We start from the raw sequence: 122,481 nt of genomic DNA, 5'->3' as shown, positions 1-122,481 counted from the left end.
AAAAAACCTGGTACATTTTTAATAGATGACAACGCGTACTATCTATATGTTTTCTCCAAATACTATAATTTTGGAGGCTCTGTACTATAATTTTACTTTGAAAAGACGGCAACACTGTTTGACGCACAAGTATGGACAGACAGTGTTAAAACCAGAATTAAAAATTTGAAGTAATGTGGAAGATGAACTTACTGATCAAATAGTATAGACATAGCTTATAAACATTAAAAGATCAAGATGGATAATTATATGTTTGTATATAAATAGCTGCAACATAAGAGTGAAAATTATGGCATTTCATTTGAAGAAACGCGGAGGGGGGCCCTTGCATAAATTTTGCATAGAGGCCCCCATGACTCCACAAGAAGGGACGGGGCGCCGTACACACAGTTTTTCTTCGATGTTTAAAAAAGCTATATTACTTCAGGTTTAATAACATTTTAAAATGTGTTGTACGATACAATTTGATGTATAATTAAATAACAATACGGGTATAGAATGTTACTTTATAATTATTTTTTATTATTTCTTGATTAATAAAAAGATGCTCAAAATATACGGAGTACCCTTAGTTTACCTCGTGAAACCCTGAGACTCAGCGGAATACCATTTGGGAACCGCTGCTCTTAACCTTGACGATAGATAATGGGCCTGCCAAATCATGACGAATGCGCATGACCTCCCAGTATAAATAAAAAAATAGTGTTTATTTATTAATATTGAAAACCAGTTTTTTACGCTTACACGAATCTATTATTATTTTAATCTATATCAAATTGTAGCTAGAGATAATCGTCGATAGTGATACAACTTCCCAGAATAGATTTAAATAATCGAAGGAAGAAAAAACTTAACATTTTAATACCTAATCAACTTTTGACTGGTATTAAGTAATTAAAATCGTGAACAGAAAAGAAAATATGTATGTTAACTTCTGCAACTGATAAAAGCCATATGATCAGGGTCCGAAATTGACCGGAGCGGACCGAAACGCAGTTCCGGTTTGTGAAGTCATCGAAACTATCACTTAAATCTCGTGGAGCAATTAAAAAATGTGTTCCGGTTCATGAATTATTAAGAAAATAATTCAATTATTTTACTTTATGTTTTCAAGACCTTCAGCGTCAGTGGGAAAGTGTGTCAAAAAATATAAGACACCATAATTATTAGTGAGTTCTAACAATCAATGGCAGTTGATCGGATTTATATTTTAATACACTGCACAGATTTTTATAATTATTAATATCCATACATGAATATCAACCGCAGTGATAATCATCTCGCAGTGGCGAAGGGTGACTTTTGGAACGAGGTAGGCTGTGGAGATCAGAGAAAAACAACACACTTGTCAGGTACGGGAAATAGGAAGATAATACGATATTACTACTGATGAATAGGTACCTACTCACTAATGACAACGACACACTAATACGACGAAATTTCAAAAACTCACTGATGACATAAAATTGAGCGAAGAGTTCAAATTAAGTAATTAATTACTTATATATTTTTCAAAACATTTATACACATCAAAAATCATTAGATAAAATTTCTTTTTATTTTTAAAAACAATCTATATTTATTAATATGCGATTAAATGCTATAGAAATATGTTTTTTAAATTATTTAATTATTAATTATTTTTGTCATGACAACAATATTATGCGCGATGGTTTTAGGCTCTGCGATAGGATCCTACCATTTTCATGCAATTCGATAGACTGGGCGGGGCTACGGAACGTAATATCCATACGAAAAAAATCACAATTCCAAGAGAGATAATCAACATTTATTTACGTCAAGACAGATGGCGCGTTGTGGTATATATTTTTAAGGAGGATCCTATCGTCGGTCCCAATTAAAAAAGTCGGATCTGCAAAATGCTACTTTTCAGTACGAGCAATCAAAGATATTTTTATCCGTTAAATATCCGTAAAATCACCAATTTATGAAATATTGTTACCAAATTTGGCAAAAACACTTATTTTTAGGTGGTTCAAATATATATATTACAATTTTTTAGAATTACTTATAAAAACTCGAGAAAAGTCACATGCGACATTTTTAACTGGAATAAATTAAGTAATTTTGTCAGAAGTGTCAGTTATGACAATTTTAATGGGACTATGTTAAAATTAATATGTCGAATGTGTCAGTTCCGACTATTTTAACTGGAATTTGATAAAAATTTTATGTCGGATCTGTCGAATAAAGCAATTCCAAGTACTTAATTTAAAGAATGTATGTATAAAATCGAAATCACAGATAGATATAAAAGTAGCTACTTACAAAAAAGAAAACATAATCATAAATTTGACATTGTAAACATAAAAAATATACCTCATAATCATAAAAACTGGTCATTGTTGTAGCTTTATAAAACTCCTATATATTTAAATATTTTTTTTAACTTAAAAATCCCCAAAAACTATAGTTAGTAATAGTTAACTTTGTTTTTTGTCACTATTACTATCAATGATATCCTCCGCTTGTATTTTTAAGAATCTTTCAATATGGGCGAGCTCCATGTAAAAGTTGTGATATTTTTCTGGAATAAGATTACTCTTACACATATCTTGCAAATTTTCATACTTATAGTAACTGACAGGAAGTGAGCCATCATAAGCTTCCTTCAGATTTTCAAGAGAATTTGATCTGAAGGAAGCTTGTGAAGTGTTTCGTGTTGCACATCTTAGCACAACTATAGCTTTTACAGGTTCACTTAAATCATATTTATACTCAATCGTGTCGCATTGTTGTGCATTTACCTTTAGTTCTGTTACACGAGTCAATTACATAAATTCACGAAGTATTTTTTGTCCAATTTTTGTTTGCGAGTAATGATTTAAAATCCTATAGGTACATCATTGTAATGACTTTCTTTACTATGTATGGTTCACTTTCAGCTTTTGTCCAACGGATTAAGCAATACCTACCACTTCTTAGGAACATACAAACATTTTGCGATCACTAGCTCTTTCAATGGTTGAGTGGACGCTGTCATTCTCATTCTGAGTGTGGTCCTTTTCCATAAATCTATGAGTAATGGTGACATTGAACTTCTTGACTGCAAGCATATAATGGGTAAATACGATGCGGTTTCTATTTTGACCACCACAATTATTGTCGGACCAAAATTTAAATTCTTTTACACCGATAAATAATGCGGTTCTTTTATAAAATTGTACAGACAACTTACTAGAAACCTCATTTGCTCCCCGTTTTGCAACTCCTTCGTGCCACATATAAAAAGTTCCGATTTTCATTGCCATATTATACACAGTAACATTCAAAGTTGGTAATTTTCGTTTGTAATAAAAAATACGTCATACTTCCCCATGAAGAGTCGTTAGTACTTTTTGAAAGTCAAATATAACAATTACAATACTTTTACTCTGTAAAGCCTCGTTTTTATCTTCATTTTTAAGTGTGCGATGTGCCTTCCTAAGGGCTAAATGTTTGCCCTGTCTTTTTTTATCTTCGTCTGTTGGACCGGTTTTGATCGAAAATGCATGACAAAGGCAATTTTTTTTTGGCCGTTGAAATGCTATATTGAACTTTTCATTTACAATATTTCTGTATTACCCTTTGGTTTGTGACTTGTTAGAATATTTATTCAGATCAAACCACTCGCGATATAAATTGAACATTCAAGAGTCACTTACAGTTTTTTAGAATCTTTTCGAATATAGTGCGATTCTACCAGAGGAAAACAGTTTACGTGATCGCATATGCTTTTCACCACCGTTATCTATGACGGTTTTTATGGTCGTATTTTCCACGTTGATCAGGCTCAATATTATTATCTCCATCATATTTCTTCCAAGCAGTGCTTATAATAGTACGTTTTCCAGATGAAATAGTATTCAGAAACATAGTCTTACAAAATATTTCTTTTTCTTATCCTCAATAGGCACATAATAAACAAATGTATTTCAACGATCATGCTTGGTGACTACAGTTTTTTGACGACGCTTCAGAATTTTCTCGGTATATTTTACGTCTAGAGACTAAAATTTGTGAAAAATGTGTAAGCGTTGCTCTTCAGAAAAAAAATCATAGCACTTCAGTCGGCATTTTGGCATGGATTCTTCAAACATTTTTCACTAGCTGAAAAATAAAAATAGTCATTCTTAACGATATACTAAATAAAATAATGAAGAATAATATGTAAATTAGCCATTTTATATATATTACCCGTAACCCTCAGAAGCTAGCTTAAACATTTTAATAAAAAAATAATTTAATCAAGGAACATTGTCGGTACTACAATAATTTTAAAACACCAGTCCCATTAAAACTGTCGGTTCTACCACTTAACACAAAACAGAATTGTTGATGTACAGTGAAAATAGTCGGTTGTACCACTTATGACATTAGGCATAAAGTTTTGTCCAATTAAAAACGTCGGATGTCCCACATCGGACAGAGATCTTATTAAAATGTAGGTTAAAATAGTCATATCTTCCACAACCGACATTATTACTTGGAAACACCTAGTTGTGAACTATGTTAAGTAAATATAAAAATATGACAATTATAAAATATCCACTTATTTAATTTTATAAGAATGCCACTTAAAAATAATATTTTAGTAAAATTTTACTTAACCTACCTTTTCTGTCAGAATGACCGTTGAGATTTGAATTTTCAGTGTTCATTTCTTTCTTTTTCTCCGGAAATTTGTCACTATAATTTGAGCCTATAGCATTTTTAAATATCCTTTGTGACCTATTGCTTGCTATGATGAATAAAAATACGGATTATAGAAACTTTTCTAAACTTTTATAAAAATATCCGTCTGTCCGGTGAACATAGCAGCAACTGTCAGATCCGACGCATCTTGCTCACCCGCGCCCAGCCAACAATGTCGGTTGGTAAGAACCGACATTGTTATTCGGACACTGTTGGTAGATCTGTCATTTTTAACTTGAGTATCTCGGAATTTTTCAAACAAACAAAAAAAACTGTGATTGTGGTATAAATATTTAAAGTGTTTAAATAACCTTTACGTAATAATCCGAAAATGACAAAAATTCAGATCCGACTTTTTTAATTGGGACCGACGCTATATGCCAACAGAGAACCTAGCGGAAAAATACGAAGCTTGCAATTTGAGATTTTTTTTGATAATTTACAATTTCAACTGTATTAAATAATAAATACGTATCTGAAAACATTAAAAAGATTTTTTTCAGTCAAAGATAAACTTAGAATTATTGTAAAAAAAAATCTGAATTTGTTACATATTTATGTCCACAGTCACGTTATGTTTTATGGTCATATTTTTTATTAAAATTTAGTTTATTAAGTTTTCTCTTTTTCTTGTACAGATTTTTGACTAATTCATAGTTTTAATATTTATTATACCGACAGTTGCTTCATGCAACATCTTTGGTTTAACAAGACATCTTTTTAAACAATTAAATTTTCTAGTATGTATGTTTCTGGGGTATTCCGAATTATGTATGTTCGATAAAAAAAATGCTACATTATTAAATCTTGTGTATTATTCACCAAATTAGAAAAATTGTTTAGGTTAGGAGAGATTCTACTGGCGTCTATAGTCCGACAACATAAAAGTGAACCATTTGATGTTCGCTTGTGTTCGGCTGTTTTCGGCCAGTACACGAGCGTCTAAGAAGGAAACAGCCCGTATTTTAGACAAACATGTCTATCAAAATTTGTAAAAACACATATTCGTATTCGAGACTAAAAATAGTAATACGCTTTGTTTTGACTCTGCCTAAGGGCGGCACTATACCTAGGTATGCCACTGCTTTTACGTCTATTTTGTGGCAGTAATGTGTACGTGTCAGGCGTCAGCTACATAGGTTTTTTTGAGATTTTACAAAATGTTTAAAGGGTTTAGTCAAACAAAAAGGTTGAGAATCACTGTGTAATATCCCGCCGGCTAACTTTTTGACAGATTGTTACTAATACACGTGTAACGCGTCATAATGCATACACATTGATTTTATCTTTTCATAATTATATTATATTAGTTACATAATATATTATTATGACGTTTAGTAATTTAATTAATTATTGTAACAATGTATTTCATTAATGATAGGCGATAACATAATATTTTATAATGAATAAAATATCCATAATATGTGATTTTTATAAGGAAAATCGAGTAGTAAGAATATTCTCTCGACCTCAGATATTCTACATCAGTGGTGCATAACCTATTTGAATGAAGGGCCAATTTATTCATCTTCTATTTTTTCACGGGCTGCAATGGATAAAAGTGTTGAAGAATAATGATATTATATTATACTAGACGAGACATACATTTTATTATTTTAAATTTAATACTTAGTTACATATCGGCTACTCCAGTCACCCTCTATTCTGCATTACGTATGTCATATGCATTTGCACGGTTGAGCTTCGTATACAGGAAATTATAATTTTGTCGTATTCCATAAAAAAAAAGTTGGTGATGAAGTACTTGTTATTTTGGGCTGCGGTATGTGCATCACTGTTTCGCATCAACAATTTTATTATTATATAGAAAATCTGTATTTTAGATAGTATGAATATTATAATTCAATGGATAGTTGATATTTGTACCTACTCAATAATAATAAGTATATAAAAAAGAAAAACAAGATAATAATGACCATACCAACAGTATAAAATAAATTTAAAAAAAAAATGTATAAAAATCTACTTAAATAAAACTGGTGTCCCCTTGAAATGATATATATAATTGATTTTGAGAAAGATTTATGTCAACACACGGTTTTAAATTAGATAATCGAACACGGAACTGCTCATCTACCATTTCATTTCCACGAGCGCTGAGGAATTCGTAAAGATACGACGATTCAAACGGCAACAAAGATTGAATGGCTGTAGTAGGTATCTAATGGAGGATAATGAAAACCAAAATGCTGACAAAAAATGAGTCTTTCAAGTCTATTAATATTTTTTTCACTGTCAACACCAAATGTATAACGTCGTACCTTCCAAAGGATTGAGATTTCTTCTTTGGCGACACAGTTTGGCAGACATTGCTCACTCTATGTTTATGTGTGGTGCCTAGCATATTAGGTGATTAGCAAAGAATAACATGAATGACATGCGAATTACATGCGCCTGTCAATTACCTACGTCCTACGTGGTCGCAGCCATGATTTATTCTGGATTGGAACCGTTTCCTCGTGTCAAGCCTATCATACACCATTAGCGAAGGGTGCAAGACTAGTCAATGCGCTCCCCAAAGACGTAGATATTTTCGGTGACGCTGCACTTGTACCAATCACGTAGGTTCTTAAGCCACGAAATGCGGCGCCGTCCTCTGCTACGCTTACCGTTGATCTTTCCTTGAATGACAAGTTGGGGAACGCTGTACTTTTGTCCTCTCATAATGTGGCCGAGATACTGTAGTTTCCTGGTTTTGATACTACGTAGAACTTCTCGATCCTTCCCCATTCGATTGAGAACTTCAACATTTGTCACCCGGTCAGACCAAGGAATTTTGAGGATGCGTCTATACAGCCACATCTCGAAAGCTTCAAGTCTCCGTGACATCTCTTGGTTTAGCGTCCAGCGTTAGGTTGAGAATTAATATATTTTCAGTCGACACTAATGCAATAATGATGAAGAAACAACCATCACCAGCTATGTCCAATGTCGTTAACTTAATATTATATTCATAAGTGTACACAACTAACTACATTAAAATGTGCATATCTTATTTTATATTGTTATATAACTATTCTGAGATTGCCATTATATTAATTAATAGATAGTAATTAATTTAAGAATAACTCTTTTTGAAATAATAATGTAAGTAGTATTTTATTTCTTTATATCGTTTTATGAGGTTTTTTTCTTTGAAAATTTTAATGTTTATGGCAATAGTCAAAGTCAAAATGTCAAGGTGAGTATTCAATCGGAAACTTTCGGATTTACAGCGCATAAACGATGGCCTCAGACAAGAAATAGAAAATGATAATTGGTATTTTTTCGAAAATATTTAATTACGCTCGATTTTTTTGTTTTACAACCAATCATCTCCGGGTAATCAGATGATAATATTATATAGAGATAGTGACATGATCTGAAAAGACTGCCTTCTCAACACGGCTTCAAGTCTCAAGACAGCTTCTGAAAGAAATGTGACTCCAGGCCAGTGGTCGGCAAACTATCAACAGTATCAACAGTACAACGATTGCGATTTCTTTGAAGAGCCAAATTTCTTAAACTTAAACTATAGATGTAGGTACACTAATTATTAACTTAACAAATTTTAATTAAAGTTTTAAGTCTTAATTAAACTATAGGTAGGTACACTAAAAAAACTTGTTGTACTTAATAATGATATCATTTATTGATAAAAATTAAATTGTTAGTAAGGTATCCATAAAATAAATCAATAAAGTCTATAGAGTTATAAATTACATCAATTCTCTTTAAATTAAAAATTGCCTTCCATCTCCTTGAAAAGTTCGGGTAAGTCAGGATTGTATATTGTTGTTTTTAATTTTAGGTACGATTCCAGGTTTTCATCAATAAGACGATTTCTCGATTTACTCTTGATAAGGTTCATGCTTACAAAAGATTGTTCGCATGAATATGTAGAACCGGAAAGGGAAAGAACAGCAAACGCTAGTTTTTTCAATTGATCATATTATGAGCCAGGAATACTATTCCAGGTGTTAAAAATCATAATGACTTCCTTCTCCAGGTCTTTCAAAGTAGACTACTTGTGCTATGAACCATATTCATATTTGTTTTTCTCCGTTGAGACGTTGAAATTTAGAGCTCCACAATTCTTCATTTTTTAAATCCAGCAATTGCATTTCAAAGTTTCAAAGTTGCCAATGTCAACATTAAGGGGAGCAAAAATAATTCTGTTGCCGTAGCATTAAGAGGTTTTCTTTAACAAAGACAAAGTTTTGAAATAGCAAATATCAATATCAGAATTATTTTCGTAGCGATGTTTCAGCAGGCTTTGAAAGTGAATCGAAGATTCTCTTTCGAAATCTTAAGCAAAAAGGGACAATTTGTTTTCGAATGAAATAACTTCTTCTAACATCGAATAAAATGTGTTTCCTTCCCCCTGCAGTTTACGATTAAGCTGATTTAGCTGAGACGTAACGTCTCCCATGAAATAAAATTTTTGGATCAACTGATTGACCGTTACCTCTTTCTGGATAGTGAACACCCTTCTCAAGGAGAAATGCTTCAATTTATGTTAATAAGGAAGCGAAACATTTCAAAACGTTTACTCTTGATAACCAACGTACCCTGTTATGCAGCAGAAGATATGCGTACTAAACTAACTAAAAAAAAAATTGGCGATGATTAAGAGCTAACTTTGCAAATTTCTTTTGGAAATGTCTGCGCACGAAGCGCTGAAGCGCTGTTTGACGAATGATGCAATGTGCTTATTTTTTCTTTCAAAATAGTAACAAACCCCTTTCCTACACCGTCATACTTTTCGCCCTATCTGTTGAAATTGGCACAATTTTATCGAGCGGAATATGATGTTTTCCCATCCACTAAATTACAGCATTTGTAATATCCTCTCCACAGAGTGGCAATAATCCTAAAAGTTCTTCTTTATAACCTGTATATGAAATAAATCGTACGAATTTGTCCTGTATCATTTATGTCACAAAACTCTTCAACTACTATTTATAAATATGAAACCAATTTAAGATCTTCGACTTACTGGTTGGTTATATTCGAAGACAGAATATTCTATCTTTCACTATTTTAGTCCGTACGTGGTCATTTGTGGTAGAGCCACACTCAAGGGGCCAAAGAGCCATGTGTGGCTCGCGAGCCGTGGTTTTCCGACCACTGCTCCAGATCAACGTTGCCAGATACCTATATATTTTACCAAATCGGGATTTTTACCATGACGTGAAATAAAAAAAAACGGAATTTAGGAGCGGAAGCGGAGGACAACCTAAAAAACGCATAGTTATTTCCAGGGCTTTTTTGTAATGTAACGCGGTGGAACGGCATTCCGGCACCTTTTTTCGCGGTATTTTTAATGTTTCAAAAGACGAAACAATGTTCTCGCGCACATAGTTCAAGTCAATTTTCCTGAATCATCTCATATGAAAAAACATATCCTGAAAAACTATTTCGTTTGATATATGCATTGAATTCCATTGCCATTTCTTCAAGTGAATGTGAACGTGAATTTTCGCAAATGAATCTAATTATTACCCCATTAAGTTTTAGTTATTACCCCATTAGTTTGTTATAGAACATACCTACATGATTTTGAAAACACTTCTGAGAAAATATATTATAACCAATAGAAAAAATCTTTTTGAAAAAAGTAAGACACTCGGCAGGATCGAACCTGCATCTCCTGGGTTTACGTCAGTTATTAATAGGCCAATAGTTAAAGTTTGTCGTCATTAGTATGTCACCTCGTAGCATAGTGGATAATGCGCGGATTGGGGTGAAAACCCAGGACATGCAGGTTCGATTCCTGCCGGGTTTCTTACTTTTTTCAAAAAGATTTTTTCTATTGGTTATAATATATTCTCTCAGAAGTGTTTTCAAAATTATGTATGTTTACTATTATTTATTGTTGTTCTTGTCAACACACGCGGCTTTAAAAAAGTCTTTGTTAGTTTCAATTGGATGCAGTCCGGAATCCGGTTGGGTTAGGTTGTGTAAGTGCGCAGTAATTTTGATTTAACTATGTTGTCACTAAACCATAACGATAGAGTTACCTCACATTACCTCTCGAGTGCATACATTTATAATTAATTACATGGGTGAGATGCTTCAGTATCATATTTTAATCCGAATACCGACGAATTAAATTCCTCGCATTAAAGTCATGGCACCTTCAGATGATAAAATTAATTTAATAATACCAACTGAATTTACTTTCAAAAAGCAAACTACAATTTTGCGGAAAAGTTGTTTTTACGGACTACGATTCGAATTTTGACTTGGGTGGATTCGCAATGCATTTAATTAACATAACTTTGTTTAGTTTATTGGAAATAGTTGAAACAGGTTATAAACTAAAGTAAATACTATCAAAATAATATTTAAATGATATTTAGACTAGTGATTCCTAACCTTTTTTGAAGTTATACTTCTTTTGAGGCATTTGGTAGAGAGTGGAATTGAGAGCTGAGCGCGCACACCGTTACGAAAGTGCGTGACAGTATGAAGTTAGCTGCGAATCAGTCAGCTGTATACACACGCAAGTTTGATAGTAGAATTGTTCCGTTGCCTAGGCAACAAATTTATTATTGTCGGCCATTTGCAATTCCTTACGTAAACAAACGATTAAACGTCAGAGTGACAGTTGTTACTTTAAAAATAAAAATAACGAGAAATAATTATAGTTTAGTAATATAAGTTAAAGTGTATAGAAATAAACCAACGGCGCTCCAATACGCGGCCCTTTTCTTGATTGTGTAATTTAACAAGATAAATAAAGAGCTAATCAAAGAATCTAGGTTATCACAAATTTTGTTTTTGTTTTGTTACGCCAAAGAAGTATAACTTCTAACGCGCGTACATAAGTACACGCATCGATTAAAAAAAAAAAATAGAAGAACCCTTGACACCTCAGAGTAATAATATACCTATAGAGAGCGCCTATTTTTCGGCAAAATGAAGCTGTGTTTCTTGCGTATAACGCACAGTAGAATCTCGATTTTATTATTATCAACTTAATTATGAAACGTTATACCATCGTGTTGATTCTCAGTAAGGCTACCAAATTTAAACACAACATAGTTAGCATTGTGTTCTACTTAACTAAAATATTTACCAGTAACTTTATATTTAACGCAAAACAATAAATTTCAGCAACACGTGATCGCAATTTTTAAATGAATGTAATCAGTCTACCTAACCCATTTTTACCGGCGACGTTTTAAAAAATATTTAATTCAGCCGTATCAATTACATCTTACTCTAACGCATAGTGCGGAGATATAAGCGTTCCGAATGCTTACTAGGCACTTATGGTTCGTTTTTGTTCAGGCCTTGGTTGACACAGTTTCTGAAATCTCAAGGGTATATTATATTGGTAAATTGCTTTTCGCTATTTTATTTCCCAGTACAGGTGCGCAAAATGGGGGGGGGGGTTAAGATCAGGACCCACAGAGTAACGGAAAAATACAATTTATTAATATAAATACACAAACTTGAATGTATATTATGGATAAAGATGAAAATGGTTATCATAAAAAAACGTGTTCAAGTTTATTCCCATAGGAATAAGGTGTTCCTTGTGTTCCCAGGTTTAGAATCATATCTTCTTACAACCCCATCAAGAAGGTAACCCATTTCACTTATATTTTTGTTCCCCTAAAATAATAGTGTATTTAATTCCTCTCCCACTGATCAATAATAACCTATTGTTTTTTAAAATAGGTCCCAATAAACCTATTTTACTTTATCAAAAAAGTCTCAAGTTATATTTTTAACCGCATGCTTTTGCGAGTTCTCGCGGAACACCGGTTGGAAATCACTGATATAAATTTAGCTACATATTATTCTAATAATGAATTACACTATAATATATTTTGTCTTCATATATATATCTGAATGTAATCGCATGAGAGAAAACATAATGTAAACGTGTAGGAGAGAGCGTGACAGGGACGTATTAAAATGGATAAGGTGAGAAAACATAATATATTATATAAACGAATTCTATTCTACATTTGAAAAAAATTAACGCGAAAATAAAATAATTGTTTATTTAATCGGGTCGTGGAAAAAAAGGTGCAGAACTAGCCTGCTATTGGTGATGTCAATTGGGAGGGCAATAACTCTGTTCAACCAAATCGCTTCAGATGTTGATTTATATTCCAACTATGTGACGATGAGTAGAGGACGTTGTTTTATAAATTCTTAAAATAGGGTCTATATAGCTCACTCAGCCTACTTCCGTGTATACCTATACTTTATAATTTTTTTATTTTACTCTTTATACTGTGGGTACTTATTAAATTTCTAATACTGCATACCTATATGTTTTTTAATGGTTTTAAATATGTTGTGAACGTCTTAAATTTATAATTTGCAAAGTTCACTATTTGGAATATAAATAAATTTGAGTTTGAATTTGAATTTGAAAAAAATAATGATACGTCTTACAGTCATGGCCCCCACAAGGAAGGGGGGGGGGGGGGCTGACAGGGCTCTAGCCTGGGGGCCCGGCGATGCGAGTCGACCAGATAAATGAGATAAACATACATCACAAATTTGCTTTAATGGTAAACGAAGTCTCTTGCGTATTTTCCATCAACATTATTATTATTTTAAATATTGTACGATACAATTTTTAATTGTGTATCAATACTCGACATCTCCATAATTCCGATGGATGTATTAAAATATACAATAAACATTAAATATACAGACTGATTTTACCGTGTACACCATTTGGAAAACGCTACAGTAGAGCTTCACACTGCCTTTATCCTTAGCGATAGATAGGGGCCCACTAAAGATCCTAGCCTGGGGGCCCGCTTCACGATGTGGGGCCCATGCTTACAGTGCAGTCGGTACCTACTTGCATATATATATATAGAAAATATTAAACGACATTCCAATTAATTTGTGACAGATTGACCGAAATGTATAAAGAAGTACCAATGGTTTCGGATAAACACGATTTTTAAAAATATGATATACTTATCTCTGAAAATGTAAATTTCTATATATGAATATGTTCGATACAAATTGAAGAGATTAGTGAGCTAGTGGATTTATTATCGAAGTGAAAATGTTAAAAAAATCAACAAAGTTGCGTTTAGATAAGAAATTGGTGTATCAAATTAGTGTTTAGATAACGAATTACCAGATTGCATTTTATCTATAGACATAGATTTACCAAAAACAGATTATTTTTTACTAGTATGATGTTATGTAGGTACACTAAAATTACGCAACTGTAAGTGGGTCAACCATATCGCTAGCCTTCGACTCTGACTAGAAAAATACAATTCATTATTTTTAATTAACTATTTCTTTTATTCAACGAATAATTCACAAGATTTTACAATGTACCATTCTAATTATAATTTCGAAAAACACTTCTGAGAATATATATTATCACCAATAGAAAAAAATCTTTTTTTTTTTAAAAAAAGTAAGCCACCCGGCTGGAATCGAACCAGCATCTCTTGGGTTTACGCCTCGTCCGCGCATTATCCTCTATGTTACAAGGCGACGTACTAATTGCGACAAATTTTAGCTATTGGCCTTTTTTAAATATTGGTGAAAGCCGTGACGTCGGTTAGTAATTAAAATAGTAGGTACCTACTTTGATTTAATAAACAAAAACCGATTGCCAAAGTAGCTTGATTTCGAAGAGCGCTGATGAGCAGGTATTAAAAAGGGCAATAGTTAAAATTTGTCGCACTAGGTCAGTGGTCGGCAAACCAAGGCTCGCTAGCCACATGTGACTCTTTGGCCTCTTAAGTGTGGCTCTGCCACAAATGACCACGTACGGGCTAAATCAGTGAAAGATAGAACAGTCAAAATGTCTTCGAATATAACCAACCAGTAAGTCGAAGATCTGAAATTGGTTTCAGCTTTATAAATAGCAGTTGACCTTGTGACATAAATGATAAAGCACAAATTTGTACGATTTATTTAATCTACATGTCCTAAAGAAGAACTTTTAGGATTATTGCTACTCAAGGGTCAAACACGTGGAGAGGATATTGCAAATAATGCTGTAATTGAGTACTTGGAAAAACATACATTCCACTCGATAAAATTGTATCAATTTCAACAGACAGGGCGAAAAGTATGACCGGCGTAAGAAAAGGGTTTGTTACTATTTACCATTTCATCATTCCTCAAGAAGCGCTTTGTGGGCAGACATTTCCAGAAGAAATTTACAAAGTTATGGAATTTGTGATTAAGATTATCAACTCCATTCTAAAGCTCTTAATCATCGCCAATTTAAAGATTTTTTAGTTGAAATGGAGAGTGAGTACGCAGATCTTCTGCTGCATAACAAGGTACATCGGTTATCAAGAGGAAACGTTTTAAAACGTTTCGCTTCTTTATTAACAGAAAATAAAGAATGTAAGGGTCACTATCCAGAAATAACGGACGATCAGTAGATCCAAAAAAAATATTTCATGGTAGACGTTACGTCTCATCTAAATCAGCTTTCTGATATTTGCTATTTCAAAACAATAAATTTAAATATGAGGGAAGCTCTTCTCAATAGGTTTCATGAATTCAGAAACAGCAAAGCGACGTTAGTCTTTGAATTATTTTTTCTTCCTTTAATGTTGACATTGGCAACTTTGAAATGCAAATTGCTGGATTTAAAAAAAAAATAAAGAATTATGGAGCTCTAAATTTGAACGTGTCTGTGCTGATATGGACATATTGGAGAAAAATAAATATGAATATGGTTCACAGCACAAGTAGTCTGCTTTTAAAAACCTGGAGAAGGAAGGCATGATGATTTTTAACACCTGGAATAGTATTCTTGACTCACGTGAAAAGTTTAAAAAAAATAACGTTTGCTGTTCTTTCCTCTTCCGGTTCTACATATTCATGCGAACAATCTTTTTCAAGCATGATCCTTATCAAGAGTAAATTGAGAAGTCGTCTTATTGATGAGAACCTGGAGTAGTGCCTAACAATAAAAACAACAACATACAAACCTGACTTACCCAAACTTTTCAAGGAGATAGTAGGCCATTGTCCACATTAAATGTTTGTCATGATTTAATTTTATGGATACCTCACCAACAATTTAATTTTTATCAATAAATAAGATCATTATTAAGTATGATATCAAGTTTTATTCAATGTACCTATAGTTTAATTAAGACTTAAAACTTTAATTAAAGCTTATTAAGTTTAAGCAGTGTACCTACATATTATATATTATATAGTTTAAGTTTAAAAAATTTGGCTCTCAAAAGAAATCTCAATCGTTGTACTGTTGATATTTGGCTCTATTGACTAATGAGTTTGCCGACCGCACTAGGCCAAATCGGAAGCAATTGTGTCGATTGATGCCATACCGGTTTCACAGTGACCTTTTATATCGCTACTTCTGTGGTTGTGATTATGTTTTCTATTGACTTTTTTCTTTTTGAGCAAAATGTTTAACTTTTTTTTTACTATACCTATATTAAATTGCTTACTTTAAATCAGTGCTTCTCAAACTTTTTTATACCACGGCCCCCGAAATCAGAAAAAAATCCAAGGCACCCCTCCCCAAAAAAATAGTCTTTAGTGACCAACAGTCAACAGTACACTTTATTTACCATTAATTATTATTATAGTTACATTTTTATTAAAAAATTAAAACAATTTAATAAGAGGGGTGTAATTGTATATTTTTACATAATACATCAATATCCGGTACAATGTTTGAAATGCTAATTCGCAGGATTTGCTCCAAAGTCTCCGTTGAAAAATACGATGTGTGTTTATTTTTTATTACCAGTAATGATTAAAATGCTGTTTCGCATTATGGTTAACAAAGCTGCTTTTGTGATTGACGGATATTTTTGCTGCCGCCTTATCTAAAATTCTGCAAGACTTATTTCATTAAAATATACTTCAAGGGAATTATCAGATCTAATATCAATCAATTCTTTTTGAGCTGCCCAAGTTATATAATCATATCACAATTCCCCAAGCCTGGGAGTTTTACCACTATTATTGGGCTTCACCAAGACCTGAACAAAAACGATGCACAAGTGCGAGTGAGAAAGTATTCGGCACCCTTATAATCTCTGCGACACGCGCTAGAGTAAGATAAAAGCTTTACAGATGTGGGAGTTGGTTTGCTAAAGTGTAGCCGCCAAATATTAGTTTGTTGCTTAACTAAGCGTCGATAACCGTGTTGCTAAAATTGCTATTTTTCGTGTTAAACATAAAGTCAGTGGTAAATATTTTTAGTTAATTAAGTAGTTTTGGAAATATTATCGTCCAGTAATCACGGTTTTATGATTTTTTTTTAAATATTGAAATATTTCGCGGCTCCTTGGCAGGATCTCCAGTTTGAGAAGTACTGCTTTAAATTATGTCGTTAGATGTTACTGGCAGAACTATAATAGCATTGGATTCCCCCTTAATATTGTTAGTTACCAGCTCAGGTGCATCGCACCGTAAATCCGTTTTCTTGCAATTCATCACACCCACCTCCCAATTATTTTATTTTTTATGTAAATATTGGTGGTTAATGTAAATATATTTTAATGTAACCGAGTTAATTGTTAACTGTTGTTAAAAAGCCTAATAGGTCCTCGTACTAAATGACTAATTAACTGTGATAACAGTAATTTAAAGTAAATCGTAAATGGTACGTATTTAAAATAATAAAAAAATACATTTTCGCTAGGTGAGTAATAATTTGTTGACATCATTTCATAATCACCAAACAAATGATTTGTGATAATGAGTAAATTATTTGACTGATGGGCACATCTTATATTATAGGATTATTATATTATGAGTTGTGACCAGAGTTGCATTAGGATATGGGCTTTAGGGTAGAGGTGAGTAAGAAATACTGTCACCAGTTTGTGTAGGTACTCAAGTCTCGGCATGCAAATATCCATAGGGCCATTTCAGACGGTACACCGGTGTCGCGCTCGTATTAAGGAGGCCTTTGTATTCGAATAAAGGGGCTTTTGTATTATGTTTATGAACGCTCCAGAGCTAATGAGTCAACGCGTGTCCGGTACACTTTTCCGTCGGCCGCTACATTCTCAAGCCGCTGATACACTTGTTATTATTAACGCAGCCAGTTTTATGTTCTACTCTATATCGCGAAATTATACGTTGACTCATTAGCTCTGGGGCTTTCATAAACATAATACAAAGGCCCCTTTATTCGAATACAAAGGCCTCCTATATTATATACGAGCGCGACACCGGTGTCCCGTCTGAAACGGCTCATACTCAGTACGTGTGGCGCAATAAACTTGTTCGAACGCATGCGATGAGATCATCGAGACTCGCCTTTTAATACTATTGCTAGCGAGATAGCATAATACACGTATGTCGAGCCGTGGTACACTCAACTGTCATTAGCGTCATTGCTCTCTCTCTCTCTCTCTCTCTCTCTCTCTCTCTCTCCGCAGTTGTAAAGTTGGTATAGTGAAGGACAGATATGGTGACAAGTTCGTTTTATAGTAATAACATGGAGTTAGTTTTAGTTCCAGTTGAGTATGAGACTGCCAAGTATTTACGAGTTTATCTGGTTTCACCACGCCAAGTTTCTCGACTTTTTAGTGTTATAATTTGAACTTATAAACTGCTAATACTAGTAAGGCTGCAGACACACAGCATTGCAGTTGACGTGCATCGAAGCAGGTCTTATTTGATTCCAATTACATCCGATTAGAATCACCAATTAGATAAAACAAATCTAACTGGTGATTCTAATCGGATGCAATTGGAATCAAATAAAACCCTGCTTCGACGCACGGCTACTAACTGCAATGCCGTGTGTCTATAGCCTAAGTATTTGGGAACAAGTTTCGATACTAAGTGTTTTTTTATACCGGTAGTAAGTATACTAATTAGTAATAAGTCTTCAAAATCGACCAATTTTCAACCTCTACTTTAGGGTCTATATCAGAGGGGGGCCTTCGCCAGCTGGAGGACTTGTCATAATTTTATTTTCTCTTTTTGAAAATTTAAGCCACACCCCTAGCCGTTTATTGGGAACATACACATAAACAATCCCAAGCCAATGAATAATCCTCCAAGAATATGAAATAAAAACAACGGAGTACAAGGATATAAGTATAAGATGTACGAGGGTAGTCCCAGAAGTACCCGACCTATCAAAGAAAACACAAAAAAAATGGAAAAAATATATTTTTTTCTCTACGTAGTCTCTTTTTAGGTCGATACACTTTTCTCAGCGATGTTCAATAGCTTCGATACCCTCTTTATACTGAGAATCGTCGAGCTCCTCAAAATAGCCATCAACCACAGACTCCACCTCTTCATTGTTGGCAAATCTTTTACCACCGAGCCATTTTTTCAAGTTTGGAAACAGAAAATAATCCGAGGGGGTTAAATCTGGTGAATAGGGTGCGTGAGGAACTAATTCGAACTTTAATTCATTGATTTTGGCCATCGCGATAACGGATGTGTGAACTGATGAATTGTCCTGATGAAACGAAACTTTCTTTTTCGCCAAATGCGGTTGTTTTTTCTTGATTTCATCACTCAAACGCTGCAATAAATTTCCATAATACACGCTGTTGATTGATTTTCCATTCTGAAGATAATCAATGAAAATAACCCCACGCACATCCCAAAAAAACTGACGCCATGACCTTGCCTGCAGATGGAACTCTCTTCGCCTTCTTTGGAGCCGATTCTCCCCTTTCAGTCGATTTTTTTGACTGTTCTTTCACCTCAGGTGTGAAGTGATAGACCCATGTTTCATCCGTGGCTCTGAATTGATGCAAAAACTCTGCTTTATTGCAGTGAAACTTTGCCAAACACTCGATTGAAACATCCTCACGATGCTGTTTTTGTTCCATTGTGAGTAATCGCGGCACCCACCTTGCGCACAGCTTTCTCATGTCCAAATAAATTTACAATCAATGTGTGATGTACAGCACTTTTTATAATGCCTACCATTTTTGCTAGCTCGCGCAATATCATTTCAGTCGACGTTCATCCAATACCATTTTGTGGATTTTCGTCAACATTTCTGGCGTGGTCACCTCATTTGGTCGACCACTGCGATGTTCGTCTTGGCAGCTCGTCCGAGCTCGTACTCCGCCACCCAATATGTTACTGTTGTAAACAAAGGAGCAGACACCCCCAGAGTAGAATCTAGTGCCGCTTTGATATTGGTTGGACTGAAGCCTTTCAAATGAAAGTATTGTATCACATAACTATGACCAATTTTTTCCATGTTTACAAATTCACTGAGGGCGTTCAATGTTGATGGCTGACAAATAATTACTGAACAACGTAGCGTCGTCAAACTACAAACTTAGGCTTTATAAGGTTGGTATTTTCTATCATGGTCATTATTTTCAAACAACAACTGCTATCTATACGTCAGGTTGGGTACTTCTGGGACTTCCGGTAGGTACCTATATTCATTTTGTGTTTGTATAACGTTTTATTCATTATTTTAAAATCTTTGGGGAAGGTTCTTTTTAATGTAGTGTCAGGCGAATTTATACAATATAAAACTCAAGTTTGAGCTAAAATATTTTTAGTTTCTAATAATAGGATACAATGTCAATTTCTAAAATATAAATATTTAAAAATAAAAATAATTAATGTCATTTGAATCACCTTTTATCGTTAATAATATTTTAAGATGTAGATAATCGGACCATAGCGAAAATTGATTTGATATAAAATAAAAAAGATTTCAAGTTATACCTACCTACTCATTTTTTGAAGTTATACTTCTTTAGGCGCGTTTGGAAAATCAGATCAGAGTGTATTTTTGGCGTGTGACATGTAATATCTACATAATTTATTTTTTCACACAAAAATAAACGCGCTCGATTGGATTCGAGCCACCGATTGTTCGGTTATCAGCCGAACGCACTGCCTTTACGCCACATGATGAAACCGCAATCGTGACGACTATACGGTATAATATTATAGTTTAGAATTGTTCCGTTGTCTAGGCAACGAATTTATTATACAGTATAATATTATAGTTTAGAATTGTTCCGTTGCCTAGGCAGCGAATTTATTAATGTCGGCCATTTGCAATTCCTTGCGTAAGCAACCTATTAAACGTCATAGTGGCAGTTGTTACTTTAAAAATAAAAACAACGATAAATAATTATATAATTTAGAAATATAAGTTAAAGTGTATAGAAATAAACCAGCGGCGTTCCAATAAGCGGTCCCTTTTCTTGAGTGTGTAATTTAACAAGATAATTAAGAGCTAGTCGAAGAATCTAGGTTATCACAAGTTTCGTTTTTATTTTGTTACGCCAAAGAAGTATAACTTCTAACGCGCGTACCTACATAAGTACACACACAGATTTTTTTAAAAATGAAAATCAATGTTATTTAAAAATTACATATTATAATAAGGGGAAATTTAATTAACCAAATCAAATGGAAGTTCAATATTGTAATCATAATTTCTCTTATAGTGTTAACTTCACTGTCACTTCATGGCGGAACTGCACTGTATTATTTGATTAGTTAATAATTGTTTAGTTAAATAAAACACAATTTTATAGTAGGTACTTATTCCACTTTTTTAATTAAATTTTGGACCGGTTTCGTCCTTCTGAAAGGGACATTATCAACTAAATAATAATGCTTTTATTTTAGTGCAGTGGTTTACAGCTTATTTGAAAGAAAGGCCAATTTATCCATTATCCAGTGACGTCCCGTGGGGGTAGGCAGATTGAGCGTCGCTTGGGGGCGGCAGTTACTTGAAGGGCGGAAAATCGAGGAGAATCATTATGTATATTACATAGAAATAGGTAAGTACCTAATCTTAGTACATAATAATGAAAATAACGTAAAATAACTTACGATTAAAAAAATCAGCTCACTGGTTGGAAACAAAACGTATTAAGAATTGACATAAAAGGTTTAATAGAACTGTATTTTTGTTGGTTTCGCGATGTCTAGTTTACTTTTGTTGTCCTCGGACGTCACGTTGATGACCAGCAATGACACGTGCAGATTTGCGAATTATGTTTGCAGTGTATGTAAGTACATAGGTACTTATCTAGCTCGCGTGTTTTGAAAGTTCTCAGGTGTATTTATAAATGTATCTGAAACCGTGGACTCGCAATATTGTTTATAGAAGTAGAGATGGAATTTAAATTGGATTTAGTGGTATATATTTTGTTAGTAATGTATCCATCTTCTTCTTCTTCTTTCACCCTGTCACGTCCCAACATTGGGGCATAGGGCAAGCACAAGTTGGCGCCACTTCCCTCGGTCCATCGCCAACTCCTGTGCCTCCCGCCATGTCAGACCTGCAGCACGTAGGTCGCTTTTGTAGCATCGCTGCAGGGTGAGGGAGGGCCGGCCACGGCGACGGAACCCTTGAGGCTGTGCCACAAGGGTACGAAGTGCCGCACTCTTTGGCGGCATCCGGAATACATGTCCCAGCCACGTGAATCGTCTCTTCGTGATAACTTCAATCACCGAAGGCTGTTGTGTCTGCGCACGAATTCGGATGTTTGTAACGCGGTCGTACCAATGTACCCCTAAGATTCTGCGGAGACATCGATTCTCAAAGCTCAAAAGCCGAGACTCTTGAAGCTTAGTAAGATGCCATGTCTCACAGCCATACAGGAGCACAGGTAGCACGCACGCGTTAAACAAACGACATTTGGTCCTCACAGAATACAGCCTTGACCTCCATGCGACTCCAAGTTGGTTGAACGCAGAGCCCGCCACACCCATGCGGATTCCAAGCTCACTAGAAATACCACCATCATCGGCAACCGTGGCACCCAAGTACTTGAATCTGGACACCAGCTCGACGGGCAGACCAGAAACCCGCAGAGGAGTGTCGGCGTCGATGCAAGCAGCACTGCACATGGAAGACCCACACGCATCGAGTTCGCGGCTAGCCTGTTCACGGTCACCTCCAACCTTTACAACACATTTTTTAATATTGGGGTCATGTAAGGATGATAAAAAATACTGCATAAAAATGGGGCGGCATTCTCTAATATTTTTTCACGTAGTGCAGTGGGTAGAAGAATATTGAAAAATAATTATATATTATACTAGACGAGACATAAATTTTCTTATTTTTAATAATAGTTACATAATATTGAAGTAGATACTAAACTTGTTTGTGATAAAGATAAACCATAAGATAATAGGTATGTATGATGAGATACTCGAATTGACACGTTAGAACGTTTTTTTTTTTAAATCGTAAGTTTATCTTTGTCTTTGAAAAAATATTGTTCGTTTTAATGTTGTTAGGTACCTACTTATGATGGTATTTATTAATTACAATGTAAATTGTCAAAAAAGTAGGTATATCAAATTGCAAGCTTCTATGTTTTCGCTAGGCACCCCGGTAGGTGGTGTATTCACATTACTAGTGAGCGGTAGGGGCCAGGTTGACTACCCTTGACAGTGACGTCCCGTGGGGGTAGGCAGATTGAGCGTCGCTTGGGGGCGGCAGTTAATCGAAGGGCGGCAAATCGAGGAGAATCATTCAGTATAATATATAGAAATAGGTACCTACCTAAACTTAATAATAACGGAAATATCTTTCCATTCAAAAATTGAGCTCACTTGTTGGAAACAAAATGTATTAATTAACATAAAAGGTTTAACAGGTCTGATTTTTTTTGTCGGGTTCGCGATGTCTAGTTTACTTCCGTTGTCCTTTGACGTCACGTACATTATGCCCAGCAATGACACGTGCATATTTGTGAATTATAGGTAGGTACACACTGACCTAATTAATTTATCCAAATATTATTGAAAGTTGTCAAGTGTATATTTAAATGTACTTATATGAAAACGTGGACACGTAATATTGTCTGTTGAAGTACCTAGAGATGACATTTAAATTAGATTTAGTGGTATATATTTTGTTAGTAATGTATCCATACAATACATTTCTTAGATATTGTTGTCATGAAAGAATGATAAAAAATACTATATTATAAAAATGGGGCGGCATTTAGGCGCTGCTTAGGGGCGGCATTTTGTCTAGGGACGTCACTGACCCTTGAGATAGACCTATGTAAATATTATAGTATTGTTATATGTTTTAAGTGTAGTTCCGTGTATGTGTTACTTATTTTTTAATTATAACAGTGTTTTTTCTTACATTGAGATTATATCATGAGGGGACAATGTGTGGTTGTTTAAATTTCCCTTGTTCCTTTGGAAAATATTACTTGGAGGTGTTTGCAGAATGTGTGGGCTAAAGGTGTAGAAATATCTTAATTCGGTACTGATTATGATCCTCAATCACTATTTCCGAGTACTTATTTGGCAATATTGTGAACTTATAAAATACATAAATTAAATTCAAATGCGTCATTATTTTGTCGTGTCTCTTTTTTCATACGTAGGTATATTATGTAGGCATCTAAGTGGGTATATAAAAAAACAAACACAGTAAGGTGGGAAATTCCAGATATATTATTTTAACTACAAACACATTATAAGACAATTTACTTCTGTCTAATTGCTTTGACGTCTTGTCAACAATTTTAATTATATCAAATTTGTCAGCTGATTTCTCTATACCGGGTTTGTGTTGTTATTAATTGTTGGTTTCGGGACTAGACTAGGCTAAAACGTATTAATATACATTTTGACATTGGTAGTTTAGTGGGTTTATATGCCATTCATCAATAAATGTTACAAAGCCTCAGTAATTTGTTGCATTCATTTTCATCATGTTATCTGTTAACGAACGCTTCAAAAATGCCGCGTTATCATTTGGCCCGGGTTATCGGAAACGGTGACGATGCAGTGTTACTAACAACAGTCATCGGTTTCCATACGTAAAATAATATAATAATCTTTTGGTATTACATAATTATTATGCAACTGATTAAATTTATCATTGTAAATAAAATAAAGGTAAAATATTAATACTCTAAACTGACCTTTATTATTCAAAAGTTTTACTGAAGTCGCAGTCGCAGTTGATAAGCAAACATAATTTTGACTGCGTTTTTTATTGCAAATTGTGCGCTTATGAATCGCGCCTTGATTTGGAAAAGGGAGAACTTCACACCAGTCACCAGTTGGCTGGCGATGAATGCAACGAAATCGATATTATTAATTACTTACCTGACAGAACGTTCATGCATCTGCATTGCGCCGTGTTTTTAATTGAATATTAACAAAAATCTATTTATTTTATCAAGAAAATAACCTAAAAATATGTCTAATGCCGTTGATGAGAGGTAAGACTGGTCCGAGAGACGTACGCATATTATTGGACATGAAATGACACCAGACGAGAACATGTCACAATCATTGTTTTTCCACTGAAATAATACACGTTTTTCGTTTAATGTTTAAGGGTCACCGATGAGATAGAAGCGCTGGAAGCTATTCTATTGGACGACGTGACGGTCCACTCGAATAATTCAGTTCCTTATTTAATCGAGACGGTTGTTCATCCGTCGACTGGCGATGACATCGACCAGCAGTACGTGTGTGTCACCCTGGAAGTGACGTTGACTCCGGAGTATCCTGACACCAGCCCCAATGTTAAGTTGCGCAATCCCAGAGGCCTCGACGATTCCTTGATAGACATGATAAGCTCTCAAATTCAAGATAAATTATTGGACTGTCTGGGACAGCCAGTGGTTTTCGAGTTGATAGAGGTAAGATTCTCACGATCTTTTTCTTTTAATCGTGAAGATGTATGTAGTTGTGTGTAATTCGTTTACTTTTACACATTTAAGCATACATTTCAAATAAAAGCACAACTCAGTCCTTGATATTTTAGTATGTAAACAAACACCATAAAAGACAATAATCAGATATTGGTTTTTTCAATGTGTGCTATTCAGATCCAAAACCCAATGCGCTAACAACCATTCCTTGTAAATGACGTATGAGTACAAGTCGGTTATCCTGTATACAGCGGCAAACACATTTTGAAAATAGCCGATATACTGAACCAGACATAACCTAACCAAACCTAACCTACCCCAACCTAATATAATCTTAGCTTGTGATAATGATGCATCAAAATGTATGAAAATTTCAAATTTTAAATTAACAATTATTGGATTGAAAAGCATCTGCGCTGACAGAAAAAGGTATTTAGTATAATAATTGGGGTCTTTTTACTGGTTCTCCGCCACCGGCCGCTGTCATCTGTCAGTGAGCGCAGTGTTGCCAACCGAACTATAATTATAGTACATTTTGATTCGCGTACTATTCGAAAAGTTACATTTTCGTCCGCGTACTATTAAAAAAGTATAGTACGTCAAAAATACCACAATTAAAAAAATGCTATTTTTTTATAGTACTTATTCCACTTTAATTAATATATTAGGACCGGTTTCGTCCGCCTCAGTGGGACATTTTCAACGTTGAATAAGATCTCAGTGTGCGATTTTAGTCAATGGACATGGTTTTGCGTTGCATACCTACTCTAAAAAACTAACGTGACAGTTAATGACGGCGGCCGGTGTTAGCATTTTTTGGTCGTAAGAGGTGTTATAATTAAGTAAGACATCGGAATTTCTCGAATTCTCCGTTATGTTTGTGACAAACAAAAAACTTTCATTTTCTCTACACGTACTATAATTTTTGCCGAAATACTATAATGGCTTGGACCGCGTACTATAATTCGATGACAAAAAGATAGCTAAAATTCAAAATGGCGACTGACAGATTACGATGACGGAGAACCAGTAAAAAGCACCAATAATTGTCTACATGGAATAAACTGTTTTCGTTAATTTTTTTTTATAAAAGCTCATGCGGGCTCTCCTTGGTCCCAAGTTATTTGCTGCCACGTATATCCGTTGAACTCGATGAGTTGCTCATTACAATGCGTTTTAGGGCGTCCCTGTGTTCGTTTACTGCTCCTTGGGGGTACATGACGTCTATTGGTTGTCCACTTGTCGAGTGACTTGCCCAGCCCATTACCATTTCATCAACATGGTGACCTATATCTCATTGCCTACTCTTATCTGCTTCCATATTATTGGCTTCTTTTGTGGTCTTTCCGCATTACGCCCAACATGCACCTCCATGTCACAATATTGCACTACAAAAACGATCGTAATTGATGGCACTCAAACGACTACATATATCTCAAACGACAAATGTCAATTGACAGAGTTATGTAAGTATGTCGATATTGCTTGCAGAACCAAACTGCCATAGAGTGCATTTGGGCGACTGAATAGTATCTTCAAAAGTTGTGACTAAGCGGAAAGTGTTTAGCCAATGTGCGCTACGAGTGCTCATGAGTGTGCATGTGAAACGGACCCATTAGGTAAGAAAAATCCAAAAACTATCAATAGCTCAACATGGCATCGAGAGGTGCATGTTGAGTATAACACGGAAAGACCACAAAAGAAAGCAATGAATTAGGAGGCAGACAAGAGTATGCCAAGAGGCTGCCAAACCTTTTTCACAGTACTCTAAAAGTCTTTGTCTGATTTATGTAAATATCGTCGGTGTTTTGTAAAAAGGGCGAATCAACCATTTTGACTAAATCGAGATTTTAATGAAAATACAATATGTACCCCACTAGCTTTGTTGTGTAAAAACGGCGAATTTTTATTTCCACAGGAAAGTACTAAAAAACGATAATCGACTAAAATTAAATTAATTAAAATTACGAAATAAAAAGCAAATGTGACATTTAGGCCTTTTAAAATATGATATAATAATACCTATTATAATGACAGTATTCTCTCTAAGCTTTATTATAAGCTTGTTAGATATTTATAATCATCTACAGGTGGCGGCTCTCGTGGTGCAGTGGATAAGGCGCTGGCCTTCCACCCGAGAGTTCTGGGTTCGATTCCCGGTCATGACAAAAACATTTATGTGTTTTTCTCAAAGCCTGGGTGTTTGTGATTGTTCAAAATTACTAACAACCACCTTGTACGAAAAAGCAAGGATATGGTTATTAATAATTCTAAAAAAAAAAAAAAAATCATCTACAGGTAAAAAACAAATAAATGTCAAACGTTAAAAATCCTCCTCCTGTAAAGTAGCATTTTGGCTAATTCGCCCTTTTTACAAAACACCGACGATATGTGCACATTATATCCTTATAACAGACTAATGCATGTGAAGGGTGTCTGTAAATGTCAAAAGTCCGTTATATAAAAACACAAACAAAATTCTGTCTATTCGTCTTCGGATGATATATCCAAACACACCTGTTGTGGAGTGACGTTAATGTTCGATGTCGACGCGCTTGCTTTCGGTAATCCTTTGAAAGTTTTTGTACTATTGAAGTCTGCTGTTTTTTTTATAATCAACTCTCTAAAATTACGAAAATGCGTGTAATATAGTTGAATTTTGTTATCGGACAAATAGTCAATAAATTTTATTAGATTGTCGAGATGCGTTCTTATCACTGACAACTTTGTTTTTGGGCGATTTGTTTCTTCTTCCTCGCTATCTTCACTTCCACCCTCATTTTCCAAGATCATAACTTGATCTGCTATTTCACTTCCGGTCGTGATATATGATATCCACGGTCACCTTCATCTACTTCTAACCATTGTAAACATTGAATACAGTAATTCGTCGCCTAAATGCGCGGAACTTGTAACTCCATATTAACCAACTTTACAGGGGGAAGAAAAAACTGTTTTAAAATAAAACGGACAGGTTTAGGAAAATTTTGAAAAAACACTATTAGTATTTTAATGTTATAAATGCGTAAATCTGGTCATTTTTACCAAATATTTATTAATAAAGAGGTTAGTTACATAGAGGACTTACATGGTTTGCTTTTGTTTTTTTGAGATTTGAGCTGGGAGTTACAATGTTTGAATTAAAATAAACAGTACCAAGTTTGTTTACATTATGTTGGAAAATTAAATAAAATTGTATAAATAGAGGAAATAAGCATTGCATAAATGAACGAAAATAGATTTACATAATTAAAGTGTATTTAAGTTAGCTTTCAAATGGCAGATTAGTATATTATATTAGTGATAATCGGCCTCCATACTTGCTTTCAACGGCTGAAGGTATTTGTACTTATTTAATTTTATTTTAAGCCTTTAAGCTTTCTTGATATAGTTGAGGGAGGCTGTCAAAGAATTTCGGTTGCATAATAGTAGGTACTTTAATTTATTCATCACTAAAACGCAGTTTGAAATTAATATTTCCATTAATTCCATCCATTATATTGCAGTGCTCGAATATTAGTTACGACTGTGTCTTCTAGTTTTCCTCCTGGTCGTATGGATTTGTAAAATTTAACATTAATTTTTTTGAAAAAATGATGCTACTCGTATAAATAAATGTGACATGTATGGCTTAGGTTTTTCCTGGCTTCATTAAACGCAGTTACATAATTAGCATGAACAAATTTTTTTTTGATTTCTCAACCTCTTCAATTACTGATCGCATCGATCAACCTCAATTTGAGTATGGTCCTTCTCCATTTTTTATTATACAGTGGTGATATTACGTGGCATTGCAATATTTAATAAAGCATTAGCGAGTACTACATATTTTTCTGGTTTGTAGCTCCATCACTATACAGAATAATGGTTTTATAGTCGTCAGAAAGAGGTAGAAAAGGAAGAATAAATTGACTTATTACACTAGAAAGCTAATTTGTAGTAAGCCCACATTCGACTTCAATCCAAACACAGCAATGACCACCAATCGTTTAGATCGTAATCGGTAGAGGGTAAAATTATGAATGCCAAGTTTTGTTTTAAAATATGCGCTGGAAACATTAGATTTTGGATATAACAAAACACATTGTAAGTCCATTGTAAACACATATTTTTCAGTAATTTTGTCAGATTCCTCTTCACTTCTGCCGTATTTTCTCTTTTCTTGCTGAACAAGGTGTACAAGTCTATCTAAATTATTTGTTTTGTATGCTGTGCATACTTCGCATTTATATATTTCTTACACTGAAATAGTTTTCAATTCAGGTATTCAAATTTCTGACTCAAACTCCCATACCTACTATGCTTAAAATGTTTATTTGTCCCTAAGGTCAAAATCAGTGTTTCTAAACTTTTTTACACTTGCGGACTACTGAAAATATCAGAGACGTTTTATGCACCGTTAACTCATAAAGAAAACATTATTTATAATAACGTACGATCGCAGTTGATTTTGTCACGTAAACCATTAATATATTTTAAGAACAAAAACACAATGCTCAAACACTTGCAGGTGCACAGGTTTTGAAGGATTTTATTGAAATTTTTAGCATAGGCATTTGGACACCAAAAATTCGCGGACCACCAGAAACTTTCTGAGGACCACTGGTTGTGAAACACTGGTCGAAATTATACATTGGCATAATAACATATACAACCAAACTTACTGCTTTCCACTTTCTTGGGCCATGGTTAATTAAATTTAATGTAAAGCAGAAATAATGATCGAGTTTGATACAAGGCAACATGCGTGGATTTTTTTGTATGACTTTACTGGAGTTATAAGGTATGAAAACTGACAAATAACAGAGTCTGAGATACAAGGAATGAACAATGTGCTTTTGCTACAGTAAATATTTTTTTGGAGTTACAATATATGAACAGATCGATGGACAATTAAATTTACTATAACACTGCATACTTAACTCATTTTAGGCCAAAAGTAGAGTTACAAGTTCCGCGCATTTAGGCGACGAATAAATGCATCCATTCATTTCAAGTAAACAAAATAAACTGCTGTGCAGCTGTGTGAATTAGCGGCCAGCGTTGCAAATGTCATTGCTACATTCAGTCTACGAGCAGGACGGCATTATGACTTGAATTCGAATGCGAGCGGTATTACATGATTATCATGCACAAAACATTGTTTACAAGCGATGACACTTGGATTTAAACACGAATACCATTAACAGGATGTTTTTCAATTTTTACATTTGACCGGATATTTTGTCCGTTATATCGAGATTCTACTGTAATTCTATAAGCTGCATCAATTAAATTTCAAACCTTGAGAAAATTTTACTCCTAACCCTTCATTTTGAATATTGATAATTCATGTGGATATATTGTAATATTTCAAAAATTTCAGCTAATCAGGGAAAATTTGACGAAGAGTAATTTACCGAGCGGGCAATGTGTGATATGCCTCTACGGCTTTCTAGCGGGTGATGCTTTTATCAAGACACAGTGCTATCATCATTTTCACAACCACTGTCTCTCCAGCCACCTGGTGGCCGGCCAAAAGAACTACAAAGAAGAGCTGGACAAACTGCCGTCATGGCAGAAACAGCAGGCCAAACATTATCAGGTGAGTAACAGAATATTAATACAGTCGAACTTGGTTATTACGATCACAAAAATAGCGAGATCTCGGATGTAATGAGGAAACATTCGTTGACATTTTAATCTATGATTTTCTCCATACATTTATTCACTTTTATAACGAGTTACTTATCGAGTATGCCGAGCAAAAATATCGTCAAAAATTTTCTTAAAACTGTTAATGTGTCGGATCGTTTAAAAACATTTCGACCCTAAGCAATAAAATCCGACCGGACAGGATTCCGCCTAAGTGTCTAAGTACCTAATTGGTGTTTTCGCCGACACCATTGAAAAAGTATGGTTGAAATTGCATGTAAAAAATCCATGCTTTGTGAAGTCAGTAGGTACCTACCAGCGCCGGCGGCTCATACAATAAACAACTTCTTTTGTTGTTTATGAATGTCATGCTTGTTTCGGGGAATTTTACGATGATTTTCAAATTTTTTTATGCTTAAATAGAATGTGGCGCGAAAAATGTTATATAATGATATAACGAGTAATGCTTATAACGAGCAAATTCAGTCGGTCCCATCTTCCTCGTAATAACCCTATGGAGATGGAGTCATTAGGTTATATGAAAGTGAAACTGACAGTACGGTTATTAAGGTTAACGGTTAAATCAACTGTAACCGATTTTGTATTGCAGATGAATTTGTAACTAACATCAATCACACTTTGTTCTGAGCAAAAAACCAAAGAATTTGGACTATAAATAAAAGGAGACTTGTTTGTTATTTCTGTTATGAAATTTGAAATTATTTTGTGCGCATGAAGCACAAAGTTAGTAGGCTTCACAAATATTAAGATCGCTCAGTTGCCATTCCGATTATCTTACATGTCGACTACTTAATCTGCAAACCGGCTAACTCCATTTGGGCAAATTGTTCAGGAAGGCGAAAAAACTTAATAATTTAACGATCGAGCGGAATTTAACATTTCCAAAATTTTTTTAATTGTAGACTTTTTTACAAATCAGCTGCACTATAAATTAATACACTATTTTAGCTTCCCTTTTATATATAAAGAAAATTTATATAAAGAGCGGAGTTGTTCCATTTATGATGTTGGAAATTTGGCACCTGCAGTTGGCTGTTTTGTGTGAAGGACGATAACACATTTATTTTATTTGTAGGTTTAAGAATTTGAAATTTTGTGTGAGCATAGAAAACATGCTTTATAACAAAATGCCATCAAAATCTCATTTTCGGTCAAAAGTTCAGTTAGGCCAATAGTTAAAAATTGTCCTAATTAAGCATGTCAGAATTATGTTTGTTCAATAATTAGAATGGTACATTCTTAAAATCTTGTGAATTATTCGTAGGATTGCATTGTTCTCGTTGCCGGTGCACTGTTGTACATACAGTACATATGACTTAACCAGTGCAATCTCCTAATCTTGATTGATAGAATGGACTGCAACCTTTATACATACCGTAGATCTCAAGTGTTGCATTTTCTCCAATTGTTGCCATTCCTGATTGGTCCATACGTTGAAGCATACCGCTATAATTTAATTTGCTTGTGAATGTTTCAGCCAACGTGTCCGGTGTGCCGAGAGCCCATCAACTGTGACGCGAGGCAGCTGGGTTCGGCCCCACCTCCCCGGGAGCTCCTGGCCGCTCGACAGTTTGAGCTGACGAGTGAGCTGCGAGCGCTACAGTCTCGTATGGCCGACCTGTACCAAAGGCAGCGCAGCCGCGGCGGCATCATCGACGTGGAGGAGAACCGATCCAAACTGCTGCTGCTCACGGCTGACGAGGGGGCTGCATCCTCGGTGAGTTCCATTCAGAAGAGACTATTCTCTTCTACATCATCACCTTCATAACTCAGGATCATGATCACTGCGGAGTACTTTCTTTGCAAGCTTTCGAGTATATGTTATCGGTTTTGTAGTGAATTTCTTCATGAGCTCACTCCACCTCATCTGAATTGGCCTTCTGCACCTTTCATCTGTGACTGTCTAAAACAATTAACCTTTTGACGTATTCTGTGCCACAGTTAAAGTCGCATTTAGATCAAGCGAGCGAATGTTTGTTCTTCCCCCACTCCAGCGAAATTCTTATGCTCACTCAACAAAAAGCGTTTAAGTCAAGAGAATTATGCTGGAGTGGGGGAAGAAGAAAAATTCGCTCACTTGGTCTAAATGCGGCTTAACAGTGTGCCTAAAGAATCATTTAATATAACAGACGAAAACAGGACAGTCTGTCGCTGGTGTGCAGTCAAGTCAAGAGAATTATGCTGGAGTGGGGGAAGAAGAAAAATTCGCTCACTTGGTCTAAATGCGGCTTAACAGTGTGCCTAAAGAATCACTTAATATAACAGACGAAAACAGGACAGTCTGTCGCTGGTGTGCAGTCTGTGCAGTATCGAGGCACCGGTTCTGTGTTCCTTTCGATATACCCTCAGCAGTCTTCGCCAGAACCACATCTCATATATCGATGGTGCAGATCACAAACCTCCTTAGTCAAAAAATACGATTTTACAGGGGAAGGTTAAAACTGATTTATTTGCAGCATAATACGATGAATATGACATAGGAGTTTTAATTAAAAGATCAATAAACTCGGCTATTTTTCTCTTTGACAAAGGAGGTAAAGTTCAACAGATCCGTTAATTTTTTGTTGATTTTTTGATACCATAAAGTCAAAATCATAAAATTTGTCATAGAAGGTTTGTGATTTGCACCATCGATATGTCAAATATTACCTTTTTTTCGACTCATAATGTCTAGGATTCCACTTTATGAATAAAAATAGAAAACACTGAGGTCTGCACCACCCGTGTCTTTTTATTTCTATGATCTCTTCATATTGGTGTTGGGCGGGTCATGGTGGATTTGGCTGTCGTCGCTCTACATTTATTTCATCCTTGCCCCCGCCCAAAATCAACTATCGTCAAGGCCAGATACCCTATCTCATGCACTTTTCGAGATTGTATAATATGTTACTTATTCTCTTGTAGCAGACCTGCTTCATCTCTACGATCATAAGTTTTGGTTTAGTAACATTTATACAGGCCTCATATTATGTTCCTCTCTACCTCCTCAAATCTTTTGAGTACCACCAGGATTTCCATACCACAGTTTGAGAAACACTGCATTAGACGTATGCTCTATGGAAAAAGGTTAGTTTGAACAACGGAATCAAATTGGAAATAAAAAGTATTGACTAATTAATTATTGAAAAGTACAAATCTTGAAGGCAATGCAAATGTTTGACGTTTGACTGGGTTTATACATGTTTTACTGTTTAGAATAAGTCTAAACTTGCGCTAATGTTATTCAGGCAGAAGGCGTCGGCACGAACAGCCCGTCGGACGATTCACCTCCCGAAGAAGTGAGCGGCTCGAGCAATGAAAACGGAACCTCCAAGCAGAACGATGCGCACGAACCCGGCCCGCAAGCCAATCGCGGCGGATACCGGGGACCCTATCGTGGCTTCAACCGCAACCGGGGAGCGGGAAACCGCCGCGGAAACCACGGTCAGCACGGACGAGGGCGGCAGGTGAACGGGGCGGCGTCCTGCGCCTCCGCAACTAGATGACGATGGCCTTCTGTGAATCCGACCCCCGTGCCCGTCGCCACTTAGCAGACCATTGTTGCCCTCTTGAAAGCCAATATGGGGCGCCCGGTTCGCCGCCCACCCCTTTTCAAACCCCCCCTCCCGATCCCGTATCGACTGATCAACAGTAATTGACGATTGCCACATTTCGGGATCGCCGGTCCGGCTGGAGAGACCGCGCGTCTCGCGGCCCGCCGGCGGATATTGCCAAAAATGATATCGTAACCCTATTATTATGTACGATTTAAATAATTGTAAGGTATCACAGGTTTAGGCTCGCGTAAGTTTCCCGCTTCCCATGGTAAATCATTTGCCGATTGTCAAAATATCATTCGGGTCCAGTCTTCCTCTATCGCCCGTTTTATCAATTTTTCCACTGGGTGTTTTTCCATAATTTTATTTTGCCGAAATTTAACCTATTGCACTGTGTATTGCAGTTTTTTTTTTAAAATCACTACATTAAAAAAAATATGGCCAAACCTCAACATAATATTATAGTGTGAAAGAAATTTAATTCTAATAGAAGAAAATATTCAACTTTTGGTTCCGTTTTTTATCGAAGGTTGGCCACCGAATTGCAGTACACCAGTCGTATCAGATCACCAATGTCAGTTATGTAAGTTGCATTGCCAAGAGAATCTCTTTTAACTATGCTTCTGCTACCCTCTATCTTTCCTTTTATTATGGTTGGAGTATATCATACTTCACGCAGGGTATAATTGAATTTTAAAAACTAACCAACTCTATCTGCAATTTGTAGTCTTTTAATGAAAATCAATACTGACTGACAAAGCTTGGTGTGGACTATTTACGTCGGATCATAACAGCATACCTTCATCCTTCGCCACTGATTGTCACTGTATGACAGAATTAAATTTGTCCAGCACCCTTTGTATTTTTGGTCATGGACCAGTTTTCTGAGTAATATGATGACTGTCTTTCTATAAGATCTTGACAACGAAGACAACGTCTTGGAACACGTAGCTACCGTAAATAACAATATTTTTTAACAAATAAATATCAAAACATTACTTAGTATTATACCCCGTTTACACGTGCATGGATTTACTGTTGACAGTAAGTATTATCGCGGCCATAACAAGATAATGTATGTGTAAACATGCATCTTCACTTCCTGTCTTCACTTCCGATCTTCACTTCCTGTCAAATAGTACCATAAAATGACAACATCGCATCTCGCTCTCTCTTGAAGAATGAGATTGGAGTCAGGACTTTTACGCGTAAACAGTTATGGTCACGATAGTTTAAAATACACACTATTGTTGCCAGTAAATCCATGCACGTGTACAGGCGCTATTAGTACATATTTCACTACCATGTAATTTGGTATATTTCATGGTTGAATAAAACCATCTTTTGAAAATAATATGTTGAGTAAGTCAGTTGATCATCGAGACGACATGGTAATAATGCCATGGCTAACTTGTCATAATCGAGTGCAAATGGTTAATGGCTATTTTATATATTTTTTTCATTTCGTCCTGCTCAGAATTAATACTCGGCAAGTATATAATACTTACTTTAATGTTGCTCAAAATGTTCAGTGGTAAGTATTTCTCTGGACAGCTGTTCACCCGCCCGACCGTGTGCCCTATATTGGATTTTTGGCAGAATATATTAATATTAAACGCATGCTCTACACTATCTCATTGTCACTATGTCACTTTGTCTTATAATAAATAATATTATACATTCCTAGTCATGCTGAAGTTAATAAATACTTCAGTAAATATTATTACCAATGTATCTACCATGATTATTGATATTAATCTTAAATGTTCAATTAGTGTAATATTATATTATACATTTATGTGCGACTGTGAAGTTTTATAATAATAAATTATTGTATTGTAATTTTATTCATCGGAGCACAAGCAAATTAAAAAATTATTTGGTCAGTATATTTACAAATCATTATAATGATTAGTCAGTATTTTGAAAAATGATTCGCCAGTAGAGTATCGATTTACCAGAGTAGATGGGAAAATCTGTTCCCTGAATAATCGATTTCCTAGTGTCTGGCCATGGCCACAGCAATTTGGGTCCCCCAACATTCCACCGCCGGACGACTTTGGATTAAAAACTTTCTGGGCTAGTCGACCTCAGTCCGTTTGTTGAACGTAATCAACTCATTAAAGTCAGGAAATTTTGATGTTATCGATTATGTTGGGTTACTCAAATTCTTCGTTGACTTCACAGTTGTGACGTGTGCTTTACACTCCCATCTTTATTCTACTCGGCAGAGGCACCAAAAATTATGTGAAGCATCTGCAGTTGTTTACATCCTGAAATGCCTCGGGAGCAATTTCCCAGTTTGGCTTTGTAGATGTATTGGTGGCTGTAAATCACAGGATGTTAACCACATCGTTTGGGAATGTTCTGAAATGTGTACCAAAAGGAAAAAAATATCCATGACATACAATATAATAAATTTTAATAAAACGATACCGACCATTTGTTATTTGAATTGATCATTTACTAAATTTACTGGCCAAGTAAACATAAGTATAATACTCTTGAATCGATGTATATTGTTTCCGTATTGTAATGATTTTTATTTGTGAAATCTGTTTGTTTCGACGATGTTACGAATTACCATCCGTTATGTAAAATATATTTTTATGTTCAGGCTTTCAGCATTAAATAATACGCATGAACGGGACTTGTGGGTGGTATCTAAGTATTAACCACAAAAATCTGATGAAGTTATATGCTGTATTGCCTTGATTATTTAATTTATGTCACTGCTACGTTTAATGAAGCTAATATTGTATACATAATTCAAGCTTACCTTCAATTTTGCTATGTTTTTGACTTAATTTGTGGTAGAAAGCCAGGGTCAGCTAACAATGTATTTGAGTGAACAAAACCGGTCCTACAGCCCTATTCTAACTGTTGACTGTTATCACAAAATTTAGCACATATGCACAATATTGCCATAGTAATAAATCATCATCATCATTTATGGCACTGGCGGGTCTTGACCTCCTTCAAAAACTTCCTCCATCCTTGGACGATTCACTCTTCAGTTGCTTTGACGGAGTATTTTTAAATCTCCTGTGGCGCAGTCCAGCCATCTCAATTTCGGACGTCCAAATCTCCTCTTGCCATCGTTGGTTGCGTACATAGCCAATGTAATAATTAATAGTGGACATTAACTTTTTATGTGTGCGGTGCTAAATTTGGTGTTAGCAATGAAAACTACTGCCAGACCAGCGCATCTATTCTATACACAAGACTACTATCGACGGTTAACGAGGGTAGTTTATTATATCTTTGTATTGAAGTATTATAATTGTTACAATAAGTTAGCCGTCTAAACAGTCAAAACTGTCTATCTCGCTCTAAAATTTAGCACATCCAAGAGGGATGCCGTTAAAACATAGCACTTATTTTAACAATTACAACTAACTTATTGTAATTGTTGTAATAAGTGCTAATACTTCGATACAAAACTACCCTCGATAGCAGTCTTGTGTATAGAATAGATGCGCTGGACTACTGATCGTTATTAAATTATATGGATTGAGCACTATATATTTTGTTTAGTTTAATTTAATTAGATACTTAAATGCGGTAGGTAAGTTTCGCCTGGGTAAATTCGAACAAAAAAACATACATTTTTAAATTTCCCGTTCCGGCAGCTACGTGTTTGCTTAGATTTTTTATAGATACCAATTTTATCATAACAGTTCAATTAATATTGTAATGTTTGTAATAAGTTCGTACACGCCAAATACAATAAATACATCGTAATAGTAATTAAAGTGTAAGCCCAATAAGGACGATAATAACTTAACTGCGCATAGAAATAGGTTTGTACAAGATAGATTATTTCTTGTAATCTGTAATATTTTAAGTGTCTTGACCGATAATATTACCTCGTGAATTTGACATCGATATTTAGTTTCACTTCTATTCTATGATTGTCATTTTCACTTATTTTGTCTATTTAAAACCCTTTGGATGCTAACGCAACGATATATCGTTCTTTTTGATAATGGCCAGGAATGCTAACAATGATCGTCGTTTGGTTTTGATGCCTGAAATGTTCAGTTAATTTGGAAACACTACTGCACCACTGGTACGAAACATTTTTTATATATTTAGTCTTATTGTTGTGTAATATAACCCGATTGATGTTTTGCGACTGGGTAGGTTTAGAAATGATAACTATTGTATTTTTTTTCTGGTGGCATGAGTTTTATCGACAAAATCTTGATTTAAAAACACTTCAGAAAATACAGGTATAAAATATAAAATTTCAGGAATTAAAATAAACGACAAATAAATTATAATACAAATAGGAATTATTTTCACAATAATATGTTAAGCGGAGCATTTGTTGTTAGCTAACGCAATCGAATGCAATTAAGATATTATTTTGATTGCATTCGATTTTTGACCGATTGTTTCCAATAGCTGGTAAAAATCAAAACTCCGTGCGGGGATTGTGTGTTTCGCTCACTCGCTTGATCGCCTGTATGATATATGTGAGATATGCGAGAAAGAGATATGTCAATTACTTTTAACAGTATATCGTCGTTGAAACTAGAAAATTGTGTAACTCCGTTTTAATCGAAAATTGACTTTGAATGCCATCTAGTGGCCGTTGATAATATCTATCCGTCTTGCAAATTTTGTAATTCCAGAAAAATTGTATCATTGTTAAGTCATGGATGATTTCACTCCAAAACCATACATTTGTATAGGAAACCATAATGTTTTTTGTCTCTCCTGTAAAGTAGTGTTTTTGGAGTTACACAATTTTCTAGTTTCAACGACGATATGCAGCGCGGGATATCTAATTGCCTCATTATCTATTCAAAACGATACATTAATTACGAAAGTGTTTTCACAATATTCCGATTTCGCAGAATCAATTGGAGTGGTAAAGTGTGTAAAAATAATACAATATTCTCATTTATCAACAATAATTGGTAACAATCCTCTTCCGGATTTTGGAAAACATTGTAGCATCAAAAATCAATATTTTTTAATTGCAGTATTCATCCGAAAGCAAAACCCAGAAGTGTAGAGGCTAATATTATAACATTTTTACGACTGCCATTTTAACAGTGTTATTATTTGAAGCGAATAAGTTTTCATTCAATTTTATTCATATCAATACTGGAAATTTCGCTTTATTATAAATGGCTCATAGAAACAGTCTCATTTTGTACGTTGAATCAATTGAAGTTTCCAGTTTCAATACAATGTGTATGATTGTAAGAGTTATTCATTTAATGAAAAAATGTTCCTAAAATTCTATTTGGGTATGAAATAAATAGTACTCTTAATTTACTATGTTCTTCGATTAACTGCATTACTAAAATTTACGCTTTGAAATTATTTGATAAGTATATCTGACAGGGGGCAAGTATTAATAAAAATGGTAAGTATTTAGTAAGCGTGACTTGCTTGCCACCAACATAAAACTTTAACAAAGCACTTTATTGTATGGCACTGCTGTCACACAGTTTCACAGTTCTATGTTACTAAATACTAAAAGATTTAACAATTATTAATTTAAATAGAGCTTACTGAATTGCTTTCGTAATATCAATAGACATCATCACAATGGAAACTTAATATTTAGATACATACCTATTGAATTAATGGACTTATTTCGGTATTGTTCATGGACCTACTATAATAAAGTACATAATACTAAATTCCTGATAACTAACATAAATACTAACCAATCTTTTAATTATCCTAATGATCAACCGAGACAAACACAATTAACACTCAACTGTGTATTTGGCAAAAGATACTTACCGTTTCCTGCAAATGCTTGCCTCGTCTTTTACAATACTTATCGGAATGCTTTTAAAATACTTGCTACAAATCTATAGAGCCTTATACCCTGTTTACACGTTCATGGATTTACTGTTGACAGTAAGTATTATTGCGGCCATAACAAGAAAATGTATGGGTAAACATGTATTATCCTGCAGTTGCAAGCTTGCATGCATGAATCAAAAAAGTTTTTGAATTGTCATGCGACAGTCGGGATTTTTTCAATCTGCGCCTGCGCATTAGAACGATAGTGGCAAACCTGCCGGCAAAAAAACCAACTATACTCATTTTGAGGTTAACCAATTTTCACTACCTGTCAAATAGTACCATATAATGACAACATCGGGTCTTGCTTACTCTTGAAGAATGAGATTGGAGAGACAGTCAACACTTTTACGTGTAAACAGTTATTGTCACGATAGTTTAAAATACGCACTATTGCTGCCAGTAAATCCATGCACGTGTACAGGGGCTATTAGGTTAAGAACGCATTGAAGTAATGTAATTATCATGTGCCGTCTTGGTTGCCACGGCAACGATAAAAACAGTCCAACTGTATTGACTCTCATGATAACTGTAATGTTAAAGGGAAAAGATGTTTTAAAACAACTTTGTTTCTGTTCTTATCCATTTTTGTTTATCAAAAGTTGCGTAGTTAAAATTATAAGTGTTTATTAATAAGTTGCCCTTTTTTAAAATGCCATCTCAGCGGAAATGAAACGTCTCAGTTATGTTTTAGTTTAAATAGCAATATATTTAAATGACAAGTAGTGACATTGCGTGTTTTGAATTTGAAAAATAATGTGATGCAACATGCACAATAGATGTATTTAATTATAATTGTACTTATGTTAATATTAAATATTTATTTCATAGATAAATAATTATTTAGCATGTATAATTTTATGACTTTAGGTATGAAAATGGATTTAAATTTGTTCATTATTGTATTATTTCGTTGTATATTTTAAATATATCAATAAATCATCGTGAAGTTACCCTACTAAATGCATTTTTTTTAAATTTTCCATCACGTATTCAATTCAAAAATCATAATTGGATAGTGTAAGGCCCTCCCTTCGCCCGTTACGACTAGACCACCAAAATTAGTAGTCCAGGCAAGGCCTGAACAAAAACGAACCAAAAGTGCTAATGAGAAACCATTCTGCGCACTTATATCTCTGTCAGTGGCGAACGGTGAAGGTAGGCTGTTAAGATCCACCATAAATAGTGCACACCGAACTTTGTTAGCCATGTATTTCTTTTCATTGAAATAAGACTATAATTTACATATTATGGTGTTGGTTAGTTTTTAAAAATTTAATTAAACCCTGTGAAAACTAAGCCATAATAGATAATAGTCAAAAAATACTCGTCTATCTACAAAATATTTAAAATTATGCAATTAAACCATACATAACTTTGGATATTTTATAGATATAATAATATTTTATTTTATCTATTATAGTTTGGTGAATTTAAAGAAATGAACCAACAATATGTGTAATATGTATTCGTAATCCAACAAAAACAAATAAGTATGAATAAAAAAGTGTGCACAATTTTGTCGTATCGCCCAAAGTATACCAAATCTATTATGTTTTGGTTTAGGCAGGGTTTAATTGATTTTTCAAAACTAACCAACACCATCTGTAAATTGTAGTCTTAGTTCAATAGAAACAAATACGGATGACTAACGAAAATTTAATATTCACTATTTATGGTGGATATATGGTGGATAGAATTTCTATGGCTGAATTAAATATTTTTTTGAAACGTCACCGATAAATATTGATTTAAATGATTACATTCATTAAAAAACTGAGCGTTACTGAAATATATTGTTTTTGTGTTTATGTTAATGTTAAGTTAATGGTAATCATTTTTAGTTAATTTAGTAGAAAATATGGTTAACTATGTTGTGTTTAAGTTTGGTAGCCGTACTGAGAAGCAAATGATGGTATAGCGTTTCACAGTTAAGTTAATAATAATAAATTTGAGATTCTACTGTGCGTTATATGCGAGAAACACGGCTTCATTTTGTCGAACAATAGCCACTCTTTTTATATTATTACTCTGAGAGCCCAGGTGAACATTTCTGAGGATATTTTGCGGAGGTGCTGCACTCAAACCAAAAAGATGTCTTGATACATAGTCATCGGTTAATTTCATCATAATTGGGTATATGTAGTAAGAACAGCAGTATTATTTTTTTTAATGGGTATGTTTTTCAGGTGTTCCGAATTATATTATCTTGATTTTATTTTTCTAGAAAAGAAAAATGCATTTTGCTCATTATAATGTATAATATATTTTTATATCAAATTGAACCCATACACCTTTCTTCTTTCTTTCGACCATGTCCGATCCTAATAGGATCATATGGGCCTCCACGGAGTGGAGGTTTGTATTAACAGATTTTATTTTTACGAGAAATGGATGTCAGCCACTTGCTCAACCTATTAGGTCCATACTCTGACTCATACACAAATTGAAAAACAATACGTGTACTTGCCAGACCCAGGATTCGAACCTGGGACCCTCGACTCTATAGGCCGGCATTTAAGCCACGCGGCCATCGTGGGCTATTATTATAATAATAGTGTTTTTTGTTTGGCATAATTGAATAAATTTAGAATTCAATTCTTATTAAAATCATCTGGAATAGGTAATTAATAATACTCCATCTACTGGCAACACTCTATTAGAATCTTTTGTTGAATAAAACAGTTTATTTTTGCATGCAGTTTTGTAGTGCCAAAAATAAATTTTCAATTTTCAATTTGTCAATTCTATTCAATTGCTTATACATATCGACTACTTAATCTGCAAACCAGCTGCAACTGCACTTTTGATCAAAAATGAGATTTTGATTTCATTTTGTTATAAAGCATGTTTTCTATGCTCACACAAAATTTCAAACTCCTCAACGTATAAATAAATGCGTTACCGTTCTTCACACAAAATAGCCAACTGCAGGTGCCAAATTAAAACAAAAATTAAATTATTATGTTTTTCCTCCTTCCTGAACAATTTGCTCAAATGGAGTTATGTAGCCGGTTTGCGGATTAAGCAGATGATATCTTAATTATTCCATTATGTATCATGGATGTCCTAAATAAGACATTGTGATGTTTCCTCGTCCCTGTTTACTTTTCCTGGAACACAAATAACAGAAACATTATAAATACTATTTTTATTCTTAATTAACCAGCTACGTAAAATGAAATTTCTTTTAAAGTTGTATTACGTACCGCCGTGTCCTTCACTTTCTTTTTCTTCGAAGCCAAACGTTTGAGCTGAAAAATGACAAACGAATATATAAACTGAATAATAAACACCCAAAAAGTAATTAGCAATAAGACAAAATTTAGATAATAAGAGATTTAGAGAATAAAGACAAATTTGGGATCACAGAGATTATCAATATATTTTTTTATTGTAAATATTTCACTATAATAATGTCGACATAAATTTTACTAATGGTTTTATAAATGCTTTTAAAAATTAATAAATATAAAAAATCTTAACACCACTTCACATGGACGTACTGAAATATGACTATATTCTAAAACATTAGAGCGAGAGGTTTAAAAGAATACTATTTTATGTAATAAAAATACTTTATGCAGTCATCAAATGTTTAAAATAAATATAAATGATAATAAGGCTTCAAAATTATGTAAATAGATTATCTACAACGTTTAAGGAATGTCCAGGATCATGCTTTGAAAATAGCATAAAAGCTCCATTTTGACGTATGCTGAGCATGTCCCCCCTTACAATAACAGGTTTTTTTTTTCATATATAGTACTTACGAAAGGGTTAACTTTCAAACCGATCTATGAGACTGCACTCACTTTTTTGACATTTATGATCAGTATAGTCTGGTAAATCATCATGAATAGTCACGCTCGAACAACACTACCAAATTATTCAAATTTACTTTAAAAACAGTTGCCAATTCGCGCAATTTACAAATGTGTAACCGCAAAATTGCTTTCAGCGCATCTATTCTATACACAAGACTGCTTTCGGACGCTACGACAGCTATCTAGGGTAGTTTTATTGAAGTATTAGCACTTATTGTAACAATTACAATAAGTTAGTTGTAATTGTTGCAATAAATGCTATGTTTTAACAGCACCTCTCTTGGGTGTGCTAAATTTTAGAGCGAGATAGACAGTTTTGACTGTTTAGACGGCTAACTTATTGTAACAATAATTATAATACTTCAATACAAACATGTTGAACTACCCTCGTTAACCGTTTATAGAAACCTTGTATATAGAATAGATACGCAGCAATGTGGCCCATTTTTGGCTTAACGGGTTTGTTAATAAGCGAAATTGCCGCATGTGGAATGAGGCCACAATCCACAAGAGACCCTACAGACTCCATTACATCCACAAAAATGCACCGTTTGATGCGGTTTACATGCTGGTGCCATCATTGGACATAATTTCCTAAAAAATGAGACCGGAGCACATGTTACAGTAAAGTTAAGATGTGGTTTCAACAGGATAGCGCTACATGCCATATGGTGACCGCAACCATTGACTTATTAAAACCAAAATTAAAGCTAACATTGTTCGTGTGATATACGGAAAGCAGTGCCCCAAAATTGGGCGTCCAGAATGCATGTCGTCAAAAACAGCCGCTCAAATTTATTTTCAAATGTTGCCATGTATTGATCTTTCGAATAAAAAAAATGGTTAATAGTTAATTTGTGTTTTTTTTAGTTTATGTTGTTAAAGTAGTATTAATTATTGCGCTGTGTATTTTCTGAGCTGCAGGTATTTCAAAATTATGTATTGTGGAATCTTGTGTGTATTAAAAAAAATTTGCTTTGCTGGTGATAAAGCGCGGAAAGTTTCTGTTTATTTATTTAGGAAAACAAAACATTGTGGACATAACAATGTTTTCCATCTGAGATATACCTAGCATCCATAAAATATAACAGAGGCTTGTGTGGATTCCCATATTCAAAAGTGAATGGAGAATTTTTGATGATATGGAACGCTCTTACCCTTTTCTTTTCGGCGCGGGCCGCGAGAATCTGTCGCCAGGTTCGTTGGATGACACGAGCCGCATGCTCCATTAGGAACGTCGTCATCTTGTTAAGGATCTCTTGCTCGTACTCCGCTTCCTTTTCTGCCATTAGCGGAACATAGACAGATTGTTGCTCTTCAAATTTAGCCTACAAAAACATAAGGTGATTATTACTTTTTTTTCGAAATCCGAGTATAATATTTTTTTCTTATATTATATTGTTTGTGATAGATATTATATAACAAATATAATTTATTTTTCAACACGAGATCGTAACAGTATTCTCAACATCAACGAAGGTCCGGAATATTTTAAATATAGGCTAAACTTCTCGAATCGTAAAAAAGTGTGTGAGCGAACACGAGAAGACATAGCAACTAAAACACTACAGGATGTCAACAATTGCCTAGCACTCGATGGACACAGTAAGCAAATTTGACTCTGAGACCATGACACTGTGTCGGAATAAGGGATATTTCCATTGATATACTACTAGATGAGCAGTTCCCATACAAGTGTCATTTTAAAAATGTACCACAAAAGATATTCCGAATATCGTCTTATAATATTTCCTTGTAGGTATAATGCGTTAAGACCGTTAACATGGATTCCCGAATTTCACCCGTATTGCCCTGGCTGTAAAACTGAATTTGCGTTCTTGGAATAGTGAACCTAAGGGTGCTGCAACGCAAAACAGACAGAGCAAGTCGTCATGCGCTGACTATTAGTTAGAGTAAGATGCAAGCTAGATCGGGCTTACTCAGTAAGTTTTAACAATGGCCGAGTCGCTGAAAATCGGGCGTCATTTTAAGAAGCATATGATTCATCCAGTAGTATATCAATGGATATTTCTCATAATTGGTAAAGGGAGCCGTCAAAATCCATCTTTTTCTTTTCTTTTGACCATGTCCGATCCTAATAGGATCATATGGGCCTCCACAGAGTAGAGGTTTGTTTTAACAGATATTTTTTTTTACAAGAAATGGATGTTAGCCACTTGATCAACCTATTAGGTCCATACTCGGACTCCAATATAAATTGAAAAAGAATGTGTGTATTTGCCAGACCCAGGATTGGAGTCTGGGACCCATGACATTATAAGCCGATGCGTAAGCCACTTGGCCATCGAAATCCATAGGAACCCTGAAAATATTAATACCTAAAAGCCCATAAACCTGTTGACATTATTTAAAAATATTATAAATGTACCAAGTCAACTAACTTGCAAGTCTTCCAATTGCAGTTTTTCATCGTCGTAACTCTTCGTGAGGTCGTCCAGTTCTGACTGCATTGATCCGATTTCTTGATCGTACTTATGCACCCAATTCAACAGCTGAGTCTCCACTTTAAACCTCAAGTAAAATGAAAATAAATACATAATTTTGAAAAACGTCAGAAACTATTATAAGAAATTCTAGAAAAAATGTTGGATGAGCTAGGATTCGAACTCACATCTCTCACTATTCAGATGGGTGCTCTTATGCCCTGAGTTATTGATCCGTCTATGGTTCGTGCAATTTTACCACGTTTTTCTTAGCTCGTATTCTTATTTGTCTGGTGGTTCTTTGTCCGGTGGTTCTTTGTCCGGTACAAATCTTGCAATCGATTTTTAACTAACTTCCCGACTAGCTAGACATTTGAAACTTTTAGAGTATATCAGAACACGATGTCAATGCATTTTTTTAATACTTTTAGCCATCTTTAAGTAGAATTGAATTCATTTTCAGTTAATTCTGTTTTCTATGAAAAGTTATTTCGGAAGAAATCCGTAATCCAATCCACTATTATTGGTTGCTAGGGGTCTGGGGTCCTAGCAACAAAATTTTTAGTATATACATGCGTTACTATTATTGTTTATAATTACTAATTATCTATTATTAGGTTTTGACGATTTATTATACGCTTATCGAGTGTATTATTAATTATTATTGATAAGGTAGGGGGTTTTTTACAAAAACTTCAACTATTCATAATTTGTTTGTTATATATTTTTTATTGACTGAAGGATTTCAAGTTATACACATTTATATTTTTTAGAGAAATCAGTGTTTTTTAAAAAAAATTTTAAAACTATGAATTAGTCAAAAATCTCTTATGCAACTAAATTTTATTAATAAATATGACCATAAAATCTATGTAATAATAAGATGCGGTCCGATTCAACAAATTCACATATTATTACATTTTTTACAATTGTAAGTTTATCTTTGACTTAAAATAAAAAATATTTTTCTTTTTAATGTTTTCAGATATATATTTATTAATTAATACAATTGAAATTGTAAATTATCAAAAAAAAATTCAAATTGCAAGCTTCGTATTTTTACGCTAGGTGCCTCTTTAAAAACGGCTCAGTAAAGGCTTCACCTTAATTGAATTCGTTGTCAGTGTTTATTTGCCTTTTGGTGAGTGTACATAGTGCTGAAGATGCCGAAAGGCGAAACCCAGGTCATAATAAACGACTCAAATGGAATAGTATAAAACTTAAATTCAAATTCCATCAAGTACCTTCGGTCGATAGTATTAATATATAGATATTATGTATATCGTTATAATCTCACAAAATATTCGATAATAAATACAGATCGTGTAGAATTGATAAAACATGGATGTCATTTTCATGAGTACTGTTACTATTACTGATGCGGTATTACTGTCAGTAATATTGACCGTCTAAGGTCTGCTTTATATTTACCTCAGCCCCCTCAGTGCCTTCTCATTGTCCAAATTGTTGTTGAGAAGAGTTTTATAGTTGTTTGTGGTGTCGTTGTCGTTTTCTTTCAGAATTTCATACTGAACTTTGTGCAACTGTCTTCCAGAAAGCATTTGCTTTTCTGCGTCCAATCTGAAAGAATATCGACCAGCGATTAAAAAAAGTGTGTGATGAACAAACACGACGGAAGTCAAAATTATTTTTCTCTCTATTCTCGGATATGTACAGTTGCGGGTTTAGGAATGTGGAGGCCAGACAAACTGAATAATTTTGAGGCCCCTCCATGATAAAAAATAACATAAAACCGTAAACTCAACATTTTTTTCCTTACTTCCTTTAAATCTTCTGACGAATCGATTGCGTTATCTGCGTCAAAGAAAACCGCCACTGGACATGTAGAATATTATTAGCACCAGTCATAGTAAATTGCATAATTACATATTTTTAAAGTGTTTTAATGGAGCGTTTACTCGGTGGTAATTCATTTTAATTACAACACACCACCTTCCTTAAATACCCCACTACACACTACTAACAATAATTATAACTCTAAATAAATTCAAACGAAGTTTTCGATGCCTGTACTTGAAAATGTTTACCAAGTGAGCGAAACATGTGTCGTAGTTCTTTACAAATTCAAATGGTATTTTTTAAAAAACCCTATTAAATTTAACAAACTAACAATATTTGATTGCCATCTGTTGATATTAACTCAAACTAATACTTTTAAAGTGGAGTGTGAATGCGGCGTTCTTCGCACTGAAGAGTCTATTCCAGTGGCGAATTGTGGAGGTAGTCTGTTGAGATCCAACATGAATAGTGCACACTAAACTTTGTCATACATATTTTTATTACATACAAATTGCAGATGGTTTTGGTTAATTTTTAAAATTCAATCAAACCCTTTGTTTGTAACCAAGCCATAATAGTAATTATTGTCAAAACATTTATCTAAATACCTAAAATTGATATATGATTTTAATGTCAAAACAAATATTTGTATGATATTTTTTTGTGGAACCCTTAATTATTTTACTTTGTGAAACTTCAAGGTCTGCAGAACCCCATATTTTGGGGTTGCTGAAGTAAATGTTACTTAAGCTGTAGGAAATGCTGCAGTAGACAATGCTTATCTTCTGGATATGATGCACCTATTTATTGATTGGATAATATGAACTTACATTTTCTTTTTAATGATTTTTTTAGAATCAATCAGGAACGAGTCAATGTCTCCTTTAAGTTTCTTCAACGCCATATCTTTCATATAAAATTTCCGGTCACAATTATCATTCTTTAATTTGAGTTTATTGGTCAAATCTGAAATACAATATAATAATGGATAGATTTTTTATCTCACGAAGGGGCATCCTGCCGATCCCCTGTGCAAATCAATTGTAAATTATTTCATATTTAAATTGTGGCACTGTGCACCACGCCAAGCAGGATTACATGTAAGTTGTAGATAAAACATTTCACCGTGGCACAGTAGAGGTGAGTTAGAAATAGTGTCACCAGTTTGCGTACTCAAGTCTCGGCATGTACTATCCCATACTCCATACTCAGTACGTGTGGCCCAATAAACTTGTTCGAAGTTCGAATGTGTGCGATGAGATCATTGACGCGACTCGCTAGTTGGTACTGTTGGTAGACTTTCAATACTATTGACATTAAATGCGCGCGAGCGAGATAGCATAATACACATATGTATATATACTCAACTGTCATTGCTCTCCCTTTCTCCCCAGTTGTAAAGTTGGTATAGTGAAGGACAGAAATGGTGACATGTTCGTTTTATAGTACTAATATGGAGTTAGTTTTAGTTCCAGTTAAGTATGAGACTTATATCGAGTTGACGTCAGTTTCAAGTCCCGAAATAGGCACCAGTGCTCGAGTTCTGATAAGTATTTACATGTTTATCTGGTTTCGTCACGTCGAGTTTCTCGATTTTTTAGTGTTATAATTGGAACTTATAAACTGAATTCAAATTTTATGAGTGATTGTGTAAATGGGTAATAATTATATAAACAATTTGTGTAAAAATGGCTTCTAAAAAGTCAAGTACGCCAAACGCTCTATATAATATCCCAAATACTAGTAAGTATTTTGGAACAAGTTTCGATACTAAGTATGTTTTTATACTGGTAGTAAGTATACTCACCTCTATGGCACAGTTCGCTGTGAGCTTTCTATCGGAAAAAATGACTGTATACTATACGGTCTTCAATTTTATTAGATTCAATATGAACATTAATTCAATTTTCATAGCTGATTTTGGCAAAATTCATAAATTCAAGAATGAAAACCTAACCTAACCTAACAAATAATCTAGTATAATGGCTATTTTCAAAAATTGTTTGCTGCTGGCTTCCTATAAAGTGTAAAATGACAACCGTGTTTTATTTAGACATGAATTTTATTTCAGTACTATACGAACAACAAATTATACAAACAATTTTTGAAAATAGGCAAAATAGTGGATTATTTGTTAGGTTAGGGTCGGTTAGGTTTTCATTCTTGAATTCATGAATTTTGCGAAAATCAGCTATGAAAATTGAATTAATGTTCATATTGAATCTAATTTGGAGACCGTATTGTATACGGTCATCTCTTTCCGATAAGAAAGTTCACGGCGAACTGTGCCACGGCAAAATGTTTTACGTACAATTTACATGTGGCCTAAAAATATGAAGTGTATTATTTCATTATTATCTTTTCCTGGGTCGCAAAGTCAATCTAGGTTATAGGTCAAAAAGGTTAGAATAGAACTCCTGTTATAAGAAAAGGTCTTTTCAACATCCTTGTTCCTTCCCCTTAATATTATTTTACCTGCTATTTTCGTCTTGAAAGCCTTGTTACTCTTGTACAAGTTTCTCAGCGTGATTTTCTTTTTCAATTTTTCTCCCGCAGTGATGGTCAACTTTTCAATCATACGGTTTTGAAGGCGGGCCAATGAATCCAAATAGATTGTTAAGAAATGAACATCGCCACTATCCTAAATATGAATATAAGAGTATTACCGTTATTTAGCGCTAAAGTAAAATGTCATGTTTGATTGTAAGCGGAGTGGAGGTTGTATTAACAGGTTTTTCTTTTTACGAGAAATGGATGTTAGCCACTTGCTCAACCTATTAGGTCCATACCCTGACTCACACACAAATTGAAAAACAATATGTGTACTTGCCAGACCCAGGATTCGAACCTGGGACTCACGGCGTTATAGTCCAACGCTTAAGCCTTATACATATTTCTTTTTATTGAACTAAGACTACAATTTACAGATGGTGGTTAATTTTTAAAAATCAATTAAACGCTGCCTAAACTAAACCATAATAGTTTTGGTATATTTTGGACGATACGACAAAATTGTGCACACTTTTACATTCATACTTATTTGTTTGTTGGATTAAGAATACATATTACACGTATTCAAAGTTATGTATGATTTAATTGCATACTTTTAGATATCTTATAGATAGACGAGTATTTTTTGACTATTATCTATTATGGCTTGGTTTCACAGGGTTTAATTGAATTTTAAAAACTAACCAACACCATTTGTAAATTGTAGTCTTATTTCAATGAAAACAAATACGTATGACTGACAAAGTTTAGTGTGCACCATTTATGGTGGATCTTAAAGCCTACGTCCACCCTTCACCACTGATACGGGGTGACAAAAACTAAAAAAATGGATTTTGTTTATCACTTCTTTGTTCGCCGTGTATGCGAATGATTGTATGTCGAGAACTCACTATAATGTTAATTTTGACTTGTGTGCACGACTGCGTAATGTGCGTGTGCTCTATCCCGAGGCCTACCACGGACTGAGTTCAGGCGGGACGCTACAAATATAACATAAAAAACATATTTACCCATTTTGCCTTAGATCTCAACTGTAGTGCCGTAATTCGCCACGTTTTAATATTTTTACAGCAATGATACATGAAAAACAAAATAAATTATTACATTAAATAATAATTATGAAGTAATAATACAATTTATTGGCGATACCTCTCTCTACCTACCAGAGGCACCTAGCGAAAAAATACAAAGCTTGCAATTTGAGACATTTTTTTGATAATTTACAATTTCAACTAATATGTATCTGAAAACATTAAAAAGAAAAATACTTTTTATTTTAAGTCAAGATAAACTTACAATAATTGTAAAAAAATGTTATAAATTGTGAATTTGTTAAAAGGATCCCATCTTATTAATAAATAGTATTTTATGGTCACATTTATTATTAAATTTAGTTTATTAAATTTCCTATGTTTTGTCTAAGAGATTTTTTAATATTTTTAATATTTATTTAAAACAACATCGATTTTTATAAAAATATAAATGTGGATAACTTGATATCCTTTTTATTTATATCAAATCGAGCTTTCAATATTAGGACAATACCTAAATAAGATACATATTATTTATTAATTAATAAGTACAGTTTAAATTGTGGCCCACGGTGGCCGCGTGGCTTAAGCATTGGACTATCATGCCGTTGGTCTCAGGTTCGAATCCTGGGTCTGGCAAGTACACATCGTCACTCACACAAGTGTGAGTCAGGGTATGGACCTAATAGGTTGAGCAAGTGGCTGACATCCATTTCTCGTAAAAAAACAAAATCTGTTAATACAAACCTCTACTTTGTGGAGGCCCATATGATCCTATTAGGATCGGACATGGTCGAAAAAAAAAAAAAAAATGTAAATCATCAAAAAAGTCTCAAATTGCAAGCTTCGTATGTTTCCACTAGGTGTCTCTGGTAGGTAGAGGTATCGCCTTAACCATAAAAAAAACAAATTACTTACATTTTTAATGTAATCAGGAATCTTAGTAAGCAATTCTGGATACTGCATCACAATGTGAATGACTCGCGATAGCCCAAAATGCAATTTTCTTACTGGTTGTGTAATAATCTATGAAAAAAAATATAAGAAATTACATATTTACATAATCATACTGCAATAATATACTTTTAATCAAATGTAAAATAGATTTACGGGCCCTCAGGCCAGGATATTTGGCGGACCCCCTACCCATCACTACGGTTAAAGGCAGTGTGATGCGCTAAGCTCTAGTAGCGTTTTCTAAATGGTGTTCGAGGGAAATTAAGGGTATTCAGTGCATTTTTAGTGATTTTTTTGTATCTTTAAATACATCCACTTGAATTATGGAGCTCTCGAGTATCGACACACAATAATCAAACATTATATTGCACAACCACCTGTTTTTGAAGTAAAATTGCACCGCAGGCGATTGCTGGAATTGATATTTCCCTCGTGCAATGACCAATGGATTTTAGCATAATAATAATACTATCTATCTATAGTACCTATCTAAAAATCAACATCATTAGTGAAATGTCAACTGCCGAAGATGTAGATGGAAGCTATAAACAATGTTGCCATGTTTCAATTCTCCAAGTTACAGAATATCAATGAAATGTCATTAAGCGCTTTAATACTAAAATTTCATAATATGGCTCCCTCTAGCGAGCTCTATGGTCATATAATCACCACTTGTGGGTGCAACAGGTCACAAACCAGGTGTTCATTTCCGTGTCCAGAAATTTGTACGTATGCAGTTCGCCGTATCACACTTCACGGTGAAATGTTGTATCGGAAATATATGCTCGTATATTAAAGACCGTCCAACCTCTTTGGGTCATATAGTATTGAGATAAAATTCATGTCTAAATAAAACACGATTCTTGTCGGTTCACAGGAAGCTAGCGGCAAACGATTTTTGAAAATAGCCGATATACTGGATTTTAGGTTAGGTTAGGTTCAGTTTTCATTCTTGAAGGAACATTATTGTCTGCAATGCTCCACGAACAACGCGTAATTTTTTCATCTCGGCGTTATAGATCGACTGCATAGTATACGGTCATCTCTTTCCGATACGAAAGCTCACAGCGAACTGTGCTACGGAGAAATGTAATAGGTACAATTAACATGTAACCGTTCATTTCACAGACCACCTAGATATGAGGAATCAATACAGGTAAATATAGAATGAATGACGTATGGTAAGGTAATCGGACTGTATGTGTGTAGTATGCATTGCAAGTGGTACTCCAATAGCTCGCTGCAAGAATCGTGAAGTACGCAGCGAGAGGTTTGTCTCACTGCATATTCCATATATACAGTAAGAGTGACGTGTGTACAAGACTCACCAGATTGTCTGTGCCATGAACACCCGCCAGCGAGCTGTTACACCAGGTAAGTGGATTGGTACTTTTTATTCTAATAAATATACTTAATATGTTTTAGGTACGTACATGCTGAATTTCTTCTTTAGTGATCGGATTATACACATATATGCCTTGGCTAGACTTTTCATATTTAGATTCGTTGAATTTGTCAAAACTTATCTTCACCAAAGCAAGTTCATCACTTGTCAGAGCACTATTCAAAAGGTCGAGCATTTCTTCTGGATCAATAAGCAAAATTGCAATTACTATTTCCGTTTTCATTATAAGTTCACTGAAGATGGAATTTATCCTTTCCGTCTGAATGTGAATTTCCAATTCGATGGGTGATATATCTACAAAATATAAATAATATTAGATATTTATTGCAATGGTTTTACTTAAGAAATTCTTGGCGATTTGCTTTCCCCTCTACCAACCGTTATACAGGCGTATACCGTATGGTAACGAAAATTAGACGCCCTTCAAAGTTTTGCTAAGAGTCCCAAGAGCAACTTCCCAAGACCTTAATTGGCATGAATTAGTAGGGGAAGTCAACCTTTTTATACTTACCGCCCACTTCTGTATCTCTGTTAGTAGTAAAAATTTCTAACCGCCCACCGGTTCCACAGTAATGGTGATTTATAAAGTAGGGAAGTAACTATACTTTATAAAATTTATAAAGCAGAGTAACAGCAAGTTAAAGCATATAGGCAATAATAATTTTAAAAAAGACACGTTGAGCACATAACAAATTATTAATTCAAGACGTTCACAACATGAATAAAATCATTTAGAGTAAAAAGTACAAGTAAATCAACTAGAGAAAAAACAAGGTAGAGAAAAAAAAACAAAATATGATTTCTTAATTTACTTAGAAATTAGATCGATGATACATAAATTATTGTATATGCCGGGTCTACTTACAATAAAAAAACTTACTCCATGAGGCATCTGCTTTTCATCTGCAGAATTTTCTGTCAGATTTTTTAGAAGGGCTACTTACGTCTAGTAAACAGGCATGACTTAACGTCAACGTTAACTCTGCATCGCATATTTTCTGATTATACCTACAGGTAACCCCTCCCCCAGTTCATTGCGACACCGGCAAGTGCGGATTCATTATATTGCGATCGATTTTGAATAATATTTTTTGTCTCGCACTTATTTTGACATGGCCACATGCCAGGAATCGTCATAATAAGTGGAATCACACACGTACACAATCACATTCTTTAACAGTTATCGTCAAATTTTACATAACAAATGCAGACAGGTCAAGCAAGGAAAACTATGTAGATTTTTTGTTTCGATGCTGAACAAAATGAATAATATTTTTTTACTTTATTTCAAAGTTATTATATTTTTATTTTAAGCATGACGTTTATTTTGTTATTGATTTATTAATAAGTTTATTTATATGTTAAATTGTTTTGTTTTCCAATCATCCCTCATTAATCACGAAATTTCGTTTATCAAAACATATTATCCGCAATCAACTAGGGGTTACCTGTAAACCTGATCCGTGCCAAGGACGAATTAACTCGCCAAAGCATGTATGTCGCGTCAGGCCACGGACGAATATATTCGCGGGTTAATTTCTGAATAAACATTCTGTGTATATTTTCTAAACAATATTTATCATTTTAGTGTGAAAATATTCACGATAAGCATGTTGTGTTGTTAAGTTTTCACAAATATTTATCATTCCGTTCCTATTTCATATTTTTTAAAGGATTTATTTTATTCCGAAAATAGCAGGCCTACAAGTGTCCACCTAGTAAAAATTGGCTGGCAGTGATAAGGTTAATGTTTACCTGTATTACATAATATATCACAAAAGATTACATGTCCGGTTTGTTATGTGTGCCCTATATTATATTGCAATCCTGATACTTTTTGGTCTATAGTGGACGCATTTGCCTACCTTTGTAGATAGTTTATTTTTGTAAAATGAACAATATTAATTCTTGCCTACCAAATTTGTCATGATCTATCTCTATATTCTCTTTGCTGCTGACGTGTGGGCTAGAAGCAGTTGCTTTATTTGTGTTTGAATGTGCCGACACAGAAACAGAACATTCACTGTTTTCATCCATTTTAATTAAATGTAAATAATATTAACAATTAAATCAATACTAATTTGTATTTGTATTATTTTCATGGTAACCGGGGAATTTCAACACAATAAAATGAAATCTGTTAATGACAACGAAGTCGGTAGCAACAGAAAATTATTAATCTCACCATGACAACATAATTGTTTATTTTATTAGAACATGGACTGACATGGACCAAGTCAACCAAGTTATTAATATTTGGATTACATACACTAAATCTCCAGAGTTGACAAAAATAATTTACCATCACTAAATTTAAATTACACATTTTAAAGTATTAAAATTAAAATATTTACAAGTTTGTAATATCATGTCAAAATTATTACAAATCTTCCAGTGACATATTCTAAAACTACATATTTCATAGCGAAAGGATTCAATGAAATACCATGTACATAAAATAATCATGTTGTAATTCCTTAGTCTTGGGATTCTTCACCGCCTACCCCAAGTAGGTTCAATAGGATTCCATACGCTTCCAATTCTTTAAGTTGAAGATTTTAGTGGCATCATTCACAATGATACTAAAATAGTAAAACTTGACGCATTGCAAATGGTTTTTATAGTAGATCGCTGGGTAAATGTGCCGCAGATGCCCACATGAGTTTTTATAACTTTCTTTTTAGAACAAACAAAACCTAACCTACCCCAACCTAATATAATCTTAGTGTGTGATAATGATGCATCGAAATGTATGAAAATTTCAAATTTTAAATTAACAATAATTATTGGATCGAAAAGCATCTGCACCGACAGAAAAGGGTATTTAATATAATTGTCTACATGAAATAAAATGTTTTCGTAAAAAAAAAATTATAAAAGCTCATGCGGGCATAATTACTGAATGCTGATTGAACATGCAATTTCATTATATTATGTATTTAATGAATTTTACTTTCATAATAAAGATGCGGACGGAGCATATAATATAATAAATTGAAGTGTTAAAAATTTATGAAGTACAAATGACATATACTTATACCACGTCCGGTTGTGTTATCTGTACTGCGCTGTCCTGTGTTTTAGACATAAGGCATTGAAAGCAGAACATTTCTCTTAATATCCCTGCAGTAAGTAATATTAAATTTGATTCATCCAAATATCTCCTAAAAGTTTTTAAAATTTTAGTGTAAAAATTTTGTGTATAAAATGTTGATATTATTTTCATAGCAACTTATCTCATTGGAATGTTTTGGCTTGTCCTCTTCAAACACTAAAAACAGTGTCGAATAAACATAAACCATATCATTTGAAAACGAGGCCACATTTTTTATAGAATGTTTAAAACAGAATTTACATTTTTGCTTTGAAGTCAATTTACTCAATTTGGTCACCGGGGCACTTGTATTCCTTTAATCCTCAGCACCTCAATATATTATAATGGATTGATTATTGTTATGATTGCATTCAATACACTGATGTATCTTACCTTTAAAATAATGTTCTGCATGGATCATGATATTATCAACTAATAAAGTTGTTTATTACAGTAATCTCGCAGAATAATCATATAAATTTGGTCTAATAACTAGAGACTTGACAGTTTAAAAGATGGCTCCCAAAAAGAAAGGGAAGGCTAATAAGTTAGCCAAAATGTCTGATGAAGAACGGGCCCGGTACTTGCAACACCGGGCTGATATTGAAGAAGAGGCAAGAAGACGCAAACAGGAGTTGATTGGTCGATACATGAAGGTATGCTTTGTGTACTCAATTTTATTTTTATTTAATACTCTTTGATACAATATCTTCTGATTGATAACTCATAATTTAGATTTTAATTATTGATACTTATTTTATATAACCTTCACTGAATTCTACTAAAGGTAACCCTCGTTTATCGTGACTCCGGCGAGTGCGAATTCATTATCGTGATTGATTTTCAACAATATTTTTTTGTGCTGCACTTATTTTGACATGTGCCACCGTCTGTGCCATGAATCATCATAATATGGTGAACACAGAATAGATTAATAAATAGAATTCCGATAGGCTATACCCCAATACACACGGAGGGTTTTGAATGTGTGAGTGTCCTACGAAAATGAACCACACATTATAGACGTGCAATAGTGTGTGTTATACACTAATATTGCATGAGTCTCAGTGCATAAAACGAGATCAGTTGTCAGAACGAATGCGAAGACGTATTCTTGACACGTGTTTAAGTTTATCCCATATTCTTCCACACTCGAGATCTGTTGCCTGTTTCTCCACACGTATTTTAGTTTCCATTATTTCTGAGTTCCCTGATGGTGAAATGAGCATTGTGGTGTCTGTATGCTCCACCTGTTAAAGATATTATAAAACAATAATATAGAAGATACCTACATTTTATGTGTATTTTTCTTAATTTAAAATAAAATATCGATAATATACTGACTTATATCTAGTTAGAGTCCATATTCTTTATGCTGGAGTGCGGTGTCCCCCCCGCTTCACCATATTAACACTGCATTCCCTCTCGTTCCCTCCCATTGAAAACTTGTAACAGTCAAACGCGATGACACAATGCTTTCCGTCCGCGAACGCCAGCATAAAGGATATGGACTCTAGGTAGGTAAGTTATATTGAATTTTTAAAGAACCGGAACATTTTTGATTTGATGAAACCGAATCATTAAAAGAATTGAAGGTTCCAAGAACTCTGGTTTAAATAACTGTGGGAATATATTTTTAGTGTCAGTTGAGAATGTCCTATTAATACGGATGAAAATGGTCCTGATTATCACTAAATTATGTGGATTTAATTTATTTATTAATACAATGTCTTTCTACCAAGAATTGACAGTTCACGCCATGCCATTAATGTGATTAACGTTTAAAATTTCATAAACCTATGATAGTATTGTGTTTCTCAATATGTTATGATTCTCTTTTTTCTTTCAGAATAAATTGCACAAGGAAGAGATTTTTACAAAAGTTAATTTGGCAAAAATCAATCAACAATGGCGCTTCATTCTTCGGAAACTCAAAGTCAAGCAGCTGGATCAAGAACTCCAGGTAATAATGTCACCCCCTTTTCATCCAACAAAATTATTATTTATTGTTTTCACTTTCATAGTTATTACATAATAATTGTTATTTTATTTGATTTTTGGACTGTCTTCTTAGCTCATAATTCTGTAAAAAATTTTCCGGCCATTTGTGATTTTGATTCAACAATGAATATTTCATTAATAATTACGTGTTTTAGATGATGATAATATCGTTTACAAGAATGGCCGATTCGAAGAATGCCGTTATAGCAAGATTGATGACTTATTTGGATGAAGCTGAAGACCAGTACTCCCGCATGTTACAGTCGCATATGGAAATGATCAATCAGTTCTTGGGTGAGTGCTGTGGATGCAGTGCATCCCTAAATCATTCCATCCATAAAAAAATGTGGAAATGAAAAAATATTATCAATAAATTCTTCTTTGACCATGTCCGATCTAATAAGATCATATGGGCCTCCACATGATGGAGGTTTGTATTTACAGATTTAGTTTTTACGAGAAATGTATGTCAGCCACTTGCTCAACTTATTAGGTCAACACTCTGACTCGTACACAAATTGAAAAACAATATGTGAACTTGCCAGACCCAAGATTCGAACCTAGGACCCACGACGCTATAGGCCGACGCTTAAACCACACGGCCATCGTGTATATTATACGTAAAACACATTTATCATATAGGCCTCTATAAACGTCGTATTTTGTGAGATGTGATATCACAGGACGTCCATTGACGTCCTGTACTGTGGAATGGAATATGACACGACGTTTATATAAGTCATATTTTGGATTAAAACAATATGTTCCTTGCTACTTGTGTCACGGTGCGAAAATATTTCTATTAGATAGTGTCATATCTTAAGACTTAACTCATTTCTATATATCTAAATCGAAAATTAAATGTGTGTGTCATATCAATAACATGTATTACCTAACATGTCGCAGATCCGATAAAATAGAGTCATAAGTCAAAAAAACACGATTTTGAGTTAAGTATACAGAAATATTCACAAAAAAATTCTCCATCTACTAAACAATAGTCATAATTTTAGCTTTAATATTTTAACCACTAGATGGAATTGTGACGGTATTACATTGAGACTAATTTGAACTTGTTCATTCTCGAACAGTGTCATTTTTTACTTTACGACGCGTCAGTGTATTGTATTTCGTATCTCAAAATTTGAGATACTATATTATTTAATATAGACATAAAGTGGAAAGTGACTATATTATTGTCATAATTCAAATTGAATATTTTTTGCCTATACCTACCTATAAGCCCGCCTGCCAACAAATTATACATTGTTTATTTGTTTGTGGGCAGATGTATGTTGGTCTGCACTAGACTTAAGTTTATATAGCGTCGTTATGGTATTGGTCTTAACATATCATTGTAGATGTAAAATTCCTAAATAATGTTTTACAATCGCAGAAACCAGCGGCGAGCGATTAAAATTCTTCCACAACAATTTCGAAGAGCAGAAGTATGCCATACTGGAACAATGGGATGATGAATCTCAGAACATGGAATCAAACCAGAAAGATTCCGAATATAATTTGCAGTTGATAATGTACGAACAGGACGCCATTATCAATAAACAGTTGAAGGCTGCCGATGGATTGAATGCTCATTCCGCTAATCACGCTATACTATTGGTAACAACATTACACCCATTGTATTCATAATCGATCGGTAAAGGATTATTTTCATGTTATTACCATAGATTTGTATAGAGCATTTCATATGATTCTTCTTGAATATTTTAACTATTATAATCAGTGGTTTAGTGAGGTCGGAGCACACCGAGACGGCGACAAGGGACTATTTTCTATGTCGGAATGGGCCCTGAAATTTCTTTAGACTTTTCTCACCAAATATTATGGTGCACAGGATAATTTTGAAATGCGTGAATTCGCGATAATTATGTTCCTGTTTGTATTTGTAACTTGGTAAAAATAATCAGAACTTAAATAAACCCAGTAAATTATGTATAAAAATGCGAGAGAAGTGATTAGTCAGTCCAATTCCGAAGTGATGAAGTGGAAATGTATTGCTCTTTTTATTAAGACGATACATCAGTGAAACGGCAAATAATTTACAACTATAGGCGCGACGAAATTTTAGACTCGCTGCTATTCGGAGAGCGAACGTCGAGGTGTGAATACGTCAATTTATTTCGTTATGGCGACGGGGGTATTAATTCTTAAATCGTGTAAAGATGACTAAAAACGTTACCCATTTACTTGAAAAAGAAAACATGTCAATGAATATATTATTATTGTTACTAATAGAACAATAAACAGAACATTAAATTGACGCATGTTGGATTTATATGACAAATTATATTTCGTTCGGCTTGCGTCATTTGCACCCGCGACCCACAATCCGCGCATCGGCTAGCCACGATCTTAGACCATGCCGCAACTGAGGTATAGCCTTAAGAGCAATGAAACATTGAAATACTGTAGAATGTGTTTTTAGATTAGGGGCTTTGATTAATCCAGTGGGTAAGGCGCTGGCCTTTCACCCGGGGGCTCCAAGTTCAATTCTCGATGAGGTCACAATATATTTATGTGATTTTCTCAAAGCCTGTGTTATTACTAACAACACTACTATCATTGGGCCTCATGACCTGTTGTAGTGTTAAAAAAAAGAAGGGTGGAGGTAGGCTGTTAAGATCCATTGTCAACAACATTGGAAACATTGTCAGTCAGACGTATTTGTTTTCATTGAACTAAGATATGTAGATAGTGTTAGTTAGTTTTTTAAAATTCAATTAAACCCTGCCTAATCCAAGTCATAGTAGATAATATAAAAAAAATATTCGTTTATCTCTGAAATATCTAAAATTATGCATATTAAACCATACATAGTTTTAGATATTTTATAGATAGAAGAATATTTTTTATCGATTATGGTTTGGTTAGGTAGGGTTCCGCAATCTGTATTCTTAATTCAACAAAAATAAATAGTATGACAGAAAAAGTGTGCACTATTTTTGTCAGATCACCGATAGCATATCTAAATTATTGTTTAGTTAAGACAGGAGTTAATGAATTTAAAAAACTAACCAGCACCATCTGCAAGTTGTATTCTTAGTACAATGAAAACAAATAAGTATGATTGACAAAGTTTATGTCGAATCTTAACAGCCTACCTCCACCCCTCGCCACTGATGTATGTATTTTGATATATCGTCGCTATAGGATTGGTTTCCCGAATATCCGTTTTTGTCGAAATCGACCTCTTAATGCAGAATGTTTTTTTGTATCTAATTGGACGAGAACCATCCCTTTCTTTAAATTACTTTGTAATGGTAATGAATACATCATTCATATGCTGTAAAAATAACAATTTAAATATCTCCATCTATTTAAATATAGGATTATGAAATTTGTTTTTCATCTCCTGAACATTTGGTCTATTCGGGAAACCAATCCTACAGCGACGATATGTATACATACGGTTTACAAATAGATCCCTAATTTTGTGATACAAACTAAACAATGAACAAACTTGTTTATTGTGTATCCTGTTTCTATCTTTATTATTTAATAATCAATGTCATTCTCAGATGGAGCAAGACATGAACGATATGAAGAGACCGAAAGAACTTCAGCTGGAAACCATTTGGAATGAGATGAAAGACGTCTTTACGAAGTACGTAAATTACCACAGTCCAAAAATTCAGCAGTACCAAACGCTGAGACAGAAGGACGCCGTGTCCCGAAGGAATATAAATCAGCACATGGAAAAACTTCTGGCAGCCAGTGTAAGGTTTTGTTAAATATTACTATTATAAAATTGTTAGTGTCATTGTAAAATACCAGACTAGAATGATAAATTGCTGTAGAAAGATAGCATGTATACAGCTATACCATAATACAGAGGCAAGCATTCTAATCTCTGCTCCACAGTGTGTGCCAGAATAATGACTCTTTTGTTATTAATAATACCCATTTAATTAAAATATATTCAGTACCATTTTATATAATATGAATCTCAGAATGGTACATCAGGTAGGATAATTAATCATGGCATTGCTGCCAAAAGTTGGTAAGTCTATAATTTAGGTATTTAGAGTTAACAACGGATTATGTTTAAATATGTACACTAGAAAAAAAATTCAAGGTCATCCGATATTATAGAACATCCGCGTAAAGCACAAAGAAATTAGCATTACGCCTGATTTTATAGGGTTTGTCAAACTTTAAATTGAAATTAGGTACACCATAACATGATTTCGAGACCCACCCTATGTACAATTGAATTGTACTATTTGATTTAAAATAATTTTTTGTGTAATTCATTGAATAATTCAATAGTGTAATATGTATGTATATATCTATTGAATATACATACATAATCTTGACCATCTCAGAAACATACATATTGGTGTCGGACGGGACTTGAATCCGCATCCATTGGATCCGGCCAATGTGCTCTACCATTTGAACCACCTACACCATATCTAATGTCAAAATTAACTAATAACCATACATCCAAGATATTTTCCAATTTCGTTGATATTGGTGACCCTTAATTCATAGATGGTGGCACTTTTCAAATTCATATTTTTTAAATTTTATAGTTTTTCATAAGTACCTATATGTATTCCAGTAATCTGGCAACATCGGGTTTTATATAGTGTTGTAATAGTGAGAATCTACTGTAGGTACATGATTCATTAATTTTACTTGATATTTTCTCAAATTTGCTATGTAAATTGATGAAAATAGTTAAAGTTTTGACTGACACATTCAATAGACGGCTTCTTATTCCACGCAGGATGTCATCTTGCACCATCAGCAAGAATGGGAGAATCTGTCTGAGGAAATCGACATTAAGCAGAAAAGCATGCACAAGAAAAAGGAAACCATGACCAAGATGTACTCCGAAGGAAAGCTGAAAATGTTTAACCACCACATTAATGACAGGGAGCAAATGACTGTATTGAGCGTCGAAAGTTACGAAGCTATTAAGGTGAGAGAATAATAAATTGTTATGCAAGCAAAGCAATACGGATTAGCCAGACCCAGAAAATTTACGAATATATTCTCATTAAGTAGTTTTTTCTTAATTTGCAAACATCAAGGAAATCCATTGTGGGTGAGTCAGTGATGTCCGATTGATTAGTAAGGCCGTTTTATGGAACTGTGTATTTGTAAACTGGCAAAATTTGTTGATTTACATAACAAGCAATAATCCATCGAGCAAGTTGAGATACAGAAATACGAAGAAAATAAACTGTAAAAAAACGCCCAGAGATGACCCTATTACTTCTAACCAGGTGCACAATCGATGATATGTTTGAAGCCAATGACGTAGGCATAACGGTGGCTTAGGTATGGTTGGGAAGAGTCTAAACGCATCTCTCGCATGGACACGATAGAAGAAGAAGATTATTTAATGTAGTTAACCTGTTAAAAAGTCCTCTCTTTGAACTGTTTTAATAAGGTACTCAATGAGATTTGATATTAATAAGATAGGGGGTTTTTTACTAACACTAGAACTATTCATAATTTGTTTGTTATATTTTTTATTGTGACCCATGTCTTGATAGGTAGGTAATGGAGTTTTTACCTACTTTATTGTATTGATAGGTTATATAAGTTAGAGTTAATATAGTATTCGTTGTCAGTGTTTATTTGCCTTTTGGCGAGTGTACACAGTGCCTGCAGATGCCGAAAGCCGAAACCCGGGTCGCAAAAAACAACTCAAACAGAATAGTACAAAACTTAAATCCATTATAATTTCTTAATAATGTTGCAGAACTTGGAGAGTTGGGTCACGAAAGGTGAGAAGATATTGCAGATGGAGTCGACGTGCAGAAAATATGAAACTGACAGTGAAAAAGTACTTCCGTGGGATAACTTGGGAATTCCATTTGATATGGATAATGCAACCCCCGAAATGGTGGTAAGTGAAATATTCATGCCAAGAAAGCGGGAGATAGCATTATGGACTGGAACCATTTCCTCATATTAAGTCTTCATCTAGGAGACACGTAATTTTGATCTGAATAAGAATGATCTGGTAGATTAACGGCTCTACACTAGTCGGAAATTGATCTGTATTCCACAGCCATGCAAACGTACGACTGTAAAAATACACGATATCAAAGGATTTTTAAAATCTTGATTTTTCATCTAAACTGAAACTTTTTGTGGTTTTCTATCAATATTTTCATGCGGTCATAAATATTTATTTGAGGTTTTAATTCATATTTTCGTAATGTTTTTATGATAATTACATTACAAAATTAGACCTGTGAAATTGTGTGCTGCGGAGTTAACTTCATGTCTTTGCTAGGCATAGCCCTTCTGATGATTGGACGCATGTCTTATCCAGTAATCTTTTAATTGTATGTCATAATAAGTAGTCCTGCCATGTGCAAAAATTTACCAATTAATTATGTTATATAATATTCATATTTTATGTAAATAAAAAAAAGTACATGGAGATACACTGAATGAGCTAAGTAGACACTATTTTATGAATATATAAAATAACATCATTCTAACTCATCCTCACACAACCGGAATATATAAATATCCGAAGCGATTTGGTAAAACACAGTTATTTCCCTCCCAATTTAAATTACCAACGGCAGGTTAGTCCTGCACCTTGGGAGAACGAACAACTGATGCTCCCGATTTCTAAGATAGTTATTAGGAACAATACCACCAAGAATGGCAGAGCTTCTGACTTATACACCGTGTATAAGTCAGAAAAAATACTAGACTAGACACAAAATATAGATTTCTGATATATAATATGTTCATGATTGATCCAACTTACTTTCAGGAAGCCGTTGAAGCATACGACAAGCTGGAGAATTTCTGGTTCAAGCTGCACCGAGTGAATGTCCATTCGGCAACGCTGCGAGCAGAGAGAGACAGTCTGAGGCAAGAGAACAAATACCTGAAGACTTGCCTCAAAAATTATCTTATGGAAGCTGCGTTGGGAGACAGCAAAGAATCTAATGCGGAAATTTCTGGAAGGCCGGCGAGCATGAGGATGTACAGGATCGCTCCACTGTCGGGAGGACACGGTGAAGTCACTGGTGCAGTGTAAGCATTTCCTTTATTTATTGAAGTTTATTATGGAGTATTTATTTTATGCCAGCTGTTGTATTCAATTTGTAATATAGGTACTTAGGTAAGGGAGAAAAATGAGTCGAAGGTTGGCAGCACTATTTCACATTCTGATATTCATTTGTTTGATAATTCAAATATGCTGCAGACCATAGCAAATCTTGTCACGGATTTTTTTAAATAGGGAAAGAAAAATAAAATATTTATATTAATATAAATAAAAAGGATTTCAAGTTATACACATTTATATTTTTTATAAAAATTGATGTTTTTTAAAATAGATATAAAAAATATTAAAACTATGAATTTGTCAAAAATCGCTTAGGTGATGCTTAGAAAACTTAATAAACTAAATTTTAATAATAAATATGACCATAGAATATATGTTATAATAGGGTGCGGACCGATAGAACAAATTCACATTTTATTACATTTTTTACAATTGTAAGTTTGTCTTTGACTTAAAATAAAAAATATTTTTATTTTTAATGTTTTCAGATACATATTTATTCATTAATACAGTTGAAATTGTAAATTATCAAAAAAATGTCTCAAATTGCAAGCTTCATATTTTTCCGCTAGGTGCCTCTTTAAAAAAGGCTCAGTGAAGAATTCGCCTTAAACCATTTTTTTTTTTACATATTACTGACTTTCAGGAGGCGGCCAGTGACATGTGTCGAAGCGAGTATTTGCAATGCTGTTCAGCATGAGAGAAGAATTAATCAGTGGAAGAAGAATGCCACCAATAACATAGTAATAAGAAGGAATTGCCAATAAATATGGCAGATTGTAGAAAATGTACAACATTTTTTCAGATATAGTATCGAAAAATTAAATTTTATTACTTAAGTATATTATTTTTTAGGTGTAACTCTTGTTATGTGGATTCTTATCGAGAGGAGAAAAGATAACATTGCTGGATTCAAATACATGGTAGTTGCAAAACGAAAATGAAATGAAATTAATGTTATAGATAGAGTATAGACTGAGGTATTTCATGGAAATTGCATCTGTATTTGAATTTATATAAAATTTGTTCATTTTCATATAGTCATAGGGATATACCATAGATAGATATAATATTATTATATGTTAATTTACAATGTTTAGAGAAGTTTGAATATGAAATAAAAGTTGAGCCGGCTGGGATTTAAACCCATAAGCCTTTGGCATGGTCAGACACATACCAAACCAATAATAATACTTGGAATATTGTGATAGGTACCTACATCAATAGAATTGATTATAAAAATCATTGGTTAGGGTTTATTAACTTTATCGCGCCTGTACACGTGCATGGTATTACTGTCGGCAATAGTGCTTATTTTAAAATATCGTGACAATAACTGTTTACATGTAAAAGTGCCGACTGTCTCTCCAATCTCATTCTTCAAGAGTAAGCAAGACGCGATGTTGTCATTTTATAGTACTACTAGCTGACCCGGCAAACGTTGTTCTGCCATATAAATTATTTCTAGTGAATATTTTGGTTGTTAAATAAAAAATAACGAATGTATCGTAAGTATGTGGGGATGGGATATATGACAGAAAGAAAAATAGAGCGGTGTTGACGATGACCGCCGATAAAAACAAAAAAACATCAACCATTCATTTTCTCAATTCAAAATGAGTAATGATGTTCATAATGAATGAATTACCTGTGACAGGATCTCGTTGTTTAATGTTTATGCAATATCCGTCTTGTCCCTTCCAGAAAATTAGCGGATATTGGATAGCGTCGTATGAACGGTGTGTGTCAGCGATGAACTCCAGATTATTGTTTCTTCTTCGAATCACGATTTCTCGCGTCGATGTGCGGTCGCCAACCATGATTCCAGCAATGTCGTCAACAACAGGCGCATTGAATTGACGCATGTGCTCTTCAGCTGGTGTTTTATCAGGATTGATGACAATAGCGTGATTGTCACTTTGCAATTCGTGCATGTGTGCTTTGAAGAATTTCAATAATTCATTGTGTTCATTCAACAGGGCGTCCAGTTCGCCGACGATGCGCTTGGGATTAGGCGAATTGAGGCTATTGTAGCCGCAACGTGCATCCACATGATTGATGTCCTCACCGCCCATGAAGTAGATTTGTAAAAATTTATGTGGTTCGTTTGGCATTGGCAGCAATGAGCCTACTTTGTGGTAAACTTGGCCTTTGATTTTGAACGTAGAATGGAATTGTTGACCATTTGCCGCAGTATTGTGAACTATTTCTGTTGCTCCGAACGAAGTCATTTGGAAGCATGAATTGAATGTGCGAATGGACTTCAGGAACAGGTTTGAATCTGGAACCGTGCCGATGAGCAAGCCGTTCAATGATTCTGGTGGTATCTCAATTTCTGGTAGTTGCACTTTTCCTGATGCGCAACACATCCCAGCTGACTCATGTTTGAATTTGAGCGCATGACAATGGGAACATTCTTTGTCCATAGCACCAATCAGCATTTTCGGATGAGCCGAATATTCAATATCTGGCCGTCATCTGCGCCATCTGTCATTCAACAACATAAATAATTTTGTTCTGTTTGAAATACGAACGACGATTAAATTTGTTCATACAGAAATAATAAAATCGCGATTAAAAAATGGGAGGGTGGGGGTAGGAGGGTGAAAATTTTGGGTTATAGGTATTTTTTGATGCAAAATAATAAAAAAAATACAAAAAGAAATTTTTAAAAAAATAAAAAATTAAAATTTCTGGATAGAGATACCCTAATTACCTAGCGGTATGAAATATACTTGTTGACCTATGCTCATACCTAAAAAATATACATAAAAAAAATCATAAAAATCGGTCGAGCCATTTCGGAGGAGTTCGACCACAAACATCGTGACACGAGATTTTTATATATATGGTCGCGATTAAAAAATGGGAGGGTAGAGGTAGGAGGGTGAAAATTTGGGGTTATAAGTATTTTTTGATGCAAAATAATAAAAAAATACAAAAAGAAATTTTCAAAAAAATAAAAGAAAAAATTTTCTGGATAGAGATACCTTAATCACCTAGCGGTATGAAATATACTTGTTGACCTATTCTCATACCTAACAAATAGATATATAAAAATTCATAAAAATCGGTCTAGCCATTTCGGAGGAGTTCGACCACAAACATCGTGACACGAGATTTTTATATATATAGAGATTTTGATAGGACGTATTGAAAATTGGTTAACGTCAAAATTAGTTGGTTTTTTTACCGGCAGGTTCGCCATTATCGTTCTACTGCGCAGGCATAGATTTCACTTGCGCATAAAAAATCAGAGCAATTCAGAAGCTTCCAAACTCGTTTGATTCATGCACGCAATCTTGCCTACTGCAGGATAATACATGTTTCCCCATACATTTTCTTACTGTACACAGTAAAGCCATACACGTGTAAACCGGGTATTACTGTACAAAGCAGTTACCCCTGTGCGTACGTGGAGCATAATAATTATGGTATGTGACTGATTATTATTATATTTTTTCCGGTGGATTTACTGACACTGGACTGATCATGCTTTGTGTGATGATTTATGTGATTTGCTCAATGTCTTTATATTTGATGGTATAGGTATAATAGTAATAACATTAAGAATTCATTTCGTGTTCATTGCGATCTGTGTTGTATATGGTTGTTGATTTTGGTTGCTATGGTTTTCTACTCATATTTTCCGCCTGTGGTGTTGTCATACTAGTAAGTATTTATTCTTTTTCTTTTATTTCTGTGAATGAACAACATAACCATGTAATTTGATAATATACAGATATATTATATAGTAGTATACTAATTTTGCGTGTTACTATTAATTAAGCTTACCAATTTTGAAATAAAAATTTATATTAAAAATACATTGTTTGATTTTTCAATAATTTTATTTAAAAAAATATTATTTTAACATGTGAAGCTAGACAATATGAATTTTACTTAAATGGAAAATACTTAATATTAATGGCGTATTGATAATAGTTACAACTTTTTCCTCGTCGTAATCTTCATGTATGAGGAATGTGATCACTTTGGAATTACAACAAAAGGTACCTACAACATATCACTTGTTATAAAAAGTTTTTCAATTTTTTATTCGATTGATCATTACTTTTCTATTAGGACACTGATGCAACCAGTTAGTTAATTATCCATAAATACAGAAAAAAATAAATTTACCCAAAAATAAGAAACAGGAATGCGGATTAATATTAATGATTGTTTTTTTTCTTTGAATTTTTACAGATACAAATTATTGTTAACATGTTCAGTGCCGACACCATGACAAATGCTTACATATGACAGTGGTGAAGAGTGCAGGTAGACTGTGGAAATTATACATTTTCTTTTAACTATGTACAATCTTAATAAGATCTAAGCCGGCTTTCACATCAAAACTCATCTCACCTAAAATGTGTCGAATACCTCGATGTAACGTCATTATTATTCCCAAAACACACGTTGCCAAATGGAGCTCCGCAGATTGGTTGAATGCGACTGTTTCGCTTGAAAAAAACATCTGCTGACAAATTGCATCCTTCTCGGACTCCAAGTCGAAGAGTCGAAGTCACATACAACTTACGAATTATTGGTCATTCCTATACCGGCTCGCTAATCACCACATTCAAATATCTATGCGTTTCGAAGGCTACATGCGATTGTCGCTAGGTAGATGTGCGCGGTCTTCCCAAGCAACACTGGATCTTAGTTCTCGGAAGGTTTGTTTTATGGCTGTGAGGCACACGAGAAGTGTTTTGATGTGAGAGCCGGCATATGGGTCTACACAGTGGAGGTTGTATCAACAGATATGATATTACAGAATCTATCAGCCAATATACAGATCAGGGAGTTTGCGTAACTAAATTTAAAGATTGTAGAGATGTACCATCATGGCAGATTTAGTCTAAAGCTCAAATTATATTGGCAGATTGCGTCTGGCCCGATCGTCTGTCACGACTGTCAAACTCTATTCTCTATGGTTTTCAAGGATCGTGAGCGATCAAGACAAATAGAAAATTTTCTATTACTCCGTCGTGCGATCCATTCATTAGCAAGCGAAGATTGCCGAAAGCGTACGGAAATAGCCGAATACGCACCCGCTTGCGAGCCACGCAAACGGTCGTTCATTCTACTGCTTGACTTCAACAACTACAAGATGTATGGACTAGCGCTGAGGACACGGTCCTCGTCGAATTAATACACGCCAGTTGAAATATAGCCATACTCGCTACAATTAGTCTTAATCGATTGGCTTGGAGATTCAAGCTTGCCCAGTTATTCATGATGTAAATTAACAAAAAGTATACAAAACTCTCTATAAATGTCAAACGGCCGCGCAAATTTCAACAGATGCTCGCTAGGTTTGACAGCTCAGTTTTTTTGACGTAAAATTGCGCGGGAATACGTTCAGTGTAGCCACCAATCTAAGAAATATCTAGTTTTCGGTCAACCTATATTTTTAATAATAGCAACACTATGTTTATTTTAAACCAATCAAAAGCAAGGACCAAGGCGATTGAAGTGTTGCGTGTAATTGCAAATAGTGTTAAAACGTTGGCCACGACGGTTGTTGGATCGGGTTGGGTCTGCGTGTCTGCCGATGTAATTACTTAAGCCTTAATAAAGTTTATAAAAAAAATCTGAATATGTAAAATTAGTCAACGTGTGGATGCAGTTTTAGTCCAGATAGCACACATTACCTTAGCATGTGTTTAAAAACAAATTCTTCACATCTGTTCGTTTTTTAGATAGTGTTTTAGGCAGGTAGCATCTCAGTAGTCTATATATTATTCATTTGAATGTGTTTAATATGTATCTTATTTTATAAAATTAGTTTAGCCAGTGCAGCACTGCTGTTTCTAAAGTTATCATACTTGCACATTAATTAATTATATTCTATACCAGGGTTGGCGAACCTTTTTATGCATGCGTGCCAAATTTTCCCAAATAGTATTTTTCATCTGTCTGACGTGCCAAGCAGTTTTTCATTCATGGTAAAAATAGTTTTAAAAATTAAAAATGCTGAAGTTCTATATACTGCTCACAGAACATAGCACACATTATAGCTTAATCACTTTTTTAATTATGCCATACATTTTCCACATGTCCACCAATTTTGAAACTGCCTGCCATAATTACTAATGATGAAGCTAGACCAAGTATTTAATGCTTATTATTGAAGAGTATTTGCCTGCTATTTTTTATACAATGCGAGCTGTCATTTGTTATTATTATAGGTATTTTTTTTCTCTTCAAACGCGTGCCATGCAACATCATCACGCGTGCCATAGGTTCGCCACCCCTGTTCGTACAACATACAATACAAACACAAGAACTCTTAATAATTTAGTAGTCACAAAAGCTTTGAATCTTCACGAATAACACTACTCTTATTCCATATAAGAGAGTCCTTCATGGCCGCCTTGTCCTGATTCATTTTCACCTAAGTTCCACGGGTCATCAATGGCCCCGAGAAGTTGAACTAGGGCTTTGTGACCGTCCTTGTCGACGTCGCCGGTTTGTTCAGTGGGGAAAATGATGAAGTCTTCGCACTTGATTGTTTTACCTTGCGCGACGCCGTGGATTTCTACCCAGCCATCGATGTGTTCATTTAGAGGGCTTTTTAAGTGTACCGTTATGTCTTGTTCGTCGGCGGTGCGAATTACAAAGTTATCGCCGTTCGAGTTGATTGAGGTTACGCGCCCCCAACACATGACGGTTTCGCCGTTTTTCTGCATTATGTTGCTGCCAATCACGTATGGGATCAATTCGTTGTTGTCAGGAAATTGATTATCATCCAAATCATCATGTCCAGACATTTTAATGTATTATTAAAAGGTCAGCAAAACACAAAAAGTAAAATGACGAATAAACGGAATCGGAAATAGCGGGAACTGATCGAAACTAGGAATTTTTAAATGTCAAAAACTGAAAATAGTATATTATTTATGGTCCAAATATAAAGCTATAGGCTAATAAATTTATTGGTATGCAGTCCCTCAACTACAAAAAAGAGGAATAACATGCGCGATTGTTTCCCAAAAATAATACAGCACAGTGAACAGTATTTACAATTCATGTAGGTGCCTAGATATTAGTAGAATTAGATAAATAGAAAAAAATAACATTTTTTTGGCAAAACAAATAATAATCTTGAACGAAACGCGATGTACCTAGGTAGATAGGTATTCCTATTTATTTTGATAAATACATCGATTAAGGAGGTACCTAGATACCTAGGTACTCAGAAAAGGATTCAGTTTAAGTCGCAAAAATTAAAACCATTGCATCGAATGGAATTAGCGAAGAAGCGCCTTTACTCAATGAGAAGAAAAATAAATGATATTGTTTATTATTATGTTTTTATTCGACTGGGATCATCTAATATTTCCAATAATTTGCAAATGGCCGGTGAACTAAACGTCTATAAAACGTTTTGACGGAGATGCTTTTATCACTGCGTTTTTTGATATAACTTTACTCATAAGTTGATAAATGAAGTAAGTTTTCAATGTTTTCTTAAATTTGCGCAAACTCAGTTGTGAACGACTTCTATATTTACACGCCGGTGTATTTTATAATTTTATTTTTGCCTCGTGATTTTTGTGTGAAATATATTGATGCGTATGATAAATAAGTAACATTTACGTAGTCTTATCTCTATCTCATGTAGTTTTTATAGTGGTAATTGTTCAAACTATGGAATTGATAACATATAATGGTATTTTACGTTGTTTTTAAACCGGTAATGAATGGTAGAATACTCTGTAAAAAAGTCAATGCATCCACCAAATACACATCTTGATTTTAGCTCGATTTTGATATTCATAAAACCAAATGATTTTTTGTACTTTAATTAATCTTTTTGTTCTTTAATTAATCTTTTTGTTCTTTAGCGCAATATTAATATTTCTTTGTTATTATTGGAAATCGGCAAATGAATAATAATATTTTACTTGTTTGTCCCTTCTGATTATAGACTTGTGTTATTGTGTAGGTATGTTGGATTATCAATATTATAAGAACTCGAACTCTGTAATAATGGAACTCCTTAGCGATCAGAAGAAGTCTTCGGGCGAGTCTTGGCTTGGACATATTTTTTTCACCATTCGCCCTACCTACATGTCCTGTAACTGCATAATGTATGCAAAAATTATGTTTTAAATTATAACCTAAAGAGATTAAACAACTTTAAAATGAGAGAGTAATATCAATTTTTTGTATTACATTAATGGACAGAGATTCCAGAACGTTTGCGGGTGCCTTGGTAATGAGAGAAAATACTGACCCGCTGTTACATACTGTTATTTGCTATATTATGTGATTGATCATCTAAATATTAATAACAAAGGTTGTTTGTATAAATAATTTCTTTGACTCTTCACTACTTTCATGACTAGTAAATAAATCTTTAAGTGTAAGCGTGAATAATTATGAAATACTAAGCCACAAATTATCGGTATTACAGCGACTTCAGTAAGAGTTTCGCTCTACATTCAACGTGTGTCGTTAAAAATCTGTTGCCTGTCAGATACTACCATAGTATTATCGTGAGGCGTAGAAAAAGTTAATTTTCTAAATGAAACACTGATCTTAAAATCCCAGTTACAAAATTTAAAGATCAATATCGGAATTGAGATTGTAAATCCTAGTACACACCACTGCACAGTGGTATTCATAAGGGCTGCCTTGAGATGCTAATTCAGGATTGGTTTTCAGATAAATTATGGCGTTGCCTCCGTACATCCTGGGCGGGAACGCGGCGTGGGCGGCCATGATGGCCCAGCAGCAGCTGGTGGCGGCTGCGCAACAGCAGCATCAACAGCAACAGCAGCGGGCTGTTGCGCAACACCACGCCGCAGCTGCCGCACATGCTGCCCACCAACACGCTTTGCACGCTCCTCCGCCCCTGCCCAAACCTGATATCATCACCGATGATAAGCTACAGGAGAAAGGTGCCATATCTTCTGTTTTTTAAGCTTACACCTATCAACACCTATTATAACATACCTACCTATAATTTTTTTTTTTTTATTAATATTAATAAAGCATTAAGTACATACCTATTTAATTTTTTTGGGGATTTTTATTTCGTGTGCCACGAAATATATTTACTTTCCCCAGTGTGTCGTCAGGTTAAAAAGTTTGACAGACACTGCAGTCCACATGCTTGCAAACACAGGCAATATTATAGCAAAACTAACTAATTACAATACCTATGCATAGATGACATTTTTACTGAAACAGTCAATATGGCAACATCACTTTTCGCGCATTATTAGTTGCCTACTGACTGAGCGAGCAGCCTCACGAGGCTGCTTCGGGCATTTGCTTCGCGAAAATTGCTGTGGAGGATTAAATCGATGAGATCGTGAAAATTAACGTTATGTGAAGCACCTTTGAGCATCGACAAACTGATAACGATTGGATCGGCCGCGGCAACGTTCCGGCGAGGCGGCGCGTGCGTTTGCCTCGGGCCAGATGCGTACTGACTGACTGAGCATTTGCCTCGCAAGGCTTTTACGTATATTAATCTATGGCGAGGCTGCTCGCTCAGTCAGTATGCGGCTAATAATGCATAGTTTTTATATATTTAAATCAGTTGACTAGTGCATTCGCGAACTAATTTAAATAAGCAATACTATGCATGGGGTCCTTTGATTAAAAATTAAGTTACACAAAGTTTAATGTTTTGTTGTTTTCTGTAGCGCAAAAATGGCAGCAACTGCAGACAAAACGCTTTTCGGAGAAGAGAAAATTTGGATTCGTGGACGCGCAAAAAGAAGACATGCCTCCCGAACATATCAGGAAAATCATCAGAGACCACGGCGATATGACGAGCCGCAAGTACAGACATGACAAACGAGTCTATCTGGGTGCCCTCAAATACATGCCTCACGCTGTGATGAAGCTACTCGAAAACATGCCCATGCCTTGGGAGCAAATCAGAGACGTTAAAGTGCTTTATCACATTACCGGTGCCATCACGTTTGTCAATGAGATCCCGTGGGTCATAGAACCTGTCTACGTCGCTCAGTGGGGGACCATGTGGATCATGATGAGGCGAGAGAAGAGAGATCGTCGCCACTTTAAAAGAATGAGATTTCCGCCCTTCGACGATGAAGAGCCTCCTCTGGATTATGCCGATAACGTTTTAGATGTCGAACCGTTGGAGCCTATCCAGATCGAATTAGATTCAGATGAAGACAGCAGTGTCGCCTCCTGGTTCTATGACCATAAACCTTTAATAGGCACTAAATTTGTCAACGGTTCCACTTACAGAAGATGGTATTTGTCACTGCCGCAAATGGCAACGTTGTATCGCCTCGCCAATCAATTGCTAACGGATCTCGTGGACGATAATTACTTCTACCTCTTCGATTCGAAGAGTTTCTTTACCGCCAAAGCTTTGAACATGGCGATACCCGGAGGGCCGAAGTTTGAACCGTTGGTAAAGGATAACAGTGCTGGCGATGAAGATTGGAACGAGTTCAACGACATTAATAAGATTATTATCAGGCAGCCAATCAGGACGGAGTACAGGATCGCTTTCCCATACTTGTACAACAACCTGCCGCATTACGTTCAACTTTCATGGTTGGTACATGGTGTTCCATATCAAGTTTTATATGTCGTGATTAAGCTGTTGAAACATCCAATTAGACATTTCAATTTTATAGTAGATACAAAAATTAAGATTTTTCAATTTTTTTGAGTTTCCCAAGTAACAAGTAGTGGATGGGAGGGGCTTGTCATTATCGAGTGCTTATAATAGCTCCGATGGGATGACTATTCTAGAACCGTCATGTCTTGGCCGCGATTTTATAGCGCTTTATGCAGTGTTAAGATTTAACCACTCTATCGCCAAGAGTTAAAATCAAATTAACACCTATATGCCACACATTTTTAAAAAACTAAAAAAAATAGAAAAAGTTGAAATAAATATATAATGTATAGTAATACTCACATATTATGTATGGTAACATAGATTGTATTAATTTTTCATGGAAAACTACGATATATTTTTCACTCAGGGCTGTCACCCAACAATATTTATTTATTTTTTATATTATTTTTTATATTATTATATTATATATAAGTATTTTTTTCACTTTTATTATTATTGATGTATTTTTTCACTTAGAATTCAGTCTTCACTATTCAGGGTATCACTATTCACGGTCATCATTTTCAGGGTCATCTCATCAAAAATTCTATAATAGTGTTTTTTAGATTTTTTATTTTATTTCAATAATTTTCTCATCTTCGGATTCTTGCGTCGAAAATAAAATATCATCGGCTTCTTGCTCAGGATTATTATGATCATCTTCCATTTTGAAGGGTGACAAAACACAAACACACAAATATATCTATTACACACTATCAATGTTTATAGGTAGGTACTCTATTTTAGGAATAATAAAATTCACCGAAAATTTACGAAATAATATTACAAACTTAGAAAAATTATGAAATGCACACTGAAACGCGCTCAACATGAAACAAAAATATAATATTACTTGATAAATAAGTGGCAAATATAACCATGCATCTAATATTATTCTATCGGAAATCATAATAAAACACTACTGCAATACATACATATAAAGTTTTGCCCACATGATACGATTTGAGTCTCGCGATGTCCACACAAGCCGCACTCGCGGTGATTTCCGTCTGGCGCGTCTCGCCTCGCTCGAAAATGCGGCAAAGTATTGCTTCATTTGGACAGCGCATTACAAAGCTACCCATGTCACTTGTCACTTGTAACTTTTATCGGGTAAATTATTTTTAATTTTATATTATGGAAGTCGTAAAAATAAAGCTATTCACTCAACTTATGGATATGAATAATGAGGCGCCTGTCGTAAAATTATTATGGCTATTAAAAATTATAGAAACAAAAACAGCATTGTTCACAAGTGGAATAGGCGTTTCTTCATCAATTATTGCCGTTTTCGTTTCAAGACACTTAGAAAAGACTTACATAAACAAATAATAAAAATTGTCCAACAGTGATGTCATGTCATTTTACGCCGGCATATGTGTCAGCCCTAGATACAAAGATCGTATTGTCTTGATAACTACTTTGATTTATGAATATTTCTGTGTGGTGTATGGTTCATTGGGATATTCGGAGGTGTCTTTCATTTAAAAAAAATAATTAGACACGTTCATTACGATTTTAAAACAAAGCGCCCATGGGTGGGCGCGTGGCGTGTGAATGACATCACAAAGTGCCCACCGGCGGGCGCTCGGCGATAGAGTGGTTAAGCGGGGGTTGGAGGTAAATAAATGTACCTGAGAGTAAATGTAAATGAGATCCGTAGTTTCGCAGATTAGTGTGTAAAGTTATACATACATTGGAGGTATTATGGTACCAGAGATCTATAATTAAATATATTTCAATTTCGGTGTTACGAACATTGATGGTTTTAATAAACTGTGCGGTCGCATCGGAGGTTTTAACAGCGCAACAACGATTTGTTATATTATTATATGAAATGATGATTTACAATTTAAAAATTAATTACCATTTTCGCTCTTGATCAGAGAATATATTATGAATATGGGCCTCCATACTGTGAAGGCCATTAACATACTGTCTTTTACATTGTACGTATGTCAATCAATCGGTTAACCCAACATTCTTTAAATTATTAATTAGAATTAACCACGCAGCATTGAATATCTTATATGTGAGAATTTTTAAGATATCATTTGTGGAGTGGAATAGCAACATAGGATTGTTTCTTGAAAACAAAGCCCCTTGTGGATTGATATTCTCCACTTATTGAAGTACGTCTGCTGGATGCTGAAATTCACATATACATTAATTATTTTAACTTACTGTTGGGGCCAGATGCTCTGTTATACTTAGGTAAATAAATGGCCTTATGCACCGCATAATGGGTGGCTCTGTCTGACATAGTAGCGGAATTTAGAAACATAAAGACAGTTTCATATACAGAAATCAAGTAAATATAGTATTGAGTTTTGTTTAATCATCTTTAACAAAATAAATCTCGATTGATTACCAATACATTACATAACGCAGCCTATCGGCGTTAGTAATGTAGCCTATTAAATTATTCAATCTTTTCCAATCGGTTTGATATTTTTTTTTTGTATGTATCAGTTGAATCAATTATTGTGATTGGGTTTTGTCACTCTGACACTTACTGAGGTCCTTCCAAATGAAAATCGTGTTCACATTCAGTTTGGACTCACCTGCATGAACTAGTTATTTGATACTTTATTGTCTGCATACCGCCTAATACCGATGGACCGACCAATGAAGGCCCCCGATTGCCTTACTAACTGTCAGAAATTGTGTACATATTAAACGGTTAAACCTATGTGCATTTTCCAAATGCCTATCCTATATAATGTGTAGTAAATCTATAATGCAAATAGTATGGTTCGAATGCAAGGCATTTGGACACCACCATCCAAAGTGTGTGCATTTATTCAATTGAACCACTGAAAAAGCATCCATTTAATTAATTAAAGTTTGTATTAGCCATGAATTCGTAATTGTTCAATTTGTATTGTGCAGTTTTCATACTTTTACCAAATGTCAAATTAAAAATAGGTATATAATATAAGGTTCCTTTTTGAAAAAATGGTTGCACTTATCACAAAAGCGATGTTGCCATTTTATGTATTATTTTATCTTTGCATCTGGCCCCTAGTATGTATTGAACTGAACATCAAACATTAAATTTAATGAATTGTGAGAAACTTGTCTGAACTTGTCATATTAAAAGGTTTAATAGAAGTGTATCATTTTAGGTATCACACACCGAACGTTGTGTTCATAAAAACAGAAGATCCTGATCTGCCGGCATTCTATTTTGATCCGCTGATCAACCCCATCTCTCACCGACACGCCGTCAAGTCTCTGGAGCCCACCATCGAGGAAGACGGAGAGTTCGTGTTGCCGGAAGAAATATCTCCCTTCCTTCAAGAGACTGCACTCTATACTGACAATACTGCAAATGGAATTTCACTCTTGTGGGCGCCTAGACCTTTTAATATGAGATCAGGTAGATGCTGATTAAATATGTACATCATAAAATTTGTGCATCTATTTATAGATTGCTAGCTGTATCATGGCTGGACATTATTTAATTCTAGTATTTCATAAATGAAAATGTTACTTGTACTTGATATTATACATGTCAAGATGAAAGCGAAATATGTGTTTCAAATAAAATTTATACAATATGGTGAACACCAAATTAATGATTATATACATTTTATAATTTATTGTTTTGGCTATCAATTGACTGCAGATTCCCGTACAATGGCTGCTCGTATATAGATTTTGGTATTGAATTTAGTTAACTCTTCAAATAGATATTAATATGTACTTCAAGAGTTAAATAATTGTGTGTTTTGTTTGTCACATAGGTCGCTGTAGACGGGCCATAGATATTCCCATCGTGAAGAATTGGTACAAAGAGCACTGCCCTCCTGGTCAGCCGGTCAAAGTGAGGGTCTCCTACCAGAAACTTCTCAAGTACTACGTCCTGAACTCGCTCAAACACCGTGCTCCTAAACCTCAGAAGAAAAGGTTAATTTAATTATCCATTTAGTTTATATCGAACCTAAAGTATTAATATCCAATTTTTAAAGAATTTGTCCTCAAACTAATGAAAATATAAAGTAATTTGATCTTTTTGTATTACAACACTTGACATTTGATTTCAGAACATCGTTGCTTTGGTTAAATTGGTGATAATGGAAAAATCGATGTTCTTTACATTGACGGCATTGCATGAATTTTCGTTAAAATTAAATAAAATAGCAGCCTGCTGGGGATATATTTCTTTGATTATTTAATGTTGATCATAAATGTGATGTTGGCTACAAATGAATATGATGCGAAAGTCTAACGTGAAGTGTAATATAATTATATTGAAAAATAATGTGCTTCTCAGGTATCTTTTCCGCTCATTCAAGTCAACAAAGTTCTTCCAAACGACAACCCTGGACTGGGTAGAGGCAGGTCTTCAGGTTTGTCGGCAGGGTTACAATATGTTGAACCTTCTTATCCATCGCAAGAACCTCAATTACTTGCATCTGGACTACAACTTCAATCTCAAACCCGTCAAGACCCTCACCACCAAAGAGAGAAAGAAGTCTCGTTTCGGGAATGGTAATTTTATTGATAACATTGTTCTAATTAAACTAATTTTTACAACACGTCCATGTGCCGACGTGTCCGCGTGGACAGCCTTCGGAAGTAAAATGAAAATGGCGGCCTGCTGTTTACACTATACTGCCCTTCTTAGGAAGAAGGCAGTAACTGACTCTCATACACTTTCGAGATAAATAACATAATGTGTTTTTTCTCAAACTTTAGTACTGTGAATAAAAAAAAAACGGTTGTAATTTTTATTAGTAGGAAGTTAAAATACAAACAAATTAATAATAAATAAGCAGTAACTGCAATGAATATGTGCAATTACTGCCTTTTTGCTTAAAAAAATGTTTTATTTTAGAAGATGTCTATTTTTTCACTAAGGATTTTAACAGTATTTTAGTGATAATACTGATTTTAAAGTGAACAGAATATATAGCTTTCAAAATTACCTAACGGATGGCATTCATAACTCAATTTCACAAATTTTGCGAGTTACTGCCTTCTTCCTAAGAAGGGCAGTATAGCTTTGTTTACTTACGTATGTTTTTTTATTTATGAATTTTTGTGATTGTTTATCCAAATAATGAAAGTTAATTTAACCTTATCTCTGTCAGCCAATTTTTACTAGGTGGGCACTTGTAGGCCAGCTATTTTTGGAATAAAATAAATCCCTTAAAAATATTATGAAATAGGAACAGAATGATAAATATTTGTGAAAATTTACCAAAAACATGTTTCTCGAGTTGTGAATATTTTCACACTAAAATGATAAATATTGTTTAGAAAATATACACAAACAGTTCATTCAGAAGTTATGACGTTTACAAGATCCCGCGAGTTAACTCGTCCGTGGCACTAATAACTTGTTACTAGAGTTCGAGATTAAGAATTCCTGTCCTGAGATTTAATACAATATTTCGACATTCTCGAGACATTGAGAATTGTTTACCACAACATGACAATGAATATTCAATCTACTGTCCACCAGGATCTTCTTGGCTACGTGTTAAAACTGTGAACTAACAAGCTCCTCCCATTTTTAACCGCACTCCGATTTTTTTCGACTTATACAAGGTATAAATGAGAACTCTGCCATTCTGGGCAGTGTTGACCTGTGTGTCCCTGATAACTATTTTAGAAATAGAGACCACCAGTTGTTTATTCTCCCAAGGTGCAGAACCAACCTGCCACTGGTAATGCCAATTGGGAGAGTGATAACTATGTTCAACGAAATTGCTTCGGGTGTTGATATATTCCACGTACGTGAGAATGAGTTTAGGTGGATGTTGTTTTATAAAATCTTAAAATAGGGTCTGCTTAGCTCATCCGGTGTACTTCCTTGTACCTATCTAATTCATCTACTGATATATCTTTTATTATATTATTATTTTATATTTATATATCTTTGTTTCTAAATGTCATGTTGTGAACGTCTTAAACTTATAATTTGTAATGTCTACAATATGTTAAAAAAATAAATGAATTGAATTGAAAATTGAATTGAATTGAATTGAATTGAATTGAAGCGCTTTCCGGTTAGCGACGAGTTGTCCACGTGTTAAAACTATGAACTAACAAGCTCTTCCCACTTTTAACTTCACTAGCGACTTCCGGTTATTGCCTAGATCTTCTTGTCGGATAGTAATCGACATATTCATGTCTGTGACAACTTGCAGCTAATTTAATCTTTAGCCTTAGTAATAGTATCGTTAATAGAAATAGGGTTAATTGAAGATTGCAAATTAGTCGTAATAAAACTTGTGTCTTTAATGAGCATCTTTTATGTTACAGCCTTCCATCTGTGTCGGGAGATTCTTCGTCTTACGAAGTTGATCATTGATTCTCATGTGCAGTACCGTCTCAACAATGTAGACTCCTTCCAACTGTCTGACGGCTTGCAGTACATCTTCGCCCACGTCGGTCAGCTGACAGGAATGTACAGATACAAGTACAAGCTGATGAGGCAGATCAGGATGTGTAAGGATTTGAAGCATCTCATCTACTATCGGTTCAACACGGTAAGAAAATATTGATTTACCGCAAAGACCGTTTCGTTAATCTTTTATTTGCTGATGATTTGCGTAGGGGTTCCTAAGCCAGCAGTCCATGTGTGTTGGTGGACACATCTGTCCTATTGTCTTGTTCTCGGAACAATTCATGAAGCTCTTGTGTTCAGACCATAATGCTTTCTGATTTTTTCATCTTGTACAACCGTATTAATGTTAAAAGCCATCCGTAACTTACAAACAATAATGACATTTCAGGGTCCAGTTTCAAAAGGACCCGGCTGTGGTATTTGGGCTCCCGGATGGAGGGTGTGGCTCTTCTTTATGAGAGGAATCACTCCGTTGTTGGAAAGATGGCTTGGAAACCTGCTCTCCAGGCAATTTGAAGGGCGGCACTCCAAAGGTGAGTTTTTTGCTTTGATTGTTAAGCTTAATCTTTTCTATGGTGGAAAGTACCACATTGATGATATCCCGGCAGGCCGTGAATCTAACGACATATGTTGAAAATGCTGTTTATTTTGATGATATTTTTATTTAAATGATATTTATTTTGATGATGATATTTAGATGTTTATTTATCTACTTTATTGTATTATTTTGTTATAAAAGTTTGAATTAATTTTATTTGTTGTCAGTGTCACCTTTTGGTGAGTGCACATAGTGCCTGAAGATGCCGAAAGTCGAAACCCGGGTTGCAAAAAATGACTTAAATGGAATAGTACAAAACTTAAATCCATTAGAATGTATTATTATATATTTTTTCACTTATTATGTACTACCAAAAGAACAGTGGACATTCTTTGTTTGGTTGTTATGTTGTATATAAAACAACCAAAAGAAATATAAGAACTTGCTTTGTGGTGTAAAATAGTTTATGATGAGTTATAGAGTTAAGTTATAATGTTAAGTTATGAGTTATAACTTATGCGTGTTAGGACAAACTACACAACACTCTTATAAACACTCAATAAATTAGTTAGCATGGTTTGTCCACACTGTAAATTTTATTCAAAACTATCGGGCTGACGGATCGGCCCAGTGGGAGTTGTCACATTGGTAGGGTGGACCGATATATCAGCCCAATGGGGGAGTAAGAGGGAAATAGTTAACGGAACTTAATTTTGCCAACATGCGCATTATGTATACCTAAAAAGAAAAGTGACTATTGGAGTTATCATTTGACTCAATTTTTGGGCAATTGCAAAATTTTGTGCATTTGCCGTTATGATGATTTAATATGCAGAATTGCGAGCATAATTTGTTCTGGATAGGTACGTGTTTGTAATACAGTATAACCCCTATTTTACATTTTTTAAGGGACTGAAAAAAAAACCTAATTGGAGGGAAAATGTAAAAGGGGGGTATTGAAAAAAAGAACATTTAAATTTTATGTTTCTAAAAAAATAACGTAAGACAGTGTATACAAAACACAAACACGATGCCAAAAGAAAAGATGGCGACCAATGGACCAATCACCTTGTTATGCGCCGAACTCGGGCCAATCACAGCGTCGCTCGCCGACCAATCACCGTGCGCCATTCTAAAGACACGGAGTTTTCCCTCCAAACACCTTACGCCGTTCGAATGTCACGACCCAATCATTGTCAAGCGCGTGTAACTCGCATATTTTGAATATTTCCGACGTAAATCGCGGGAAAGAAAAATGTAAATGCGGGTATTAAATGTACTGAAATACATCGGGACTGAAAAAATTACACGCAATTGCCGGGAAAACGTGAATTCCGGGCACGTAAAAACGAGGTTATACTGTATGTACAAAGCAAACGCTTATAAAATTTTCATAGCTTGCACCACTATAACCTTATTCTTTGGATTCTTTCTACAAATGTTTTCTCATATTGCGAGACAAAATTCATTCAATTGGTAAAATACTCTAACGAAATTACTCGCAATCCAAGATTTTAATGTACCTAGGTACTATTATTTCAAGGTCCATTCAATAAAAATGTAAAAATAACAAGAGAAAAAATATTTTTTGATCATAAAATGTGATTTTATAATGGCATGTGATTTTCTATCTGCGATTGGAAATACTAACTTCAAGGCAGATACTATGTAAAATCATGTCGCATTTTGAGAACCTTTATTTGTGGATGTGTGTTTGTATATTGATTCATTCGAAACATACAGATGTTTTTTGATCAGTATGCACCAGAGAGAACCTTTCTATCATTGTTTGTTTCCTTGCTCATAATATGTTGAGAATGTAATGATGAGTTGCGTAGGGGTTCCTAAGCTAGCAAATCCATGTGTGCTAGTGGGCACAACTGTTTTGCCGCGTTCGTTCTTGGAATGATGCGACAGACTCTTGTGTTCAGACCATTTTGCTATCTGAACATTTCTCATACAAACAAGACATGTAATGTACATGTTACACCGAATGTGCAAAATTGAATATTACATGAAATGGGCAAAATTTTGCCTAAATCATGAAAAATGCAAGCCCGTTGCCTTATTCATGAATTAGACAAAATATCTGAAGAGTGCGTGAATTCGGCAGTAATTTTTCTGCCTAGTTCATGTATTGGACAAATTAGATAGTAGCGCTACGGTGGTATTTTTTGCAACTAAACTAAATGTATCAAATGCTCATGCATAGGTCAAAATGTACATATATTATCTATGGTCAAAATAGATGATCGCGCTCCGGTGGTATTTTTTGCAACTAATCAAACTAAACAAATGTGTCAAATGTCGTCCTACAATGACGTTCATATCCATTTACTATGCGCAAAAAAATCTAGAACTATAATATGATAACGGAAGAATTTTATTGAAAAGTATTTTCGCGATTTGATTCGTGCTTGGGTATCAAACGTGCAATGGTCGATTGAATGTTTGTTATAGTTTGTTGACACTTGATAGCTAACCTCAAAATGGACATTCAGTTGAATAGTTTAATTCAGAATTAGAAAACCTAACCTAACCTAACCTAACCTAATAATAATAATATTATATTATGTCCAATTATAACTAATAAAACCATCCGTATTAAATTTACTTTTTCTTCTGTCATGTTGACAGTTCAAGAATTCCATACCCTGGCGAATTCATGAATAAGGCAACAGGCTTGACTATTACATGAATTAGCCAAAATTTTGCGCATTTCATGTAATAGTTGATTTCGCACATTCGGTGTAACATACATACTGTATAACTTTAGTAGTTTGCGACTTCTATATCGAGACGCACATTTCACCGCAGTTGTTTCTGTAACTAAAACCGTTGCAATACCGCCAGCATCCAAAAAAGTGCATGTGTAAGTAGATGTCAATATATAGAAGGCGCACAGTAGATCAAGTTTGTTGATTTTGACTGATTATTGTGAAGGTGTGGCAAAAACGGTGACAAAGCAGCGGGTGGAGTCTCACTTTGATCTGGAGTTGCGAGCGTCCGTGATGCACGACATCGTGGACATGATGCCCGAGGGAATCAAACAGAACAAGGCCAGGACCATCCTTCAGCATCTGTCAGAGGCCTGGCGCTGTTGGAAGGCCAATATCCCCTGGAAGGTAATTACATACTAATTTAATTCATTCTATTGACTTCATATCAATGGTTGAAAGAGGTACTCATGACTCCTGGTTAACAAACTCGATAGTGACTGTCAACGAAAATGATTGCCTACAGAGATGTGGCAAATAGTAGAGACTGACAAGTTTAACGTGAGGCTCCGTGGCAATGCGTCTCTAGAAGAGTGTTTTTCTTTTTCTCCAATTCATTCTTTAATATAGAAATCTAGGGGCACATCTTAATTGCAACCATATCTTGCGGCATACTGGTTGCGAAGCTCTGGTAGAAGACATCTATGTTTTAAACCTATAAACAAAATGTGTGATATATCCAGGTACATCGATCAGGATGACATTTCAGTATACATTGTGATACGAGGTTGCCAAACTGATCAAATGGCAATGGGCCGGATAATCGGATGCACTACTTGCAAATACACGGGTTGTGCACGACGTACTATATAAACCTGGGTGTCCTGAAACCCGCTGGATCATCGAACTTACCAAGTTCAGTGGATATCTGGTGGTGAAGACCTAAGAGCTAGGAGAGGCCTCGGGATCAACTTGGAATGGAATAGTGAATTGAAATGTCCAATCATCCTAACTAGACCTAATAGACCCTAACTTTCTCAAACTATCATCTGAAAATCACTTTATACTTCACTCTCTGTTACGCTGATTGAGTTTGGATCTTAAATACTAATAATGAATATCCGTAGGTGCCAGGGTTGCCGACTCCCATCGAAAACATGATCCTGCGCTATGTGAAGATGAAGGCAGACTGGTGGACAAACACGGCGCACTACAATCGTGAGAGGATCCGCAGGGGAGCCACCGTTGATAAAACAGTCTGCAAGAAAAACCTCGGAAGACTCACCCGCCTTTATTTGAAGGCTGAGCAAGAGAGGCAGCATAATTACCTCAAGGTAAACCATCATCATATTTATTACTGGTTGTGAGTTGCTATGTCGCTGTCTTACCTACATAATATGGCGTCTAATAGTCTTCCAAATGTTAGAAATACAAATTCCACATGTTTTAATGAACAACGGTTAGAATCACAGACACTTGTCAAATTTTAACTTACTAAGGGTTTTTGTGAGTGATACAATTCAAATGAAATGCTATCGGTGCTCTATTGACCACTCGAAAATCAATAGATGACGCAAGAGAAAGAAATATTATTTCAATGAGAGTTGGATAATATCTGATTTAATTTTCAACGTTGAATATCGCAAGAGAATGTATTCATTTGGGGTCAGATTTGGTTCGAAATAGAAATTATTTAATGAAATTCACCATGTTATAAATTTTCTTGCTGATTAACGAAGATCTCCAGCAGTCCCTTTCACCTTCCTGATCCTTATGTAGTTATGTTTTTTTCATTTCAGGACGGTCCTTACATATCCCCTGAGGAGGCTGTTGCCATTTACACAACTACGGTCCACTGGCTGGAGTCACGACGATTCGCGCCCATCCCCTTCCCTCCTTTGTCATACAAGCACGATACTAAATTGCTGATCCTCGCTCTCGAGAGACTCAAGGAGGCCTACAGCGTCAAGTCACGCCTCAACCAGAGCCAGAGGGAAGAGCTGGGCCTTATCGAGCAGGCTTACGATAATCCCCACGAGGCTTTGTCCAGAATCAAGAGGCATCTCTTGACACAGAGAGCATTCAAAGAGGTAAATTAATTGTCAACCATATGAATTTATAATATTTATGCCAAATTTCATTACATATTCCATTATCCCAATTTATATATCAGTTTCGTATAAGTTAAGGAAAATAGATGATTTAAAAATACTTAAGGGGGGACATGCTCAGCGTAGGTCAAAATGGAGCTTTTGTTCTATTTTCAAAGCATGATCCTGGACATTCCTTAAACGTTGTAGATAATTTTTTTATATAATTTTGAAGTCTTATTATCTTTTATATTTATTTTAAACATTTGATGATTGCATAAAGTATTTTTATTACATAAAATAGTATTCTTTTAAACCTCTCGCTCAAATGTTTTATAATATAATCATATTTCAGTACATAAATGTGCAGTGGTGTATGCCACTGGGGAATGCCAAAAGAAATGGCGTATTTCAAAAAAACAGTACCTTATTCTTAGGTCAATAATTATTATAAAGCAATCATTATTCGTAGGATGTTTATCACACTTGAATGGTCAAAGAAATAGCTTATAATTAGTATCTTTAGAATTATCTTCAAATGTGTTAATCTTGCCCATTTTTTGAATAATAAAATGCCTAATTCTTGTCAAATTTGGGATCACAGAGATTATCAATATAATTTTTTATCGTAAATATTTCACTATAATAATGTCGATATAAATTATACTGATGGTTTTATAAATGCGTTTAAAAATTAATAAACGTAAAAAATCTTAACACCACTGCACATTTATGTACTGAAATATGATTATATTCTAAAACATTAGAGCGAGAGGTTTAAAAGAATACTATTTTAGGTAATAAAAATACTTTATGCAGTCATCAAATGTTTAAAATAAATATAAAGGATAATAAGGCTTCAAAATTATATAAAAAAATTATCTACAACGTTTAAGGAATGTCCAGGATCATGCTTTGAAAATAGAAAAAAGATCCATTTTGACCCACGCTGAGCACGTCCGCCCTTAAGTGAAATTTTCAAAAAAAAAAATCTTGTTTGTAATTCAATTATTCAGATTTATTGTTATCTGGACTATCTTCGTTGCCAATCAATCAGGATAATTGAGGCTCTACTCATATAGTGTGTACAAAAAATAATGAAGATTTCTCATTTCTTGAATTGTCTCGAGACTAGAATTCTCGATCATCTCTAGTTGAGAGATGGATCATCGAATGGTATTTTAATGAGTTGAATCGGAAGTTGTTGAAAAAACATTTTTTTTTTTTTTCGACCATGTCCGATCCTAATAGGATCATATGGGTCTCCATAAAGTGGAGGTTTGTATTGACAGATTTTGTTTTTTACGAGAAATGGATGTCAGCCACTTGCTACATATTACGATTCAATTCTTTAATGAGAGGCGAGTTCACAGATTTAGCAGAATATTTGAATGAACAATCACAAATATGTCAAATATATAATCTGTCATTCCTAAAAGTGTAACATGTTTCAATTCACATATATCAACTTGCAAAATATTAATTTTGCTGTCTACAAAATGTTCCACGCTAACATTCCAAAATATGCCTTCTAGTGCAATACATATCTTTTTTTATAGTCAAACTCTTGAGGTGTCGTACCCTTTTATTGTCTCTATCTCTAATCATAGTGTTTATCCTTTAGACTGGCATCGAGTTCATGGATCTGTACTCTCACCTCGTCCCTGTGTACGATGTGGAGCCATTGGAGAAAATTACTGACGCCTATCTGGATCAGTATCTGTGGTACGAGGCGGACAAAAGGAGACTATTCCCACCCTGGGTTAAGCCTGCCGATACAGAACCGCCACCGCTTCTGGTCTACAAATGGTGCCAAGGTTTGTTCCATCATATAATATAATTAGTACATCTCCACCCCCTGGCCATGTTCAGCGGCCCATCTCCCTGTCACAGGGCTTCTTGATCGCCCGGGATTTATTTTGTGTGGCAAAGTTGTTCATGTCTAAATATGCTAGTGTGTCAGAAACATGGGTACCAAAGATGGTCCTCATCAGGAACCCAGGAAGAAAAAGGCCAGTTAAGAGATCACTAATGCACTGGAAGGAGGGGTTGAATAGCGGTGCGAAAGCCTTTCTCAATGTCTAAGACTGAAGAGGTGCCGCAGAGGATCGCGCCAGTTGCTGGAGGCCGATGAAGGAGGTCAAGGTTCGAATTGAGCTGTAGTACCATTGAAAGAAGAATACATTATGTATTTTGTTGTTCTTTGATGTATTACAGATGATGATTTTCTTGTGTGTGCGTTGTGGCAAAGGAGATGTGCTTTAACCGATCCCCTTGTTACAAACCTCACGCAAGCGAATTGTTGCACCCTTCAAACTGCAACGTGTATTGTAAAACATTTACAATGAAGATGAAATGGTGTACAGCGTGTTGAAAGACATGTTTCATGAACAAGATTTTTTTTAAATTTGACCAATCAAAGTTATCGAATCTGTGAATTTATATTTAGCTCTAAATTGCATACCTAACAATAATATTGTGATAAGTGAAATTGTGAGACACGCTAACTTGAAATGATTTAGTAAGTGATGAACCGTTGAATGGGTTCTCAATATGGAATTGAATCATAATTATTCACATATCAAGCAAGTTCATTGATTCAGCAGAACATAATGTAAGTACATAAATATATATAATGCCAATATCTTTTATTTAGAGAATATTTAGATGAACTATCACAAATATTGAACATACATAATTTGAAAACATCTCATGCATATAACCACCAGAAAAAATGTTCTTTTAGAAAAAAAAGATGACACTCAACGGGAATAGAACCTGTAACTGCTGGATTCGCTCCAGTGTGCTTTACCAATTAAGCTGTGGGCATCCTACTTAATTATGACAATTTTAACTAATGTTTTTACATGAAATTCTTATTTAATTGGGTTAATTCTGTGGTTACAATAGTGCAAGTCCTTTCAGGTTTTTTCTACTAGGTAATATATGTCTGAGGTATTTTCAAATAATGTATGTTTAATATAAATAATCATACATTTTTAAATCTTGTGAATTCTTCTTTGAATAAAAGAAATAGTTTATTTATTACAAGTATGACAAATATTATGTCAAATACATATCATTTGCATCAAAAGTCAAAACAAAGATGTGAATTTATTTGGTGTATAGGGATAAACAACATGCAGGATGTGTGGGAGGTGGGCGATGGCGAGTGCAACGTCCTGCTGGAGTCCCGCTTCGAGAAACTCTATGAGAAGATCGATCTGACGCTGCTCAACAGACTGCTCCGCTTGATTGTTGATCACAACATTGCCGATTACATGACTGCCAAGAACAATGTCGTCATTAATTATAAGGTATTGTCTATTTTCTGCTTTTATAAACAACATTACTTAAGTACCTGTCATAAATAAATATCACAAAATTATTGCATTTACGGCTGATATATCCATGATTACATGAGTGTCTAATTATTGAATGTCCTGGTGATCTGTACGTCATCTCGTTTCTTGTGTCTTGAAAGAGTGTTTTTTTTTAAAATTGTTAATACTAGAATATTGCCAGAATTTTATTTCTTATTGTGTTATTAAAGTATCTTTATTTGGTTAACTACACATAGATTATTCTAAGATGGGTTAATTTGTGTACAGGATATGAACCACACGAACAGCTACGGCATAATCCGTGGGCTCCAGTTTGCGTCATTTGTGGTGCAGTACTACGGACTAGTGCTGGACCTGCTTGTACTGGGGCTGCAGCGCGCTAGTGAGATGGCCGGACCTCCGCAGCTGCCCAATGACTTCCTCACCTTTCAAGATGCGCCCACCGAGATCGCTCACCCCATCCGACTCTTCTGCCGATACGTTGATAAGGTCCACATCTTCTTCAGGTAATTCATTATTATAATGATCGAATCAAATCTACAATACTTCTTCAGCCATGATATTGATCTTCTATGACTGAGTAGTTGTACAGTTTTGTGAATTCTTTTTCTATAACCCTGTGGGTTTTGGCATTCTCCAGCATCCGCCTCAATCTAGGTCTGTCCAAACCCGCTTTCCTAAAGAGAAAAGTCAATCAGGTCTTGGTGTGGCTGCCGGCTTCCCAAATATCGGTTTATTGGTCATACGTGACTCGTCCATCACATCATCCAGTCATCTTAACGCGGTAACTGTACGATGTCAAGCTACTCTACAAAAACAGTTCATTGTTATATCTCAGTTTCAACCCTGATTGGGTCCTTAGTTACTTTTACATTACACTCAGTTTTTGGTCATGCCCCAGGTTCCCGAGCCATACTGGTCTTATTAATTTCGTGAATAACTTTTTATTTACAGATTCACCGCAGATGAGGCGAAAGATTTGATTCAGCGCTATCTGACGGAGCACCCTGATCCCAACAATGAGAATATTGTAGGCTACAATAACAAAAAATGCTGGCCGAGAGATGCTCGCATGAGGCTGATGAAGCACGATGTCAATCTGTAAGATCACCTTTCAATCAGAAATATTTATACTTATGTGCATATTACGAGCATGCCCAATGATTCCGAGTCATGAGCTAAATATAAATATTATAACCCGATCCAACTTGACGATTAAGATGAAAGATTGTCTTGAAGGCGTTCTGTGCTGTCTCGGGTGACGAAAAATACAGGGCACAGTGCGGGAAGCAGAGCTTGAACCCTCACGTATTCATTGGATTCAGTTAATGTGCTTTAACGATGATGAAATTAACCAACAGCTATACAACTGAAGTGTTATCAAATTTTGTCAATATTGGTGACCGACCATCTTGGTATTGACAATATGTGCTTACTTTGCTAGACAACGTCAGAATCTCTCCAAATTTTAGTTTTGACGATTGAATTGGGTCGTTTGCTCGCAACGTTCAGCTTGAGTCTGCTCGTGTAATTTTTTTTTCGACCATGTCCAATCCTAATAAGACCATATGGGCCTCCACGGTGTGGAGGTTTGTATCAACAGATTTTGTTTTTACGAGAAATGGATGTCAGCCACTTGCTCAACCATACTCTGACTCATACCCAAATTGAAAAACAATATGTATACTTGCCAGACCCAGGTTTCGAACCTGGGACCCACGACGCTTAAGCCGTGCGGCCATTGTGTAATTAGAGAATTATATTCCAACTTACTGTTGGCTTCTTCGATCGATTGATTTCCTCTCTTTATTTTTGTTTTTATGATAGCTAGAAAATTAATATTGTCTATATAGATTTGTCTATGGTATCTAGTGGCCGAGCCGTGTTCTGGGACATCAAGAACAGACTGCCGCGCTCCACGACGACTGTGCAGTGGGAAGGCAGCTTTGTGTCAGTTTACTCCAAAGACAACCCCAATCTGCTATTCAATATGGGAGGCTTCGAGTGCAGGATACTGCCCAAGGTAATACAGCAATTTATTTTATAGTATCTTAATAATTCTAATATGCATAATACGTAATTGTGTTTTCAAATTATTGCATGATAAAAAACTGTCATTGGGAATACCTTTTCTATTAAAATTGTCCAAAATACTGAAGATATTGTAAATCATTATGTATAAATCTTCATAGCAAATCGTCTGATGTAAATTTATTTTCACAAAGATTTTACTATCATAACAAAAATACATATGATATTACTCAGTTATAGATGAATTTAAAATACGGAAACGGGCTTTGCAGTGAGGCCTGTTCTCGGCTCTAGAAAATGTTGGGGACGTTTTACATTTTTTTTATTATATATTTTCTAATACATGTTTCTCGATGTGAACTTGATATGTATGTACTTGGGTAATACAAAACACCTCAAAATATGTATTTAAAAAGTCATGATTCGTCAATTTAAATAACACATCGGTGCACATGCCTTACCGATTGGTGACAGTAGTACTGATGAATATTGTATGAAGATTATTGTCTCCTTTGCAGTGCCGAACAACACACGAAGAGTTCACTCACCGGGATGGTGTATGGAATCTTCAGAATGAAGTGACGAAGGAGAGGACGGCGCAGTGCTTCCTCCGAGTGGACGACGAGAGTCTCAACAGATTCCATAACCGAGTGCGGCAGATTCTCATGGCTTCCGGCTCGACTACTTTCACTAAGATTGTTAACAAATGGAACACCGCACTTATTGGCAAGTAGTTTTTTAATTGTATTTGCGAAAGGAAAAAAGAATAATGAGATTCATTACTTTTCGTGTGAGTCAAAGGACAATTGTGATGAATTTGTATGTATTCTGAGTGAAAATTACTAATTTAGTGGGATTGATTCGACTTCTACTCCTCGCTTTTCCTTTTATATACAGAATTGTATTTTAAATTGTGTTTCATGAGTTCCTTTCCTTTTTTTGACTGCCATTAATGCTCTTGATTGTTACAGGTTTGATGACATATTTCCGAGAAGCGGTGGTCAACACGCAAGAGCTGTTGGACCTTCTGGTGAAGTGCGAGAACAAAATCCAGACCCGAATCAAGATTGGCCTCAACTCCAAAATGCCTTCCCGATTCCCGCCCGTCGTCTTTTACACGCCCAAAGAACTCGGAGGTCTTGGCATGTTGTCAATGGGGCACGTCTTAATACCACAGGTGAAAGAACAAATAAGTAACTGTCTTTTGGTTTCCAATGTGATAATTTGAAGGGATTTAAATTAAATTTGTTCACAATGATAGATCTGTATGTTTCGGTGACTTGTTTTCTTAGGCGATGTCCTTTTTTGAGTATTAAGGCTCGGCAAATCTTATTGCATTTGGAACGCCTTACCTCTGTGGAGTTGAGTTTGTATGGCGGTATAATAAGAACCAAATATTGCATACAGCTCAATGTGAAGTTGGAAGAGATGATAACTGTGTTCAGTTTTATACGAAGATTAGAGAAATTGTGCGATGAATAATATATTCATCCATCATACTGATTGGTATTTTTTTGGTGGGCTGTAAATGTTTGAAAACCACTGTCTTCGACCATATTTTTTATCAACTTAATGCTATTCTGCACAGACTTCTATCAATATTATATTATGTTTGTTGCAAAATCATTCAAATGATTTATCGAAGACTTGGCCGCCTATTTCACACTATCTTTATACCAAATGAAATCTGATTGAAAGTTCTTATGGTTGCTTTCGAACTTAGACATAAATAATAATGAAGAGTTGATTTCAATTTGTTTCTTGTCATTTTCCAGTCTGATCTGCGCTGGTCAAAGCAGACGGATGTTGGCATCACTCACTTCCGTTCCGGAATGTCTCACGATGAAGATCAATTGATCCCCAACTTGTACCGCTATGTCCAGCCGTGGGAGTCAGAGTTCATCGATTCGCAGAGGGTGTGGGCGGAGTACGCTCTCAAGAGGCAGGAGGCTAACGCTCAGAATAGGTGCGAAAAATATTTTATATACGTGGTTCTAAAAGAATGTTAAAAACCGCTGTCGATACCACCAAATCGAAACTGTAGAAATAAGATTATTATAAATTTGTCTCATCAATTTATTTCATATTTGATAATGATTAGTGATTGTTTTATGTAGACGTTTGACACTGGAGGATTTGGAGGACTCTTGGGACAGAGGTATTCCTCGAATCAACACGCTCTTCCAGAAAGACAGGCATACGTTGGCTTATGACAAGGGCTGGAGGATACGTACTGAATTCAAGCAATATCAAGTGAGTATTCTGTCACATAATATTATGTACCTGTTTTTACATTTTTCTTTGTCAGTGATGGCAGTAAACCATTAGCCGGCTCTCACATCAAAACTCGTCTCGGCTTAAAACATGTCGAATACATCGATGTGACGTCATCGTTATTCAACACAAATAACAAAACACACGTTGCCAAATAGAGCTACGCAGATTGGTCGAATGCGACTGTTTCGTTCGAAAAAAACATCTGGCTGTTGCAATCGACAAGTTGCATCCTTCTCAGGATCCGATCGAAGGGTCGAAGTCACATGCAAACACCTACGAATTGGTCATTCCTAATTACCGCATTCAAATATCTATACGTTTCGAAGGCTATGGGCGACTGTTGCTAGGTAGATGTGCGCAGTATTCACAAACAATACTGGATCTCAGTTCTCGGAAGGTTTGTTCGGCACACGAGACGAGTTTTGATGTGAGAACCGGCTTATGTTTTGTATTATGTAAAATAAATTTTGTACTAGTGCGTGCTTTGTATGTATGACCAAAGGTATTCAATATTATAAAAGCTGTTCTGGTCTCTTTCGATATGCATTGGATACAATATACATAAAATTTTATATGGTTGTTTTTTACGATTCTCAAGAGAAATTAAAACAAGAATTGAGATATCAAGGATTGCTTTCTCAAAATGAGACACTAGCAATTGAGCCCTTACTTAATTATGCCTCACAATCCTTTTCTATGGCTTGGAGGTACGGTCGCTAAACCAGGAAATATTTCAGAGAGTTAAGGTTTTCGAGATGTGGTTGCATATAATAGACATATACTCAAATTTCCTTGGACGACAGGGTGACAAATGTTAAAATCCTCAAATGAATGAATCCTCTATGAAGTTCTGCATAGTATCAAAACCAGAAAATTAGAATACCTCGACCACAAAGAGGACATTATTCCCATTATCCAAGTAAAGATCAACAGTAAACGTAGCAGAGGACGATATCAGATTGTGGTTTAAGAACTTCCTCTATTGCTCCGAGTGCAGCTCCATCAACCTATTCTGAGTAGCAGATAAAGTAAAGATCACCCTGGTTGTCGCCGACGCGGAAACCAGATGGCACGAGAAGTTTGGTTGCAAGTTGTAGCGGCAGAGTATGGGTGTACCATTTTTTAAATATGTGGTCAGCATGTTGGATTTCATTCTTGTCACTATCTGGTGTAGGCGTGAATGTTTTTTGGTGTATCGTCGTTTATGTTGCAAGTAATAGACAAGATTGATTGTAATGTTGAATGCAATGTTTGTGTCCAGGTTCTCAAGCAGAATCCGTTCTGGTGGACCCACCAGCGGCACGACGGAAAGCTGTGGAACCTGAACAACTACCGCACGGACATGATCCAGGCCCTCGGAGGAGTCGAGGGAATACTCGAGCACACACTCTTCAAGGGAACCTACTTCCCCACCTGGGAGGGTCTCTTCTGGTAATTACTACAATTCAATTTATACAATTATACAAGTTGGAAAAAAATCATCGATAATGTTTGCAGTATTTTATTGGTGGAAATGTTTATTACAGGGAAAAAGCATCAGGATTTGAGGAGTCCATGAAGTACAAAAAGCTGACAAACGCTCAGCGTTCCGGTTTGAATCAGATTCCCAACAGGAGATTCACTCTCTGGTGGTCGCCCACTATCAACAGGGCTAATGTTTACGTTGGTTTCCAGGTTAGTGAACATATCATTTTTTTTTTTTTTTTTTTTTTTTTTTATATATTAATATCATTAATTATTCATTATTAGTCTCTTGAAGTATATTGCATCATTCCATTGCTGAATGACGGCATTTCTAATCTGATTTGACTCCTTTTGGTCCCATGTATTGTCATGCAGTTTTGTAGAAAATAACTACATCATCATTTTTTTACCTCTGGGTATCGATGGATGACTCGATTGAATTTTCTTCAAGGAAGTGTCATGTACTTTTATATTTTTAGCAGTGTTACGTTACATCACATAACCTTGTTGGCTCTCATATTCAATTATTTGAACCTCTTTTACTGAGGGTTCAAGTTGTAGAATAATTGAAAGAAATATACTTCAGTTTAAATAATTCTCAATGTCAAGTATGCCAAGCGCTCCTAGTGTATTTGTATGTATAAATATTTCTCGTTAATTTTTAGGTACAACTTGACTTAACAGGAATATTCATGCACGGAAAGATTCCAACATTGAAAATTTCCCTCATTCAGATCTTCAGAGCCCATTTGTGGCAAAAGGTTCACGAGTCTATCGTCATGGATTTGTGTCAGGTGAATATTATTTTATATTAGCTGTTTTATCGTTATTTTTTTTTTTTACTGTATATTCGATTATCATTTTTCTTCTCTGTGAAGGTATTCGATCAAGAGTTGGATGCTTTGGAAATTGAGACAGTGCAAAAAGAAACCATTCACCCTAGAAAATCTTACAAAATGAACTCGTCCTGCGCAGACATCTTGCTTTTCTCCGCGTACAAATGGAATGTATCAAGACCTTCGCTTTTGGCTGATACCAAGTGAGATTTTGTATTATTTATTGTTTAACCCTTTTACTCCCATTCGGCCGATATTTGGGCCCACCATACCTATGCGAAAACTCCATCTGGGCCGATCCATCGGCCGAAAGCTTGAAACCAAATTTACGATTTATTCCAAATTTTTTCCTGTCATATTTCGTCTTGTGTAGACAAAGCATTAAAGCGGGGCCACACCGGCAACAAGTCGGCGCGACAACTCGTTAAATTTTACGATAATTATCATGCTTATCATAAAATTTAACGAGTTGTCGCGCGACTTGCTTTCGGTGTGGCCCCGCTTTTATATTCACTGTGTGTTGGGTGTGAGTAACAGTTATTTTAGTGTCAGCTTTATTTAATAACAATTATAATTATGTCATACCCTATTAACTCACAAGTCATAATTGCTCTGCTGTCAAACTTGAGACCAAAGAGGGTCATAAAAATAATAAAACATTATTTTTATGACACATTTTAAATTCTGTTATTTCTTTTAGTTGTTTTATGATTCATATATCAAATTGCAAAATGAATTTTGTAATATTTGAACTAACAATAGATGCCACTGTACTTTCGGTAAGATGGTGAAAAAATACATGAATATAAATATTATTATAAATGATTTAGTGCTTTGACTTATTTTTTGAAATTACTTCATTCCCATATCAGTTAGTCCTCGATACTGTATCGAATTCTCTTGCGATTTCGTGAATTGAATAATATTCTTGAATACCTTGACACTATACGATTTTTTTGTTGATTACTTTATAAAAATTCTATTTCATAGAGAAATAATAATATGTTTATTTTTTTTTCTGTTACCACATAAGGATAGATTATATTATAAAATTTGATATATCAATTATAAATAAAAAAATGTTGTCACACTTGTTTTCTTGTTCAAACATAGTTTTATCCGTTCATTTCTAAATAAATATTGATAGATTATTTTTTTCTTTTGTTTTATTGATGTAAACTATCAATATTATTACTTATTATTGCTTTATACACCATTACACACTTTATACACAAAAAAAGTTTCAAATTTTTAAAACATGTGTAGAATTAGTTATTTAAAAAAAACTAAATCAACGATTTTTTGTCAAAAAACGCTTGGGAAATTTCGCATATGCTAGGCTAAATCAGCTGGGAGTAAAAGAGTTAATCATTAAGTCTTGGTTGGTAAAAATCTAATCAATCTATTTAAGTGTTTACTAAATGGCCATAGCCTTTAAAACATCTGAGAGGATCTACTGTATTCCTAACATTGGATTACATTCCTAGTAGTTATTTTCATAGCAACCTATTTAATTTGAATGTTTCAACCTGATTTTTATAAACTTTGAACAATAATAAACAGAAATTTTTCATCAATATTTTTTTTGTGTATCATTTGATAATTAAGCTTTATTTACAGAATTTTGAAAAGAGTGATGCTACATTTATTTAACTTGAAGTCAATTTATTCAACTCGGTTACGTATACACGTGAAATTTGTTAATCTCAATTGATATACTTATATTTGTAATATTATGTATTTTAAATATAGGGCAACACTTTAATATCCCTCTCTTAGCACAATTGCTTTTATTCTCTTGCAGAGACACTATGGACAACACGACAACACAAAAATACTGGATGGACATCCAGCTGCGTTGGGGCGATTACGATTCCCACGACGTTGAGAGATACGCACGCGCCAAGTTCCTGGACTACACCACAGACAATATGTCCATTTATCCCTCGCCTACTGGACTTCTCATTGCTATTGACCTGGCCTATAATTTACACAGGTATTAAAAACCTTTCTCTAAATGTTTAAAAATTAAACTGGTATAAAGGGATTTACGGTCTGTTGTTTAAATTAGCTGTAATTTATTAATCTTGCATTTCGGATTCATTATGGTATTTTGATATTAAATCTACCACACCAAAAATGTTCCAGATATACCATCAATTTATTGTAATAGTAAAAATTTATAGCTCGCTATGTTAAATGTAACTATAGGGATGATTGTACATATTTATCTGCAACTACTAATTGGGCTATCATCTTTCAGCGCGTACGGTAATTGGTTCCCTGGATGCAAGCCGTTGATCCAGCAGGCCATGGCCAAGATACTGAAGGCCAATCCTGCGCTGTACGTACTCCGAGAGCGGATCCGCAAAGCCCTGCAGCTGTACAGCAGTGAACCCACAGAGCCTTACCTTTCCAGTCAGAACTACGGGGAGCTGTTCTCCAATCAGATTATATGGTAAGAAAAACACTATGTACTAGTCAAAGATATTGAAGAAATCTTTCATTCTATGACAATGTACCTTTTACATATTATGTAAGTAAAGCTGAAAATGGTTTACTAAGGCTATTGATTAAATTAGTTGCAAATTATTTCTCATTGTAGATACATTTGTAGTAAGGTTACAGTTATTCTGTTGATATTATTTACTCTTAATCACTAACTATTGGTTGCAGGTTCGTAGATGACACGAATGTATACAGAGTGACGATTCACAAGACGTTTGAGGGCAATCTGACAACGAAGCCCATCAACGGAGCCATTTTCATTTTCAACCCGCGTACTGGACAACTCTTCCTCAAAATCATCCACACCTCTGTGTGGGCCGGACAGAAACGTCTCGGACAGGTAAAATATTATTTGTATTTTGCCCCTCAAGTGAGAGGCTTATGTATAACACTCTCTGATTGCTATAGGATTGCAACTTTCAGAGAAAATAGCATCTGAAGTTGAATTATTGACTTTTGGAAATGTTTAAAATTTTGTTTAGTGTACATACTTTTACCTAGAAGTTGCGGAGTTTTGCACATAATATAACTTTGTAGTGAAATGCAGTCGAACTCAGTTATTACGTTCACGGATATAGCGAGATCTCGGATGTAACGAGGAAACATTCGTTGACATTTTAGTTTATGATTTTCTTCATACATTTATTCACTTTTATAACGAGCTACTTATCAGATACACCGAGCTAAAATACGTAAAAATTTTCTTAAAACTGTTAATGTGTCGATCGTTTAAAAACATTTCGACCCTAAGTAATTAAATCCGACCGGACAAGATGCTGCCAGGATCGGATTATGTTTATGACACTAAGTTAAGTGTATAAGTACATGTAAAAAGTCCAAGGTTTGTGAAGTCAGTAGGTACCTACCAGCGTTCATTACAATGAACAGCTTTTGTAGTTAAGAATGCCATGCTTGTGTCGGGGAAAAATTGTAATTGTCTATTTTTGTTTGAATTGTGACTGCTCATTTAAAAATACCTATTCTCTGATATAATGAGTAACGCTTATAACAAGTAAATTCAGTCGGTCCCATCTGCCTCGTAATAACCAAGTTCGACTGTACTTGATTGAGAGACACTACTGGGAAATGATTGTCAACCATAATTTGAGGATATATTATAGATGTCCAGAGTAACATAGTAATTTGAAAAGGTACCACATTACATTTTAGTTGGCGAAATGGAAAACTGCTGAAGAAGTTGCTGCCCTCATTCGATCGCTGCCCGTGGAAGAACAGCCTAAACAGATTATCGTCACGAGGAAGGGAATGTTGGATCCCCTTGAGGTTAGTAACAGTTTTCATTTCACATACTGCAATAAGGCTTGAGTACGTACCGAGTCTATTTAGTAGTTTTAACTTTAAATGGCTTAATATCATCGATATGCGGCGATAATGAGGGAAGATGAATCATCAAATAATGGCTTCACGTATTACCCAAGTTTACAGATTCAGCAGAATTTGCACAGATGCAAATATTGCCAAGATATTAAAATAAACAACCATAAATATGTCGACACACATGTCATTCGATATTCCCTAGTCAGTCCTTATGCCTCAATTACATTGAGCTTCTTTACCAGCTGTTTATTGGCGAATTTAAAAGCGGGCGATTCAGCTACTGCGATTTGATGATTACACACAAAACTTTCCATTCGCTGAGAAGCCACAAGCCAGCGACTATTTTGACAGAACGTAGTTTGTTTTTTTACCGGGAGGTTGGTACTGCGCAGACGCAGCAGGCCCACACGCCGGCGTGTAGCGTGTAAAGTTGACCGGCTTTCAACTTTTCTCGGTAGAGTGTTTACAACCTGCTTATTCGATGATTACACTGGGCGACTTTATAGGCAGATTGTAAATTCGCCAATAAACAGCTCGTAAAGAAGCTCAATGTAATTGAGGCTTTACTAGATGATATTAAAGGATACTGACTAGCAGACCATAGATGATGACGTCCTATTTTGGATTTATAAAGATTTACATTCATACAAGTCCAATAATGTAAAAATGTTCCATTGTTAAAATGAAGAACGTGTTTACAGGTGCATCTGTTGGATTTCCCGAATATCGTGATCAAGGGTTCGGAGCTGCAACTTCCGTTCCAGGCATGCCTCAAAGTGGAGAAGTTCGGTGACCTTATTCTGAAGGCCACCGAGCCTCAAATGGTGCTCTTCAATCTCTACGATGACTGGCTGAAAACTATTTCGTCTTACACTGTAAGTATCCTTTCATTTCACTCTGTTTCATTTATGCCCAAATTAAATAACTCTCACTGTCAGAAGGCCAATTCTTGAATGAAGCAGTAAAAAACACCGCTTTAATGAAGCACGTAAAATTTTTAGTTTTACAGGAGAAATTGTGTGTATAAAGCTTTGAACGAAATGCATTCGTGCGAGTGAGAAAGCATTCAGCATGCTTATACCTTATATCCGTGCGTTAGAGTAAGATAGAAAGTAAACATGCCAAAACGAACCGTTTGTGAATTTCATGGAAATTAAATAACATTTTTATCCATTTTGGTAATGACTTCATATTTAATCAGTACTTACCGTTAACGTTGCATGATTAAATCATTCATTGTTGAAGTACGTAGCCAATTAATCTTTAAACAAGCTAGTTACGTCTCCAATATAACAATATTACAACACGGAATTTCCGTTGAATTTTGCAAACAAACATGTGTGTTTCTGTATTACAAAATCACAATAAATATTTAAGTGAGAATTTAAACACAAACTAATACTTTTACAAACAAATTTTTGACGTTTAATAATATGTCAAAGTCAAATGGAGAGTTACTAGCGCCTCTACCGGTAAAGCGTGTATAGTTAAATTGCATACTGTACTCGACACCACCGGTCGACTTTTAATATACTTCGTTGTAGTAGGTTTGCGCTTAGGTTGTGCAACCGGTAATACTGCTTCATTCAAGAATTGGCCTTCAGGTCTGATCGAGAAATGTCAGTTTGAATTTTTACATTCAGTTGTAAATGAAATAGAAATATTTCTAATACAGCCCGATCCAACTCTCAGTGACTTGGGTGGAAAGTTGCCTCGTTTGGTTCCATCTTTGACTCTTGTCAATGTTGACTCACCCATTAAATATTGGGAAAAGTGATAAAAATAAAGCTGTTGGCGGAACAACACATTTGAACAAGTTGTAGCAAAATTAATTATGATAATATCCATACATTGACTTGCCTATGGGGGGGGCTCCGTCTGGAAAGAATTTAACATTTTTACTCTGTATGAATTTTGTGCGTAAGGTTGTCTTTATAAGTGCAGCAGACAAATTTCAAACTGCAATTATAATAAATATTTTATGAGGTTGTTGTATGTATGTACACGGCTTTAGACTTATCTGGCTTTTCCTTTCGAATACAGAATCGATTCCGGTACGATTGGAAGTTGAGTACTCTAAGAATTCTTCGGTGGGTTCCAGATGAATAGGTTCTCATTGAATAAAATGACCACTGTTTGAATGCAGCTTGAAATAATTTTCAGGCCTTCTCCCGTCTGATTCTAATTTTGCGCGCCCTGCACGTGAATACGGAGCGCACTAAAGTACTGCTGAAACCCGACAAGACGACGGTGACGGAGCCGCATCACATCTGGCCTTCCCTCTCTGATGAGGAGTGGATAAAAGTGGAGGTGCAGCTCAAGGACCTCATCTTGGCCGATTACGGAAAGAAGAACAAGTGAGACTTGTTTTTTATTTCATTCTTATCTTATTTTAAGAATCATGTCAGTTTGTTGTACCACAATACAAACATATTATAGTCCTCAAATGCTGATATAAAACTACCAAATGGTTTAAGTGAAGAGATCGATAAGTTCGTTGTATGATATACATCTTAGATGTGACAGGAGGCTGCATGGTGGGCTTCCACATCTCCTCATTACCTTTGAAGTCAAACCATCGTCTGTCCGTTATTAGCTGTGTACCGTCATTCTGAGGCATCGTATGGTGCAAAGACTTGCTACTGTAAAGAGATACCATTAGAATGCAAACACCCAACAGGCATCATTTTGGTCCTGAAATTCTGCATTGAGTTGGTATTGATAAAATTGTTTTGTGTGTTCCAGCGTGAATGTGGCATCGCTTACGCAGTCTGAGATTCGAGACATAATCCTGGGAATGGAGATCTCGGCGCCGTCAGCCCAGCGGCAGCAGATTGCCGAGATCGAGAAGCAGAGCAAGGAGCAAAGCCAGCTGACGGCCACCACAACCCGCACCGTCAACAAACACGGAGATGAGATCATCACCAGCACCACTAGCAATTATGAATCGCAAACCTTCAGGTTCGTTAACTATTCTACTTTACTTTTTGTCAGACATTAAGGCGATGTCTTTGGCCTAAATAACACATATAATGTGACTTTTACGCCATCTATTTATATTTAAAGGCATCTACCATGAATTTCTAAAAATCTGTTACTAAAAACTTTGGTCAGTTTCAATCAGATGGCAGTGAGTTACCATAACTAATTTTAAAAGTAAATTAAAGTTGCCAATGGAATGGAATTCTAGATGAAAAAAATTGCTAGACAAAAATTCATTTACATATTATTATTTAAGAATATAATAATATATTCTAATATAACCTCTTGAGACCCGAGGGAGAACCAGCCATCAAAAAAAATATTTCTTTGATTTTATGGAAGAGAAGTATTAGTCTATTGACAAAAAATTTTTTTTTAGGTTTTTTTATTTTATAAAGTAAAATATACTATATGCACATACCAGGTCACACTGCAGATGAATATTACCTACTCTATAAACTTAGGGAAGGTAAAGAAAACAACTTGTTCATAGGAGTGGTCAATTTTAATAGAACATTACACAATAAAAATAGATAATTAAATAGAAAATAGGATAATTAAATATATTTACACTTAAAATTAGTTAAAATTATGAAATAAAACCCTAAATATGTACTTTAAAATTGCTTTGAGCTGCATCCTATACTGTGATACAGCTCAATGCAAAATTTTGTGCACACGTATATATTGCATTTTATGAAAATATACCTGGTGCGGGACTTGCATCCAGGGTATCTGCACACGGATGCTGAATGGTGGCCAACGCTGTCCAAACATACCTCAGCGATCGGTTGGGGGACAACCGTTCTCCTGCGAGCTGGTGGCTCTGTGTCTACCTGCGATGTCGACATGTTTCTTGGCCGACCTCGTGCTGGCAGTGTTAAAATGTTGGCTACCCGATCTTCATACCGAATAATAGCTTTCGCTAATCTGATTCAGTACGACAACAGTCCCATAATATCCTTTCGGGGTACATTTTCTAGTTTACAATTCCGCATATACATTAGCCAACAGTTTACCACCGCCAAGTCCACAAAGTGGTTAAAAACCCTCACAGGCCATTTGCATGTCTTCATCGCAGTCCTGTAATAAGTAATTATCCGATCGCAAAGATCAATGCCACCCATCGACATATTGTAGTGCTTTACAATGGCCGGCTGAGTGGCACTGATCTTCCTCTTTACTTCCTTCGACCATCGCATGCAGGTACCAACAGGAGTACTGCCGACCGCAGTGGAAAATAATAACACGGATTTATTTTCTTTCCACTTGACTACACAGACTTTGTCATCCTACCGAACCTTCTCATCCCAATCTCCCCTCTGCATTGCCTTATCGTTTTTTTAATTTCTTAATCACATCGCCGAGTCTATTACTTCTGACAGTTCCAGTTAAGAACATTTTGTCGTGAAGTAACGAATCGGCGAGCTTCAAACTAGTGAAAAAACGATCAGTATAGACAATGCAGGAGGATTGGGGAGAGTCCGGCAGAGTAACTTGACCACACTTGCGCCCAGACCGAACTGCTTCATATCTCCATCTGATACCGTTCCCTTCCCTACATATATGTGAAAATCTATCACTAATCCATCTCTGGCCGCGAGAACAAAATTTTTAAGGCCTACAGGATTTAGCTTGTTAAGCACAAATTGCCTGTGTCTACAGCGGCCAGTGAACGGCATCATTTGCTCATCGATGGAGTTATGAGCAGGTCTGGGCAAAGTATGGCATTTTTTTAGAACCTCACTTAAAAAGGGACTAATCTTCCAAAGTTTATCAGTGCAGCCCGTGCGGTCAGCAGTGTTATCTGCAAAATGAAAGTGATTCCGCAGTTCGAAGTACCCGTCTCTGGGCATTGCTTGATTAATGATTGGAATGCTTAGATCATAACACCAGTACATTCGAGTCTGCAGAAACCTTAATGTACCCATCATAATTTTGATGCCGGTGAATACGAATTTCGAATTCGTATTCACCGACCACAAGTCCCTTTTTTGTGCTGAATATAAATTTGTCTGCTCAGCTTTTTTTTCGAAGAGAGTGAGGTTGAAGTATTCGAAAAAGGAGCTGAGGACATTGTCAGCAACATGCCCTCTCGCCAACAAATCTTCCTCCAATTCCGGACCAGCATTCGGCATACTGAAACAATAGGAAAAAAATATTATTACATTATCCATATTTCCTCATTAATTCAAGTATTTAGCAGTAAAAATACAAATAATGATGGGCAATAATATGTCAACTCCTCATTCGAGACAATCGCTACATCATGTGTACAAGATGTAATGAATTCTTGTTTTTATGCCAAAGCATGTAATGAAAATGAATCTAGTGTATGACCGGATGGTCTATAAAACCAATAAATATATTATTAAGAAAATTGTAAACCTACCATTTTGTGAGCCAGGGAAGAACCCTGGATTGTGATGTCGAAGGTTGTAAATGTCGTCGCTGTTGTCGGACTCGTAACCGTCGCCGACTTCGCAGTCTGTCGTCCAATATTTCGTCGAGTTCATCAGTATTAAAAGATTTATCTATATGTAAACAAAAAAACATAACCTAATTACATTCATATACTCGTGTCAAACTTATCAGCTTATCACTGTAGATAACGTTTTCAATTTACGATTATGTTGTATTAAAAACACGGACACGTGTTTGAAAGCACATAAAATATTTGATTACAATCAATCATTGGTTACATTGTATAAGCATTGTGAATAATTATAATGATGATTATGAGATACATTTTCGAGACAAGTTTCAGTAATTTTGAATGAAATTAAAATTTTATTTTATTAAATTCGGTTCTACAATCATATTATGCGAATGAAAGAAATTCACTATCTATTAGATAATTTACAAAACGTACAAGATGGGCTCGATGACATTTGTCATAAACATAACCTCAAACTAACGTAAAGTATTTATAATTCTACGAAAACGATGAGTCTACGCCTAAAATAATATATATTGATGATAAATGCATGATGGTGATTGAAAATACAGTATATGTAACTCTTTTCAATAATTTTTGAATGTTTGTTTGACAATCAAAACTGCGTGACATAGTTTGTCATTTTTATGTACGATAATAATATTATTTATTATACACTGAAAAGTTTACTTACTTGACAAAAATGTTACTGATGAGTCGATTCCTTCCTGTTTTCAAACAATATACCTAATAATGGCCAAATAAAGAAGAATTGTCATAAACCCGATATTCGATCTTCGATCGAGAGCACGAATGCTACCATATGTTAAAATGCGAGATTTGTTTATTTTGTTGATTATTTTTATCATAAATAATGATAAAAAACAGTTGTAATTTAAGCAAATACTAATTGCAAATAATTCGCAGTTTCAAATTTTGAATATAGGCAGGTTTCTACGTAAATTAAGTTAATATTGTAATTTCAATTATTAAGTTATTTTTATTCATATGGCAATTTCGCCTCAAACTGATAAACTGATTTTTGTCAAAATGCAGAGAAATGTTATTTTGTCTTGTCTATGTGTGAGTTTCATTTTCAACGTCATGTTATGGTTGTGTGTGTATTTTGTATGAAGATATTTTGTTTCCAAATAATTCCACGACGGCAGCACTATACGGCCAAGCGTCGGCTAAGTGTTGTCAGCATGTTGCCAATTCGAGCAATTATTATGGTTTCGATTTCTATCGATTCGTTAATATACAAAAATACAAGATTAAATTTAAATAACTGCCGTAAAAATTAATAAATAATATTTTTAATAGAAACGCTAATCGTTTTTTGCGATAAATTGCGTCTAAACCGAGATATTTCGATTTTAATTGCATGCTCTCTAACCTCTAAATTGATGTTTTTTAAATTTAAAAAAAAAGATATAAGGATATAATAAATTCCAATTTACGTTTAGCGTTTCGCTAGGTAATAGATTTAGGTATATTTTTATCGTAATTTTGATAATAAATCTTATGTCATTCATTCTTACCACCCGATAGAAATGTACCGAATTTGACACGTATTTTTGGTATATAGAACTCCACGATACATCTTAATTTTTTATTTTATTTTTCTCATTACTTTTGAATATATATCTACCGATTAATAAACTTTTCTAGATATTTTTCGATAACAACTTTACCTAGAGACATCACCTTGAGCACAAATTGCCTGTGTCTACAGCGGCCAGTGAACGGCATCATTTGCTCGTCGATGGAGTTATGAGCAGGTCTGGGCAAAGTATGGCATTTTTTTAGAACCTCACTTAAAAAGGGACTAATCTTCCAAAGTTTATCTGTGCAGCCCGTGCGGTCAGCGGTGTTATCTGCAAAATGAAAGTGATTCCGCAGTTCGAAGTACCCGTCTCTGGGCATTGCTTGATTAATGATTGGAATGCTTAGATCATAACACCAGTACATTCGAGTCTGCGGAAACCTTAATGTACCCATCATAATTTGGATGCCGGTGAATATGAATTTCGAATTCGTATTCACCGACCACAAGTCCCTTTTTTGTGCTGAATATAAATTTGTCTGCTCAGCTATTTTTTCGAAGAGAGCGAGGTTGAAGTATTCGAAAAAGGAGCTGAGTACATTGTCAGCAACATGCCCTCTCGCCAACAAATCTTCCTCCAATTCCGGACCAGCATTCGGCATACTGAAACAATAGGAAAAAAATATTATTACATAATCCATATTTCCTCATTAATTCAAGTATTTAGCAGTAAAAATACAAATAATGATGGGTAATAATATGTTTTGATTGAAGTTTACTATTCAAACCATCAACTCCTCATTCGAGACAATCGCTACATCATGTGTACAAGATGTAATGAATTCTTGTTTTTATGCCAAAGCATGTAATGAAAATGAATCTAGTGTATGACCGGATGGTATATAAAACCAATAAATATATTATAAAATTGTAAACCTACCATTTTGTGAGCCAGGGAAGAACCCTGGATTGTGATGTCGAACGTTGTAAATGTCGAATGTAAATGTCGTCGCTGTTGTCGGACTCGTAACCGTCGCCGACTTCGCAGTCACTGTCGTCCAATATTTCGTCGAGTTCATCAGTATTAAAAGATTTATCTATATGTAAACAAAAAAACATAACCTCATTACATTCATATACTCGTGTCAAACTTATCACTGTAGATAACGTTTTCAATTTACGATTATGTTGTGTTAAAAACACGGACACGTGTTTGAAAGCACATAAAATATTTGATTATAATCAATCATTGGTTACATTGTACAGCATTGTGAATAATTATAATGATGATTATGAGATACATTTTCGAGACAAGTTTCAGTAATTTTGAATGAAATTAAAATTTTATTTTATTAAATTCGGTTCTACAATCATATTATGCGAATGAAAAAAATTCACTATCTATTAGATAATTTACAAAACGTACAAGATAGGCTTGATGACATTTGTCATAAACATAACCTCAAACTGACGTAAAGTATTTATAATTTTACGAAAACGATGAGTCTACGCCTAAAATAATATATATTGATGATAAATGCATGATGGTGATTGAAAATACAGTACCTATATGTAACTCTTTTAAATAATTTTTGAATGTTTGTTTGACAATCAAAACTGCGTGACATAAAGAAGAATTGTTATAAACCCGATATTCGATCGAAAGCACGAATGCTACCATATGTTAAAATGCGAGATTTGTTTATTTTGTTGATTATTTTTATCATAAATAATGATAAAAAACAGTTGTAATTTAAGCAAATACTAATTGCAAATAATTCGCAGTTTCAAATTTTGAATATAGGCAGGTTCCTACGTATATTAACCCTTTCCCGGCGACCGTATTCCAGTAGGATACAGCTAGTACGTAACACATGGGCGACCGTATAGCAGTCAGATACGCAAACCTTGACCTGTGGATAACGCAAGAAATATTTTTCATGCGGCATTGAGAATTTTATTAAAAAATAGCCCGATCCATCCGCCTACTTCCACCTATTTAACTTTGTCAAAAATATGTTGTTTTAATTTCATAAACATCGATCTTTCGAACCCTCTCAATCTATTGAGATTCGCCGGTATGATTGCATCAGTTCAAATCTACGCGGTATTTTTCAGCGCCTGCGCACTAGGTATACAAAATATTTTCATTCGAGTTGAGTGTGCGCCGAGTGATTTATCGTGTCAAGTTGAATATTCACCGCGATCTTTACAACACCATGTTTGCGGGAATAAAATACAACCAAAAAACCGAACCTGTGTCGTCGAAATATTTATAAATATGTACTTGAACTTGTGTTCTGGATTATGTCATTTATTTTTATTACTCATGGTCATGTCGTCATGTGTCACCCCAATTGTTTGAAAGTCATAAATCGAGCTCATTATTGAAAGTCGTAAATATGTCGTAAAGATACGTCCACACGGAATGAAAAAATATAATATATTATTATATTTTAGTTAGGACGATTGCGAGTTTTACCAATAAATTACGAACTACTATGAAGGAATATATAAAACGTATAAATAAACGTAAGTATAAAAAAAAACACACGGGTATACAGGGTATACAACATAATATAAAATGTAAATCATGGAATATTGACTCTTCAACTATATTACATATTATCTTTGTATGCAATTTAATGTTTATAAAATTTTAAAACCTCACGCAATAAATGTTTTTATAGCACTTTTACAAGCACGCAGCAGATTTTACAAAATAAATATTGTTTTTTTTATAAAACATAAAACGACAATCACTAACATAACACAATGCTCAATAAAACTGAAAAGTTTAATCTAGTAAAAATCCAAATTACACTAAAAAAAGAACATAAGGAATTATTACCATATTTCAACCACTGTGGACTCAACTTTACGCGACCCATAAAACTTGTAATAATATGCGACACAATAAAAGCTATTATTTTCAATATTTTTAACGGCATTTTTAAGTGTTTCCAACATGACTAAAATAAAATTAGTGTCAGTGATTTATTTCTTTTCATAGGCGCACAATCTCAATGACGCGTTTTTACGTCACAAACATGGCTGCGTATTTTTTCGGTACAAGGGACTATGGACGATTTTATTCAAGTATTCACAGCTAAATTCAACAATCGATTCTATTTTTTAGTGTGGCACTTCGAACCTTATGTATCTAGGCATGATAACAGTAATACCAGCTATTTTTAATTGCCGTATTTATCATAATATAGCGAAGCATAGCATTTAGAAAAATGGTACCGCAGAGAGAGCCCCTTTCATATTGAAACTGACGCGGCGGCCGGGTTAAGTAAATATTGTAATTTTAATTATAAAGTTATTTTTATTCATATGGCAATTTCGCCTCGAAGTTTTACCGCAAACTGATTCTAGCCAAAATGAAGCAGAAAAATGTTATTTTGTCTTGTCTATGTGTGAGTTTCATTTTCAACGTCATGTTATGGTTGTGTGTGTATTTTGTATGGAGATATTTTGTTTCCAAATAATTCCACGACAGCAGCACCATACGGCCAAGCGTCGGCTAAGTGTTGTCAGCATGTTGCCAATTTGAGCAATTATTATGGTTTCGATTTCTATCGATTCGTTAATATACAAAAATACAAGATTAAATTTAAATAACTGCCGTAAAAATTAATAAATAATATTTTTAATAGAAACGCTAAGCCTTTTTTGCGATAAATTGCGTCTAAACCGAGATTTTTCGATTTTAATTGCATGCTTTCTAACCTCTAAATCGATGTTTTTTAAATTTGAAAAAAAAGATATAAGGATATAATAACTTCCAATTTACGTTTAGCGTTTCGCTAGGTAATAGATTTACGTATATTTTTATCGTAATTTTGATAATAAATCTTATGTCATTCATTCTTACCACCCGATAGAAACTTTTCTAGCTATTTTTCGATAACAACTTTACCTAGAGACATCACCTTAAATTAAACCTACTACATAATATATTATGAAAGGGAAACAGAAATCGCTCATGTTTAAAATAGCTGCAATTTATTTCATATTATTGATTCATTTGTAGCGAACTTCTCTGTTATCATATCTCTTGTATCTGTCAAAAACTGCAGGCATATTTCGACACCATATTCTATAAATTATTAAATCTGCAGCTATTTCCAAGATAAACTCACGGCACTACTGGTAAGAAAGCAGTAATGCCACATGTCTCGTGCGACACCATATCACTATAAAAGTTGTACATATATTATTGTCTATGGTAACGATGCCTGTCACTGCCGTCTGTCTCAGTTGCTGCATTTGAATGGGTAACTTTTTACATGCATTTGTTACAATGCTGGAGCTGACATTAGACAAGCTGCGGCTGAATATTTTATTATTCATTATGAAATAAAAGAATATAGCATCGATATATATAACAGTTTGTTATATTTTTTTGTCTTTTTTTCCTCAGCTCGAAAACAGAATGGAGGGTTCGTGCCATATCCGCCACGAATCTCCACCTTCGCACGAATCACATCTACGTAAGTTCCGACGACATCAAGGAAACTGGCTACACCTATATTCTCCCTAAAAATCTACTCAAGAAATTCGTCACAATATCAGATCTGAGAGCTCAGATCGCCTGCTACCTGTACGGGCGCAGTCCAGCTGACAACCCTCAGGTGTGGGAGGTGAGGGCTGCTGTCTTGCCACCGCAGTGGGGCACTCATCAAGCCGTTCATCTTCCACGGGCGGCTCCTGTCCATCCGCATCTAGCAGACCTAGAACCTCTCGGCTGGATGCACACACAGCCTAATGAGCTGCCGCAGCTATCACCTCAGGTTTGAACCGTTTATATTGATGTAATCATTATATCTTTTTTGCTGCGCACATGTTATGTAGATATGTAAACAAATCTTAATGTGTTGTGTAAATATATTTGAAACAGCCCGCTCAATAAGATTTTACAAAAATATAAGATAGTAAGTCCTGAACAGTGAGTCAAAAACTGACCGTCAATAATAAAGTGTGTGTACAGTCACTACAGAATACCTGTCCGTCAACCGTCTCACCTTTGTAAAGTGACTGCTGTCATCATCGCGCGATTCTACTAACTGCCGACATTCGCGTCTTATTTAGGCAAAGTCGATGCAAACGCGATTATGACGTGGTTTGAAGCGATATAAAGCGAAACGATGCGAAGCGGCAACGTTGTCTTACGTTCCCAGTCACGTTGGCATCACATATTCATCATGGACGGACGGAAGGGTAATTTTAAATACAAAATTTTACAGAAATATGTATCTCAAAGAAGTGGATACGTTCATGGACAATTTCATCATTTATATGAAGAGTTAAGCAGTCAACCCATTTTGTTCAATGAGTATCCGCCGCGTACCGCGTCCACTTCGCGCAAACATATCAAACCAACTGATTGTATCGCTGAAGCCCCGCACCGCTCGCCGCGTGTTATCTGTCATGTAGGTCATTCTAAGTGTCGGTGACTGTTTCATATTTTCGTGACGCGGTCATAATAAATAAGCTGAGTTAGGAATTATACCATAATTATTGAACTTCTTCACTATGAATCTAATAGATGTGACCATATTCTTTTTTAGGACATAACGACTCATGCTAAAATAATGTCAGACAATCCATCGTGGGATGGTGAAAAGACAATCATCATCACTTGCTCCTTTACACCCGGCTCGTGTTCCCTCACGGCCTACAAGCTGACGCCGTCCGGCTTCGAATGGGGAAGCCGGAACACAGACAAGGGTAACAATCCCAAAGGATATCTGCCCAGCCACTACGAGAAGGTTCAGATGCTGCTCTCTGATAGATTCCTGGGCTACTTCATGGTACCCGCGCAGGGAAGCTGGAATTATAACTTCATGGGTGAGTTTTTATCACAAAATTATCATATCGTCTATGTAAGTTTAATACCCCGGAAGAACCATTTGTCAAAATGTTCAGGAGGGACAAAAAACCTTGCAATTTCGTCAATAAAAAAGATAAAAAATAAATTTATGTGCAGTTTATCGTGTCTTCCTGTTTTATATTAGAAAATATATTTTTACTATCGTATGCGTCGGTGCAAATTTATTGCCATAGGATTATTTTGTAAATCAGTTGGACCTTACGCGGTATTGCCGCAACTCTCCGCTCGTCCGCTGTATTGGATTTTGGGATATACGCGGTCTTGCTTGCTTCTTTAGTATGGATAATTCATGCGCGGTATTGATTTTAACCGAGTGCAAGTAGTCTATTGGTCAATTTCAAAATTTGAATGTATCAATCAATGCGGCTTGTGCCGTTTAACCGAGAGCGCCAAAAATACATATTTTGAACATATTGGCTCATACGCGGTATTAAACTTACATAGACAATATTTTTATTGCTGTTTCTGTAACTTGTCCTCGTAAACATCTGTTAGTGTTCATTTGTGTTCAAGTGAATATTTATTTAACTTTGTCTTCTACTCGCCATGAATGTTCGAAATGGGAACTCTAAAATATTTTTTGATGTACTAAATCCAAAATAATCTTAGTTTCTCATTGTTATTTTTGTGCGGTGTAAACGTTGATGGGAAGACTTTCTCCCTGATCGATTGCTAATCAATGAATTGTCATGTTATATAGGTGTGCGGCATGATCCTAACATGAAGTACACAGTCCAACTGGGAAACCCTAGAGAGTTCTACCACGAGGTGCACCGACCTGCCCATTTCATGAACTTCTCTTCCATGGAAGATGGCGGAATGCAGTCGGCCGACAGGGAAGATATGTTCGCCTAAACTGACATTGAGCCGTGAATTTCTTGCAAATGTTTGTGTCAGTGATTTTTAATGAGTCATTCCAGAGTGACGATTATTATTGTTCATACACAAATGCTGCAAGAGATCTGACTCCTCGTATTTTTGTAATGTGGCTGTTAATATCATTATCAAGTGACACTTTCAAGTATATTTTAGTACTTAGGAAGTATTTCTAGTGTTATTTGCATTTAAAGTTATTAATCTACAAATGGACAGTAAAAATATTTTTGTTTTTTTTTTTTTAAATGTATTATAGATACTTGAGATAAGGATTGAATTAGTGCAAGTGCGCCAGTTACCAAGTTTAGTAAATTGGCTTCAAACTTACAAACTTAAGTATGCCATTGTAAATTTTTTATATAAGATTCTGTAAAATAATATGATGTCTTGCTTGCAAATGATCCATTACAATAAAAAATGTTGATATTTTTTTAATATTTATTATTGTTTTAAGTGTTTGAAGGGATACTAGTCAGGCAAAAACATTAAAACTAGATACATTGCTATGAAAATAATGACTTCATTGTATCCACGTGGAAGTTCATGGTGTGCAATCCAATGTTTTTACGATACAAAGCAATTGCATGTTTGGTTGTTGGTGATATGAAAATTGTTCCTAACTCATTTTTCAATTGTACTACTTTAATCCTTATCTCCTGAATTTATGTGCACAAATATGCTATGATTCGAATATAAAGATTATATAATACTTTATAGAATAGTCGGCCTTTGTGCCAAGCCAGTTGGCTAAAATATAGATGCCCAATAAACTATGTCATTATGTGACTCCTATTTTGGCCATCTGGACAAGAATGGATGAGCGCATTAATGTATCTTAGAGCTGATTTCCTCGATGTAGTGATTATATTTTACTGTATATTAATCATAGCATGTTTTGCAATTTAATTTTGTTGACATGTTAATAATACGGTAAGTATGAATAATGATTGAAATGTGACTTTGTAAGTACAATTTAGGTAGGTAATATTTTTTTAATGTACAATTTTTCTTAAAATTAAGTAGATATGTAAATATTTTTTAATAGAAAACAATAAAAACGATTTAAAATATTTGTTTTATTTTATTGAGTAAAAAAAAACTTGCAAAAAGTTGCTTAAATTATTTTTAAGGAATAATCAACACATTCAATGAGCAAAATGGTACATGTTAAAAAGACTAGTGCACAGGTAAAGCAACTTGCAACGAACCGCTGTAATTATATACCGAATCGTTTTAATACGAATGCGCTGTGATGTGACCACATGACAGTGACAGCTTTCGCGCCTGATCGTCAGCCATCCATTGAATTTTTTTGTCTTTAGAACGTCCTGTGTTTCTTGAGTAAAGCTTATGCTACAGAATTTACATTTGGTTTTGAACTGATACATAATGCATGGTCAACCAACAACCCTTATTTTCAGGATTTTGCCCCAATTATATCGATATTTCTGTCACTCTTTAAGCTAGTTTAAGTATTACACCCATGGTGGCCGCGCGGCTTAAGCGTTGGAATATCAGGTTCAGGTCTCAGGTTCGAATTCTGGGTCTGGCAAGCACACATATTGTTTTTCAATTTGTGTTTGAGTCAGGATATGGACCTAATAGGTTGAGCAAGTGGCTGACATCCATTTCTCGTAAAAAACAAAATCTGTTAATACAAACCTCTACTCTGTGGAGGCCCATAATATGATCCTATTAGGATCGGACTTGGTCAAATAATAAATAATAATAAGTATTCACGGGAGGTTCGTTTTTCTACTTGAAATTTTAATAAACGGCTTAATAAATCATTAGCAATACAGGGGACCTCGACTTTCGCACATAATTGGTTCCTGAAAGTGTGTGCGAATGTTAAATGTTCGAAAGTAGAGGGAAGTAAAAAAAAATTTTAATTGTGTGTATTTTTAAATATTTATTTATCAAGTTAATATAAGATGTTTAAAAGACATGTTTAAGTGGGGTTTGCGGGTGTTTCCCTTAAAAAGTTATCAAGAGTTAACTGTTTGCCACTCTTCTTTTCCTTATTTTAAATGGTAAATTATTAACTTTACAATATTGCTTAACTGCTGGCACGAAATGTAAAGTGAACCAATCTTTAAATATTAAAGCAGTAACCCAGGCTTTTTTATTTGATTACCAAATGACTAAGCAATTCTTTATCTTTCCCTTTCAATGCTCTGGGATTTTCTGGTTGATAAATTAACATTGGCATAAATTTTAAATCACAGCTAAGTTTCCACCAAGAAGCAATGTCAATCGGTTTTTAGAAGGTTTATGCCCAGGGGCAACTGATTCTTCCTTGGATAGGAATGTACGACTAGCCAAAATAAACCTGTCTCATCTACATTAAATATTTGGCTACAGGAGCTGGATTCTCCATCTGCAATAATTTTGAATAATGAGGAAATAAATTCTTTTGAAGCATCTTTATCCGCATCAGCCGATTCTCCAGTGAATTTAATATTATGAAAAGAATACCTCATTTTAAAATTGTTCAACCAACCGTTACTTGCTTGAAAAATCGTGTTAGAATCTTCTTTTAATCTAGCCTTCCAATCTTTGTGCAAACTAAGAGCCTTCGCTTGAATAATTGAAATACTTGGAGGGACATCTTTTTGATGTTGGTCATCGATCCATAATGACTAAAGATTTTTCCATTTCATCCATAACTATGTATGCCGTGTCTTTTGGAAACAATCTTTAAAGATATATTTCCACAATTATCACAACATATTGTAGACCTGTTTGTATCATACGAACGTCCGATTGATGCAAAAGATTCACCGCTATCAGGACGTCTAATAATTTCCATCTTTGTCTCAGTCGTGTGAAGTTTATGAGTCCTTGAATTCTTTTTGTTCATATCAACACTGCAGTTTTTCCGTTTCTCACTCGTTTTATAAATTTTTAGGGTGAAATATGTGAAATGTATAAAATTAGCAAAACTCACAACATAACACACCTGCACGCGCTCCTGCGCGAGACTAAACCTATTGAGATCCCCGGGGTTCCAGCGGCTAGCTCAGGTGTTCATCGAACCCCGGATTCACAAAAAAAGAAATTCAAACGGTTGGAGTGTAAATAAAACACGGTCTTTCGTGCTCGTAACGTGGTCTTCTTATATTTTACATTTTTAGTTTTACAAATTACATTTGGGATTTTTACAGTTGTAGTCGTCAGGTCCGTACCTATCGGAAAGGGGACGCTTACTGCCTTTTCTTTTCTTTCTTCAAATCTCGCGTACCTACGCCGTCCAACAAAAAGGACTCTCGTGATTGGCCAAATTTTATCGCCTGATTTTGATTTGACGAATCACGAGGACCACCTCGGCGCAGGCGCGCAGGGATTTTTACGTTGCCGGCAAGCGCGGCAAAATTTATTATATTTAAATACTTATATTTAGTCTTAAAATTATCTCTTTCATACATCATCATTTATACATTTTAAATTAAAAAAATTACTTACGTGGTTGAGCAAGGAATCAGATTAGATGTTTTATGAAGCCGTTTCTAGAGGTCAGGGTTACGTTTCGACTTGAGCTACTAAATGATTATTTTACACCGGGAGAAGCCCGCCTGTAACAGGGGTGTATCAATTCGCCCCATCTGGATTAAAGTCGAAAGGTACGCCCTGATCTCATCGGCCACCCATCCAATTCCTTGTTCATCCGTTAAGTACATGGCATGATAAACAGTTTATAAAAGAATTCAACTACAATCTAACTATTCTAACATAAAACTCTATACTTTAGCTCTATTTTTATTATTTTCTATATTTATTTTGGATTATTATTTTCAGCGCAAAGCAATGCTTTCGCGATACTTTTGAATAGGTCAGAGTTTGATTTAATTTCAGTGTAGTACATTTATTTTGTGTTACTTTGTTTTAATTAGGTTTTCTTGTTATTTTATTCGTTTTTATTAGTCAGCGGAGGGGTCGCGAAGCTGCAGTCTTTGACTCTCGCGCTTTCCAATCTTTCTTTTGTATTCCTAGGGGCTACATTTGTAGACGTTTGGCCCTCGTTCGGAATTATTATTTCGTGTTACGTTTTTCTTCTTCTGGTGCAATAGGAGCGTACCTCGTTTGGCGTCGTCTGCCTTTGCAACCAGGGCGTGGTAGTGGCGTTACTATTGAGCCAGGCTCGTTCCGAGCAGCGGATATCTTCCTGTGGAAAGTTTTCCACTGATCTGTTGGTCTCTGGAGTATCACCTCATAGATGGACAGGTACTGTGTCTCCATCTGTTCCTATTACTGCGGGCAAGGCATCGTATAGCGGTACAACGGCCAGGCTCGTTGACGGCGGCACGGCTTTCTCACAGGTACTAGGATGGATTTTCACAATAAGTATCCTTTTCTCTTTCCTTTTTTTTATAGATGGTTACACTTCGGAGGTACCTCTTGTTGTTTCACGATATCTTTCAGGCGTCACGTCCCTAGTCTCTCCATGAACCTGCGCGAGAAAGGAGAGTGCGCACTCTCCACACCATCAAGCTTTGGTATCATGAATTTTCGGCTACGCTGCCTTTGGATGCGCTTACTTCGAGAGGTGGCTCCCTTTGTGCTTCCAAATTGTCTTCATCTGTATTTATTCTTTCTCTTTCTTTAGTAATTTATTCGTTCATTAGACTTCCTGTACTTTAAATTTATTCGAGTTTACTTTATTAATTACTCCTACCCCATACATTAAATAGCTACTAATTTTATATAAAATCTTCCCATTGTACTTATGGTACTTACTATCACTTTTAATATTTTACCCTAATACCCATAATTATTTTGCAACATTGTATTGACTGTATAAATCACATTGATATTAAAAATTGAAATATTCCACCCTCTCATTATATTTATTTCTGAATCAGTACACTTAAAACTGTGTAATTAACTTTATTTTTAGTGAAACCCATTTTATTAAAAAAAAAAAAAAAATTGTTGTTTCGTTTTACGCGCCCGACATCCTATTCCAAAGGCGCGCCGCGCCGATTTACGGTGCCTCTCACGTTTTATTATTATTATTTTTTTTTTTATTATTGAAACCCCGTTGAGAAATTTACGGCTTATTGACTCATTTTTTTTTTTTTTTTTCACAAGCATACAATCTCTACTTTCATCCTTTTATACCTAATTTTAACTTATTATTAAAATTTAACATAACAACTAACACTTTGTCGAGTGACGCCTTATTATTCCCGTTCCGTTTTCGCTGTGTTAAATTTACGATTGGTAATTTGTAAAGAAATAATAGGGACGGTAGTGTACTATTTTCCTCGTTTCTCTTTGGATTCAAATTATTAACACGGCGTAACTTTGAAACAGGTTTCGCGCTACTGTAGAATATCGTCTTTCCCGTTTATAAAATTGTTTGCGATTTTCAATGTTAATGTTTTCGAATTCATTCATATTTACTTTATTTGAACGGAAAGAATTGGCGTCACTTTGCGGAGCGTTATTTTTAAAACTAGAATGTACATTTTTCTTACTAACGAACTTAAGATTATAGGGCTCAGAAAGTGGGTCCTTAATTAACTTTTTATCCGTAATTAGAAGAATTTCCGGATATTTACGATTATTATCTTCACTTTTAACTACACTGTTTACACTGAAACTTCCAACAGCAACTCGGCGTTCACCCTTGACTAGAGGGTTGGCGACTGGTCCTGCTTCATCTCCTCGTGGTCGAGCCTGCGCCCGTACAGCTTCTTCGATTCATCTCAGCTTGCGCGCCTTCTCAGCCCTCTTGTGAGGCTCCCTAGCCTCGCGTTTCCTTTTTCTCTCCTCACCGAACATCCCGTGGTCGACTAGGGTACACATGTTAGTGATACCCTAGGAAAATCGGCATTTTGCTCGCCGTTTTTCGTCGTGAGTGGGCCGTGGCCTCTACGAGCCCTCCTCGCTGGATACCGTCGATGATGCGTCTGGTCTCCATAGGTGGGATTTGTGCAGCCATTCGTCGTACTGGAGACGCGCTGGTGCTACGGTCTCCAGCACGACGCTAGGCGCGGTCAGCTCCGTATGTGGACTGTCTTCGAACACCAGAGGGCCCTCCCGGCTTGATGTTGGAGACAGCACTTCTTCTTCGATAAGGGTTACGTCAGAGTCCGCTTTTTAGTTAACCATTTCTTGGTTGTT

General features: G+C 35.0%; 5 protein-coding genes across 5 annotated transcripts; 3 read left to right on the top strand and 2 right to left on the bottom strand.

Moving 5' to 3' along the window:
* The first annotated feature begins 24,674 nt into the window (after positions 1–24,674).
* LOC147074033 (E3 ubiquitin-protein ligase RNF25) lies at positions 24,675–36,882 on the top strand. The gene is made up of 5 exons (XM_085944688.1): positions 24,675–24,872; positions 24,992–25,298; positions 30,676–30,894; positions 32,443–32,682; positions 34,193–36,882. Exons 1-5 carry the CDS (start codon positions 24,850–24,852, stop codon positions 34,448–34,450), a joined length of 1,047 nt encoding a protein of 348 aa, XP_085800814.1. The 5' UTR covers positions 24,675–24,849; the 3' UTR covers positions 34,451–36,882.
* A 6,558-nt stretch (positions 36,883–43,440) lies between these two features.
* On the bottom strand, positions 43,441–55,805 carry LOC147074032 (dynein regulatory complex subunit 10-like). The gene is made up of 9 exons (XM_085944225.1): positions 55,760–55,805; positions 54,439–54,605; positions 50,883–51,048; positions 49,238–49,373; positions 48,039–48,188; positions 46,566–46,695; positions 45,321–45,491; positions 43,546–43,590; positions 43,441–43,449 (listed from the first exon to the last, which is right to left on the bottom strand). Exons 1-9 carry the CDS (start codon positions 55,803–55,805, stop codon positions 43,441–43,443), a joined length of 1,020 nt encoding a protein of 339 aa, XP_085800351.1.
* Positions 55,806–57,920: 2,115 nt separating this feature from the next.
* LOC147074031 (dynein regulatory complex subunit 2-like) lies at positions 57,921–67,245 on the top strand. The gene is made up of 9 exons (XM_085944223.1): positions 57,921–58,061; positions 59,255–59,368; positions 59,562–59,700; positions 60,803–61,026; positions 62,946–63,143; positions 64,160–64,354; positions 65,144–65,294; positions 66,183–66,444; positions 67,125–67,245. Exons 1-9 carry the CDS (start codon positions 57,921–57,923, stop codon positions 67,243–67,245), a joined length of 1,545 nt encoding a protein of 514 aa, XP_085800349.1.
* Positions 67,246–70,326: 3,081 nt separating this feature from the next.
* LOC147074030 (uncharacterized) lies at positions 70,327–73,358 on the bottom strand. Its single transcript, XM_085944555.1, has one exon. The coding sequence runs from the start codon at positions 73,258–73,260 to the stop codon at positions 72,832–72,834; it is 429 nt and encodes a 142-aa protein (XP_085800681.1). The 5' UTR covers positions 73,261–73,358; the 3' UTR covers positions 70,327–72,831.
* Positions 73,359–73,824: 466 nt separating this feature from the next.
* Prp8 (pre-mRNA processing factor 8) lies at positions 73,825–117,422 on the top strand. The gene is made up of 34 exons (XM_085945009.1): positions 73,825–73,941; positions 75,161–75,396; positions 76,150–77,038; positions 80,237–80,490; positions 80,858–81,020; positions 81,388–81,605; positions 83,385–83,611; positions 83,858–84,002; positions 86,951–87,132; positions 87,852–88,058; positions 88,524–88,814; positions 90,439–90,631; positions 91,944–92,131; positions 92,426–92,664; positions 93,113–93,259; positions 94,031–94,181; positions 94,708–94,915; positions 95,161–95,366; positions 95,965–96,155; positions 96,307–96,442; positions 97,728–97,897; positions 97,993–98,140; positions 98,596–98,724; positions 98,809–98,969; positions 100,571–100,762; positions 101,030–101,224; positions 101,443–101,614; positions 102,445–102,558; positions 103,314–103,487; positions 104,776–104,969; positions 105,358–105,573; positions 114,007–114,376; positions 115,154–115,433; positions 116,177–117,422. The coding sequence occupies exons 2-34, from the start codon at positions 75,168–75,170 to the stop codon at positions 116,329–116,331; spliced, it is 7,134 nt and encodes a 2,377-aa protein (XP_085801135.1). The 5' UTR covers positions 73,825–73,941; positions 75,161–75,167; the 3' UTR covers positions 116,332–117,422.
* The last annotated feature ends 5,059 nt before the right edge of the window (positions 117,423–122,481 follow it).

This window comes from Rhyacophila brunnea, unplaced genomic scaffold (genome assembly GCF_057557595.1).
Source record: "Rhyacophila brunnea isolate RB1 unplaced genomic scaffold, BYU_Rbru_1.0 scaffold_17, whole genome shotgun sequence".
Taxonomy (NCBI): domain Eukaryota; kingdom Metazoa; phylum Arthropoda; class Insecta; order Trichoptera; family Rhyacophilidae; genus Rhyacophila; species Rhyacophila brunnea.
The sequence above is the reverse complement of the archived record's forward strand: the minus strand, read 5'-3'. Positions and strand labels throughout refer to the sequence as shown.

What these genes read in the sequence shown, in the direction of transcription:
- LOC147074033 (XM_085944688.1), top strand. Translation starts at nt 24,850, where the DNA reads ATGTCTAATGCCGTTGATGAGAG. An exon ending in TCTAATGCCGTTGATGAGAG is followed by an intron (nt 24,873 to 24,991) that starts GTAAGACTGGTC and finishes TTAATGTTTAAG; the next exon opens with GGTCACCGATGAGATAGAAG. An exon ending in AGCAGGCCAAACATTATCAG is followed by an intron (nt 30,895 to 32,442) that starts GTGAGTAACAGA and finishes TGAATGTTTCAG; the next exon opens with CCAACGTGTCCGGTGTGCCG.
- LOC147074032 (XM_085944225.1), bottom strand. Translation starts at nt 55,805, where the DNA reads ATGCTTTGGCGAGTTAATTCGTCCTTGGCACGGATCAGGTTTACAG. An exon ending in GGCACGGATCAGGTTTACAG is followed by an intron (nt 54,606 to 55,759) that starts GTAACCCCTAGT and finishes TATATTTTGTAG; the next exon opens with ATATATCACCCATCGAATTG. An exon ending in TTTCAAGACGAAAATAGCAG is followed by an intron (nt 49,374 to 50,882) that starts GTAAAATAATAT and finishes ATTGTATTTCAG; the next exon opens with ATTTGACCAATAAACTCAAA.
- LOC147074031 (XM_085944223.1), top strand. Translation starts at nt 57,921, where the DNA reads ATGGCTCCCAAAAAGAAAGGGAAGGCTAATAAGTTAGCCAAAATGTCT. An exon ending in CTAATCACGCTATACTATTG is followed by an intron (nt 61,027 to 62,945) that starts GTAACAACATTA and finishes TGTCATTCTCAG; the next exon opens with ATGGAGCAAGACATGAACGA. An exon ending in AAAGTTACGAAGCTATTAAG is followed by an intron (nt 64,355 to 65,143) that starts GTGAGAGAATAA and finishes ATAATGTTGCAG; the next exon opens with AACTTGGAGAGTTGGGTCAC.
- LOC147074030 (XM_085944555.1), bottom strand. Translation starts at nt 73,260, where the DNA reads ATGTCTGGACATGATGATTTGGATGATAATCAATTTCCTGACAACAAC.
- Prp8 (XM_085945009.1), top strand. Translation starts at nt 75,168, where the DNA reads ATGGCGTTGCCTCCGTACATCCTGGGCGGGAACGCGGCGTGGGCGGCC. An exon ending in TGAAGGGCGGCACTCCAAAG is followed by an intron (nt 84,003 to 86,950) that starts GTGAGTTTTTTG and finishes ATTATTGTGAAG; the next exon opens with GTGTGGCAAAAACGGTGACA. An exon ending in CTGAATTCAAGCAATATCAA is followed by an intron (nt 96,443 to 97,727) that starts GTGAGTATTCTG and finishes GTTTGTGTCCAG; the next exon opens with GTTCTCAAGCAGAATCCGTT.